At 45.1% G+C, this 143544-nt stretch overlaps 4 protein-coding genes across 5 annotated transcripts; 1 reads left to right on the top strand and 3 right to left on the bottom strand.

Annotated features, from left to right (window-relative positions):
* Window positions 1–8966: 8966 nt before the first annotated feature.
* LOC132571442 (uncharacterized) lies at window positions 8967–20596 on the bottom strand. The gene is made up of 3 exons (XM_060238234.1): window positions 20222–20596; window positions 15660–15784; window positions 8967–9276 (listed from the first exon to the last, which is right to left on the bottom strand). Exons 1-3 carry the CDS (start codon window positions 20583–20585, stop codon window positions 9106–9108), a joined length of 660 nt encoding a protein of 219 aa, XP_060094217.1. The 5' UTR covers window positions 20586–20596; the 3' UTR covers window positions 8967–9105.
* Window positions 20597–39744: 19148 nt separating this feature from the next.
* Window positions 39745–46375, bottom strand: LOC132571441 (zinc-binding protein A33-like). The gene is made up of 6 exons (XM_060238233.1): window positions 45890–46375; window positions 44598–44693; window positions 43507–43740; window positions 43164–43186; window positions 41694–42022; window positions 39745–40341 (listed from the first exon to the last, which is right to left on the bottom strand). The coding sequence occupies exons 1-6, from the start codon at window positions 46313–46315 to the stop codon at window positions 39818–39820; spliced, it is 1632 nt and encodes a 543-aa protein (XP_060094216.1). The 5' UTR covers window positions 46316–46375; the 3' UTR covers window positions 39745–39817.
* Window positions 46376–54069: 7694 nt separating this feature from the next.
* On the top strand, window positions 54070–78853 carry LOC132571000 (nuclear factor 7, brain-like). Its single transcript, XM_060237636.1, has 7 exons — window positions 54070–54144; window positions 70252–70721; window positions 73025–73120; window positions 75092–75460; window positions 76300–76322; window positions 78044–78659; window positions 78809–78853. The coding sequence occupies exons 2-7, from the start codon at window positions 70299–70301 to the stop codon at window positions 78851–78853; spliced, it is 1572 nt and encodes a 523-aa protein (XP_060093619.1). The 5' UTR covers window positions 54070–54144; window positions 70252–70298.
* A 1817-nt stretch (window positions 78854–80670) lies between these two features.
* DDR1 (discoidin domain receptor tyrosine kinase 1) lies at window positions 80671–116068 on the bottom strand. Of its 2 annotated transcripts, XM_060239170.1 has the most exons (17): window positions 115911–116068; window positions 110543–110645; window positions 109228–109456; window positions 105661–105808; window positions 101894–101996; window positions 100140–100326; window positions 96760–97006; window positions 96467–96619; window positions 96182–96345; window positions 94237–94435; window positions 91306–91416; window positions 90616–90854; window positions 89870–89997; window positions 88105–88305; window positions 86345–86579; window positions 85506–85655; window positions 80671–83895 (listed from the first exon to the last, which is right to left on the bottom strand). In XM_060239170.1, exons 1-17 carry the CDS (start codon window positions 115984–115986, stop codon window positions 83755–83757), a joined length of 2814 nt encoding a protein of 937 aa, XP_060095153.1. In that variant the 5' UTR covers window positions 115987–116068; the 3' UTR covers window positions 80671–83754. The 2 variants fall into 2 exon arrangements, with proteins under 2 accessions (XP_060095153.1, XP_060095154.1); XM_060239171.1 differs by lacking the exon at window positions 91306–91416.
* Between the last annotated feature and the right edge of the window lie 27476 nt (window positions 116069–143544).

Genomic DNA, 143544 nt, shown 5'->3' with positions numbered 1-143544 from the left:
AGGGAAGGGGGGGGAAGGGGAAGGTAAGGGAGGCCAGCGCCGGGCCGCGCTGCGGCCCGCGCGGCCTCCCGGTGAGTAGGGAAGGGAAGGGGGGGGAAGGGGAAGGTAAGGGAGGCCAGCGCCGGGCCGCGCTGCGGCCCGCGCGGCCTCCCGGTGAGTAGGGAAGGGAAGGGGGGGAAGGGGAAGGTAAGGGAGGCCGGCGCCGGGCCGCGCTGCGGCCCGCGCGGCCTCCCGGTGAGTAGGGAAGGGAAGGGGGGGGAAGGGGAAGGTAAGGGAGGCCGGCGCCGGGCCGCGCTGCGGCCCGCGCGGCCTCCCGGTGAGTAGGGAAGGGAAGGGGGGGAAGGGGAAGGTAAGGGAGGCCGGCGCCGGGCCGCGCTGCGGCCCGCACGGCCTCCCGGTGAGTAGGGAAGGGAAGGGGGGGGAAGGGGAAGGCAAGGGAGGCCGGCGCCGGGCCGCGCTGCGGCCCGGGCGGCCTCCCGGTGAGTCAGGGAGCGAAGGGGAGGGAAGGGGAAGGCAAGGGAGGACGGGGGGTGGGGGAAGCGAGCCCCGGGAAGCGTCGGAAAGGCCCGCGGGGGTCGCTGGAGGCCCTCCAGCGACCCCCGCGGGCCTTTCCGACGCCCTCCCGGGCCTCCGCCGCCACCGCTGGGCCCCGTGCGCCGGCGGGGAAGGCAGCGAGTGAGGGAGGGAGCGTCCCTGCGCGTGCGCAGGGCGATCTGCGCAGGCGCAGGGTCGCTCCCTCCCTCCCTCGCCACCTTCCCCACCCGGGCGCGCGGCCCCCGGCTCTCTGGCTGGCTAAACCGGGACCTCAAAATGGTCCCGGTATACCCAGCCCGGGAGCCGGGAATTGGGGGCCAGATCCGGGAAAGTCCCGGGAGACCGGGACGGTCTGGCCACCCTACCTATGTATATTAATAAACTGAAAGCTGTTTTCCTGAATACGCCTCAGGCCTCCTCTGTCATTGAACCGGCTTTAAGTATTTGGGCAGGGGTCTTCCTGCTACAATACGTAGAAAAAGAGTGGAAAATAAAAGGACATTGGACAATTTTTGATAATGACTAAGTACAAGAGGGAGGAGGATATTAATTTCGGTTCTTATTAATTAAGGGTACCTTTAATATTAAGATTTTAAGTATATAACACCGGCAGGGGTCAAGTAACTGGGGAGGGGTGGGTAGAAAGTAATATATGGGATAGATTTTAAAAAAGTAATTATTAATGAAGAAATTGAAATTTATTACCATATGTTACTAATAAAATTGTTGAAAGCAAGCCAGAGTACTACATTAATAACTCATCCGAGAAGTGCTTTGACTAGAGTAGTTTCGGAGGACAGCCATGTTGGCCTGCAGCAGAAAAGCTAGATTTGAGTCCAGCAGCACCTTAGAGGTCAATAATATTTTGGGGGTATGAGCTTTTGAGAGTCAAAGTTCCTTTTGTCAGAATCTGACTTCAGGGCAGCGTTACTGATTGTATTTATATCCCACTTTTCAGCACTTTTTCTCCTGAGATAGCACGTATCTACTTTTAGCTAATACAGATTTTGATTAAAATTAATTAGACAGTGTTCAAGGAGGGGACTCTCAGTGAGGTCAGGGTCCAGGCACTACAAAAGGGTGCCTCTCTGACTGCTTCCCTTTGGCTCTGCTGATGGCAAAGTGGAACGAGCTGAATCTGCATCTCTCATGTCTTGCTGGTAGCAGTTGATGGCTGGGAGGAAGGGGTTCTCTGAAGTGGGAAAGAAGTGACCCCCCAGGGCTTTTTCGGTAGAAACAGCTCAGCAGGAGCTCATTTGCATATTAGGCCACACCCCTGATGCCACCATTGTTTCACACAGAGCTTTTTTTGTAGAAAAGCCCAGCAGGAACTCCTTTGCATATTAGGCCACACTTCCTGATGCTAAGCCAGCCGGAACTGCGTTCCTGCTTAAAAAAAAAAAAAAAAAAGCCCCACTGATCCCTCTAGCTTTGGGGAACAAAGATGTAGCCATATTTAAACACTGCATTCCCATGATGCCCATTAGAAAGATATGAACGTGCATCATACTCTACCACTGAAACAAATGGGTCTTAAAAGCGCATAGCATTGGCTGGATTGTGTCTTTTTGTTTGGTAGAATATTATCTTATATTCCATTAAGCCATTTGATTTCTTTGTGGTATTGTAGAACTCTCTATAATTTATATCAATTAATATGATACAACTATATGAACTAAAAGGATTTTTTCCCTTTTTGTTTGTGATTTTTCTTTTATCTGCATACTATTTGTCATTGCTTTAATTAAAAGAATAAAAGAAAAATGGGGAAAAGGAATTATTATGTAAAATTGTTTGGCTTGGACTTGGATTTTCAGAGAATCTTTTCATTTAAACGCGTTATAGGTTTTAAAGTACTGCAGTTTGATTACTGAGGTTCTGTTTGTTGAAAAGTTTCAGCAACTGTCAATTTTAAAAATGAAAAGTGTAAAATAGATTTTTTTTAAGCAAATAAATATTGAGGAACAATGAAATTTGATTTCATAAAATATGGTTCTTGGACTAAATTGTTCCAGGTATGCTGATGGATCCTGTGCAAATGAATACTGGTGCTGAGCTGCTTATCAGAACTATTAAATGGGGCCTCTGTCTCACTCTGCTGACTCTCCATCCCATCATTTCAAATGATTGCCAAAGTAAGACATTCAGGTTTTCTGTACCTCTCCAGTTTTGTCACAACCATTGTTCTTCATCTAGAGATGGGAACACAACTCAGGAGTTCAGATCCTGAATATTCTGTTCCCTATTATCAAATTATACTTTATTTCTAGTGCACCCAGGGATCTGGTTCCCTCCATTGGTTCAGCTCATGAGAACAATTTCTCCTGCCAGGGAACTCAAGATCTCTGGCAGGCTTTTCTACCAACCCAATTCCATCACATCCCTGTTTGTGGAAGGCAGCTGATGTGCAAGCATGCAGATGTACCTGCTGCATTGGTCAGATGAGCCCTCTAATGTTGATGGAGGTGGTAAGATCTGCATTGAGCACAGCCCTGTAGCCAGAATTTCTGATGTCAGGAAGGAGGAGGCATGAGCAAAGGTCAGGGACATTTAGTGGCCCCCTCCCCCCACAGGAGGCATGACTGCTCCTGCCACCCTCCCACTGCATTTTAAGCAGCCCTCCTTCCCCCCCCTCCCTGCCGCTACTGCCGCTGCCTTCTCCTGAGGGGCCATGGAGGCAAAAGTGAAGAGAGTGGGGCAGCCCCCTCTCTCCCATGTGATTTAAATTGCATGTGAGGGCACCCAGGAGCAGCTGCTGCTCTTCCCATGCTATTAAAAGTCCTGCCAGTCAGCTGATTGGTGGGGCCTTTAAGTTGTGTGGGCCGCCAGCAGCTGGGAGGGTGGGAAGGGAAGCCCTGGGGGCCAGGAAGGAACTGCCATGGCACTTAAGTGGCAGCAGCACTGAATGGCCTTGGCCCCAAGCCAGGAGTCAGGGGCAGCCCCCCCGCCCCATGGCTACAGGCCTGATTGAGCACCAGTGTCTTGGATACACAGCTAAAGCCAAGTCAAAATCAGCATAGAAAACAGTGAGAAACTCAAGTATCAAAAGTCATGTATCATAACAGAAGGTACACATCTCTAACTGCTTATGTGCCCTTGAGTATTGTAAGTGACCAATCATCTGCATATGGATCGCCCCTAGTTTTTTTTTTAATACTTAAGGGATGTTCATGTCAGAAGTTCATAAACTTGTAAGGCACTCCTTATCTACCTGCCCCCAAACTATACTATTCTGCCCTGTTCCTTTCCCAGAGAATCACCCCTAGCAACAAACCATTCAATTTTACAGTTAGGCAATCCCCAGAACTTATGAATGTTGGTTGAATTTCCTATGCAGACTATGTTTAAGCACACTTACATACCTGCATGGGACTAACCCCCTCTTGTTCCCATCCCTGACAGATGAAAGAAGCTGCACCATCACCACAGAAATAGTGGTGCAAGAAGGACACTCAGTAGAGGTGCCGCTGAATACCTCTAAAATCATCTCAGATCTTTTTGTTTGGGACAACCTGACGAAGAGATGGGTATATGTCTTGGACTTTTCCAGTGGATTAAAATACAGTTCATCCTTCAAAGAGCATGCCTATATGGTCCAAGGGACATTTAGACTCTTGAATGTGAGCAAAGACACCCCTGGGAGCTACAGACTTCGAGATGATGATGCCAACTGTGTGGCTTTCATATGTGTTTCTGTGAAGGGTAAGTCTGTACGTGCTAAATCTGTGCTATGAGATAGGACTATGATCATGTCTATGAAGCTATCAAGAAATAGAATCAGATGCCCCAGTAGGGTTCAGTCACCAGAGGTCAGTGCTGGATTAAACCCTGGGAAGGCCTCTAGGCATTCAAAATCTTGGGGCCCCTCTTGCAAATTATCTTAGAGTCGGAGTGTCCACCCCACCATCCACGGCCCCTGCTGCAGCCTGCAGGCACCTCTCAAAAGCCCCTTTTTACTAAGCTGTGGGGGAGAGGCAGAGAGGGGCAAACTTGGCCACAACTCCAGCAGCAGCTGCATGTCGGGCAAAGAGCAGCTCAGTTGCTGGCTGGGAATGCAGGCTGGGAGGGCTGCAAGCAGGGGGGAAATTGTGGGGGAAGCTGGCCAGGGGCCCCTAAGGGCACAGGGGGGGGCATAGGCCAGTGCCTACTTGGCCTAATTGTTAATCCGACTCTGCCAGAGGTCACCAATAACTTCCAGGTGAACGTGCACTCACACACTCATGCACACACACACACACACACAAATGCAAAAATCCCCCCCCCCCCCCCAAAAGAAATAGATAATGGCCTTGGTCGTTTGGTTGTTCGGCAACTCTTTAGCCTGTAAATCCATTTTTCTTGTTCCAGATTCTGAGACCACCACCCATCTTTTATCCTCCTCAGCTCCAGGACAAACATACCCCAATATCACCACAAGATATCACAGTAAGTGGGGAGAAAATGAGGCAAAGAAAATTGGATGTTTGTTTTGTTGCTCTGGTACAGACTTTTTGTGCTCTTGAGAAAATTGCTTCCTCTTTCTCTAAGGACTATTTCTTGGAGTATTCTGTACTCTGCAGTGCAACAGAATCACAGGTAAGGGAACTCACTTCCAATAGCTGAAGGTCTTCTGAAGTAAAAAGAAGCAATCCAGACTGCAGGGTGTAAAAATTTTAACGTATCAACCTTCTTTCTTTCCTTAGAACACTTTATGCCAGCTTCTCTAAAAACAGACTCAAGATAGTTTACAGTGATTTTTAAAAACTGTAATTAAAAATCCATGAAAAGTTACAAACCTATACAATTTAAAATTAGGTGGATAGGTCAAAAGACCTCCTGAATAATTGTTCCTTGCACAAATTGTGGAATGTTGACAACATGGAAACCTTCCAAAGGCTATTCCATGCAATGGGAGCAGCCCCTGCAAACCCCCCACTCTAGCATTGCCTACCCTCCAGAAAGGAACAACTGGTAGGTCTTCATTTAAGGACCGGAGCTGTTGTGTGGGTTGATAATGAAAGAAGCAATATTTTAGCCAGGGGTCACATAGTAGAAAAATAGGTGGTGGAGCTCATCCAGGGATTGTTATGCAGCTGCACCTACTATTCAATGGACGAGGTGGGGAGGAGGAGGAGGAACCCTCAGAAAGGTTCAGGAGCTGCACTCCTGTGATCTCCTGCTGAATCCGAGGCCTGATTTTAGCAATTAAAAGCCTAGATATGACAAAAGCTCATTTATGGAAATGCCATAAAGAGATTGTTTGTTATTGTATTTATGATTCCATGACTCCATCGTGTTACTCAAGGCAGAAAAATTAGGATTCTGAGGAGACCTGCCATCCAGCTCCTTAGGAAAACTGCTTGGACTGTTCTATTATGCACCTTCCAATTATGCACTGGGTCTGCCATGTAGAATGTTTACATTTCCCTCTTTTTTGCAGGGCTCCTCTGGATCTTTCTACTTCTGCTTTTAGCAGTACTATTGTTCACACTTTAGCTGTATTGGTATCGAAAATAATTAAAGTCTTGGCATCTGCAACAAAGCAGTAAAGATAAATCTGTACAGCAGAAGAAATGAGACCTTGTGACCAGCAAGACACCAGCATTTAAGCTACATGGATCTCTCCAACATGTCCTCCATCACAGTAAAAATACATCATTGCTTTGCATCTGCTGAGACCAGTTGGAGGCTTCTATGAAGAGGACTGTGCCTTTCTCAGACTGTTTAGATCTGACCTTCTCCATCCTTGACCAAGTAGTGCCACATCCCTATCTGTACTATTTAGTACAATCCCAACATCTCCTTTTTGGCAAAAAGCTTAATTGTATTAAATAATCTCTAAAACACTAAGCATTCCTTTACAGTTCTGAGACTAAAATTGATGCCAGCATTTTGTACTAATAATAATAATTAAAAAAAAACCTGAGCAAACAAATTGGTCTATAAGAGCTGGTAAATAAGATATCCTTGCCAGTTTTGTAAAGATCACGAATTTGCTCTCTTTTCATGTTTGAGGGACACAGAGTGTTAGCTAACAGCTCTTATTAGATAGATGTAGGCCTAAGATCCTAGGTGGGCACAGGCCTGCATGGCCAGGAGCAGCTGGACTCAAGTCTCCCTCTAAGCTGTGGAGTCTTGTGAGCAAAAATTCTACTCTGTGAGCTACTGGCATGAAATCTGTGAGCTGCTGCAAAGATTAGTTTGCTCTGGGGCCATGTTTCCTGGGCTGAGACAAAAATGTGTGAGTCGGAGACTAAAAAACTGTGAGCTAGCTCACACTAACTCAACTTAGAGGGAACACTGGCAACCACCCAACCCAATCTTCCACATGTTCACTCCAGTATGTTTCATGAGGCTCACTTCCAGCATCTGTAAAATTGCAGACCCTAAAATCACTAATTCACTAAAATCACCAAATTCAAATCCCTGTTATTCTCACCCCCCTTAAACTAGACGGAATAAGGAATTGGGGGGGGGGAGAACACATAGAGGGCCTGCATACCTAAGGCAAGAAAGAGTGAAGCAACAGCCAAGGAAATCCAGCAGCAAGGAAGGAAGACCAGGAGGTCTGCAGATGTGGATGTGAGATCAGGGAGCAGCAGTAGCAACATCCTGTCATGGCCACTGTGGTCAGAGAGCTGTGTCACCTCAGAAGCTGTATTTGTGTTGCTGTTTTTTTTTTTAAAGCATTGCTTAAAAAGGGAAATGTTTATGAAAGGGAAATGAGGAGTGTTTTCAACGAGTTTAGCAGAGTAGACTTTCCTTGACTCAGCCTCCTGTGGTTAAGTTTACACCCCCCAGAGCATTACAAAGCGAGAACAGCTTCCACATAAGGGAGCCCCCCCCCCTCCCGCCCCGCAAGAGATCCAAAGCCCCAAATTCAGAGACAGCTTTATCATTCTCAGTTATTTCACAGCTGAGATCACAAAAACAAGAGAGTTGTGGGTAGGGTTGCAGACTCTGAGTTGGGACATTCCTGAAGATTTTGGTGTGGAGTTTGGGGTGGTAGCTCAGTGATATATCCAGTTAAAAGACTGGGCAGTAGTTGTCAATGTGTAAAACTTCTACCTGGGACTTTGGAGAGCTGCTGTCAGTCTGAGTAGATAATACTGTCTTCCATGGACCAAGGGTCTGATTCAGTATAAGGCAGTTCCATGTTTTCATGTGAGGGACCACAGCTGGGTATAATGCCATAGAGTCTACCCTCCAAAACAGCTGTTTTCTCCAGCGGAACTGACCTCTACAGTCTAAAGCAGCGTTCCCTCTAAGCTGAATCAGTGTGAGCTAGCTCAGTTTTTTAGCCTCCAGCTCACACATTTTTATCTTAGCTCAGGAAAAATGGTCCCAGAACAAACTAATTTATGCAGCAGGTCACAAGTTTAATGCCAGTAGCTCAGGAAGTAGAATTTTTGCTCACAAGACTCCACAGCTTAGAGGGAGTATTGGTCTAGAGGTGTAATTCTAGGAGAGCTGGAGGCTGTACCTGGAGACTGGCAACCCTATCTAGTGGGCCACGAATGAGGGTTGCCTGCAAGGTCATGCGTTTGACAGGTCTGTTTGAGATTGTCTTACTTCAGAGCCAGGCTCGGCTTTCAGATGCGTAAGACACCTCCAAAGTGGACAATTTGCATGTAGATAAGATAATATTTATTAAGGCTTAACAAGTGTGAGAGGCAGGGTGATGGGTTGCATAGCAAGGCAAACCATCACACCCTGGAGATGCCTGGCAGTTCGCTTGAGATGTCACTCGTTCGGATGAATGGCTAGTGCAGTTCCCATCAACCAGCAAGATCCAAACACTGCAAGGCATGCCTCCTTTTAAAAATGCAACTGCAGTCTAATGGCAAGTAAGCATCAGCACTTGTCTGTGGGATGGTTTCCCTCAGGTGGACAGTTTGCTGTCTTCAGCCTTATCTCTAGCTATGCACTACTAGAGCTGAAGCTAATCCATTGGCACTGGGCAGGGCAAGCCTGAAGCCAGTGAAAGAGGGCACAGAGAGGGCTTTCATGCCTATGGCAAGAAAGAGTGAAGTAACAGCCAAGGAAATCCAGCAGCAAGGAAAGGAGACCAGGAGGTCTGCAGATCTGGATGTGATCAGGCAGCAGCAATAGCAGCAGTATCCTGTTATGACCACTGTGGTCCGAGATCAGGATTACTGGAGGGTGGCACAAGACGGCACCAGACTGCTGCTGCTGTTCATAACATATATTTTGCTCTGACTTGGTTTCCTTACTGGTATCCACATGATGTTATGCTCTATTCAACTTGCTTCTGTGGTCCCTGTTCCCCAATCCCCACGTCCCCAGGGAGATATGCTGGACCTACAGCAATTAATACTAAAGCGACCACTAGAGGGAGCAAAACTTGTGCAGAACAGGAAAAAAAAAGATAACAGTCCTGAAGCAAAAAGACACACAAGCAACGAGAATGAGAATGGTGAAGAGCACAATGGCAAACTCCCTCTGTTCATTTCTTGCCTTGAAAACCCTATGGGCTCACCATAAGTTGCCTGCAGCTTGACAGCACATTACACACACATAGTCATCTAAACATTCCAATGGCATGGAAAAGCCAGGGGCAAGGACACGTGATCAGCAGTTAATGTTACAATGCAGCTCATCTGAACTTGGGTTCTCCTTGAGCAGGAAGGTGGAGCCTGGCCCACTGGCAGCGGTGGATTCCATCCCAGCAACGTCGTGCGTAGTCTGTCTTCCATCTCCAGCTGTCATCTTTCTGTGCTTACAGTGAGTGGAGGAAATATGCTGTGTGGAGGGAAAAAGCCCTGATTAAGATGGACTAAAGCAGTGGCTCCTAACATGACGTACACGGTTGGCATGGTGTAGGGCTGCCAGGTCTGACTCAAGAAATACCTGGGGACTTTGGGGGTGGAACCAGGAGACCTTGGGGGTGGAGCAGGGAGCAAGGTTGTGGCAAGCATGACTGAACTCCAAAGGGAGTTCGGCAATCACATTTAAAGGGACTACATGCCTTTTAAATGCCTTCCCTCCATTTGGGATAATGAAGGTGTAATGTACTGGGAGACGAGACGTGGTGAAGGCATAGGTCTTTATTGGCTGGTACATCACACGCAATGATCAACACGCGGCCGGGTCCGCTAATATATACATGCCTCCCGGAACATCCCCTTCGCTGGCCAGCCCAATCCTGGCCAGTTAAACTTCCCGCCCTTGGTCAGGATTGGCGGTGGCTTTTCCCGCGCTGCGCACGGCGACCCGAGGGTGGCTCGGGTCGCGCGGCGCTTGCGCTGAGTCCGATACACTACACTCCTCCCCTCCTAGTTTAAACTACATAGTCCTGTAGGTACGCTGGCGTCCTGCGTTCCCGTGTTGATCTCCTCGGGGTTGCCGTTGGTGCGGGGCCCGATCCCAACGTGGGTGGCGCCGTTTCTGGCTGTTGCCGGCCCGGGTCGGGTGCTGGCTCCGGTTCTGGTCCCGCGGCTGCGGGGGCCTCGTACGTGGGTAGCTCCTGTATTGGCGGGGCCCCTTCTGGCGGTTCCGTTGCTGGCGGTTCCCTACTCTCTGCCTCTTCTGCCTCCTCGGGTAGGGTGCGGCGGCGCAGCTGGTCGATGTGCCGTCTCAGCACCTGGCCTCCGGCGGTGGTTACCTCGTATGACCGGGAGCCTGTCACCCTCAGAACCCTTCCCGCCAACCACTCGGGGCCGCTTGCGAAGTTTTTCGCATACACTGGGTCGCCCGGAAAGAATCCTCTCACTGCTTCCCGGACCTCGGGGGACCCGCGGACATCCGGCGCTCGGTCCGGGTGTAGCCTATCTAGACGAGTGGTCAGTTTCCTCCCCATGAGCAGTTCTGCGGGGCTGAAACCGGTTACAGGGTTTGGGGTGATCCTGTTGTGGAACAGGAATGCTGAGAGGCGGTGGTCCCAATCCCCATGTACTATACGGCCAAGGGCCTCTTTGGTGGTCCGCACCATGCGCTCCGCCTGGCCGTTGGTGGCTGGGTGGAATGGGGCGGACCTTATGTGCCTTATGAGGTACCGGTCGGTGAACTCCCGGAATTCCCGGGAGGTGAATGCCGTGCCGTTGTCCGTCACCAGGGTGTCAGGGATCCCGTGTGTGCAGAGGACCCTTCTGAGCGCCCTGACTGCTGCTGCGGTGGAGGTCGAGGCCACCGGGATTACCTCTAGCCATTTTGTATATGCGTCCACAAGTATAAAGAAGATCTGGCCCTGATACGGCCCCGCGAAATCCACATGGAGGCGGGACCACGGCCGCCCGTTCGACTCCCACCTGTGGACCGGGGCGGACGGCGGATTGGGTCTGGACTCCTGGCATGGTTGGCACCTTCTTACCCACCCCTCTATTTCGTCATCCATGCCCGGCCACCACACGTAGCTCCGGGCCAGGGCTTTCATTCTCACGATGCCCGGGTGGGTCTCGTGGAGATCCTCCAATACCTGTCTGCGCAGGGGGGGGGGCACCACCACCCGGCTCCCCCAGAGTATGCACCCCTTGTGTGTCGATAGCTCGTCCTTCCTGGACGCGAACGGCCGAAAAGCTTCTTCCACCTTGCCCGAGGGCCACCCCCTTCCCACCCAGTCCCTGACCCGTGCGAGGATGCGGTCTCTCCCAGTCACCCTAGCCACCTCGTCCACGTGCAGTGGGCGCTCGGGGAGCGACTCAATGAGCATCACCCCGTGTGCCGGGGCGGGATCTGGGTCCGTTGTGGGTAGCGGCAGGCGGCTGAGGGCATCTGCGTGACCCATTGCTTTACCGGGGCGGTGTATCAGTGCGTAAGTGTATGAATTCAGGAACTGGTTCCACCTTAAAACCCTCTGAGACAGAATCTGGGGGGTCTGACGATCGGGGGCTAGGAGGCCGAGGAGCGGCTTGTGGTCAGTGGCGATGGTGAAACGCCTACCGTAGAGGTAGTCGTTGAACTTTTGCACCCCCGCCACGATCGCCAGGGCCTCCTTATCGATCTGGGCGTAGTTCCGCTCGGCAGGGGACAGAGTCCGGGAGTAGTAAGCGATCGGCGCCTCTCTCCCGTCCGGGAGTTGGTGCCCTAAGACCGCTCCTACTCCGTAGGGGGAGGCGTCGCAAGCCAGGATCAGGGGTAGGTTTTCATCGTAGTGATGAAGTACCGCGTTAGAGACCAAGAGGTCTTTCACTGCCTGGAACGCCGCGGCTTGGCGTTTACCCCAGACCCACGCGGCCTGTTTATCTAACAAGCGGTGCAACGGTTCCGCCACGGCGGCTTTGTGTGGCAGGAATGCATGATAAAAGTTCAATAATCCTAGAAAACTCTGTAGTTCTGCCTTGCATTTGGGGGCAGGGGCCTGGACTATGGCCCTGGTCTTGTCCGCCGTCGGGTGAATTCCAGCCGCGTCCACGGCGAACCCCAGGAACTCCACTCGCGGAACACCCAACAAACATTTCTCCTTTTTGACTCTCAGCCCCGCCGCTTGGAACCGTCTGAGGACCTCTCGCAGGCGGCAGCTGAACTCTCCTTCGGTGGGGGCGGCGATTAAAACGTCGTCAAAGAAGGGTTGAACTCCGGGGATCCCTTTCAAGAGAGAGTCCATTATGCTCTGGAATATTCCCGGAGCTACACTGACCCCGAACTGCAGCCGTTTAACCCTGAACGCGCCCCTGTGGGTCACGATCGTCTGCGCCTCCGCTGTCTTAGCGTCGACCGGCAGTTGCTGGTATGCTTGTGCTAAGTCCAGCTTTCCAAAAACCTTCGCCCCGGCTAGTGCTGCTAGGACGTGGCTAACCACCGGGACTGGGTAGGGGTTGTCTTGCAGCGCCTTATTGATCGTGCACTTGTAGTCAGCGCAGATCCTAACCTCCCCGTTGGGTTTGACTGGCGTTACTATGGGGGTCTCCCATTCCGCATACGTTACAGGTTCTAGGACGCCCTGGGCTGTTAGGCGGTCCAGTTCTGCCTCTATTTTAGGCTTAAGGGCGAACGGGACGCGCCTCGCTTTAAGCCTTATGGGCCTGACCATTGGGTCTATCGGTAAGGTGATGGGCGGACCCTTGTAGCTCCCCAAGGACCCGTCGAAGACCTCGGGGAACTCCCGGCAGACCCCGTCGAAATTGCTGGCCTGCAAGTGGTCCACCCCCACCAGCTGGATCCCCAGTGGATTGAACCACGCCAACCCGAGAAGTGTGGTCAGTTGGCGCTTGACCACTAGGATGTCTAGGGGCCCCCTGAAACCCCCTCTTTCTACATGCACCCGGGCCCACCCCACGATGTGTACTGGGTTCTTTTGAAAGTCCCTCAGTACGAAGTCCGCTGGCCTCGTTTGGATGCGGCGGCGGGGACATAGTTTCTTGAGGGTTTCCTCCGAAATGATAGAGATGGAGGAACCCGAGTCTACTTCCATGATGCAGGGGGCGCCCTCGATTAGGACCGACATTTTGACCTTGTCTGGGGCCGAGAGGGGCAAGTTCAATACCTGCAGACTGGTGGATGCCGTCGTGTGTGTGTCCAGGGAGTCGTGATGCGCTGACGGTTGGCGGCGGCTGTTCTTGGCCCGGCAAGCCCGGGCGATGTGGCCTGTCTTTCCGCAGCTGCGGCAGTCCAGGTTGCGGTACGGGCAGTCCCGTCGCTCGTGGGGGTCGCCGCAGCTGGCGCACCTGGAACCGGTGGTGGCGGTGGCCCTCTCCGTCGCTCGTTGTCTCGCGGGGGCCCGTGTGTCCGTTCTCTGAGGCCTCCGGAGCTGAAACGCTTCTTCCTCTGCTCGGTCTTCCAGCTCTGTTTCTCCTTGGTGGACTGCTTCGCCGCGTGGTTGGCCGAACGCCTTGGTGGCCCTCTCGAACGCCGTCGCCTCGTTGAAGGCTTGTTGTAGCGTGAGCTCCTCCTTGGCGAAGAGCTTCTGCTGCAGTCGTTCGTCTCGGAGGCCCCAGACGAAACGGTCCCTCAGGGCTTTGTCCCTTTTGTCAAAATTGCAGTTCCCGGCGATCTGCCGAAGGGCCGCCAGGTAGACCGCCGCTGTCTCCCCCGACTTTTGGTCCCTCTTGTGGAAGAGGAATCGGCGGGCGACGATGGACGGTTGGGGCGAAAAGTGGCCCGTGAGGAGTCTCACGACTTCCCGGTAGGTCCTCTCGGTCAGCTTAGCTGGAGCGGAGAGGCCTCTTGCGATCTCGAAAGTTTCTTCTCCACAGACGCTCAGCAGGACGTCTCTCTTCCTGTCGTCATCTTCGATCAGGTTCGCCCGCAGGTAGCACTCGACCCTTTCTGTGTAGGTCTCCCATCTCTCGGGGTGCTCCGGGTTGAATTCCGCAAGATGGCCCGTCGTTACCGTAGTGTTCGCCATGGTGGCGGCGGGCTGTGCGATCCTGCGGTCTCACGCCTTCCTCGTCTCCGGCCCGGTCAGGTTCCCCTCGGGGCGGCCGGACCTATCTAGATCCCATCCTCGTCGCCAGTGTAATGTACTGGGAGACGAGACGTGGTGAAGGCATAGGTCTTTATTGGCTGGTACATCACACGCAATGATCAACACGCGGCCGGGTCCGCTAATATATACATGCCTCCCGGAACATCCCCTTCGCTGGCCAGCCCAATCCTGGCCAGTTAAACTTCCCGCCCTTGGTCAGGATTGGCGGTAGCTTTTCCCGCGCTGCGCACGGCGACCCGAGGGTGGCTCGGGTCGCGCGGCGCTTGCGCTGAGTCCGATACACTACAGAAGGATAGGGGCATCTTCTTGAGGGGGGAGGGTCATAGAATTGGACCCCCTAGTCCAATCTTTTTTGAAACTTGGGACATATTTGAGGAGAGGCACTAGATGCTATACTGAAAATCTGGTGCCTCTATCTCAATAAACAGCCTCCCCCCCCCCCCGCCCTGAGCCCCAAATATCCATGGATCAATTCTCCATTATACCCTATGGGAATTGGTCCCCATAGGATAGAATGGAGTGTCCAGCAGAGATTTTCTCCCCCCCCCCCCGCTTTCTGATGACCCTGAAGCAGGGGGAGGGCCTCAAAACTGGGGGATCCCCTGCCCTCAACTGAGGATTGGCAGCCCTATCATGGTGCCTGCTGCTGTCTTCCCTGGTGGCTATTTGCATTTTCTCCTAACTATCTCACTCCCAAATCAAACAGACCATCTTAGTTTCCCTCCATTTAGTTATGGTTGCCAGCCTCCAGATGAGGTCTGGAGATCAGCTCCCCTGGAGAAAATGGCTGCTTTGAAGGGTGGACTCTATGGTATTATACCATGCCGAGGTCCCTCTCCTCCCCAAACCCCATCCTCTCCCAGATCCACCCCAACACGCCAGGTATTTTCCAACACAGATTTGGCAACCCTAATTTAGTTAGAGTAGGAGGTGCTTCAGCAGATGTCTCCTTTGTTTCTGCAGGGAGCAGAAAAACCACTGTCTCTGCCATAGGACAGCACTTGGTTTGGACTCTCTTAACATTTTGTTGTTTTGTAACTGGACCCAGCCCCATAACATCCACTCTCCATGGCCACCATTTTGTGTGATGCCCAATATCTATTTTCAAAATTCCAAAAGGCACCACTGTGCTTCAACAAGGTTGAGGACCCCTGGGTTAAAGGGATTCTCTTGGAATCTCATGCTGTGTATATGTGTGTTTGTATGTCTGTATACATGGGCAAGCAAAGAAGGCTGGGAATGTTGACTTTAAGAACAGAAGAACATCAAAGAAACTTTGCTTAGTCAGATCTCAGCGTTCCATCATTCTGCTTGTCTAGAATCTGGTTTTGAAAGAAGCAGCGTGTAAGTTGCTGTGCCCCCATCTGGGCTATGTTGTGAGTCCAAACCAATATTTTTGCCGGACAATGCAACTGGTGCAGAACCCACATAATGCCTGCTTGTCTATTATGTAATCAACAGTTATTGCAGAGACTCCATGGCTAATTTCACACACATTGGATAATGCACTTTCATTGTGTTTTAGCAATCCTTTGCAGCTGAATTTTCCCGTGCAAAACAGGAAAGTCTACTTCCTAAACTGCACTGAAAGTGCATTATCCAACATGTGTGAAATTAGCCCATATATCTCCAGTGCTCTCTTTCCTAAAGGAAACTGAACTTATCAAGGCTGCTTTGAACTTCCTACCCTAAGGGGAAATGGGACCATGAAACAGTACACAGTGCATAGATTAGAGCCACTGCACAAGGAAAAGGCCTTTACCACTGTGATGATGAGTCCAAGGAGACACAGGATCATTCCAGCCACACCCAGACGGATGCAATTGGACACCATAGAATCCACATCATCTGCTGCTTTCACAAAAGAGGCTGGGATATTCGGATCCGCTGCAGAAAGAGGTGGGCACCATTACCATTGAACAAATTACTTTTGGTTCACAAACCTCTGTGATAGTTCTCTCAGAGCTGTTCTCTCAAGAGCAGATCTCTCAGAGCTCCCTCAGCCCCACCTACCTCACAGGGTATCTATTGTGGAGAGAGGAAAGGAAGAAGTTTGTAAGCCATGCTGAGACTCTGAGTGAAGGGTGGGGTATAAATCCAGTTTCCTCCTCCAACTTTGCTCTACCTTTTATAGGCTTCTCAGTTCTTTCATGATGATCAGGCCTCTCAATGGCACCTTGAACCATCATGGCTGGTGGGATATAAACATTTTAACAACTAAATACTGTGACCACAGATACTAAATAAACAACTAAACAACTAAATACTGTGACCACAGATAGAACATATTTTTAATGCCTCTTGATAAAACTATAGCTTTATGGTGTCTGTGAAATGAAATAAATGAAATAATTGGTGCTCGGCCACCTTCCAGCCTGTGTCCCATCCCGATGGTGACAGGTAGTGTAGCCAGACGAATGTACTCGCCTCCGTCACTGGTGTTATGTAACGCCAGGTCCATCAACAATAAGACCATGATCCTTCGGGATTTCCTGCTTGAACAGGATGTGGACCTGGCTTGCGTGACCGAGACCTGGGTGCGGGATGGGGAGACTGTGACTCTCTCCCAGATGACCCCCCCGGGATACTCGGTCTTTCACCAGTCCCAGACTAGCGGGCGGGGGGGAGGAGTGGCATTATTCATACAAAAGGCTTACTCCTTTAGGGCATTCCCGGCCCCGGAGATTCCAGGAGTTGAATGTGCCGGCCTGATGTGGGACGTTGGGGAGGGGTTGGCGATCTGGCTGGTGTACCGACCGCCTAACGCACCGGCCAGCGCCTTACCATCCCTGGTGGAGGCGGTGGCGGGCTGGGCGTTGGAGTACCCTAGGCTATTGGTCTTCGGTGACTTCAACGTCCACGCCGACGACGCGGCTTCCAGCCAGGCGTTGGACCTAGTGTCATCCATGGCGACACTGGGACTCTCCCAGGTTGTTACAACGCCCACTCATCAGGCGGGAAACATGTTAGACCTGGTCTTTGTGGCGGGCGTTTTAGTGGACGATATTGCTACTATAGCAGTGCCATGGTCGGATCACTATGCCCTTAAGGCTCGTGTGGATGTATCACCCCAACCCTGTTTAGGCGGAGAGCGCATTTTAGCTCGCCCACGGAGCCTGATGGACCCGGAACGGTTCCTAACGGCTCTACGGGATGTCTGGCCCACTGGCGACTCCCTGGACGACCTAGTAGAGTCCTGGAATGATGGACTCTCTAGGGCTATTGAGGAGGTCGCACCTAGGCACCCTCTACGCCCCCGTTTGAAGCCGTCACCCTGGTTTAACCAGGGGTTGCGGCAACAAAAACGGGGGCTTAGACGACTAGAGAGACAATGGCGGCATACTCGAGACGAAGCGACTCGAACATCCTATAGAGAGAAGTTGAAATCCTATGAGATGGCAATCAAAGCCGCAAAGGAAAATTACTTTGCGACTAAGATTGCGTCCGCAACTTCGCGCCCGGCACAATTGTTTGATATAATTCGGAACCTTACGACACTGCCACAGGGCAGACCAAATTCTATTGAATTGGAGATTGGCTGTGAGGCTTTTGCTAAATTCTTTGCGGACAAGATCGCGTCACTCCGCCCCGACCCCCCAGCCATATTTGATACAGTTAGTGAAACCGAGGCTCCGGGCCTGTCTTCGGATTGTGTTCTGGATGGCTTCGGCCCTCTCAGCCTGGAGGAAGTTGACAGGATCCTCTTATCTGCACGCCCAACAACTTGTAATCTGGACCCGTGCCCCTCCTGGCTTATTAAATCGTGCCAGAGGGAGCTTAGATATCCTATACAGGATATCATAAATAGATCCCTGATGGAAGGGCATTTTCCAACGCCGCTCAAAGAGGCAGTGGTCCGCCCCCTCTTAAAAAAACCAACTTTAGACCCGGCCTAATTGGCGCATTATCGGCCGGTCTCAAACTTGCCCTTTTTGGGCAAGCTTATTGAGAGGGCAGTGGCAGTGCAGTTACAGACTTTCCTGGAGGATGCTTCCATCCTTGACCCACTCCAGTCTGGCTTCCGCCCGGGTCATGGGACGGAGGCTGTGTTGGTCGCCCTGGTGGATGACCTCCAACGGCATCTGGATCGGGGCGGCTCAGCGGTGCTGATGTTGTTGGACCTGTCGGCTGCATTCAACACGGTCGACCATCGGTTACTGACCTGCCGCCTCGCCGCCTCGGGGATTCAGGGGCTGGCCTTACAGTGGCTTTCCTCTTTCCTCGAAGGTCGGGGACAAGGGGTCGTGATTGGGGGTGAGCTATCCCAGAGGCGAACGCTCGATTGCGGAGTGCCTCAGGGGGCGGTTCTCTCCCCGATGTTATTCAACATCTATATGCGACCCCTTGCCCAGATTGCTCGAAGGTATGGGCTGGGTTGTCACCAGTATGCTGATGACACCCAGCTCTATCTACTTATGGACGGCTGACCAGCCTCCGCCCCAGAAAATCTAGACCGGGCATTACAGGAAGTGGCTGGGTGGCTCAGACTGAGCGGGCTGAGGTTAAATCCAGCGAAGACAGAGGTCCTTTGCTTGGGTCGTCGGGGCCTGGGGAGGGAAATCCCCCTACCAGCTTTTGAGGGTGCGCCGCTGATAGCGGCGGACCAGGTCAAAAGCCTGGGGGTACTATTGGAGTCCTCCTTAACGATGGAGGCTCAGATAGCGGCCACTGCCAAGTCCGCATTTTTTCATCTTAGGCGGGCAAGGCAGCTGGCCCCCTTCCTGGAACGTGACGATCTAGCAACAGTGATCCATGCCACGGTCACCTCGAGGTTGGACTACTGCAATGCTCTCTACATGGGGCTGCCTTTGTGCCGAACCCGAAAGCTGCAGCTAGTGCAGAATGCCGCGGCCCAGCTGCTGTTAGGGCTCCCAAGAAGGGAGCACATCCGGCCGGGGCTCCGGGACCTGCATTGGCTGCCGATAGCTTACCGAGTCCGGTACAAAGTGCTGGTTATTACCTTTAAAGCCCTATATGGCCTAGGACCTGCCTACCTGAAGGACCGTCTCTCCCTGCATGTTCCCCAGAGAGTACTGAGATCAGGAACACAAAATCTCCTAGTTACCCCCAGGCCAAAGGAAGCCCGCTTAAAATCGACGAGGGGCCGGGCCTTTTCTATTATGGCCCCCTCCTGGTGGAACCAGCTGCCGGAAGAGGTGAGGGCCCTGCGGGACTTAGCCCAGTTCCACAGGGCCTGTAAGACAACCCTCTTCCGGCTGGCCTATGACTAGCTGGTACAAGAAAGTGAGTGTAGCTATACTGGATGTCCGCTGCCCCGATGTTTTAAATGTTTTAAATGCCAAATGTTTTAAATGTTTTAATGGTTTAATACTTAAATCTAAATGTTTTATCTTTAACTTCTATTTATGTTATATTCTTGTGTTGTAAGCCGCCCTGAGCCACTTGTTGGGAAGGGCGGGATAGAAGTCATTAAATAAATAAATAAATAAATAATTTCACATGGAACAGCCAGGCCACCAGCAGCCCTCTTTCTCTACCCCTGCTTGGTGGGCCAGGGATGCCAGCCTTCAGGTGGGACCTGGGGATCCCCCAGAATTACAGTTTATCTCCACACTACAGAGATTGGTTCCCTTGGAGAGAATGGATGCTTTGGAGGGTACACTCTATGGCCTTGTACCCCACTGTTGGTTTGTTGGTCTTAAAGGTCTTTGCTGGTCTTAATGGTGCCACAGGACTCAAACTTTGATCTATCAAAAACTGTGCCATCTTTCGTAGTGCTACACCTTTCTAAGCCCATTGACTTCAATTGATTTAAATGGTATAACTGCCTAGAGTGGTTTCTGATGGAGGGAGCTTTGACTCCTAAACCTGAGAAAATCTTGTTAAACTCTAAGGTGCTACTGGACTTGAATTTAGCTGCCTAGAGAGGCACTGTTAATCTTCCTGTGCTCTGTTTTTGGTTGCATTCATCTTTGTTCTTATTCAAACAAATGAAGCTACGATGAAGAAGCAGCAGCAGCAGAAGAAGCAGCAGCAGAAGATATTGGATTTATATCCCACCCTTCACTCTAAATCTCTGAGTCTTAGAGTGGCTCACAATCTCCTTTACCTTTCTCCCCACCCACAACAGACACCCTGTGAGGTAGGTGGGGCTGAGAAAGCTCGCACAGAAAGCTGCCATTTCAAGGACATCATCTGTGAGAGCTATGGCTGACCCAAGGCCATTCCAGCAGCTGCAAGTGGAGGAGTGGGGAATCAAACCCAGTTCTCCCAGATAAGAGTCCACACATTCAACCACTACACCAAACTGGCAGTGCAGTACAACTGACGGACTCCAGTGCAGACCTACCCTAATCTGCTTACTTTTTATTACAGTTAGGTTGATGTTAGCTGATGAGGTCATGTCCAAAGCCAGCACTGTGACTCTGTAGATCCCAGAATCTTCAGTTCTCACATCCTGGAGTACCAGCGAAGCATCCTCAGCAAACAGCTTAGCTCGTTGCCGATACCTCTCTTTTGTTTCAATGCTGATCTCGCAGAAGTCCCTCCAGTGTTGGGTTCCAGTCTGCCCTGTGCAACTGTTAGCCTTGAGCTTCAGCACCAGCCAGCCGCCAGTGACAAAACTCCACCGCAGCTGAAAGTAATTTGGCATGGGCAGGGAAAAATTCAGTGAGGCAGGGAGGAAAGCTGTATCCCCAGTGGAGATGTAAATTGAAGACTCTGACATGGTCACCAGGTGGGCTGTTGCAGAGTGGCCTGGCAAGAAGCAAATGGGGGAAAGCTAGCGAATGGATCAGGTCTGATGCTTTCTATTAGATTAGGGCAGGGCTTTTTTTTGTAACAGAAACTCCTTTGCATATTAGGCCAGTCCACACACCTCGATGTAGCCAGTCCTCCAAGAGCTTACAGGGCTCTTAGTACAGGGCCAACTGTAAGCTCCAGGATTTGCTACATCAGGGATGTGAGGCCTAATTTGCAAAGGCGTACCTGCTACAAAAAAAGCCCTGGATTAAGGTGGCCAGATTGTGGCAGAGGATTGTCTAGTAATCTATTAGCAAATCAGGGAGCACACCAAGAACTACTTTGTGTGCTCAAGAGCCACAGCTGAGCTGTCAAAGAGACACATGTGGCTCCCAAGACACAATTTGACCACCCTGGACAAAACACTAATAAGTTCATTAATACTAACATCCAATTTCAGTTCTGTTGACATGGTATAACATCTGTGCCCTGCAGGATCTACCTTTCTGCAGGGCATGTAAAACAGTGATGTTTCACCAGGCATTTGGTTGGGGCCAGCAATGGCTATAACATAGTCTGGCACACTTCCCTTCCCATGTCCTCCAACCACCCTCCCCTATGAGGCTGTTTGGCATCTCCTGCAAATTTTTGCCATCAGATGGGTTGGGTCTGTGTTAAATGTCTTAAGTATTGAAATATACTGAATCTGATGCATTGGTAGATCACACAGACTACTTTATTGATGACTACATACTACACAAAGGCAACATGGCGGGGCCGAGACCCCGCTTATATACACCCCCAATAATGCCCCCTCCCAGTCCATACTAAATCACGGCAGTCAAGCTTGGCACCATGACTGCTCATTGGTTGTTGTACGGAGTTCCATTCCTCAGAGTTGTTAGGCAGACCCGCAGTTTCCCGGATGCCTGCAAAACTGCTGCGGAGCCGAAAATTCAGTGCAGTCACTTCATGTTGCCAACCAACTCAGTACATAACAGGTATATTTTATATTTTAAGATTCTGAAATTTTTAACTCTAATTTATAAATTGTATTTGAGTTTCATTGTGCTGCACACCACCTCAAGTCCTTTTTTTCAGGGGAGAGCCACCTAAAGGTCTAATTTAATAAATAAATAATCTGGAATAACAACAACAACAACAATCTGAGCACCTGAATAATGACAATAACAACATGAAAATATATCATAATGTATAGTGATGACTTGGAAATGTATGGGAAATCAACATCAGAGATTGATTCTTTACTAAATATTCAGCAAAGATGTAGCAATGGAATTTGGCTTACAGGGGTGCAACTATTAGCACAGAATAGAGGAAAGAAGAAGAAATCAAGATGCCCAACAACAATATCAAAACACTGAGGTTTGAAGAAAACTGCAAATATCTTGGGATTCTGGAAGCTGACGACATCAAGCATACCCTTGTTATGACAAAAGTGCAACAAAAAGTTGCCAACAAAATTAAATGGAGTCAACATGGTAAAAGCTAACACGTGGGCAGTCCCGGTTCTAAAATACACAGCTGGCATTATGGATTGGAAATAAGCAGAATTAGAAGCAAGAGATTGCAAAACTCACAAGATAATCATGATGCGTCACTTGCTACATCTTAGAAATGATGTTGATCACCTCTACTTACCAAGAAAATTAGGTGGAAGAGGTCTCTTGAAAGTTAAGCAAGCAGTTGAAGGGGAGAGAAATGAGCAATGAATGACTACACCAAGAAAAGCAAAGAGAAACTTTTAGCTGAAGTTTATAAGGCAGAGTTAGTTAAGGTTACAGAACCCAAAGGAAGTAACAAAAAGACTGACATCAAAACTAATTTTGAAAACTAGAAAGAAAAGCACTTGCATGGGCAATATTTAAAAGACATAGAAAATAAAGTAGATAATGAAAACACATGGAAGTGGCTGCAAAATGGGAACCTGAAGAAAGAAACAAAAGGATTCATTCTGGAAGTGGTTCCAAAACAGCCAATCTCCACATGCAACTGCTGAGTGACCTTGGCCAGTCACAGCTCTCTCAGAGCTGTTCTCTCAGAGCCCTCCCAGCCTCTCATACCTCACAGGGTGTCTGTTGTGGGGCTAGGAAAGGAAGGGAATTTTAAACCACTCTGAGACTCTGGGTGAAGGGCAGAGTATAAACCCACTCTCTTTTTCAAAATGGGAACTTGAAAGAAACGAAAGTATTCATTCTAGCTGCACATGAGTGGGCACCTGAAATGAAAAGTATTCAGAAGCCTGCTGATTCAGAAGATTCAGAAGCCTGCTGATAACAGCAAATGTTAACTTTGCAAGACAAAGGATGAACCAGTCAACCACATGATCAGCGCCTTTGGTAAAATTGCTCAGGCTGACTATAAAGAACATCATGATAGAGCTGCAGTTATATTGCACTGGAAACTTAACAAGTATGGCTTACCAACAGCCAGAAATTCATGGGAGCACAAACCAGACAAAATTATGGAGAATGATGAAGCAAAGTATCTTTGGGACTTCAGATTGCAACCAGAAAAATGCCTGACGCATAACACCCCTGATATCACAATTGTAGCAGGGGATGGGGGAATGAGAAATGGGGTTTGGATAATTGATATTACAATCCCAAGAAACAGCAGTTGTAAGCCAAAATGCCCTCAAAAGAGGTTGGGAAATTGATACATGGGCAACTTTGGCTCAAAAGGACCTAAAATCTATGTATACAGGATTCCACTTCCAAAAATTATTGCTAAATTTACCAAGGACACTAATTAAGTAAAACAATTATGAATTTATTACAGAAAATATAGAACACACATACAAGGTGATGGATACATATAACACACATACAGACCTAATAAAAATAGAGAGAAATGCACAGAGGTAACACAGGGATAGACAAACAGGGTGATAATTACCAATCGTAGTCTTCAAGGAAGGCTCCAATGGCGACAAACTAGGGCGATGTGGGGAGGGACCCTCAACTGATCAGGAATCGGGGATGTATCTAAACAGCAGGAATGGGGTACTGCTAGATGCACACCTGTGGGGAGCTGGGTCAGAGGTTATAAGGACTACTTTGAGCCCTTAGGGGATGGGAGGTGCAGGGGCGGATGGCAGGTGGTGACCTCAGAAAAAGGGGAGGTTCCGCAATGATCATAAGGTGTCCAATGATCAGTTTATTGGGGGCACTTGATTGGGTACACATACCTGGTCAATGAGCATACCTGACCCTGGTTACCTGATTGGGCCTTCAGGTAACAATGGGGGAAAGGGGGGGAGGCTCCAGGATCCACGCCTAAGGTAAGCTTGATTGCTTTATGCATAAGTGACAGCTGTTGAGTACGTGAGCCTCCCGCTTTGCTGCTATGGAGTCTGGCACTGCAGGAAGATAGTTGCTGATGATGTTAGCCTACCAACATGGATTTCGTGGTCAAGGCTGGAAACCGTCTGCCCGGACAGTTCCTGGCAGCGCAACAACTTCTGCTGCAACGGCCGAGATGGTGCGCGCACAGAGCGGCCGGAAACCCATCTGTCCTCCTGGTTAGCACTCTTCCAGAGATACTGAGTGCTGCTGCAAAGTTGTGGCTGTTAGTACTCACATAAGTCCCTTACATTCTGGTAGACAAAACCCATGTTTTCCTGGCAGATGTGTGTGAATTGAATTTCAAGGCACCCTGGCAACCAAACGGGTGACTATGATGTTCTGAAATTAGGGGGGGGGGGGTTCACGCAGAATAGAAAAGAAAGAACAGAACACCACCAAATATCAAAACTTACATATAGCATTATAGTGCATCAGGGAGAAGAAGGTTACCATCTTGTGAGTTGTCCTTGGAGCCCTTGGAGCAGTGCCTAGATGTCTCAAGAAACACCTGGACTTTTTGGACACTGAACAAATAACACTAGCTCAGCTCCAGAAGACAGTGTTGCTTGGAACCACAAAAATCCTGCAAAGATACATCTGTAATTCCCAGGAATTTGGCTAGATCCTGAATTGCTGAACACCTTCTACCAGTCAGATATCTGACTGTAACACTTAATGATGATGATGTAGGGCTGCCAAATCCCCTGATTTGGAGTCCCCAACCCGCTGGCATGGAGCAGGCTGCCATGGGATCCCTGCCCCCAAAGAGCCCCATCATTGTGTGACATGCTCTGAGTGATGATGTCACCCAGAAGTGACATCATTGCACTGGGGAATGGTGCACTGAGGATGCTCTAGGATTTGGAGTAAAACTCTATGGTAACACAGAGCATTACTGTGAATCCTAGAGTGTCCCCAGTGTGAAGTGCACAGTGCAACAATGTCACTTCTGAGTCAAGTCATTGCACCATGCATGCAAACCATGCACCAGAGAAGAGTCCCCACCGCAGCGGCGGAGGGACTTGGCAACCCTATGATGATGTGTTATCTCTGTCTTTCCTCTCCTTCTAGTGTTGTTTACACTAATGCGTGTAGCATTTCAGGCTGCAAATAGTGCTGCGTATTGAAATGTTCTGCAACCTAAAGAAAACCTCTCCTTTGTCAAGACTCTCTTTGCCAAGCTAAGCATTACAGTCCTCCTCACACAATTCCTCCAGACAGTTTTTTACTCACCCACCAGTGTCCAGAACAGGCACAGCCCTGCCATTGCAACCTGGGACAACTCTCTGTCTGTCTCTCTTCTCTCTGTGTTCACAGGCCTTTTGTTTCTTGTCTGCAGGCTTGCCTTCAAAATCACATGTTTTGCCAGGGGGAAAGGAATGGAGCCAGGCCTTCAGTCTGGGTCATGGTTAGCTCCTACAGAGCTTTGCAAGTTCCACTTGAAAGTGAAATTTAAAGCTTTCCTTCACTCCACATTAATTTAGGAAACTCAGCAGATGTGTTTTCTGAGAAGACCAGAGTCCTAGCACTTCCCTTTTTAGGAGTCAAGCATTTCCCTTTTTCTCATTTTCCTGTCATGTGTTCCCAAAATAAGTTTTGTTGTGCTACTGTTCCAATTAAACTCTAAGTGAAATTAAAAGGGTTGTCAGCTGGTCTACCATCTCTTGGGCTATTTTAATAACATGGTATGGCGATAGCCACATATTTTAATAAAGTTTTCCTGTTTTAACATTTTAATGTTTTATATTTGTTATTTATTTTTTAACCTTATTGGTTTTAATGTTGTAAGTTGTGACAAGACCCTTTGAGTGAGTTTCTGTGTGGGGGTAGTTTGTTGCCTTGAGCCATCCCAGAGTGAAGTGCCGGTTTGAAATTATTTTGGAGACTTTTTTGTCCCATGTATCCATTGGAAATTGTGAGCATAGGGGAAATATTTATTTACTGTGCACTACAGATAATGGTATGGCTATAATTATTAATTTCTTTGCAACTGAAGGAAAATAGAAACATTGTTGCAGAACCATTTAGAGCAGGGGTGGAAGGCTGAGCTCCTCCTTAATTTCTCTCCACCCACCCAGGGTTGTCAGCTTCCAGGTTTGTACAAACAAAACAATCAAAATGGTTATAGTGACCAAATAACTATGTACATTCATTGGTATTGAATACAGTCCATAGGAAACTTAAATATACAATTCCCAAGCAATACAATTCCAACTGAGGAGTCCCGACATGAATGGAGTCAACTTGGTTACTCCTGCTTCGATTTCTCTTCTAGCACCGAGTGCTCCATAAATCACATTCTTACAACTAAAATACAAGAAACATAATATATAATGCATTCTAAATAATGCATACTATATAATGCATTCTATGCACCCCATCAGCTCTAGGCCTAAGGGAAATGGCGGCCTTGTCAGGGCTTATGCTGCCAACAGCAACTGAAGCTGACGTGGTTGTAGGTTTCCCAATCCCCAGGTTCCAGCGGGGGATCCCACGGTTTTACAGGCTTCCACCCTCCCCCAGCCAGCTGGCTGGCGGGGGAAGCCCCGCCCCCACAGCCACCATGCAGCTCTAGATCTCCGGCAGGTTTAGAAACCTGCAAACAAGTCCGTTTCAAAATGTGTGAGTGTCTGTGTACCTTTAAAGTTGAGCAGGAAGTACTTCATGGGAAGGGTCAGCAATACAGTCCCTCAGTTTGTTTTGCTTTCGTTTCAGAGGAACTAAGTGTGTTTGTGTGAGAGAGGGAGCAGTGTAGCCCCTGTTCTTTTCAGATGTCGTTGTGGAGGAACCAACCGGTAAGTGTGTGTGTGTGTGTGAGAGAGAGAGGGTTGCCAACCCCAGGTTTGGAGGCCCTCCCCTCCCACCTTAGGGTCATCAGAAAATGGTGGAGGGGGGCAGGGAAATGTCTATTGGGCAATTATGGAGAACGATTCCCATAGGGAATAATGAGGAATTGATCTGCAGGTATTGGGGGATCTGGGGGGGCTGTTTTTTGAGGTAGAGGCACCAAATTTTCATTATAGCATCTAGTGCCTCCCCCCGAATTGCCCCCCAAGTTTCAAAACGATTGGACTAGGGGGTCTAATTCTATGAGCCCCAAAAGAAGGTGCCCCTATTATTCATTATTTCCTATGGAAGGAAGGCATTTAAAAAGGTGTGCTGTCCCTTTAAGTGTGATGGCCAGAACTCCCTTGGAGTTCAATTATGCTTCTCACACCCTTACTCTTGGCTCCGCCCCAATGTCTTCTGGCCCCACCCCCAAATTCTCCTGGCTCCACCCCCAAAGTCCCCAGATATTTCTTGAATTGGACTTGGCAACCCTAAATGGTTGTATATTTACTACTATGGGAATTTTGGTTAGAACCAAATGTTTCTTTACTGACTAATCTCTACCCTGTGAAATCACCCCTCTTTTATATACTTAATACCCTTCCATTCATTTTACCAATTTTTCATGTTCAGAATGGTATTCATTCCCTATTTTATTCTAACAACAACCTTGTGGGGTAGGTTTGGATGAGAGAAAGTGACTGGCACAAAATGTGAGCTTCAAAGCTGAGGATGGATTCAAATCCAGATCTTCCCAAACATAGTGAAATAATCTAAATACTATCCACAAAATTAAAAATAGCTCTTGACTCTTTCTCCATTACTGCTGCAATCGCTGTTTTATCCGACCCTTTAAAGCTACATCATCAATATTTCTTCTTTTTCCTGAGAAGGAAACAGAGACACAAGCAAGCAGACATCTTTGAACAATAGTGCCAGCACCACCACCCCATCCACCTTTCCGCCTCTTCCTTCTTCATACACACATGACCCTGACTCTTTGAGATTAACAGTATATTTTTCTCCAGCTAGGCTTGTAATGGGGATGGGAGTTGAATTGGCAGAAAAAAACAGATGAAAGGTTCTCCTACTGGCTTACATGTAAATCAATCAATCATTTTTTTCCAAGCATCAAAGTTTTATGCAGTATCCCTGTTCCTCCACATTTCCTTGTAAAGGGGGAAATGCTGTTCAAACAAATGACAAAGTTGATCCGACTGCAATGGTAACAAGAAATTTTACTTACAAAAATAGAAGCACATCTTACATATAGGTACATTTAACTTATTGTGAACAGATTAACATCAAAAAAGGTCAACTTGCTACAGGTCCAAGCCCAGGCCCCCACAGCCACCATGCAGCTCTAGATCTCCAGCAGGTTTAGAAACCTGCAAACAAGTCTGTTTCAAAATGTGTGAGTGTCTGTGTACCTTTAAAGTTGAGCAGTTGCTTAAGGGTCATGCTTGCAGCCAGCTTCTCAGGAGTAATCCTGCAACTCCTCATCTTTGCTATCAGCAAACAGCTGGCATCAGTCCAGGAGGTGTGCACTTTGCCATCTCTTCTGTAGCTCTGTTCTTACCCTCCATCTCTAAGGATGTGGGTGAAATTGGAGGGCTGTAAATGACCAACTGAGGGTGTCTGCTCTTCTTCTTGCTTCCTGGCTTCTGCTGACTTAGAGCTGGCTAAGCAGGGCTCTTCTTTTGAGGAGTCCTTGCTGTCATTGAGCCCTGACTGGCCCACAACATTTAAGGCAAGAGATGAACAGAGGCCTTTGTGTAGCAGTCCTGGAGTTCCTTGGTGGTCTGCCATTCAGGTATTAACTAGGGCCAACCCTAGCTAGCTTCCAAGATTTGATGATCTCAAGGAAGCAATAACCATCCTGCTGGCAGATATCCTACCTGAGTCTGTAGGAAGTTACTCTACTCTAAGGAGACTTCCTCCCACTTAAGGTGAATTGGATGAAGCCACCTTAAGGCTGGACTTTGTTCCATAGTCTCAGACTTTGCTCAGTGGACTAGTAGGAAGAAGAAGAAGAAGATATTGGATTTATATCCCGCCCTCCACTCCGAAGAGTCTCAGAGCGGCTCACAATCTCCTTTACCTTCCTCCCCCACAACAGACACCCTGTGAGGTGGGTGGGGCTGGAGAGGGCTCTCACAGCAGCTGCCCTTTCAAGGACAACCTCTGCCAGAGCTATGGCTGACCCAAGGCCATTCCAGCAGGTGCAAGTGGAGGAGTGGGGAATCAAACCCGGTTCTCCCAGATAAGAGCCCGCACACTTAACCACTACACCAAACATGCCTCTTTATGGAAGCTGGCTTATGTCAGTAAATGGCAAGGGCCCTTGGCAGCTTGGAGATGCGAAGTATTGAGGTACCAAATGCAGACTGTAGCCATATTCAAGTGTTCAAAAAGACATTCTGTCTATGTGTACAGGGGAGCAAGATTGTATCTACTTGGGGGAAGGAGGCAGGCTGCTATAGTGAGAGATCTCCTGGCCTGAGCTACCAGTTCCCTGCTGCCATTCAACAGGCTGGTGGGGTGGGGGAGGGGAAATAGGGATGGAGTGTTTAGTGTTGTGCCACAGGCAATACAGTTTCTGGTGTGAAACCGGCAGTGACAACATCACATTGGGATGATATTTACCCGCAACTCTGTGGTTAAACTGTAGTGTTTTGAGTGAATCCAAGTGCGTTGCCCTGACAGAATGATGCCATTTCTGGTTTCATGCCAGAAATGGCATCATACCTCAGTGTGATGCGGCAGTGACATCATATATCAGGGGTGGCCAAACTTGCTTAATGTAAGAGCCACATAGAATAAACATCAGATGTTTGAGAGCTGCAAGACAGGAAGGGAGGGCCCAGAAAGCAAATAGATGGGGAAAAGGAAAAGTGGAAAGAAAGCAACTTTAAATGCATTCTCCAAGCTTCTGGCTGGCTTGGCTTGGAGAAGTGTTTTAGAGACAAATGCCTTCTCCAGGCTGGCCAACAAGGTGGTCAGGGCTTTGAGAGCCATGTGTGAAAGAGCCACAGTTTGGCCACCCGTCATACATAATCAGTGTGATTGGTGTCCTCACTCCCATCCCCAAATTATCATACTGAGGTTACAAGTATAGCTGGCAGCCCTACATCTACTAGTCCCACCATTTGTTGAGCTTTGTGACTGATGGGATCTAAAAATCATTTCAATAAATAAAAACAGAGCCACTGGAGTAGAGTGCTAGACAGATATAAGGGCGTTCCAGGTTCAAATCTTGACTTCATGCTCAAATAGTGACCTTGGCCCCATCATTCTCTCTCTTCCAAACCTCACAGAGCTACTCTTGAGATAACAAGGAGGTCCTTGTAGGAAAGCAGAATAAAAATTAAAAGCAAGCAGGGTCATTGAATCAAGGTCCAAAGCTTCTACAAAGCAATGAGCAAACAAACAAAAGCCTTTTGTTAGACAACTGAACTATTTTGTTCTCCAAACGATACAAAGAGCAATATAAGAAAGAAACATAATGTTGCCACCCACTTGTACCTCCTTATAGATTGGCATGACTAACCTGCCTGTCTCGATTTTTAATGTCCAGTTAGTATTTTGATCCCCATGACCTGACATTAGCTCAGACTGTTCCACTTCAAGTGCAAAGAAACTTGTTTTCCAGGTATGCAGCGCCTCGCTTAAGATTGGGACTCTGGAGCAATGTTCCCTCTAAGCTGCAGAGTCTTGTGAGCAAAAATTCTACTTTGTGAGCTACTGGCATTAAAGTTGTGAGCTACTGCATAAATTAGTGTGCTCTGGGGTCACCCTTCTTGAGCTGGCTGTGAGCTCAAGAATCTGTGAGCTAGCTCACATCAACTCAGCTTAGAGGGAACACTGCTCTGGAGCCTGGTTTGAAAAGTGGCATGACATGGGGGGAAAGAGTACACATGTAACCCAAGTGCCCTCATATTGTTTCAAGTTGAGAAAATGATTGGTGAGCTGAGGTTGAAGCCCCTTCTCCATGTACACCATGTTCTGCATTGTACCTGAGGGGAACCTGTTTCACTCTTCCGCAAGCTGAGGACCGCAGGCACAAACTATGTACTCCCTAAGTATGGGAATACTGAACTCTGAGCCATGTCCAATCCAGGCTTCTGACACAAAGTGTATGGTTCCATTTTGGCCAGAACAAAATGGAGATCTGGGCCCTGTGGGATCTGCTCCAATTCCTCAGGGCCCGTAAACCAGAGCTCTTTCGCCAGGCTTTCAGCTGAGGCAGTGGACATCACTTGTTGCCGGCCTCCCCCCTTCATTCCATCCCAGTGCTATAAGATCCACTGGACCTAGACTATAGGCCATGTCTGTGAGGCAGAACCTGCAATGTTAGTCTCTGTTGTCACTCTGTAGTTTTAGGTTTTATATATTTTAAATTGGTCTTTTATTATTTTTATTATTGATTGTTTTTATGATGCAACCCACCCTGAGCCTGTCCTACGGGAAGGGTGGAATAAAAATGGAATCAAACAAACAAATTTTGGCTCAAATCTACCTTGTCTGGCCTGGATTCCTCCTTCAGTACCCTCCAGATGATCTAATCTTTTACTACACAGTAAAGATAGGTACTGATTTGATTATCTAGCCACAGAAGGGCAGGGAATACTTATTCAGGTATAGTTTCAGAGAGTAGCTGTGGTGGTCCATAGTAGAAGAGCCAGATTTGAGTCCAGTAACACCTAGTTTTATTTTATTATTTCCTATCCCTTCATCCATAGGTTGGTAGGATTTAGAATAAAAAAAGGGGGAGGGAATCAATAAATTATTAAAAATTACAACTAAACTAGCACCTTACAGATTAACAAGATTAAAAAGCAAAAGTAATGACTAGGGAGTTACTCAACTCTAAGGTTGATGATGAAGAAATTGAAATCATTCATGATTTTCCTTGGCTTTATCATCAACCAAAAAGGGAGGCTGCAACCAAGAAATCAGAAAGAGATTGAGACTGGGAAGGGCAGCCATGAAGAAGCTAGAAAAGATTCTTAAGTGCAAGGATGAGTCACTTGTGGTGACCAAGACTGTCGGAGTCCAGCTCTGACACCAGTGGTGCAAGAAATAAAAACACAAGGGAGACATCTGATAAAGTACAAAGCATACATGACTGAGTTGCGCAGGAAGAAAAGAGTCTCTCAAGAATCTCTCCCCCACGCCTCATCAGCCCCTCCTTTATTCAATTCATCACGTTACCGGCCGTAGCCATACGCACACACAAAACATTAATTAACTTTCCACACGGCACTTCAAGGCTTCTTTACACTCTGCACTGCTTATCGCATAGCACTCCTGCTATCTCATCACCTGGTCCTCTTAAGGCTATACACCACACTCCCACACAAGATGAAGATTGTTCATACCATAATATTTCCCATTACTATAAATAGGTGTGAAAGTTGCACAATGAAGAAAGCTGACAGGAAGAAAATGGATTGATTTGAAATATGGTGTTGGTTGAGGGTTTTATGGACCCCCCAAAAGACAAATAAGTGGGTTCTGGACCAGAACCCTCGACTCTCCCTAGAAGCTAAAATGACTAAACTGAGGCTATCCTGCTTTGGTCACATTATGAGAAGAGACAATCACTGGAAAAGACAATAACCCTAGGAAAAGCTGAAGGCGGCAGGAAAAGAGGAAGACCCAACATGAGATGGATGGACTCAATCAAGGGAGCCATACGGTCCTCACTTTGCAAGGCATGAGGAAGGCTGCTAATGATAGGACATTTTGAAGGACATCAATTAATGGGGTCACCATAAATTGGAATTGAATTGACAGCCTCTCTCTCTCGCACACACACACACTCACACACACACGCACGCGCATTTTTGAGAGTCAAAGCTCCCTTCATCAGTTACCAGCTGATGAAGATACCATTTGGTATCTAGTGAAGATACTGTCTGGTATCTGGTGTTGGGAATTTTGACTCTTGAAAGCTTATATCCCGGAAATTTTGTAGACCTCTAAAGTGCTACCAGACTTAAATCTAGTATATTCAGGTATAGAAACCTTATAAAAGTCATGTGAGTTATGACATTTAACCCCCACCCCTGTTGTTGTTGTCTCCCCTCCCAATATCAGGTCCAGTGTTTCATTATCGGATTCTCTTGCTGCTCCCTGGCATCGCCTTCCTGGGTGGACTTGGGCTACTGTGGGACTGGCTGATCAAAGCACACAATCGACTGGCCATCTCCCAGGTGGAGCAGAGCTCTAATGAAGACATTCAACATGTTGTGCCTCCCTCCTAACTGCCCGTTCAGCTATGGGAACAGTCCAGACATGACCCTAAAATCTACTTGCTCTGCATGTGTGGCTTGTAAATAAAACCTTTCCACATTTAAATTTCTCTGTGTAGATTTATAAGTAGCCAGCATTTCCAGGAATACTGAATTTTGCTTTTCATTTATGAAGTTTTCTATACCTATATTTAATAAATGTTTGTTCGGTTGAACAGTTTCCTCATTTCTGTTGGATGCATGGCTGGATGGCTTGTGGGGGGTTTTGGGCTCCACCCTTTGGGCCATTAAAGTCAGTGGGGCTTTTAAGCCTGCACTAGACACAACCTCGTACGGAAGACCCCTACAGAGGACAAGGTGATCATCCTTGGCGACTTCAATGCCAGAGTAGGTAAAGACTCGGAAGCCTGGAAAGGAGTACTTGGCAAACACGGCACTGGCAACTGCAATGACAACGGGCACCTCCTGCTAGAATTCTGCATGGAGCACCAGCTCACCATCACCAACACTATCTTCCAGCAGAAGAACAGTCTGAAGACAACCTGGATGCACCCACGGTCCAAGCACTGGCACCTTATCGACTACATTCTGGTGCGCCAGAGAGACCTTCGAGATGTCTTACACACCCGAGTAATGCCAAGTGCAGAATGTCATACAGATCATCGTCTTGTACGCTGCAATCTCCGTCTTCACTTTAAACCCACACCCAGGAGAGGAGGTATCCCTCGGAGGAAGTTTCAGGTTGGCAGTCTCCAGTCAGCCGAAGTTAAAGCTGCCTTCCAGGCAAAACTCCAGTCAAGAATTGAGGACCCCAGTTGCCCCACAGACCCTTCTCCAGAAGCACTCTGGGAACACCTAAAAACTACCGTCCTGCAGATCTCTGAAGAAGTCCTTGGGTTCTCCACAAGGAAGAACAAGGACTGGTTTGATGAGAACAATCAAGAGATCCAATATTTACTGGCGAAAAAGAGATCTGCCTACCAAGCACATCTTGCTCAGCCCTCCTGTCCTGGGAAAAAAGCAACCTTTCGCGCTGTATGTAGCAACCTCCAGTGCAAGCTTCGAGACATTCAGAACGAGTGGTGGACCAAGCTTGCTGAGAGAACCCAGCTGTGTGCAGACACTGGTGATTTAAGAGGGTTCTATGAAGCCCTGAAGGCAGTATATGGTCCATCATATCAGACTCAGAGTCCCTTGCGTAGTGCAGACGGCCAAGTGCTCCTCACAGACAAGGCATCCATATTGAACCGGTGGTCGGAGTATTTTCAGGTTCTCTTCAGTGCCAACCGCGTAGTTCAAGATTCAGCAATTCACCTCACCCCACTTCAACCAGTGAAAACAGAGTTGGATGAGATCCCCACTCTAGAAGAGACTGTTAAAGCCATCAAGCAACTGAAAAGTGGCAAGGCAGCGGGAGTTGATGGAATTCCACCAGAGATCTGGAAGCATGGGGGCACAGTACTACATAGCTCACTTCACAAAGTACTTGTCACCTGCTGGGAACAAGGCAAATTACCACAGGACTTTCGCGATGCAATCATCATCACCCTATACAAGAACAAAGGGGAAAAGTCAGACTGCTCCAACTACCGGGGGATAACCCTGCTCTCCATCGCAGGCAAAATCCTTGCCAGAATACTCCTGAACAGACTGGTGCCCGCCATTGCAGAAGAACTCCTCCCAGAGAGCCAGTGCGGCTTCAGAGCTAACAGGAGCACCACCGACATGGTATTTGTTCTCAGGCAGCTCTCAGGCAAGAGAAATGCAGGGAACAAAACAAGGCTCTGTATGTGACTTTTGTCGACCTTACCAAAGCTTTCAATACCGATAGCAGGAAAGGCCTGTGGCAAATCTTGGAACGTTTAGGATGTCCCCCAAGGTTCCTCAGCATGATCATCCAGCTACACGAAGACCAACGAGGCCAAGTCAGACACTGCAACGACCTCTCGGAGACCTTCCCAATAGGCACAGGTGTAAAGCAAGGCTGCGTTCTCGCGCCAACTCTCTTTACGATCTTCTTTAGCATGATGCTTCAAAGAGCCGCAGTAGATCTAGATGATGACGATGGTGTCTACATCTGCTATCGCACCGATGGCAGCCTGTTCAACCTGAGGCGACTAAAGGCCCACTCCAAGACAATGGAAAAACTCATCCGAGAGCTACTGTTTGCTGATGATGCTGCACTCGTCTCCCACTCGGTATCAGCTCTGCAGCATATGACATCCTGCTTTGCAGAGGCTGCCAAGCTATTCGGCCTAGAAGTTAGTCTGAAGAAGACAGAAGTTCTCCACCAGCCTGCACCCCAGGAAGATTATCACCCTCCCTGCATCACTGTGGGTGAATCAGTTCTGAAGACAGTCCTGCAGTTCAGCTACCTGGGGTGCATCATCTCCTCAGATGCTAAGATCGACAAGGAGATCGACAACAGGCTGGCAAAGGCAAACCGTGCCTTTGGCCAACTGCACAAAAGAGTGTGGAGCAACAAGCATCTGAAAAAAGGCACAAAGATCAATGTTTACAAAGCGGTTGTGATGACAACCCTCATCTACAGCTCCGAATCATGGGTTTTATACCGTCATCACCTGCGACTCCTCGAGCGCTTTCATCAGCGCTGCCTTCGCACCATCCTCAACATCCACTGGAGTGACTTTGTGACCAACACTGAAGTTCTCAAGCGGGCGGAGGTTACCAGCATCGAGGCACTGCTGTTGAAGACGCAGCTGCGCTGGGCAGGGCATATTTCTAGGATGGAAAACCACCGCCTTCCCAAGATTGCCCTGTATGGCGAACTCTCCACCGGCCATTGAAATAGAGGGGCACCAAAGAAGAGGTACAAGGACTCCTTGAAGAAATCCCTTGGCACCTGTCGCATCAACCATCAGCAGTGGTCTGACCTAGCCTCAGATCGCAAAGCATGGAGGCACACCATCCACCAGGCTGTCTCTTCTTTTGAGAACGCACGCATAGCTGGTCTTGAGGACAAAAGGAGATTGAGGAAGAATCGCTATGCTACAGCACCAACCCTAAATCAGACTTTCCCCTGCAGCCACTGTGGCCGGACCTGCCTGTCCCACATTGGTCTTGTCAGCCACCAGCGAGCCTGCAGCAGACGTGGACTATTGCACCCTTCTTAAATCTTCGTTCGCGAAGCCAAGCCGAGAGAGAGAGATTAGGCTGAACTGCTCCTTAGATGGGAGACTGGATTGCTTCTTGGCATTCACACCTCAACGCTGTTGTTGATTCTGTCAGGAGGGGAGGAAACAATATGGGTAATGTGTGATTTAGATTGGAAAAATGGTGTGGAGGAGCAAGAGTTAAATCCTCTGTCCTCCATTACCATAGTTCTGATCAAGTCTGCCTCCGCCTTTCACACTTGTTTTAGAGCAGGGGTTTCAAACATGCAGCCTGGGAGCTGAATCAGGTCCATGGAGGGCTCCTATCAGGCCCTCGAGCAACTAGCTGTCATCTGTTTCCTTCTCCCTCTCTCTTGCTTCCTTCTGCATCACAGTTTGCTTTGTCAGGCTTGCTCAATCACACAGGAGCTACAGAGCAAAACCTCTATTTTCTCCATTGACTGAGTCTCCTCCCTTGGAAAGGAATGCTTTGTCAGGCTCTCTCAATTGCACAGCAGAGCTACTAAGCCAAGCCTCTCTTCCTTCTATTTGGCTGAGGCTCCCCCCCTCCCCCCATCCCCTGGGGAAGGAAGGAAAGAGCCAGAGCTTTCTTTGCCCAGTTCCCCAGATCACAGGTGGGGTACAAAAAAAAGCACCTTTAAGACCAACAAATGCTAATGTTTCAAGTTTTAAAAATCTTTAATTGTGTTTGTCTGTGTCCTTTTTAACATTTATATCTTCACTACCTGGCATTACATTTTGTGATGCTCAGGGCCTGGCCTGACAAGGTCACATTTATGTTGGATCCGGCCCTCATAACAAATGAGTTCGACACTCCTGTTTTAGAGTAAAACCAATCTGTTGGGACATCCAGCCATGGCTCACCTGCATAACATCATTTGGAGTCTGAGTAGCTTTGAACATGAATAGAAATCCATGGGGTTTACATCAAGGTATAGATGAGGCAGGGCCACTTCCAGGTTTTCAAGGGCTCTGGGCCAAGAGTTCCCATGAACGCTTTGCCATCCTGTGCCCACCACCAGGCCCACCACTCATGCCCTCCCACCTGCCCACCAGCATGCCTCCCACCTGCCTTTGTGTTCCTACCCTACCCAGTCATGAGGCTTCCCACTACTTGTGCTTAGAGCCAACTGCAGTGTCCGTAGCCCTTTCCTGGCAGTATGTAGAGTCAGGAGCAGTGTTCCCTCTAAGATGAGTTAGTGTGAACTAGCTCACTGTTTTTAGCCTCTGACTCACACATTTTTGTCTTGGCTCAGGAAGAATGGCCCAGAGCAAACGAATTTATCCAGTAACTCACAACTTTAATGCCAGTAGCTCACAAAGTAGAATTTTTTGCTCACAAGACTACAAAGCTTAGAAAGAGTATTGGATTGGAGCATGTGTTTGTGGGAGTTGTTTTGGGGTGGTGGTGTCAGCAGCAGTGGGCTCCACTTGAAGCCCTGGGCCCCGGTAGCTGCCACACCTTAGGGCACACTGGCAACAGCTTTGAGTTGAGGAGGGTTTTATTTTTTTTCACATTCTCAGCAATGCCGATTGCAGGCAGTACAAATTGCTCTCTCGCACCAGTACTGAAATACTGGTTTATGCACTTCTATTGATTTACACAAGGCTGAGAACTGGGAGCAAACCTATTGATTTTAGGACACCATGGGTGGTTTTAAAACAGCTGAAAGTGGATCCAAGGACCCCAAACGAATATATAGCATCAACCTTAAACAGCAAAGTAATGTGACCAACAATGCTCCAAATTTCCAGATTGGCTGTTATTTATTGCCACTAACTAAGAGAGGACACTCAAAGGTTACATATGAGTGGGCAAACATACAAATCAGGAATGCAGCCGCAGCTGCCATGTTCAAAGTCCCTTGGTGTTTAAACTGTTCACTTTTGGGGAGGACACACAATTGAATCTTTATTTGCACCATGTGAGCAGTATTTTTGACACCGAATTAGGGCAGGGAGTGAGGGAGGGCATGCATGCAATGCTAAAAAGGTATTAATTGGCACAAACTTTTAACAGCAGAAGAAAATGAGGAAATCTCAGAAAGACAGCAAGTGCCAGCCAGAGTTTTCCAGTCTGTTTTTGTTTTTTAGACTGAGAACACTGAAATCCTCCTTGGATCACAAATCTGTGACAGAAGCAAAATCTCTCCTTGTGACCCTGTTACTAGATATTGAGACACGACTCCTCTTTAAGAGTTCCCTGGTGGTCTCCCATTGGAGCACTGACCAGATGAAAAAGTGCTTAATAGTGAGTTGTAGGATCTTGTACCTCCTGTTAGAATGAAGTGCCTATTGAGGGCCTGTGAGGACAGTTCTTTTCCCCCCAAGGAGGAACTGGGCCTGACTCACGTACCAAAAAAAGCTTAGATCCAGTATTTATTTCTGGTTTGCCAGTGTGGAAAGCAACGGAGTGATCAGACACAGAAGAGGACTGGTCTCCTGGAGCTTGAAGGGTCATGCAGAAGAGGGGGATTCTGCTGCCATAATAAAGGGCTACAGAGGTGAGAAAATTTATACCTATTATAATGCTAGGGTTGCCAGGTCTGACTCAATAAATATCTGGGGACTTTGGGGGTGGAGCTGGGAGCAAGGGTGTGACAAGCATGACTGAACTCTGAAGGGAGTTCTGGTAATCACATTTAAACGGATCGCACGCCTTTTAAATGCCTTCCCTCCATTTGGAATAATGAAGGATAGGGGCACCTTCTTTGGTCCAATCTTTTTGAAACTTTGGACATGTTTTGAGGACAGGCACTGGATGCTATGCTGAAAATTTGGTGCCTCTAACTAAAAAAAATAGCCCCCTAAAGCCCCAGATACCCACGGATCAATGCTCCATTATACCCTATGGGAACCAGTTTCCATAGAGTTTAATGGAGAGCCCAGCAGGCATTTCCCTCCCCCCACCCCTTTCTGATGACCCTGAAGCGGGGACAGGACCTCCAAACCAGGGGATCCCCTAGCCCCAACTGGATATTAGCATCCTTATGTAAGGTAAAAAAGGTAGTCCCCTGTGCAAGCACCAGTCGTTTCTGACTCTGGGGTGACGTTGCATCACAACATTTTCATGGCAGACTTTTTACGGGGTGGTTTGTCATTGCCTTCCCCAGTCATCTACACTTTCCCCCCAGCAAGCTGGGTACTCATTTTACTGACCTCAGAAGGAAGGAAGGCTGAGTCAACCTCGAGCTGGCTACCTGAAAACCCAGCTTCCACCGGGGATCGAACTCAGGTCGTGAGCAGACTGCAGTACTGCAACTTTAACACTCTGTGCCACGGGGTTTCTCATTCCTATGTAATGCAATTGCAAAAGTTGAGATAAAATAAGACCCTTTATCTTCACAACAACCTACAAGGTAGGCTAGATGGAGAAGACACAAGAGAAGAGGTGATTTCAACCTCGGACACCCCATTCTAATTGCTGTGCCATATGAAGCCCCAAGGATAATGACAGCATTTCTTATATAAGCTTCAAATGTGTGATGAAAACCTATTATCTGTTAACAATTCAAAAAGAACTCAAATGATGGTCCCCCTATTTTTTTTTTAAAAACCCAAACAGTTTCCTGTGTCTAGCTATATCCATGCTGGTCTTTTTAAAAAGATATACAACCTAAGCTGGGGGGCTCAGAGCTCCAGGTCCCACACAGAGAGGGGGTGGCTGCTTTGGGTGCTCAGGAAGGGAAGCAGTTCCTCGTGGAAAGACTCCTGGAAGGTGTAGAGGTGGCTCATGCTGCTGCTGTTGTAGAAAGAGAGCTGCCCCCCTTCAAAGTCCAGGTAGACTCCCACCTTTTCCATCCTTCCGCAGACAGAGAGCGGAGCCCGGGGCTCGCTCAGAGCTTGGTATTCCCCGGCTCTCAGCTCAATAGCCCAAACCCCTTCCTTGGGCTGGAAATGCAGGCGCTTCTTGCGTTTCACGGACTTCTTCGCTGCCCCTACCACCCAGCCCATGCTCTCGCCCACTCGGATCTCCCAGTAGAAGCGCCCTGTGGTGAAGCCCTTCCGCCCCACCACGCAAGGGCTAGAAGTGAAGCGTTCGGGCTTCCGGCGCCAGAAACGCCTTCCTGGGCTGAACTTGATGCCGGTGGCTTCCTCCACAAGGATCAGGCTGGGGTGAGCTGAGTTGCAGTCCAAGGTGAGACATGCAGGAACTGGAGGGGGGGGGGCAGAAAACAAAGGAGAGAAAATGGAGTGAATCCAACCAGCTTTTTAGCTGCTTTAAAAGGAAAGGGGAGGTCCTCTTTGATTACTAAAAATACTGAGCTGGGAATCATGAGACCAGGCTGAATGTATCAAATGTTACTAATAGACCTTATGAATCATATATTTTCCTTGTTGAATCAATACACAAAAATTGAGCACAGAAACAAAAACTGTTGGTTTGTAATGTGCAGTAAGGTTCAGTATTTAGTTCAACCAGGCCTTGAATTCAGCAGGAGCCCACAGAAGCGCAGCTCCTGAACCTTTCTGAGGGTTCCCCCTCCTCCTCCCGTCCCCACCTACCTTGTCCATTGAATAGTAGGTGCAGCTGCATAACAATCCCTGGATTAGGAGAGCAGCCAGCCAGCCAGCCACCAGGGGCTTTGCCACACCCTCAGCAGCCCTCATTAACCCCTGGAGAAGCCCACACCACCATTTCTTCACTTCTTATGTGATTTTGGGCGGCTGGTGGCTTGCTGTCCTTTCGAATGTTGGAAGGTGGGGGGGCGGGTGACCAAGGAGAGCCCCAGGTGAGCAAGGCCTGCTTGAGCTGGTTGGATCTCTAGCCAGCCCAAGAAGGCCTTGCTCACCCAGGGTTCTCTTTTCTTGCATCGGGCTGCTTTTGGCTGGTGGGGGGGGGGGAGGCATATTCTAATGTTATGCTAATAAGCTCTACCACCTATTTTTCTACAAAACGACCCCTGAGTTCAACTAACATTAAAATTCATTTTTCAACAAATTTATCAATCTTTTTGCTTTCTATTGAGTTGAGGCTATTTTTTCATACTGTTTATACCACCTCATTCATTGATGAGCTATCAGATCTACAGTTGAAAAAAGCAGATTTTGTTCTGGGTAGTCATGAAAAAAGTATTAACCCAAGATTAGGGACAATGAGATCTTTTAAAATAACCCAAATACAAAATTTCAAGATCATATAGGGGTGGATCCAATTGTCCATTAGCGGAAGACACTGATGATGGCAAATCTTTCCCACAATTCCCATGACTGGGAAGGAGAACGCAGAAAAGATCTGCAATCCTTGGACCAGCAGGTTATGGGATGCAGCCTATTCTCAATTCAGAATTGTGGGACACATATTTCTGCCAGTTTACAGGCTCAGAATGATTTACTACAGAAAGAAGTACCAGAATATGATTGTATGTTAGACCAATGAATGGATCTCTAACTTCTAAGTAATAAAAGGGAGGACTATAGAGCTACCTATGCTGGATTTTCAGACAGTGGTACAATTGCCATGCAAGCAACCCCTATTCCCAGAATGTCCCAGTTGTCTCCTCACCTGGATGTACTGCACCCAAAAGCTCCTTCCAGGCATAGAACTGCAAGGGTCCCTTGAATTCACCCAGGTTCAAGTCTACAGGCACAACTCCATATTCGTCATCCTCTTCTGTCTCTACTGCCTTCTCTTGCTCTTCCTCCTCCTCTTCTTCCTCCTCTTCCTCTTCTTCCTCCTCCTCCTCCTCCTCTTCTTCATCTACATTGTCTCCCTCTTCTGCCTCATTCTCACATTCATCTGTATCTTCCCCGCTAGCCCCCAATGCTTCTTCTGCAATCTCCGCTTCAGTTTCTTCTTCCTCTTCCGCTGGGCTTCCTTGCTCCCTGCGAACCCTGTGGAAGGACAGCGCCCAGAGTGTCAGCCATTTTAGACAGATTGGGTGTTTTCGCACTCACCTTCAGCCGGCGCCGCGACCCTCTTGACGACGGAGGATCTGTGCTGATTTCCCACACGAAGCGCTGGAGCAACCAGAAGAGCCGCCAATTTCCGGCGCGAAGCCCGCTCAAGCGTTTTCCTGCTTCTTGGCGATTTACGTTTGAGCGGGCTTCGCGCCGGAAATTGGCGGCTCTTCTGGTTGCTCCAGCGCTTCGTGTGGGAAATCAGCACAGATCCTCCGTCGTCAAGAGGGTCGCGGCGCCGGCTGAAGGTGAGTGCGAAAACACCCATTGTCTTCCCAAACTGGGTTTAAGTAGTGTTTGTGGGTCTTCATTTTTTAGGGCAATGCTATGAAGACAGACAACACAGCTTCAACTGGCCTCCAGGGGGAGCAATATGGTGAGGTGATCTTTTTGGAGCCAAAATCACAAACCAGGGTGGGGAGGTTTCTCTGCCGGACTTTTTACACAGCAAGGTCCAGAGGCTTTCCCTCTGTCCCTGGGATAGGGCTGCCAACTTTTCATCAAGCTCAGTAGCTGAGCCTTACAATGCAGCTTAAGGACTTAACAGATGTACTGCTTCCCTTTACCTGCGGTTTAAAGAGCAGACCAAGAGGGCCACGCACAAGCAGGAACGGTTAGAAGTTCCATCTCCCCCAAGACTATTTAGAAATGTTTCACCTGCCTGAGACTGCTCGGTATCTTACAAAAGGGATATTGTAAGTATTAGAAGGATTACAGCACATAGAGCATGAAATATAGAATAGCTGTAATAGCACTATAATAAAAAAAAGTTCTCACAATAATGTTTGTGTATGTATAATTTTCTGTTTCACAGTTTTGTCTTATTAACACAAATGTACAATTCTACAAGGCATACAAACATCACAATTCTACATATTACAATAGTCTTCACATCTATTTTAACCAATCAAGTCAAATACAGAGTCCAAAGCCCACAGTAAAATTAAGCACAGAATCCAAAGTCCACATGGTATTTCTAGATAATAGACCCATTAAAAAAAATTCTTCCTCAGTGGACTAAAAAAAGCAAAACACAGCCTTAATTATTATGTCACAAAAGGCAGGTATGACTCACCTCTCCAGTAACTCCTTTGCCTCCTGGACAAGAAGAAACAGAAAAGGATGGGGGTGAGAATTCAAAATGGCTCCCTTTTAATTCAACTGTAACAGAAGCTCTGTGGTCATTTCAGTACAAATTATACAAAGGTGTCTGCCTGTATATGGAGTCCAAAGTAAGTTTTCTAGCTATGTCCTCCTGTATTTTGTATTTTCCCATACAGAAGGTATGGTATTCCCTATTAATAATATTCACCCAAGGCACAGACAGGATGAAAGAAGGTCACACAGATGAAAATGTTGTCCATCAATCTTTCTCACACTCCCCAAGCAGACTCTGGATATGGGTGGGTCCTTCTCACCTTGAGGAAACTGATGTGATCCTTGCATTCAAGCCCTGCTCGTACTCGGCAGAGCGTTTCCGACCAAGAGGCAACTTTCCAATTCAATTCTTTCAGCTTGGTTTCCATCTGGACCAGGTTCCTCTCTCGTTGATGCTCCAGAGCCACCTTCAAACTATACTCTCTATCAGTCAGTAACTGGTGCATCTTCACAAACTCCCCAGAGACATGATCAGACAAGGACTCTGAGCAGGTCTGAAAAGGAATAGGTGTCACATAAGAACATAAAAAGAGCCCATCTGTATTAGACCAGTAGTTCATCTGCCTCAAACACTGGTCAACCAGTTCCTCTGAACTCCGGACTCTTATCTGGGAGAACCGGGTTTGATTCCCCACTCCTCCACTTGCAGCTGCTGGAATGGCCTTGGGTTAGCCATAGCTCTTGCAGAGCTGTCCTTGAAAGGGCAGCTTCTGGGAGAGCTCTCTCAGCCCCACCTACCTCACAGGGTGTCTGTTGTGTGTGTGTGGGAAAGTAAAGGAGATTGTAGGCCTCTCTAAGACTTTGAGATTCAGATTATAGGGTGGGATATAAATCCAATATCTTCTTCTTCCTGACAGCTATTCTTCTAGTTGATAGTCCTCATCCATATTTTCTATCCTCAAGTTCCAGACTGTCAAGAAGATAATTACACTTCCCCATTTTACCAAATAGCCATCTCCTGGCTCCATTCTATAAGCAACCCTAGAACATTACACTTTTTGTCTAACACCTGGGAGAACTCAGACCTTGCTTTTGTTAAAATTTCCAGAAACCATCAAGTTATTGTTTAAACCACTTAACACACCCAGCCATACCTCCAGGTTATGTTTTTGTCTATTTAAGGAGACACTCTGGACATGCTCAGTGTGTCTTGTCCGGCTACAGACTTGCACCCCCAAACTCTGATTTAGGCAGATCATAATGCTGAATGTCAATTATAAGACATAGAATAATATTTATCAAATAGCTAGAATGAGAATCCACAGTGCATTTTGAGATGACTGGTAAGGGATGGATCTAGTTCGCATTAGACAGGGGCTCCATGTTCCTGCCGTCCTAACCGATACTATACCTTTAATTCTAGAATGTTCTCCTGCTGACGGCACTGGCTCCTTTTTAGACAGTGCAGTCCTTCTTCCAGGGGTTCTAGAGAAGCTTTCAGCTGATCCTAAAGAGAAGGGGAAAAAAACAAGTTTGGAGTCACCTAAAGTGGGGGGAGGCAAATGCCAAATGTTGTTGATCCTTAAGGATCTTCAATGTGAAAACAGAAAAACTCCCACTGTGCATCTGATATGAAGTTTTTGTGTCATTTCTCAAGAAACATAAGGACTCTATAACATGATGTTTGTCTCTTAGGAAAGACTCTGTATGATTTTATGAACAGTGGGTCAACCCAGCTCTTCTGCCATCCAAATAATACCAACTCCATTCCTTGAATCACTGCTGGCTCTGTTATTTTTTCTTTTGCAGTGCATTTTCTGTTCAAGGTGTTTTATCCAGGCAACATAAAACATGCTATGACATCTATCCAGTCCTTCTCTTCCAGTCTTTGGAAGGGTAGGATGGGATTTCTGAAAAAACCCCCATCCAATTTTCCACAAGTCCCCAACTTCTGAATTTTGAATCTTATTCACAAGTTTTAACAAACTTACATAGGGTGGGGCCAGCAGGTGTGATCTTACTTCTCCTTACAGAAGTTTATTCTCCTAAGGTTTAATATATGGACCATTACACAATTAATGAGGAAAGGCATTCTGTGGTGAGTAGCAGAAAGTGCTGTTAAGTCACAGTAGACTTATGGTGACCCCACACGGTTTTCATGGTAAGAGATGAACAAAGGTGGTTTGCCATTGCCTGTCTCTGCATAACAACCCTGGCCTTCCTCGGTGGTTGCCCATCCAAATCCTGTTCACTGCCCAACCCTGCTTAGCTTTCAAGATCTGAAGAGCTTGGACTAGCCTGGGCCATCCAGGGAGATCCTTAGAAACCCTGACATGTATCCATTCATCCACAGACTTCATTGAATGGGTTTTCTTCTTTCTCTTGCTGCTGCACTTTACTGAACCCCACCTCAGTTTTGTCCCTGGGAACCTCAGACTTTCAGGAATAGCAGAGAGCAAAGTTGAAGGGGAGAATATGTGAAAATGACAGCCCCGTCTTCTAAAAACAGAAATAGTCCCTCAGAGGAGCTACATGGTTCCAGCACTGATTGTGGTGCAGAGCCCCAATCTATATCTATAGCCAGCTCTATATCCCGGTCCTTCCCTCTCTAGTCCAGTCTCCTAAGAAAAGGCTCCACATTTTCTGATTCATCTGCTCAAACTTTGCTCTCTACCCATAGAACCTAGTATTTTTGTCTCTCACCTGATAGGCCTGAACGGCATTTTTGATGGGCAGAAAGTCATGTCCACGATGCTGAGGTAAGTCCCGGCAGATGACACAAACAGGTCCCTCATCCTGGCTGCAGAAGAGTTTAAGCGGTTCCTCATGTTCCTCACAGAAGTACCAGCCTCCAACCCCACCCAGCTGAGGGCCTTCATCCAGCTTGAGGAGCCGGGCCTTTTCCGCCAAGCTGCAGAGGGCTCGGTTGACGGCCATGCGGCGCAAAGCAAAAGGCCGCCGGCACTCAGGACAGAGCCCACGTCTTTGGCCCTTAGGGATACAGGGTTCTAAGCATGGGGCACAGAAGCTGTGGCCACACTCGAGCATATGGGGGTCCCGAAAGATGGAGAGGCAGATGGGACACAGCAGGTCCTCAGTGAAGCTGGACACTTCTCTCACAGATGCCATGGCACGTGATCAAAAAGAGCTCCACACTTCTTTCAGATATAACCTGCAGTATCTCCGTTGGGTTGGGACTCCTTGAAAAGTTCTCTCTGTCGAGGTGAATTTTTTACTCCTCATGGACACATCTCAGAACAAAGTCTTCTTTCTTTTCTTCAGTTAAGCTCCTTCTTCCTGAACAGTACTGCCTTCTCTTGAACAAGACCCAGAACTGGAATGTCCTATTTTATAAATGAAATCTAATAACAATAATAATATCTTTGGATAACAATGCTAGAATTCACGGGAAGTTAAGATGTGTGTTCCTGTGTTGAAGAGGTGAAGCTAAATTATGTCGAGAGAGAGTTAACAGCCCCTGGGGCACACCACCTCTTTCTTTAATTTTGGATTAAGTGGGAGCCTGCCTGCAAAAAGCAGCAGGTGGGAGATTTGTTGACCATTTTCAGCTTGACACCTGTCCTTCAAAGGCCTTTCCCAACAGGAAGAGTTCACATCAGTCTCCATAGCCCCATCCCACTTGATTGTGAGTTGCAAGCACATGAAAAGGAAAAGGAACTTGAAGAAGTGAGCAGTGACTCACAAAAGCTCATACCCTACCACAAATTTTGTTAGTCTTTAAACTGCTACTGGACTCTTACCCTTTCTGTACTACCCTGTACACTTAAAGCTCAATACAAAAATATATGGAGAAGAGGGGATAGGGAGATAAAAGAGGATAAAATGGGCTTCCCTTTCATGATTGACCCCTCTTCCTCAGAAAGTAGGATTGAACTCAAAATACTGAGACCAGAGAGAATGGTGTCTGTGCCCCTTCACACAAAGGATATTAGTGTGGGGCTGAACTGCTGGGTTTGTTTAGCATGTCCTGAATCTAGTAAACAAATAGCAATCTGCAGCCACAGCATGTAAAAAAAAATCACAAGGGGAGGGGTGGTAGGGTATATCTTTCTGCAAACCTGGGGTAATTCCCAGGTTTGCAGAAATACATAAAATGTCTGGAAGTCCCTCTATTCTTCTGAATCATTACAGATGCCTCCATTCAATTAAACAATGAATAGATTTAAAAAATGGATAGATACTTTGCTTACCTAAAATAATGCCTGCTGTTTTGCCAGTGATTCTTTATTGTATTTACCCTCTACATCAGCACTAGAGCAATTGGTGTCATATAGCTGAAAGTCACCAGCTCCCTGTTTCTATTGACTTCTGTCCCCATTACCCTCACAACCAATAAGTTATGTATTTGTTTAACAGTCTGCCTTTCTCACTTAGACTCAACGTGGATTACGCAGTGTGATTCAATGCAATCAGTAGGATGAGGCATCTAATAAACTAGGGTTACAATATTTTGAAAAGCAAAAAAAAAAGAATGGACTACTCTAAACAAGTGATCATTATGACAAATTTCATTTGAAATACTCTTAACTATTTAAGATGTGATTTGCTACTTACTAGGAATATTCCTAACCTTCTAAGCCAAAAAGACATTTCCATCAAGTTTTTTACAAGAGCCCAAAAGAAAACGGACACACACACACACAAAAAGAGGACACGTCCTCTAACAAGATCTGGTAACCCCTAAATAAGCATTATGTGCTTCAAGCACAGAATGAGAGTGAACGGGGCAAATCAGAAAGAAGAAAACTCAGAAACTGAGATTGCAATGAACCAGTCCTTTCAATATCTCTCCCCCCCACCTCCATGGTGACTAACTATAACAAGGGGATTTTATCCTCACCCAAACAGCACAAGTCCTTCTGGGGACTTCAAACCACCACCCTTTGGGAGTTGATAGATCAAGATGGGTAGTCTAGTTAGTCTGTCTGTAGCAGTAGAAAAAGGCAAATAGTTGTCTTTAAGGCGCTACTGGACTCTTTTCTACTGATTGGTTGTAGATCTTTTTGGCAGATATATAATTCTGTAGTGTCTCTTCTTTAGGCTTCCCATTCAAGCATCACCAAGGCCACCATTCCCAAGGCCAGAACTTTGTTGCATTCTAACTTACGACACCCCCTTAGATTCCCCTTCCCCCCGACTTTTAAAAAGTCCTGGTTTCCAGTTGCTTTGCTCCAAACCCTGTCATCTGCACAAAGTCTGGCTGGCATAGTCTGACTGGGGGTTCCCTGAGATCCAGGCATTGTGGCTACAGAGTAAAAAAAACAGGCACCGTCTTACCCTTTTAGCCAAGTGCTTTCCCTTACTTTGAGCTGCAGAACCCTCAGTCTTAAAGAGATTTTCTTCTGCTCTGTAGACAACTGCCCTTAGATTTTTGTTAAAACCCACTCTTCCGGAAATAAAACAGCTGTCTCCTTCCCTCTTGGAGGGTTCCCTTGTTCGGCACCCGCTTTCCCCTCCCTAGTCTTCGTTCCCTTTTGCATGCAAGAGAGGGGAGGGGGAAGGGAGTAGTGAGACTTCGGAACGTGCAAACTGCAGCAGAACTCGCATCCTTTGGATGATGCGGCACTTTCTTCCCTCTGCACCCTGCAAGCGTCTCAGAACCTGACTCAGCGCTTTCCCTGCCCTTCCAAGGCTGCCGCTGCCGCCTCCGGGTAGGAGGGAGGGAAGGACTGGGGAACGGGTGAAAGAAGGACACCATAGCGGTGTTAGCGGCGCACAGGCGGTGTGCGAGGATACCGCTGCTACATGGGGGCGGGGAAGTGGGCTCCCCAAATAAGAGAAGTGGGTGTGTGTGCAATAACCGAGAGAGCCCTTCAAATGAAAAAAAAAAACAGTAACCCAAAAAAGTCATAGAGACTTGCTTGAAAATGCGAAGGATTTAGCGATAATATTTGTTATTTTATTTACCTAGTCCTAGAATATTTCTAAACTGCCTTGTTGCCTTTTGCAGGCAAAGCATGGCAACCAATAATTTGAGATCAAAGAGATTAAAGTGGCGATAACGGTGTAAAAATTATTTCGATATTTATATTCTGCTTTTCCCTCCAGCAAGGCGGAGAATAGCTAACAGTGTTGTTTTGTTGCTGCTCTGTTTTTTTCCTAGTAGTGACAATCCTGTGAGGTAGGCTATGCTGAGAGAAAAGGCACCCAGTAAGTTTTCATGGTAGAGTGGGCATTCAAACCTGGACCTTCTGGATCCTCATTCAATTACTCTCACCTCTATACTACATTGGCTGATGTGTTGAACTCATTTTCGCACTTAGCGTTTGCTCCCCTTATTCCACGGCACAATTATGTCCGGCTCATTTTCCTCGTTTTCGCACATGGACTCATTTGCGGAGTCGCTTTCCATGAAGCCCCGGCTCAAATCGTTTTCCCACTGGCATCGACTTGAGTTCGATGCCCTGTCAATCATTTTTTTTTAAAGCGCAAGTCTGGTTGTGTAAGGACGTACTAACGTAACATCGGCAGTCACAGCTGTTCCTTCCCCTTCTTTTCGTGGACAAACCGCATCACGTGTGCTGCTGCTGCTTATGGATTGGCTGCAGCTGTAGACTCCTCCACAGCCCTTTATGTATTAACAGAAGCATTCACAGTGGAGAATCGTAGCACTAGATTCCCCCCCCAAATTCTGAAGTTGCGAAATATCGCAATAACGAAGAGAGAGAAATCGAGGGGTTTGTGTGTGTGTGTGTGTGTGTGTGTGGCAGCTTCTTCCTTTCCCAGCCTCGCTCCCTCCTGGGTGGCGAAGCTGGGATTTCCTCTGCGCTCTTTCCCCTCCCTGGCTGGCGCTTGCAACAGGGACCTGACTGATTCCTGCCGCCAGAGCTCCCCCCCCACCCCATTCTCTCCTTCCCCTTCTGTGGCGCGTGTGAAGAGCGAGCTCGCGTCTATTTTCTAACCGAGCGGAATGTAGCCAGGGAGAAGAATGCAGAACTCCAACTTCCCATTTTATACATGGCGATTTTGTGCAGGTCCAGAAATCCTGGTGGCACAGCTGAGGGAGGCATTGCCTTTTTAAAACACACACACATGAACGCTTTGGCCCACGCCAAATTTCTCTCCCCCCCCCAACAATGTATAATGTAGTTGCGAGATAACGCAACAGCGAAATAACGCAGGAGGGTTTTTTTTTTGTTAATTTCGAAATATCGCTATTACGCAAGAAATATGACGTTTTTTAAAAAAAATGGCCATGCGGGCACTTTTGGGAAGCGCCGCGAACGGCTGATGATTGGCCAAGGGGGTGGATGGGGTGGGAGGACGGAAAGGGAGAGGGTGACGCCCACAAAGCAGTCGATCCGGCGTGGATGGATTTCCCACAGCAAACTCCGAGGAGTGGATCCGGTGTGGATCCGGAGGTTTTCAAAAACTCCGGAAGGAGGTGGATCTAGATACTCCGGCGTGAAACCCCTGCAGCACCGGAGCAAGACGCAGCGCCGGAGCAACAGGTGCGAAAACCAGGAAAAGATCCAGAGGTAAATGGGGTGCTACGCCGGAGTAAACGCTAGTGCAAAAACGGTGAACTTCAACCTACCTCTGGGCCCTAGCACAATTGTTTTTTCTACTTTGGTTCCTAGAATTCTAAACTCCAAAGCACCCCTTTCCATCCTTCTTCCTGTCAGTAACATGCGAGCTTTGTGACGCTCACAGAAACTGAAGTGTCTCTCAGTGTTCTTTTGTGGCTGTCATCAAAGGAAATGGAGAAGCAGTTAGAATGCTTAGCAAGAGTTGCCCTGACATCTAAGTACACACGAATGCATGAAGCTGCCAGATACTGAATCAGAGCCTTGGTCCGCCAAAATCAATCTTGTCTGCTCAGACTGACAACAGCTCTCCAGGGCCTGAGATGAAGAACCAAATAAGGGCCCTGGTGGATCAGACCAATGGTCCATCTAGTCCAGCCTCCTATCTCACACCCTGGCCAACTAGTTCTGCTGCATGGCTAACAACAGGGCACTGAAACTGTGACCTTCCTCTGATGTTGCCTTCTGGCTCTGGGATTCAGAGGCTTAGTGCCTCTAAATCTGGAGGTTCCCCACGGTCACTGTGGTTAGTAGCCATTGATAGACTCCCCTCCATGAGTCTATCTAATCCCATTTTAAATATGTTTATTCTTGTGGCCACCATTGCATCCTCTGGCAGCAAATTCCACATTGTTTCTCTTTGAGTGTTGTAAGTGGGGTGAATGGGACCTGGGCCATGTGTAGGATGGGGTTGCACAGCAAGCTGAGGGGAGGCAGTTGGTCTATGTCAGCTCCCACAAACTTTTATAACAAGTGGCCAGTAAACATTTATTCCACATCTGGTAACAGGTACTGTGTTTGATGGGTGCAGTTTCTGTGGAGTTACTTGACCTCCAACGAGTTTGAGAGCCAGTTTGGTGTAGTGGTTAAGTGCATGGACTCTTATCCGGGAGAACCGGGTTTGATTCCCCACTCCTCCACTTGCAGCTGCTGGAATGGCCTTGGGTCAGTCATAGCTCTCGTAGGAGTTGTCCTTGAAAGGGCAGCTGCTGCAAGAGCTCTCTCAGCCCCACCTACTTCACAGGGTGTCTGTTGTGGGGGTGGTGGGGGGAAGGTAAAGGAGATTGTGACCACTCTGAGACTCTCAGAGTATAGGGCGGGATATAAATCCAAAATCTTCTTCTTCTTCTTCTTTGGTGTAGTGGTAAAGAGTAGCAGACTCTAATCTGGAGAACCAGGTTTGATTCCCCACTCCTTCACATGCAGCCAGCTAGGTGACCTTGGGTTAGTCACAGTTCTCTCAGAGCTGTTCTCTCAAGAGCAGTTCCCTCAGAGCTCTCTTAGTCCCACCTACCTCACAGGGTCCCTGTTCTGGAGAGAAGAAGGGAAGGAGATTGTAAGCTGCTCTGAGACTTCAGGTGAAGGATGGGGTATAAATCCATTCTGTTCTTCTCCATGCCTGCTTGCTGCTCTCTATCTTTCCTCCTGATTCGCCCAACCCAGAATCCTTTGGACCACTGCTTATAGGTCCTCACCAACATCTGAAGCCACCCCATTGACTGGGACCTACCTCCTCCCTGGTATTCTCAGATTCTCTCCAACTGAAAGGGAACATCATCTCCATCTATATTGGCAGCCATGGCCAAACAGCCATTTCCAAGACTGTATAAGTCTCATCCAGGGCTTTTTTTGTAGCAGGAACTCCTTTGTGTATTAGGCCACACATCCCTGATGTAGCCAATCCTCCAAGAATTTACAGGGCTCTTGGTACAGGGCCAGCTGTAAGCTCTAGGAGGATTGGCTACATCAGGGTGTATGGCCTAATATGCAAAGGAGTTCCTGCTACCAAAAAAGCCCTGGATCCCATGGGCTTTCTTGTCTGCTCTGATTCTTATCGGTGGCTACCGGGTGGTCATCAGGTCCCTCCCTAGAATCATTGAAGCATAGAGCCCATCACCTCCCAACAAAGCCTGTAAGATCCTTTCCTTCTTCCAGCCCTTCCATGACGTCGCTTGGTCAGAAGGTGTATAAGTACATTGCTTTGCCAATTTCTTATCAATCAAGAGCTCACACACCCAGTCTGATTAGATCTTTTAAATATTGTGTGTGGTCTCCATAGTAACATAACACACCTATCTCTTATGTTACTAAGTGTTGGGATGCCACTTTGGAATTACATCCTTCTCCCTTCATTCTGTTTTTGATGTGGCTGAGGAAGTGCATGATGGACCACAGAAGCTTGTTGTAGTGATTAAAATGTTGGACTAGGATTTGGGAGACCCAGGTCTAAATCCCCACTCTGCCATGGAAGCTCGCTGGGTGACCTTGGGTCGGTCACACACTCTTAGCCTACCTCACAAAGTTGTGAGTATAAAATGGAGAAGGGGATAATGTTGTCAGCTGCTGAAGGTCCCAAAACAGGTTATAACTATATAAATCTATAAATGCTTATACATTTTTGTTAGATTTTAGAATGCCAAAGGACTCTATTTTTTTTAATTTGCAAAGCCCTCCAGGGTATCTTGTCCTCTCTCTTTCTCCCTTTCTCTCCTTTCTTTCTGCAGTCTCTGCTACTGCCAAAGTTTCAGTTATTCACTCCTCAGAGCAGGGACCTGTTTCTGTGGCTCATGTTCCTCTGTAAAGCACCATATATCTTGATCAATACTCCCTCTTAGCTGTAGAGTTTTGCGAGCAAAAATTCTACTTTATGAGCTACTGGCATTCAAGCTGTGGGAGACCAATTTGGCTCCTGCATAAATTAGTTCACTCTAGGGCCATCCTTTCTAAGACAAAAAATGTGTGAGCCGGAGGCTAAAAAAACTGTGAGCTAGCTCACACTAACTCATCTTAGAGGGAACACTGGTCTTGATAGTGCTAAGTAAACAGTGATACCACAACACAGGGGGAAATCACTATTCCCCAGGGCCACATTCAGAAATCATTCATTTGGAGAAGGGAGAGCATCAGCAGTGCAATTGAGCTTTCAGTGTAAAATCGTTTTCCTCAACCAGTTCCCATAGAGAAGGGCAGCATGTTGTTATCTGCAGGTTATCCTGTGAGTCAGCTCGGTTGCATTAGCCAATAAGAGCTACATTCACTCCCAGCCAAACATAGGTTGGGCTGCCTAATCTGGTAGTGCGTAGAGCAAAGCTCCAGCCTTAGACTGCTTCCTAAGTTACCCCATGGGGTCTGGCTCCAGGCCTCTGTTTTGGACGGATACATGCTAATCCACTCCAGGAATTATTGAGCTAAAAAGAAGTAAAGGGAACTCAGGAAGCAAGCAAAGTTCATTGGGGGTATTGACAACTGTGCTGCCTGCTGATTCCCAGGTGCCCTTGGACTTTTGGATACAGCAGTGCAGGTCCACTGTGCTGAAGAGAATGGACAGGTAGTGGTTTGTGACCATTTGGAAGCAGTGGTCCAACAGATAAAAGGCACTCAGAAGAAGAGGGGAATCACTTCCAGCTTCCGGTAAGTAGTCCCTGCAATGTTCAATCCACCTTCTCCTTTGTTGCCTTCCTCCTGACTCTTTGAAAGAAACTATGTAGAGGCTCATATGGACTTTGCTGTATCTTATTGTGGGGGTTGTAAGACTCACTAGAGTGCCCAGTGGAAATTGTGGGTCTTTCCAAAGGCCCATGGTATAAGAGAAGCCAGGAATGGCAATTGGTTTAACTGGGCTCAGTTGAAACACGCTGAAATACTGTCAAGGTGCAACTAAAATGAGGGACAGATTAAGAGAATATTGGAATGAGGTGAGTGAGTGTAGTCCCTGAGAGAAGAATGACAGCCTCTGAGACTGGAATGATGATCACTGAGTGTTGGGGTTGCCAGCTCTGGCTTGGGAACTACCTGGAGATTTGGGGGGTGGAACCTGGAGACAGCGGGTTTGGGAGGGGAAGGACTTCAGTAGAGTAGAATGCCATACAACCCACCCCACAAAGCAGTATTTTTTTTCTGCAGAGGAACTGATCTCTGTAGTCTGGAGATCTGTTGTAAAAGCAAGAGATCTCCAGGCTCCACTTGGAGGTTGGGAACCCTCCAGAGGGTGTGGAAGGCTGGCACTAGGAGCTGAGTGATAGACCCTGGGACTCTCTAGGTCCAGAATAACATCTCTGAGGCTGTGATCACACTCATTAAATAATGCACTTTCCAACTGGATTTTACTGTGTGAACTGGTAAAATCCAGTTGGAAAGTGCATTGAAAAGTGCGTTATTTAGCGTGTGTGAGATTACAGCTTTAGTGTGGAATTCAGTCGGGGGGTGGGGGGGAAGTGCTCTAGATCTGGGGGGAAAATAGATGGCAGGGCAGGGTAGAGCAAAAGAAGGATCAGATCTCTTTTAACTTGTGTTATTTCCAGGCTAAACCTGTGTTTGCAAGAGGGATCTTTTGAATCTTACTCTGGGACTAACACTTCCAGGAAAAAGAAAGAACTTGGACACTAGGTTATACAATTCCACAGGATTTTATTAGTGCCTAACTCTGGGAAAGATTTTCTCTCTTTTAATCACAATTAGAATTTCCAGAACATAACACAACATAGAAAAATACTGAGATCATGTAGCTTAGCTCAACCTCAATTAACCCTCCCTAGAATGAAACAGTAGCTTTTTTTAAGCAGCATAAAGCACAAAGTTGCATATAGAGTGAAGCAGTTGTGGGCTAATATGCAAATAAGTTCCTGCTGGGCTGTTCTACAAAAAAGCCCAGCAGGAACTTATTTGCATATTAGCCCACACCTCCTGATGTCACCATTGTCTCACACAGGGCTTTTTTGAAGAAAAAGCCCAGTAGAAACTCATTTGCATATTAGGCCACAACCTCCAAATGCCAAGCCTGCTGTAACTGTGTTCCTGTGCATTCCTGCTCAAAAAAAAGTCCTGGCGAAGCATATTCAAAAACTGGAACCAAAGGAAAAAGCCTTACCTGCAAAGGATCTTCCTTCAGAAGAGTACCTGAAAGACAGGAAAGGAGGGAAAGATGCTTGTAGCTTGATCTTGGCCAATCTAGATAGCTCATTTTTTTCTGTTTTAAAAATTGTTTTAGTTCTAGTTTTATGAATGAAGGAATAAATGGAGATTCAGCCGAATAAGTTTTAATGTTTAAAATAACTCATATTTAACATGAAATTATATGTTAATTGGAACAGGCTTCCTTGGGAGGTGGTGGGCTCTCCTTCCTTGGAGGTTTTTAAACAGAGGCTAGATGGCCATCTGACAGCAATGAGGATCCTGTGAATTTAAGGAGAAGGTATTTGTGAGTTTCCTGCATTGTGCAGGGGGTTGGACTAGATGACCTTTGTATGATTCTATATAAATTTATATTTTAAATAAATTATATTTAAATTTATTTGGGAGGGCTTACTCCTTTGCATTTGTTTGCAAGGGTTTTTTTGTTTTTGTTTTAAAAAAAACCCTGGCATTAGCTCCTGCTTGCTTTGTTTGCTTTGCATCATGAGACTCTTTTAAAAATCTGAAATCTATTTAAGCTGGCAATTTTCTCTCCTGAGCCTGATTCCTGCAACTCAGGTAAATTGATATTCACAAGTCTTGCTGATCATTAACCTGTTTTTGTCTCCTAAGGAGCATGTTTGTTTTCTAAGAAAATCAAGCTATAATTAGACTGTTATGATGGCTGAGATGAAATCCTTTTCCCTTCTTACATCGGTCCATCTTTTAGGGTCTTTATTAAAATACTTAAAGTGCATTAGAAATTTGTAAATATAAATGTAAAACTATCACTCTCATTACTTCAGTCTCAAAAACCCCACCCATGTTGCTGTTTTGTCAGTGATATCATCCTGTTTACTCAACTCAGAGTGGTTTATTTGCAAAAGCCATGGACTTCTGACAACTGTGGGGTCATTGGGATATGGTTTATTGTCAGTTGTGTTTTGACACTTAAATGGAAAGTTTCACTCCTGTCTCTTTAGAAAAATGGCTTTTACAGAAAATGGCTTGTCATAGGCCTCTCGTAGTCTAATACCTCTTTTAAATAAATAATTTCTCATAGGCTGGGATCCAGTATCACAGGCTGGTTGCCAGTCTCCAAGTGATGACTGGAGACCTTTCAGAATTACAACTGATCTCCAGGTTGCAGAGATCAGTTCCCTTGGAGAAAATGGATGCTTTGGAAGGTGGAGTCTGTAGTATTATATCCTACTGAGGTCCCTCCCCAGGGTCCATCTCCCAAATCTGCAGGTATTTCCCAACCCAGAGCTGGCCAATCTAGCTGGAAGCCAAGTGTTTGCTACATTGACATGCACCTAGCCTCAATCGCATTCCTTCTTGTAAAATTGTCTTGTTAGGTGCAAGTACAGAAGGGATGTGTTTCAGTACAATAGGAAGTGTGAAATCAAACATCACTGGCTGCTAGAGAAAAGGATTTAGATCCCAGTTGAGAGCCAGTTTGGTGAAGTGGTTAAGTGTGCGGACTCTTATCTGGAAGAACCGGTTTGATTCCCCACTCCTCCACTTGCAGCTGCTGGAATGGCCTTGGGTCAGCTATAGTTCTGGCAGGAGTTGTCCTTGAAAGGGCAGCTTCTGGGCGAGCTCTCTCTGCCCCACCCACCTCACAGGGTGTCTGTTGTGGGTGGGGGGGCCCTCTGGATATAAATCCAATTTCTTCTTCTTCATTTTCTTCTTCCTGTCATGAAATTCATGTCAACATTCATTGGGCTCCCATCCAGATACTGATCATATAAAGCTGCCTTATACTTAGTTCAAGTAACAAGAGAGAATAATGAAAAAAGGCAAAGTCATAAACAAAGCAGTGGACAGTGAAAAATAATGATGAACCAAGTTAAAGTGTGTATTAGATACAAGAAATTCAATAAAGATTCTTCAGTAAAGTGACCTTGCGCTAGTTTTTCATCCTCAGTATACCAACTGGATTACAAAATCCAAACAAAGTCTGTTTTCATGCTGAAATGTGAGGTTCAGCATGGCCAAGTGCAAAGTAACGCACATTGGGTCCAAAAATCCTAACTATAAATACAAGGTGATCCGGTCCAAACTGTCGATGCGCGTAGAGACCAAGAGACCAAGAGGGTGATGCTTAGCGACGCAAGAATGAAGGCTGTACACAGTAGCTGTAAAACCACTATATACATTTATTTACACCAACTCACTCTCCTGACTGACAATATGCTCCGCTGCAACTCCAACTCCATAAACCCACAATCACCACAGTTGCTCTGTACATTTATACATGGGACAGCCAATCAGCAACTTGCTGTGTCATGCTGACTCTGCTGGCTGATGTAAGACTTCTGGCAGCCAGCCACCAGCTGTCAGGTAGATCATCTAAGCCTCTCAGATCTACTTTCTGTTTTGCAGCACATGCTATAAGCTGTCTGTTTACACATAATAGTGACACCCCTCCTCAGGTTATAGCGGTGCTGATATCCATCCATTACATCATTGCTTATACATATTGATTATTTCACCATCAATACATTGATACATTAGTGCCCATATATACATTACAGTTCAGTTACTGTTACATCCATTCTTCCTGGACACACACACATTTTTCTTCGCTTGCCAATTAACCTGCAAGCACATTGTTATCAGTTGGCACTCTGCCCAGACTGACCATATCTACTCAGTTGGCTTGTTTCCCAGACTTGTTAGTAACACACAGTACCGTATCATTTCAATACGAGCGCACATATTTTTCAATTCACATTTGCTTACAGACTTGTTACAGATTTTAGGTTTTTCTTCACACATTGCATAACATTTGCAGTTTTTTAGAAATTGTTACATCTCTGTCCAGTTTTACAATAGACACATAGTTTAGTTACATAGTTTATCATACATTTTCAAACAGTAAGTTTGTTTTATTTTACAGCATTGTCTTTTTCCAGCACCTTACATTTGCACATTGCAACCTTTTTAATTCAGTTATTGCTTACAGCCTTGCCTTCCAGGCTTTGCTCATGTGTCTCCTTGCTCTCCAAGACCCATCTCATTCAACAGTTCCAACACACTGGGATATGTTTTAGGATGGTCATCGTATACATAAGTATATCCTCCTTCTTCCCTAGTGAAGGAAGTATCCACATGTACCTCTGGTGCACTTACACAGCCTCTTGGCTTTCCATCTGGCAAACTATTTCCATTGCCCAGATAATTCACATCAGTGTCAACACCATATCTTTTGGGCGGCACACCCTTATTTTCCCTTGCAGAGACCCTGACTGGCTCCCTTTTTACAGCCTCAGAAGTCTCTTGCTGTTGACTGCTGCCTGCCCTGCTGTCACTGTCTTCCTCCTGCTTCAGTGAGCTTTCTGGTTTTTGCCCCTCCTCACTCTCCAGAGACAGTTGCAGCTTATTTTCCCCAGGAATTTCATTGGCATGAATCTTTGACCAGTTTTCATCCTCGCAGAACGAGGCAGACCTACTCAGCCTAATTAAGTCATTATTGTCCACAAACCTCCAGGACTTCATGCCATTTTGGTACCCTACAAACACCAGCTTTCTGGCTTTGGGACCTCCCTTTCTCCTCTTATCCAGAGGGATGTTCACCCAAGCCTTTGAGCCAAATATTCTGAGGTGTTCCAGAGATGGCTTTCTCCCATACAGGACCCTGTAGGGTATATTGTCTATAGCCTCTGTCCACAGACGGTTAGAAATATAACAGGACACCTTTAAGGCTTCACCCCAGTATGCCTGCCTGAGACCACTATCTTGCAACAAAGCATGGCAAATACCCTGGAGTACTCCACCTCTCCGTTCCACAATCCCATTCTCCCACGGAGAGGAAACATTGGCCACCCTGTGCTCTATGCCTTCTTGCCTCAAATAGTTGCCAAACTCTTTATTCAGGAACTCACCCCCCTGGTCAGTCTGAATTGAGGCAATCTTAGCAATTAGCTGTTTTTGCACTCTCTTTGCCCAGTATTTGAAGGTGGCACAGACATCACTTTTGTGTTTAATGGCATATACCCATGCAAACCTGCTGTGGTCATTGACCAAAATCAAGGCAAACCTATTTTTAGAAACGCTAGGTGCATACGGCCCCACCAGGTCGGCATGTATTAACTGGAGTGGTCTCTCCGACACACGCACACTCTTTCTGGTCGATGGAACTGCCTTTGATTTGGACTCTTTACAAACATTGCAATCTAAAAAGGCATTGCATTTGTCAACTTTCACTCCCTCTAGTATTTCTAGAGTTTTGTTTATTGTATTGTAGCTGGCGTGACCCAGCCTTCTATGAAGCCTATGAATGCACCTGCTGTGGGGCTGTCTATTCCACACAGTATGAGCTCTTCCCACATTTTGCATGAGCTCATACACATTGGCTCTTAGAGTGCCTTTAGCCAGCTGTTTACCTTGTTTCAAAATTGCACAGCCCTGCTTATCAAATACTACGGTAAACCCAGCTCTTGCTAGAACAGAGACACTTAACAAGTTAGTTTCTAGCTCGGGCACACATAATACATTTTCAAACCTGTGTTTAAGTCCCGGAAAATAGACTGCACCTTGGCAAAGAACACTAGCTTGTCTCCCATCAGCTAAGCTGACAGTCTTCTGCTCAGTTGGCTTACAGTCTTGAAGCTCCTCTTCACAGCAGCAGAATATCTGAGTAGCCCCAGAATCCACAACCCAAGGCTGACTCTGCAGTCCCGGACCAGTTCTTACTAGAGTCACCTGGGGAGTCCTTGAAGACTGCTGCCGGCTCTTTCTCTGTTGCTGGGGACAAAATCTTTTCAAGTGTCCGAGCTGATTACACAGATAGCAGCGCCTCCTCCGCACCTGTAAGGCTTTTTCCTCCTTTTTGGCTTGCCAGCTGGAACCAGCCCCGACAGACCTCGGCTTCTCTTCTTCCTTGGCTTGAGTCTGCTCCCTCTTGCTTTCCAGCTGCCTCTGCTCTTCAGCCAGGAGTTTGCCGGTCACATAAGGCAAAGTTAGCTTGTCAGCATCCTGCCCTTCAAATGCTAACACCAGCATGTCATATCTCTCATCCAGAGAGCTCAATAAGATGTACACCCTATCTTCGTCAGCCACGGCCTTCCCTCTTGCTTCAAGGTTTTGGAAACAATTAGACATACCGTCGAGGTGGTCCCTCATCGACTCCCCGGCCAGCATACGTTTCCTGTAGAGCCTCCTCCATAGGGATATCAGCGTGCCAGCTGACTTTTGCACATACACAGACTTGAGAGCTTCCCAAGCTTCCTTTGCTTTCTGGTGCCCACGGACATGCACCAGCTGGTCGTCTGCAACACTTAGGATGAGGGTGGCTATAGCTTTTCGATCCTGAACGGCCTCTGCCGCTGTGGGATTAGCTGGAGGAGCTGACACACAGTCCCAAAGCCCCTCTCTCTTCAGGAAATGCTCTAACCTCAGCGACCAGGTGTTGTAGTTGGTAGTGGTGAGCTTCTCCACCAGCACCGTAGCTGCTGCTGTAGCCATCCTGCTCAGACTCCTTTCAGCCACTGCTGGTCTCACCTCCTAGGCAGCCTCTGGAGCACGTCAGCGTCCTTTCTCTACCACCTCTCTCTCAGGTCTCAAGTTCTAGGCGCAGTGGAAGCGTGCTGGGCCCATAACCCTGTCGATGCGCGTAGAGACCAAGAGGGTGATGCTTAGCGACGCAAGAATGAAGGCTGTACACAGTAGCTGTAAAACCACTATATACATTTATTTACACCAACTCACTCTCCTGACTGACAATATGCTCCGCTGCAACTCCAACTCCATTGTGAGAAAATGACCCCTCTGTCACACACATGGTTGCCAGGGCGCCTGGAGAAGTGAGCTTGCACCCGCCTGGCCAGTGGATGCGAGTAGAACTACCCAGGAACTACATAGGACTCTTGTGTACCTACCACCAATTATACCAGTGCTTGAGACAGGCACAGAGTGTCTGCAGACGCACACAGACGTTTCCCCGCTACCGCGTGGAGTCTGCCATGGCGAGGAGGAGGCTACGCCGCCACGGAACTGTCCAGGCGAACGGTGTTGAGTACTAAGCATGGAAGCCACTGTGTTTCGTTAACACCACATGTAGCCATCTTCCTGCCTGGCTGGGCTTCATTCCTTCTGAGTGGGGACCTCACGTGCACACCTTGAGTCATTCTTAGCCTGCAAGCAACCTATCTAGTCTATAAATGGATTAATGGTTCAACCTTTGATCCTGATTGCTAAGCAATATCCTGAGCAACAGTCCTCACCCAGGGGGTGATGAGAAAGAGGAAGGATCTCTCCTGACACCTCCAAGCCCTTTTGTCTACACCGGAATACCTAGGTACATATCTGATTCCCTATTGTCACCTTCCCAGTCAATCCCCTTTCATCCCAATCACCCAACTATTTCCATGCTAATATCACTGGAGCCGCCCCAGGTCCTGGCGCCACTTGGAAGTTTCCAGGATACCCAGGATGAAGGTGATGTTCATTGGTTGAAGCATACACCCAATCAGGTGTCGCCATGGACTCACCATTGGTCCAGCCGATGTCCAGCCTTCTTGGTCATCAACGGAACCTCCCATTACCACTCCCAGTCACCTCCCATTCCCTCAGGACTGAGGTGACCGTATATAACCCGTGGACTAGCTACCCACGGGTGTGCTCTCTATTCAGCAACCCCCCTTACCCGCTGTATAGATCCATCCCCGATTCCTGATCAGTTTCGGGCCCATTCCCCCATTCCCTCATTCGTCGCCATCGGAGCCTTCCTTGGAGTCTGCGAGAGGTAGTATCACCCTGTATGTCCATCCTTTATGTTCCCCTATCGATCTCTCTATATTTCTTTAGACCTGTGTGAATGTGTGTTGTTTTTGTACCTTGTGTGAAAGAACTATTTTTCCAAATAAATTACAATTGATTTTACTCCAGTTTATTGAGCATTGACTATCTGAATGGTTGAGCCTGGTATACACAGATAACAAAGATTCCGATTGGGCTAGCTGTCTCTCAGTCTAATTCCCCAATCTCATTTTGAGAGCAGTTTCCCTAACACCATAAACCCACAATCACCACAGTTGCTCTGTACATTTATACATGGGACAGCCAATCAGCAACTTGCTGTGTCATGCTGACTCTGCTGGCTGATGTAAGACTTCTGGCAGCCAGCCACCAGCTGTCAGGTAGATCATCTAAGCCTCTCAGATCTACTTTCTGTTTTGCAGCACATGCTATAAGCTGTCTGTTTACACATAATAGTGACACAAACTGGCAGAAACTGCCCAAGAGAGAGATCTTGGAGTCGTGGTAGATAACTCACTGAAAATGTTGAGACAGTGTGTGACTGCATTAAAAAAGGCCAACACTATGCTGGGGATTATTAGGAAGGGAATTGAAAACAGATCAGCCAGTATCATAATGCCCCTGTATAAATTGATGGTGCAGCCTCATTTGAGTACTATGTACAATTCTGGTCACCATACCTCAAAAAAGATATAGCATTGGAATAAGTCCAGGAAAGGGCAACTTGAATGGACTTCTGGGGTTGGAAAATGCCAAGCTGAACTGCTTCTCAGAATGCGAGCAGGCTGGAACTTCTGTTCGAGGTAGTGGAAGGCAATTCAATGCCTACTGCCTACTTTTCTCAGTCAGAGATCAGTCCAAGATATGCACAGGAAACTTTGAGAAGATTTACCTTGGCTAAAAGGGCGTCCCGGGGGGGGGGGCACCTTTGAGGGGTCTCCGGAGACGAGTTGCATTTTCATCATCTGCAGAAGTTTCCAGAGTCATTTATTTGATATAAGCTCGACAGGATCCTAATCTTCTTGAATGCTACTAAACATCTAAAGCTACACAAGACCGGTGTTGATAACTACAAAAAAGGTACAGATCGCTATCTTTCATTCCGGGACTAATTAAAGTTAAACAAAATAAAATCAGAAGGTGGGAAATTGAAATCTAGAAAGCTTGGAAGAAGAAGGGGAGAAGGGGCGAAATTTGGATTTTGTAAATTTAAAGGACAGTGCTAAAAAGTGGAAAGGAATTTATTGTTTGGTCTACTTGCGGTTTTTGAGAAAAAGCCCCATCATCATAGAATTGCAGCTCCCACAGTCAACACAGGAAATACGTCAAGTATCATGAGATCTCTCTACCAGCGAAAACGGGGTTTGGTGGCAAGTAAAGCGGGAAGCATTGGATGGAAAAGCCTACTCTAGGACTATTATATCATAGAAAAACATCGGCGGCCATTACAAGGAGGTTAAAGTTTAAATAAAATTTTTAAAGTGTTCAGGACATTAAAAATTGGGGAGCCGACAGAGGTGACGTTTATAAGGTAAATGCTATTGGACATTATTGTTAATAACTGTTTTAGAAGCATCTAGAGAAAAAAGAATTTTTTTTTAAAGTGAAGCAGAAAGGCGCGACCGCCATTTTGGAGAAAATAAAAACTTTAAACATTAATATCTGAACCCAGGAGGCTCTGAGGATGGTGAAATTAGGCCTATTGAAGAAAGCAAGCTTCACTCTTTTAAACCTGATAGTTGAAATTTAATTTGGTGAGGTCAAAATTTTCAGTGTTTTTACATCAGACCACAAGCAAACCCGAGCAAGAACTGCTTCACTGGAGAAAATGCAGGACCAATTAGATGCAATGGAAGCCAGGATAATGAAAGGGATGAAGGAGATAATAACTGCTTCAAAAAAAATTAGAAAAGATATTGAAGAGCTAAAAAAAGATATAGAAGATCTCAGAAATGAGACTGTGGTAACATCAAAGAAAGTGCAAGAGGTGGAAGGGAGAGTGAAAGTACATGATTCCACCTTGTTAAAAATACAAGAAAAAGTGGCAATTCATGACTGCAAATTGATGGAGACCCAGATACGTCTGAGAGGAGTACCTGAGGATGAAGAAACTGATTTGAAAGAATATATAATAAAAATAATTGTGGAATTTTTGGAGGAAGATCCTGAAGGGACTAGAAATATGTATGACTATATGTATAGAGTGAACTCACTTTATGCAAAAAAAAAAAAACTTACCAAGAGATGTGGTTATAAGATATATGACAAAAGAAATGGTGGGAAAGATCATGAATAAAAACTTTGAAAAGACATTGATAGTGGGAGGCAGCAGAGTAAGAATTATGAAGGAGTTGCCAAGACAAGTGATAAATGACAGAAGAGCATACAAGAAACTGACAGAAAAATTACGGGACAATGAAATGAGGTATACATGGATAATACCTGAAGGTTTGAGCTTTGAACTTCAAGGAAAAAGGATTACAATTACAAACACACAGGAACTGCGTAGATTTTGTGAAGAACATAAAGAATTTGCACCCTGATGGATTACAAATTATTATCTTGGAATGTAAATGGACTAAGTTCACCACAAAAAAGAAAGGCAACGTTTCATTGGATTAAAAAGCAAAATTGTAATATAATTTGTTTACAAGAAGTACATAGCAAACAAAAGGATTATAAATTTTTATGGAATAAGCAATTGGAACTAGAATTTCATTCATTGGCTGAACAGAAGAAAAGGGGAGTGACTTTTTTATATTAAACAAGAATTGGAGTCAAAATTAGTGTTTAAAGATAAAAATGGAAGATTTGTAGCAGTAGAAATAATATTAAATGCAAAAAAACTGTTGTTACTGGGACTGTATGCACCAAATGGAGCAAAGAATGCTTTTTTCAAAGACATTATACAACAATTTGATGAAGTGACATATGATCAAGTTTTGATAATGGGGGATTTTAATGGAACAATCCAGAATACACTGGATAGGTCTGGGAAAAAAAATAATAAGGAAGGAAAATTGCCAAAGTCTTTTTATGAATTGGCCAAACAAGAAAACCTGGAAGATATATGGAGAAAATGTAACCCTGAAGTACGGGACTATACCATTTTTTCAGCAAGACATAATACTTTTTTCCAGAATTGACATGTTGTGAGGCACTAAGGATTTAGGCCTTATAACAAAGAAAATAGAGATTTTACCTAAAATAGGGGTTGACCATAATCCAATAATGTGGATTACAAAATTGTCTAAAAAGTCGAGAAGATGGAGATTAAATTAAGATTTACTACAGAATAAAGAAATAGTGACATCTCTAGAAAATGAAACTAAAGTTTTCTTCCAAATTAACAATAAAGGAGATATAGAATTTCAGATGGTGTGGAATGCTTATAAAGCAGTAATGAGAGGAACATTGATTACATTGAATAATAAAGACAAGAAGGCAAAAGAAAAACAGATGTTGGACATTCAAAATGAAATAAAGAAAAAAGAAGGGGAACTGAGAAAAAGAACAGCAAAAAAGAAAATTATGAAGGAGATTACAATATTAAAAACACAAATGAGACATTTGTTAAATAAAGAACTGGAATGGAATCTGAAAAGATTACAGCAGAAATCTTTTGAGGGAGCAAATAAACCTGGAAAATATTTGGCCTGGCAACTGAAAAAAAAGAGAAAGTAAAATTATTAACGAAATTGTGGTTGATGGAAGAGAGTTGGTAGATCAGGAAGGAATAAAAAGAGAATTCTTTAAGTACTATGCCAAATTATTTAAGGGTGTTAAAATAAAGAAAGAAAAAATGGAAATGTATTTACAAAATATTAAAATAGCACCCTTAACAGAAAATATGAAGAAAATTTTGAATGATCCAATTGAAAAAAATAGAAATTGAAGCAGCGATTAATGCAATGAAAAATGGAAAGGCACCTGGGCCAGATGGATATACAGCTAAATTTTATAAAATCCTCAAAGAGGAATTAATACCAAAACTTCAGAAATTGATGAACATTATAAGAATAAAAGGGAAAATACCAAATACATGGAAGGAAGCTGTTATTTCGTTGATTCCAAAAGAAGATAAGAGATGTTATGAATGTAAAAAATTATAGACCAATTTCACTATTAAATAATGATTATAAAATATATACAAGAATATTGGCAGAACGACTTAAACATCATTTGATAAATTTTATAAAGGAGGATCGAGCGGGGTTTCTTCCCAAAAGGCAAATAAGAGACAATATTAGAACTGTTGTAAATATCATGGAATATTATGAAAGGCATCCAGAAAAGGAAGTTGCATTATTCTTTGCGGATGCAGAGAAAGCATCTGATAATTTAAATTGGGACTTTATGTTTGCAGTAATGGAGAAAATGGAGTTGGGGGAAAATTTTATAAGGATGATAAAAGCAATATATACTGAACGTGCAAGGTTATGTATAAATGCAGATCTTACGGAAGATATGACAATTAGCAAAGGTACAAGACAAGGCTGTCCACTTTCCCCACTGTTCATAATGACTCTTGAAATTTTACTGATGCAAATCCAAGAAGATAAAGAAATAGAAGGCTTAAAAGTAAAAGGATTTACTTATAAATATAGGGCATTTGCAGATGATATAATGTTTATAAATGAAAATCCCATACAAGTAACACCTTTGTTGTTAGTTAAAATACAAGAATATGGAGAACTGGCGGGACTTTATATTAATAAAGAAAAATCAAAACTTCTATGTAAAAATATGCAAGTAAGCAAACAAAAGGAATTGCAGAAGCTAACGGGTTGTGAAGTTATCTCTAAGGTAAAATATTTGAGTGTGGAGATAACAATGAAGAATATTGATTTGTTTAAAAACAATTAAGAGAAGCTATGGCGTAAAATGGATGAAGATATGATTAAATGGAACAAACTTAATTTGCCGTTGCTTGGCAGAATAGCTGCAATTAAGATGAATATTCTGCCAAGAATAATGTATTTGTTTCAAACTATTCCGATTGTGAAAGACAGTAAACAATTTAATAAATGGCAAAGGAAAATTTCAGAGTTCGTGTGGGCTGGGAAGAAACCAGGGATTAAAATGAAAGTTTTAAGAGATGCAAAAGAGAGAGGGGGATTCCAATAACCAGATTTAAAACTATATCATGAAGCAGTTTGTTTAGTGTGGATAAAAGAATGGGTGACGCTGTTAATCAAAAAACTCTTAGCGTTGGAAGGTCATGGAAATAAATTTGGCTGGCACGCTTGTATGTACTATGGGAAGAAAAAGATGGATGGTTTTTTCTCTTACCATTATATAAGAAACAATTTGTTAAATACGTGGATGAAATATAAGAAATATGGGGATGAGAGAAAACCATTATGGATAGTGCCAGCAGAAGAAATAAAAATAACAGCTGAGACGGGTGAAGAAAAGTGGTTGTCATATAATCAACTATTAAAAATACAAAGTGGCAACATAGAATTGAAAACGGCTGAAGAGCTGAATAATAAATATGATTGGTTCCAAATGCAACAAATAAAGAGCTTGGTAGAAAATAATATTAAAACTGAAGGAATAAGAAAAGAGCAAACAGAAATGGAAAAAGTTCTGCTTGGAGACAATGAAAAATTAATTTCAAAATTATATAAATTACTCTTAAAATGGTCTACGGAAGATGAAGTAGTGAAATCTCAAATGATTAAGTGGGCAATTAATGTAAATAAAGAAATACAGATGGAAACTTGGCAATATTTGTGGGGAAATTCTATAAAACTTTCAACGTGTCACAGTATTAAAGAGAACCGTGTTAAAATGATGTATAGGTGGTATATGACTCCTAAAAAGTTGGCAAAGATGAACAATAAGATGCCAGATAGATGTTGGAAATGTAAAAAAAACATGAAGATTCTTTCTATTATATGTGGTAGATTTGTGAAAGAGCAAAAAAGTATTGGCAGATGATTCAACAAAAAATTTCTAGCATCTTGGGATACGAATTTAAGAAAATTGTAGAGACTTTTCTGTTGGGATTACAAATGGAAAATTTTCCAAAAGAAGATAGAACTATAATTTTGTCCTTGCTTTCAGCTGCTAGGACATTGTATGGGCAGTTGTGGAAGCAAGAAAAAATACCAGAAAAATGGGATTGGATTGTAAAAGTTATGACATGGAGTGAAATGGACAAATTAACAAGAACTTTAAGAGACTATGACTTAGAAGTTTTTAAGATGGAGTGGAAAAAGTTTAGAAGATATGTAGAAAAAGAGTGGAAAATAAAAAGACATGGGACAATTTTTGATAATGATTAAGTCTTAGAAGGAAGAGGAATATTAATCTTTGTTTTTATTAGTTAAGAGTACCTTTAAATATTAGTATTTTAAGTAAATACTAATAACGGGGAGAGGTCAAGTAACGGGGAGAGGGGTGGTTAGAAAGTAATATATTGGATAGATAAAAAGAAGTTATTAACGATGCAAGAAATAGATATTGTTACCATATGTTACTAAATAAAAATTGTTTTAAACAGAAAAGGGCAACTAGAATGATGGAAGGATTGGTATTCTTTCCCTATGAAGAAAGGTTAAAACGCTTGGGGCTCTTTAGCTTGGAGAAATGTTGAGAGAGGGTTAGTGCTTTGCGGAGGCTGCCCGAGGCTCGGCCGGCCTTTGCAAAGTCAGTGTGTGTGGCAGCAACGTCATAATGACATCATCGGTGTGTGTGTGTTGTGTGCGCGCAAATTTGATTAGGTGGGGGCAGAGGAGCAACATCTTGCCTGGGGCGCTGGAAACTCCAGCACCGGGCCTGTTTACAAGATTATGCATGGGATACAGAAGGCAGAGAAAGAAGTACTTTTCTCCCTTTCTCACAATACAAGAACTCGTGGACACTCAATGAAATTGCTGAGCAGTCAGGTTAGAATGGATAAAAGGAAGTACTTCTTCACTCAAAGGGTGATTAATAAATGAAATTCACTGCCACAGGAAGTGGTGGCAGCTACAAGCATAGATGGCTTCAAGAGGGGATTGGATAAACATATGGAGCAGAGATCCTTCAGTGGATATTACCTCCAGGGTATAGATGGAACTTTCTGTCTGGGGCAGTAATGCTCTGTATTGTTGGTGCTTGGGGAGGGCTTCTAGTGTCCTGACCCTGCTAGTGGACCTCCTAATGGTACCTGGTTTTTTTGGCCACTGTGTGACAAGGTGTTGGACTCGATGGGCCATTGGCCTGATCCAACATGGCTTCTCTTATGTTCTAAACCTGAATGAATAGATTTAAGACTTTGTTTGGATTTTGTAACTCAGTTGACATGCACCTTTAAGACCAATAAAGTTTTATTCAAAGTATGAGCTTTCATGTGCAAGCACATATCCTCAGATATATTGAAATGGAAGGCAACCATTCATACTTAAATCATAAAGTAATACATGTATTAAAATAAGAGATAAATGCGTAAAAGTACCCTTCGTCACTTTGGGAAGTTAAGAGTTTAACTGAGATTCCATTGTTACACTCTATTAGTCTCCTCTGAAGCATGGAGGCAACCAACAGCATTCCCCCCCCCCCATTTTGGAGTGGGGTGCTGTGTTGTGTCAGAGAAGTATATTTTAATTTTCATTGCATTACATTACAATCACTATATCATTATACTGTTCTAAAGAAGAAATACAGTAAAATACAGAGGATATATATAGCCCTTCTTGGTGAGAATACATATGAAAGGACTGAATGAGTTTAGAAGTGAGTGAGATAAGAAACCAATATCCCTGTTAAGTCCTGGGGGAAGGTTGTTCCAAGTGTTTTAATGACTAATAATTCTTGTGGGGAGGGTTCACCATTTGGGAGCATCTTTTCCACTATTACTTGTTCTCCTCTCAGGAAGCTGACACTTAGAAGTACTAAATGAACTCTGCAGTGGCTGCAAAATGGCCTCCATCCGAGAAGTGTCCAGCATTGCCGAAGATCTGCTCTGTTCTGTCTGCCTCTCCATCTTCCAGGAGCCCCGCATGCTGGGCTGTGGCCACAATTTCTGTCTGACTTGTTTGGAGAGCTGCGTCGTCCCCAAGGGCCAGCATCAGGGGACGTGTCCTGAGTGTCGATGCCCCTTCCGTCTTCAAGATGCTATGTGTAACAGAGTCCTGGCCAACCTGGCAGAGAAGGCCCGGCTCCTCAAGCTGGAGGAGGGAGCCCAGTCCGATGGGAGCTGGTATTTTTGTGAGGAACATGAAGAACCTCTTAAGCTGTTCTGTAGTGAGGATGAGGCACCAGTCTGTGTGATCTGTCGGGATCTGCCTCAGCATCAGGGTCATCGCTTTCTGCCTATCAAGAATGCGGTGAAAGATTGTCAGGTAGGAGCCGGTGGACATATATGCATTGTGAGGCATCCATTAATATGATCTGCAAGTTCTTTGTATGGCGTTTGATACATGATGACCCATCAGCAGAGACAAGTCATCACTTTATTATTCTAGTCACCAAATGATGAGCATGCATTTATACTACAGCCCTGAATAAGTAATAAAGCAGGGGTGTCAAACATGCAGCTTGGGGGCCAAATCAGGCTCCCAGAGGGCTCCTTTCAAGCCAAGAGCAACTCACTGTTGTCTGCTTCCTTCTTGCTCTCTTGCTTCCTTTTGCATCACAGCTTGCTTTGCCAGACTTGCTCAATTGCACAGGAACTACAGAGCAAAGCTCCTCCCTTGGGGAGGAAGTGGGGAAAAGAGAGCTAGCTTTGCCAGATACTCTCAGTTGCACAGCAGAGCTACTGAGCCAAGCCTCTTTTCCTTCTGTTGGCTGAGGCTCAACAAGCCAGTGAGGTGGATTAGGCTGAGTCTGTGTGTTTATCTGTGTCCTTTATAAAATTTATATCTCCCTTACCTGGCTTACATTTCATAGCACACATGGTGTGGCCCAACAAGGTCACATTTATGTCAGATCCGGCCGTCATAACAAATAAGTTTTGACACCCCTGTAATAAAACATGGTCCTAAGCATGTTTGGAAGTCCTGCCAAAACTCAGTGTGCTGTTTATAGTGCAGTGCAGTCCTAAGTAGAATTATGCCTTTCCCACTCAGTTGAAGAGAATAGGCTCAGAAGGGTAGAACCCTACTTCTTCATACATTTATTGTTAAGATTGCAATATTAGTTAGAAAGCTTTCCAGAAGAATGATGGGTATTCTAGCTCGAAAGAACAAACGGGCTGAGGAAGGTTAATGTCTTTTACCATCTTGATCTCTTTTGTCTTGACATTTATTTGTTTATTGGTTGCCCAGGATAAACTGAAGCAACAAAAAAACAACTGTGCCAAAAAATCAAACACTTAGTTAAATTCAGAAAAATATTTCATTCTATAAGTGCTCAAACATCAATAAATTCATACAATGATATCAAAAAGGTTAAAAAGGAAACAAAGCAGGAGGAAAGTCCCACTGAATGACTGGAAAGTCATTCCACTGGGTGACTCTGAAGGAGCTTTTCCAATCTTCAACGGGTGTATAACTCCAGATTCTTCTTGTAGTACAGAGACCAACCTCAGATATCGGCTACAAAGGACAAATTCACTCTCACGTGATCGCCACCTTTTTATCACGTTTCACTGTTTCCAGCTTTTTCATAAGCCAATCAACAAACCTATGGATGGAAATATAGCAACAGACAACATAACCTTCCAAAATACAACCAAAACAATTTCAAAAGAAAAGGAACAATACATCAACAGGCATGAATACCTTGTAACAGCATTCTGGCTATGTCTCCTACATGCCCATTCCCAAATTCTTAATTGGCGGCTTACCACAGTCAAAAACTACTGCCATTAAAACACAAAACTGCAGCTGTTGCACATTTGTAGATTTAAAGGAGACTCACATATCAATACATAAATACAAAACTAGAACCAATATTCTAAATAAAGCAGGAAAGATCGTTACATTGATTCAGACCAGAAGGTACAGTTGTGTTAAGATGATGAATCCATCTAGCTTCACTTTGTAACAAGTACTTGTGAATATTTCCCCCTCTATTATTAAGACATTCCATTTTCTGAATCACAAAAAATCTTAACATTTCCACATCATGGCCTATTTCAGCATAATGCTGGGCAAGAGGAACACCAGGAACCTGGTGCTGGACTCTAGAAATATGTTCCAGGACATGCATCTTGACAGCTCTACGGGAGCAGCCAATATATATTTTAGAACAATTTCCACAAATTAGAGCATAAATAACGCCCTTAGAGTCACAATTAATAAAGCTAGTCAATTTAATGGTCATATTTGTATTTGGGTCAACATACTCTTTTAGAGGCAAAGCATATTTGCATGCCTTGCACCTTTTACAATAGAAGTGCCCTATAGGTAAATGTGACGCCATTAAAGTTTTCTGAAAGTCAGTCTGGATCAAAATGTCACGTACGTTCCGAGACCTACGGAAGCCAATTACAGGGGAAGACATGCATCCCGTGATACTAGAAACTACATCCCAATGGCGAAGAAATTTTAACCTTTTTGATATCATTGTATGAATTTATTGATGTTTGAGCACTTATAGAATGAAATATTTTTCTGAATTTAACTAAGTGTTTGATTTTTTGGCACAGCTGTTTTTTGGTTGCTTATCTATACTGTGTTGTCACTGTTTTTTCTTACTTCAGGATAAACTGAAGGCATCTCTTGAATCCTTGGAGGATGGCATGAAAAGGGCCACAAATAATAAGTCTTGCCAGCAGGAGGCAATAGAAGAACTGGAGGTAAATTTAAAGAGGGAACTAAAGTCTGACAGAGGAAAGGTGAGAAGAGGTGGGCTTAGAGGCAGAAGGAAAGTGAATCACAGGCAAGGTTCTTTGGCCTCACGAGAAAGTGGATAACTGCCACAGTCCCAGGTGATGGATGGGGTTCCCACACAGCACACAAGAACAAGAGTTACCAAGAGGCTTGGAAAAAAAAGAAACCCTGCCTATTTTATAGAGGCTTAATGAGCTATTTATTTACCTGATAATGTTATGTTTTCAAGGCAACAGAAGTTCAGAGGTGTTTTGCCACTTCTTGCCTCTGTCACAATCCTGATATTTCATGGTGGTTTCCCATACAAATACTAGTCAGGGCCAAACCTGCCTAGCTTCCGAGACCTGACAAGATCAGGCTAGCAATTCCCTCCCCCGCCCAGCCAGCTGGCAATCCTGTTCAAGTCCTGGAGAGCAGTATATATTTCTCCTTTCTTTCAGGGATTTCTCAGCCTCTGGTTAGTTCCCATTGGCTGGAGACTGTATATAAGATCATAGGTCAGGTTCACTCCAGTCACTGAGGTGTTCATTTTATCAAATTAACCCTGTTTGTTTTGTAAAGACACACCCTCTGCTATAGCTTCTTGTTTAAGCACCAAGCACAGCCAATAATTTATAGCCATAGGCCAACACTCCAGTCAAATTACCTCAGGTATTCCATCCAATGTCTACAGGCTACCCTGGGGTCCACATTTGAATGAAACAATAAACGTTCCTCATCCTCTTGCAGCCAGCAAATGTCACTAGAATCAAAGGAAGAGGATACTGGGGTAACAACCTTTCCCATCTGCTGTTCCACACAGCATCAAATGTTTTTGTGCTGATTAGCTAGAAGTGGATTGGGTTTGCTAATCTAATCAGGCCTCATTTGGGGGAGGAGCTCACAGAAGCACTGCTTCAGAACCTCTAAATTTTATTGTGCTCTTTCTTTCTTACCCTGCCCCCCAAAATACTTGCTTCCGGGCTCGATTGTTCAAACCCCCTGTGAGAATTTTGCTGAACTCTATGATTTGACAAACTTTCTAATATTTTTTTCCCACAAAAAAGGGGGAAAATAACCAAAAAATAAAAAGCAGACAGATGGAAATCTTCATCATGCCACTGTGGCCACACAGAGGAAAATAATTTTTAAAATATGATGGGAGTAAAGTTTTATTATGACAATTATAATTCAAGAAGCATTTTAAGGTAGATGTGAGCTGATATAATTTAGTACACTTTCCAGTGATGTCAGGACTGTGTGGCATATGCAAATGCTAATGAGCTTCAGCACCTCCTTTTCTACAAAATGACCCCTGAATCCAATCAAGGAAAACTTGGCATTTATTACAGAATGCGCAGGGCCTTTTTTGTAGCAGGAACTCCTTTGCATGTTAGGCCACACACCCCTGATGTAGCCAATCCTCCAAGAGCTTACAGGGCTCTTCTTACAGGGCCTACTGTAAGCTCTTGGAGGATTGGCTACATCAGGGTGGCATGGCCTAATATGCAAAGAAGTTCTTGCTACAAAAAAAAGCCCTGAGAATGTGTAACATCAAACTACACATTATGGCCTTGTAATTGTGGTAGGGAAACTTCACAAAAGCTGGTTATCTTTTTGGTTTATTTCAGGGCACATGTGACTAACAACATGAATGTGGCCTAATGAGGAAAACTGTGGGTTTGTAACTTGCCAATCTGGTTATCTCTTACATGATCATTCTATTCCTACCAGGTTTTGCTCTCTTGTGGTAGATGATAATAGAATGACTCATTCATCGCAAGGATAAACTCCACAGAGTTTTTGTATACCAATGCAAGCCATCTCAGGGTGGATTGAGTTAGTGCCAGCAAACTCATGGCTTCTGATGCCTGATTAAGAAAACCACAAGGAAGAGGACAATGGCCAACCAACAGTCCAATTTCAACCTGATCTAATTTCTCTGCCCCCTTTTGCAGAGCTTAAGTCAACATCTGAATGGCCACATATTCATTGAGTTTGAGAATCTTCGCCGAATCCTAGATACTAAAGAGCAGAGCATGATGGACACTGTGAAACTGCTGAAGGAAGACAACAAAGCCAAAATGGAAGAGAAGCTGGAGTATTTAAAACATTATGAGTCTTCTCATGCTGAGACCATTTCTATGATCCAAGCTGCTCTTGAGGAATCAAATGAATTTGCTTTGCTGAAGGTCAGCCCCCCTCAGTCTGCTCACCAATGCTATAGCTGTTTGCACTCGCAATCTTGTTTTATAGGCTTCCTGGACCTGCCCCCATATGCTCCATGGGCTAACCTTCAAAATGGTGTCTGGCCACATTTTTCTCCTGTAATGGTCAATATTTTCAGTATGGTTGCTTCCTCTGTCTAGACCTTACTGTGCTTCCAGGAGAGAATAATACCAATTAACACCAACCTCAAGAAGACTTTTTAATTGGTGAATTGTCAGAAGGGGTGTTTCATAAAGGAGGGGATATATGCCACAATTTATATCTGTGCTGTCTTCACCTCCCTGGCTTCTAGGGAGTAAACAGTCCATTGGAAATAGTCCATTGCAAATAGCAGGGGAGTGTTCTGGAGCTAATCTGGGCCAAGATGTTTCAATGCCCTTCATTTTTGGCAGTGCAGCTCCCAGGATCATCCTGTAGTTGGGGGTCAATTTTCAGAACCCTAATTTTATTTTCTGATGAATTAAACCTGCCACAAAGAGACAGGTGGACAGGAAGACAGACTCATCCTTTCACTGTTACAAATACATGGAAGGTGTTTCTTTCCCCTTTCCTAAACTAGGAAAAAGCCCTTTGAACAACTAAAAAGGTTTCCCCAATTAACTATGCAGTGATTTGTAGAGAGATCAGATACATTTACAACAACCAGTGACAGGTATTTTCTTAAAGATCCAGGAGGGAATGTGTCTTCTATGATGGTGCTTAAATGCAGAGATGCTTTTCTTCAGAATAATGCAAATTTCTGTAGTTTATTAAAACTCCTGTCATAGACTGACACGTTTATCAAGATCATAACCTTAGTAAGCACATGCTTCTGCCATGATCTTTTTATTGTTTGGATGATGGATTAGAGTTGGACTCTTGGTTGCCATGAAAGGGGAGGACATATTGATTGGGCTGGAGGAGTTAATTTAATTGTATTTGTTTCTTTTCCATTCAGGGAATCAAGAAACTGATGCAAAGGTGAGTATCTGCCTTGCAATCTAAGCTATGTATGACGCTGGGTGCTTCCACACACCCTAAATAATACACTTTCAATCCACTTTCAATGCACTTTGCAATGGGATTTTACTGTGTGAGCAGGCAAAATCCAGTTGGAAAGTGCACTGAAAGTGGATTGAAAGTGCATTATTTAGCACATGCAAAAGTGCCCATTGAAACAGCAGCTGCTGAGATAGCTAGCACGGTTAGACTTTTGAACTAGGGCCTGGATTTCAATCCCCACTCTTCCAAGCAACACTGGGAGTGACCTTTGGCCAGCCACTTTCTCAGCCAAACCTGCCTCACAGGGGAGGAAGGAACAATGTTGTATGGCCCCTCACTGAGAGGGTGGACGTGAGAAGGGTTGCCTTGTGTTTGCCAGGAAGGTACTGTGGATTCCTATGGGGGCTACTGACCCTTGTCCAAGACTTGGGGCAAGTTAAGCAATTGGCTGCCTCTGTAGATCATCAGTACTAGCTCCTCTGGCTGCAGTTGTTTCTGAGTTTCAATGGAATGTGTTTATAACATCACACTATTACATACAGATTACATTTTGCAACCCTAGCTGTATTTGCAGCTGCTGCTTCCAGCCTTCCACTGTGCAGCTGACCAGTGCTGGATTAAACCCTGTGGAGGTCCCTAGGCAATCAAAATCTTGCGGGGGGGCCTTGCGAATTGTCTCAAAGTCTGAGTGTCTGCCCCACTGCCCACAGCTTCTGCTGCAGCTTGCAGGCACCTTCTTGAAAGCCCCTTTTACTAAACTGCAGGGGAGAGGCAGAGAGAGGTAAACTTGGCAATGCCAGCAGCTGCTGCACCAGGCAAGTCAGGCAAAAAGCGGCTCAGTTGCAGGCTGCATATGCAGGCTGGGAGGGCTGCAAGCAGGGAGGAGACTGGGGTGGGTGGGAAAGCTGGCCTGGGGCCCCTAAACACTTGGGGGCCCATAGGCCAGTGCCTGCTTGGCCTAATTGTTAATCTCGTCCTGAAATTGACCCTAGTGCATGACATGAAGAAGAGAAGGTCCTGATTTAGTGAAGTTCCAAGGAGTGAGGCATACAATGACTCATAGCCAGTGTAGAGTCACATTGCTTTGTCTGGCTGGCTGCTTATTCATATCATCTATTTCTAGTGGTGTGTATCCGGCCAATCCGCAGATTTCAGGGTGGGGGACATTTCTGCTTCCCTCTCCTAATGCAGCCCATGGAGATATCTAGTATGATGGGGAGGTGAAGGTTGGTGGAAATCACCACCCCTTCTTCTGCAAATAGAAATCCCTTTCCATTGGAGATACTGTGTGGTTGGATACATGTCTTTGTCCAGTTATGTGTCACCTGTATCCCAAATAGTGTAGGAAGCTGCCTTACAGTCCATAAATTTAGAGCGTTGGTGAGCTCATCACTGAGACTGATTTTGCACTTGGGCTTGTTCTGGCTCTTTTGCCCCTGGCAGATCTCTCCATTTTCACACAAGCTGCCACGGAACTGCAAGTTGGTGCACCGCTTTCCTGTGGCAAGCAGAAACTGCTTGTAAGAGGATCTTGCTTGCTGTGGAAAAGCAGCTTGCCAACTCACAGCTCCGTGGCAGCTTGTGTGAAAACAGAGAGAAGCGCCGGGGGGAAAGGGCTCTCCACCCAGAATTCTTATGAGATGATGATCCTAGCACCTTTTTAAAACAAATGAAACTAGGGACACTTCTCTATCCTACAGAATCCAGGATCGTCTAGAAGAAGGGAATGGAGAAGCAGAAATGAAGTGTGTTCTCATGACCATGGAGCCAAGAAAACATGACGATGCTGAAGATGAGACAACTGGTGTAAATGTTCCTGAAAGAAAGGGGAATGAAACCAAAAATTATGAAGGGGAACCTTATGAAGAAGCTCAGGATGTTGAAGAAGATCAAGAAGCTGAGGACAGAAGCATTATATCTGTGGATCCCGCTCTTCAGGAGCTGGAAGAGTGGCTAGATTTTGAGACATGGAAAGAAATGTTGGAAAGCATTGCTATTGGGGAGATCGACAACCAAGACTCACTCTACTGGTACCCATCACTGGAGGAAGACACATTCCCACCTGGAGATGACAGTACTTCTGAGGCAACTGAGGAAGAAACGACATCTCTGGATGAAGATTTAATCTGTGCTGTAGAAGTTACCTCAGAACCAGATGAAGTTGCCTCTGACAAACCTTCTCCAAGCAGCTGCTCTGACACAGCTCTGCCCATAGAAAGAGTCCTCTACAATCAACCACCTGGCCTCTGCACACCTAATTACTTCCCGGTGCCTGTCTTCCAACAAATGCCACTTTACAATTCAGTGCAAAGATGGGTATCCCCGTGTAGATGGAGGCCTAACCTCAGAAGGGGCTGGGCCATGATGCCAGGCAGGGGAGCCCCATCTAGGCCCTTGTTTTGGCCCAGACGAGGACAAGGTAGAGCTTTTCCAATTGCACGGGCACTCCAACACACTGTGCACAGCTGGAGATCACCCAAGACAGACACATTGAAAGCAAGAGGTGCTAGTGCCTCAGGGCAAGCTGGGGGTTGGTTCAAGAAGCAGAACCCACAATCCAGTGGGAGTAACATCTCAAGTCAGAGTGGCGGGGGGAAAACACAGTCACCCAGTCCCAGGGGAGCTCATGTATCAGGGCAAGGAAGTCGGGGGAAAGGTCGAGGGTGTTCAGGGCAAGGTCGAGGGTCTGCACATCCGCCGGGGCGTGGTGGCTCAGGGCAAGGTCGAGGGTCTGCACATCCGCCGGGGCGTGGTGGCTCAGGGCAAGGTCGAGGGTCTGGTCAGAAAGGACCAGCCCACCACAGTGGAAGACAGGCTTCCTCAAGCAAGGGACCATCAAATAGACAGACGTCTCATCATGGAGGGCGTGGCTCTGGTTCAGCAAAAGGTTCTCAGAGAAAGTAGTCACTTTCCCACTCATTTCCCTCAGTAGTGGCTGTATCTGAATGAAAGGAAGAATGGGATGGGATTGTTGCGCACACAAGAGGATCTGAGAGGGAAAAGATTAAGAGACTTCTCTCACTCAGGTAACACTTGACAGATGGCTCCACTCTCATTGATTAGATATTGAGTCTCTTTGGCCCTTGCTTGCCTTGTTTTTTCTTCTAAAAGACCTCTCTTCTTCTCTCACCTGGGCTTGGAGCTGTAGCAAGTTGACTGTTGTGATGTTAATCTGTTCACAATAACTTAAATGTACCTACATGAATATGTCATGTAAGCTGTGCTTCTATTTTTGTAAATAAAATTTCTTTCTCTTATTACCAATGGAGTCAGATCATCTTTGCAATTTGTTTGAACAGTATTTTCCTCTCAAGTAGGAAATGTGGAGAATTGGGGATACTGTGGGAAATATTCTGTGTTTCCAAGTCAAATGATTTTTTTTATACTTAACCCAACAGGGATGGCACACTGAGACACCTGAGTTTCCTTATCTCATATTGACCATCAACTGGCTTGGTTGTCATTCTCTCTGAGACACCATTGTGAAGGCTGTAGCACTGAACTAACAAGGTGAATGCGCTCAGAGCCTTTGGCTCATCCCCTCTCCCCAACTGTCAGTTAATCAGGCAGTAGATTTAAAAAAAATATATTTAATATAACTTAAAATGCCAGCAACTGATGCCATCTTAGAGGGAAAGCATCCATCTTCTTTCTCTCGGGAAGGATTGCCTCTTCTAGGATAGAAGCTGTTGCATTATTAAAAAGCAAAATACATTTTTTTCTTCCTAATGATTGTTTTTATTCTTAGATACATTTATTGTAATATAGGTAGGGTTATGCAGATTTTGCAGTTTTATGCAAGTGCAGAAAAAGTACAAATGTGATTCTGGATGCAAAATTCAGGGATTCCCCTCCCCCCATTTAAATTTTAGAAGAGAATTTATAGTATTTCTTAGTCCCAAAACATGTTTGAACCCATGAAACTCCGTTAAATGGCCTCAGACCCTTGTCTATCAAGGTAGTCTCAGAAGGCAGCCATGTTGGCTTGCAGTTGAATCGAGTCTTTTAAGATGCTACTGGATTCAAATCAAATTGGTCTGCAACTTGATGACACACACACAAGATACCAGTGCTACATTGTGTTGGTCCACTGATCTCATATGTTAAGTCATCCTCCTCATTCTTCCTTCCCCCTTTAGTAAACAGCTTGCCCAGCTCTTGTGGCAGTGGAGGTGATAATCCATTGAAGAAGAGGCTGCAGAAGGTAGTAGTAAATGGGGGGTCAATTTCCTACCTGTGGTATGGTTCTGCCCTTGCCCCATTTCTCACAATTTAAACCTACGTTCCCTGCCCCCCCACAACAGAGAGGCCAACTCTTGGGAAAAAATACTGTACAAAATGCAAAGCGCTTTTATTTACCACATAGATGGAAAGGACTAAAAACAAAACAAAACCCCAAAGCATCTATATATTAGTGTAAAAAAATCTGTCTATTTTCTCTGCTTTTCAAATATGTACACATCCTGATGCAAAATACAAACAAACAAAGAACTACAAATATCCCGGGACAGGGGAGACATACATAAAAAGGCATGTGACAGGGTAGTATGGATGAGGTGCAATTAAACAGAGAAGCAATGAGAGACAGAACTCTTGAGTACTGCTGATTCCCCTCCCCGCCCCAGATAGAAATATACATCTAGATAAAACGAGGCATTTCACACCACTGAAAATAGTCCCAAAATTAATCTGTCCACAAGCCAAAGGTTGTTCCACCAGAAAGCAATGGAATGCAGTTAAATCCCAGAATTACTTCCTTGGGCGTAAGCCCCATGGAACTTCTTTCTGAGTAAACATGCCTAAGATTGTGTTGTACATCATAACTTCTGAAAGATGTTCAATTTATACAATTACCACTTTTTAGAACAAATGGGGGGAGGGCTTGACAAAAGTGAGAAAACCCCGAATTATTTCATACCATTCTGGATGAGATTTTTTTTTAAAAAAAAATCCCATCCTTCTCCTTTTTTTTAAATAATATTCTGCTTTCCACAACTATCCATTCAAGCAAACATTTCATTTGGGAAGATACAGTAATACAGTATGTTGTAATTTTTGTAATTAGAAACCAAACAGAAGTTGGAAACAATCTATCTCCCCCACCCAAGACAAATAGTGTATTGCCACAATGAAAGCTTACTACATTGGCTATTTGAGGAGTTGTCTATGATTCAACAACCTGATCCAACAACATTCACTGCGCAGGCTTGGCTGTACACAGATTCCATTTCTGTGAGCACAACTCTGCAGATGATAGCATTGATTTGGTGATGGGTATGCGTGTGGGAAAATTGGGGTTTTTTTGGAAGAGGGGAGACAGATCCGGGATGGACAATTTCCCAACACTCCAGCTTGCTTTGGGAAACTACACCCTTTCTCCCTCCCTTTGCTTTGTACAGTACAATATCTACAATCTCACCACCTCCATTTACAAAGAACAGGCCAGCTCCCCAGTTGGTATGAATCCATGGCAGCAGAGGTCGGTGCTGCTGAAACATCCAGTGAATGGGAAACCAGTCCTTTTGGAAAACCCAGTGTTCATTCTTCTTTTTTTGAAGGCTGAACGGTGGTCACATCCAGCTTCAAGTCTGGTCTCTGACCTCCTTGTCAAAGTAGCTAAGACCAAAAGGATTCCCCTCCCTCCCCCAACCCCCTCTTCAAGAGCAGCTAGTACTGGGTTTGCCCAGCCTACAATGGGTTTGTGAAGTACCTTTGAAGCCACTTCTTCCAGCCTCTCCAAGTGTCCAGTGCTCAGTTTTTAAAAATCCCAGTGTGCTCAGACCAGAAAGTCCTATTTGTTTAGCCAGTGTTAGTCCAGTTGTAGTCAAAACTTAAAAGATAGGAAAGTAAAACCTCAATGCTGAGAATATTAAAAGTTCCAGATGACCCCCACCCCACCCCCTTTCTCGGTGGGATGAAATTATTCTTGGGTGAAAGAGCAGAAATCAAAAGAACCAGGACAAAGCTAGAAATCTCAAAGTTTAAAAGGCTTAATTCTCCATATGAGAAGAAAAAAAAGAACAGGGCATAGCCCCACATCACTGTGCCATAGCAGACTTATTCAGTCTTATCTCAAGAGCACAGCAGAAAAGGAAGGACCAAGATTTGTTTTAGAACAAGGTTTCTTCAAGTTTTTGAGCTCTACCTGCCCCCAGCTTCTAAACATATCCTCAATTTCTGCGGAGAAGTTAAATGCCTCTAATACAAACACAAGCAGGGAAGCATCAAAACAGGAGCCTTTCCTAAATCAGGATGGGGCAACAGGGCAATCCATCGCCCTTGCCCTCCACATACACAAATCCAGCGGGGTTCAGTGAGGATTCTCTGGTAGAATGGTGACGACCAGGAAGATTCCACTAGTTTCAAGATCCTGTTTCTCCCTGGAATTCTGTCCCTGTGTTTCCAGGTATGCCTCCATGGAGGCACTCCTTTTTGTGCTCCCCCAGATGGCCTGCCCCACAGTTTGAGAGTTTAGAGCATTGGGGAGAAGAAAGCCTGAAGACTTAATAACAAAAATCAAATAAAAATCACATCAGCTCCTCACCAACATGATCATCTGCATTAACAATAGCAGGAATTCATGAACATCATCTTGGCAATCCTAACAGCTCTGTAAGGTAGGCCTTAATTATTACCCCATACTGCAGATGGGGAGGTGGTGATTGAGAACAGTCTGCCACGCAAAGGCAAAATCTCAGCCACAGAGTTTGTGTGCTTTAGACCACCACACTCCACTAACCCTTGCAGCATAGACATGGCTACTAGCATTGAATTGACAGAGAAGAACAGATTGGATAAGCATGCTGGAGCCTGGACCAATCATAAATCAGGTTATGTCTGCTTTTGTGTTGGACGACTGAGGGACAATAAAATATCTTGGGAAGGCTCAACTCACTAGTGAGGAAGCAAGTGAAAATAACAGAATACATACAGAATACCCTGGAAGAATCTAGAGGGACCTGAATGACTGTGTGTATAAGGTCAAATGGCAAGTATTGGTGTAGCTGACTTTATGAGGACAAGGTGGATTGGGCAGAACTGAACTAGACAGCAGAATAAAAAGAAAGCAGGTGGGTAAATGGGCTGAAAATGCAGAAGGAGAGGAGTGTCCTGGACAGGTGTCTCCATTTGGCAGTTCTGGATCATCCAATGAAAGGATCAAGAGGAGATTGGAGACAGGAAGGCAGAAGAAGGTGAGAGACAGAATAGATAGATGATGGTAGGCTTGGGGCAGGAGGATGGAGGGATGGTCACAAGCAGAGCTGTGGAGGAAGAAACATCACCACAGACATCCTGCTAGAGAAGATTCCAGAGCAAGCTGCCCCCCTCAGTCTCACTCTGCCTCATCAACGGTCTCTGGGGCACTACCCAACTCCTGAATGTAGCTTCCTCTGCCCACCAGCAGCGTGGTTCACACCATATTAAGGGCATCCTCTGCCAGGAAACGGTGCAGGTGCTGGAAAGATGGGCGATCCTTGGCATCTTGGGCCCAGCACCTCAGCATCACCTCGTACACAGCCAAAGGGCAGGCAGGAGGACGGGAGAGATAGACCTGAGGAATAATAATAAGAAGAAAGCAACTGCTCATTATGCTTGTGAGGCTGAGTGAATGGGAATAATTATGTGAGAAGGAACTTGTGAATACTGCTGTGAGTTCCCTAGCAGAGCTAACCAAAGGCAGTTGGCAGTTGAGGGTGCTTTTCCTTCTTTCTGACTGACAGGTAACTTGTCTGACAGACAGACAACTAGATAAAGCTCCCTGGTTCCTATTAATCAATCAATCCAATAATGGCATAATAATACAATAAAACAGGAAACAGCAAACAGTCCAAGAACTAGATACCTAAAAATGGGTTCCTATCAGTGTAAAGAGATACAAAACTGACATTCAAATTTTTCCTGAGACTGAAAGAAACAAAAATCAAACGAAGCGTTTTAAATTAAAAAAGAGATCATGCATCCCCAATGAGTTATAGCCAGGGGTCGTTTTGTAGAAAAATAGGTAGCGGAGCTCATTAGCATAACTCATCAGCATATGCCACCCCCCCCCAGCCAAAAGCAACATGATGCAAGAAAGTAGAGCCCTGGGTGAGCGAAGCCTGCTTGGGCTGGCTAGAGAGCCTCGCTCACCTGGGGCTCTCCTGGGCCATCACCCCCAGTCCGAAGGCCAGCAAGCCACCCACCACCCAAAATCACATAAGAAGTGGAGAAAGGGTGGCGTAAGCTTCTCCAGGGGTTACTGAGGGCTGCTGGGGGTGTGGTTGGCTGGCTGCCGATTCTCCTAATCCAGGGATTGTTATGCAGCTGTACCTACTATTCAATGGACAAGGTAGGTGGGGAGGAAGAGGGGGAACCCTCAGAAAGGTTCAGGCTGAATCTGTGGCCTGGTTATAGCCTTCAAGATGGCTGGACCCCTCGGTCCCCGGTGTTTTTTTTGGACATTTTTTATTTTTAAAAAAAACATTTTTCATTTTTATTGGTAGAAACACTTCAAGTTACAGCAATTGCAACAATAACATTTGGGTTGTTGGTACATAGACCCAAGTGAGGAAAAATTCACAGAATATATAGGACAACAAATTCAATATAGCTACTAATGAACATATGCTATGTAGGGGTGTCCAACGGTAGCTCTCCTGATGCTTTTTGCCTACAACTCCCATCAGCCCCAGCCATCAGCCATGCTGGCTGGGGCTGATGGGAGTTGTAGGCAAAAACATCAGGAGAGCTACCATTGGCCACCCCTGTGCTATCGATAGACACACAGAGAAAATACTGATGAAGAACAATAACAATAATGTGTACTCTATTGCAATAGTGATGTTATAGAATTTTTGCACTACAATACTACTAATCAAGCAAAGAGTCAAATAAGAAGTATGGTTTTTGCTACATCAGACAACCATGGTATATTGTCTTGGTTAGAAATAAGTTTCAGACAGGGACCAAAACACAAGACTGAGCCCCTTGTGGTAGGAAAGGCCTTGTCCCACAGGTTCTTTGGAACCTGCAGTCATTATATGCCCCTCCTCCAATACCATGGATAACCTCAGTGACACAGACCTCGTAATGTCTAAACGTCTTGGTATGCTTTAGTGGTGAGAGCTAAGAGAAACTATCCCAACAGCCAGAATTCCACCAGCCCTCACCCACGGTTAATACCTGCTTGCCCTGATGCCGGAAGAACTCGCCGGCGTTCTCAATGACAGCTTCATCAGTCAGTTGGCTGTAGGGCTGCTCCTGGCATAACATAAGCACCTCCCACAGTGTGACACCGAATGCCCAGACATCGCTGGCTGTGGTGAATTTACCCTGAGGAGAAACAGAGCAGGAGTGACAATACAAAGTGGCAGTAGATGGCACATACACACCCTTATCACTTCTCCTTATTCATCTTGGTCACCATCTTTCCTCTCTATCTTGACACCCAAGAGTGGTCTCAAGGCCTGGGAAAAATCCCAGACGCTGCCAAGATGATTTCCACAAAGCAAAATCTTTACTCTTGTCCAACTCCTTGAATACAATCTATGCTGAAACAACAGAAATGCACAAAACTTCAGAACTGGGTTTACTGGAAAGCTCAGTTTTCGTTTAAAAGAAAGTTTCAGACTTTATGGCTGTGAAAATATGTTTGATGAAGTGCAGCCCATGCCTGTTGAAGCCTCAGAAGCCAGAAAGGCAGCTGAATCACAGTGGAATAACTCAGTGATATTGACTCTCTACCATTTTTTTCTTCCCCTCGGCAAGTCTTCCACACCAGTCATTCTTCAAGTTCAAATAGTCCCCAATTCAACTACTGTACTTCCCTTCAGCTCCCTTTGGAAAGCCACCACACCACAGTGTTTCCCTCACAAATTCCAGAAAGCTGCCCTATATATAGGTGCCTTCAGAAAGAAGGGAACAGTAACCAGCACTGAGGAGATAAACAGGAACAGGGGAAGCCTATCATATTTTGAGGAACTGTTCTGCCCTGCTCATAAGGCAGTGTTCTGTGAACTCACCATGAGGATGCACTCCCAAGCCATCCAACGGATAGGCAGCACTGCCCTCCCCTGGATGCGGTAATAGTCCCCAGCATAGAGGTTCCGACTCATGCCAAAGTCAGCAATCTTGATGGTAAACCCTTCGCCCACCAGGCAGTTTCGTGTAGCCAGGTCCCGGTGCACAAAGTTGAGGGAAGCGAGGAAGGCCATTCCTGAGGCGATCTGGGCCCCTATGTGGACCAGAGTTGGGTAACTGAGTGACAAGGAAAGAGACAAAACAAGACATGTCAGGGACTTTCCCTTCTGTTGGAAGAGATGCAAGGAATGTTCCCATCAGATTTTGGGGTAACTGGCTTGTCTTTGGAATACTTAACCTCCATATAGTCAGCTGAGAATTGTGATGGACAGAAATTATCTCAGGAGTCCCATAATGTATAGCATTGTCATGACCTCTCCCTTTGTTGTCTGGCCCACCAATTTTGTCTTGTGATCTGGCTCTTCGTTTTTTCCAATGATTCTAACTATTACTCCTTGGTTTTATTGCTGATTTGTATTTCTGCTACCAATGCATTAGTATTGTGCTACCCTTTCAATTGCTGTGTTTAAACTGGCTGCTGTTTATTGTTGCTCTTTGTTTTGTGAGTTCTTTGGCTTTCTTTTATTAAGAATTATCTTCATTGCCATCCTACACAGAGTTACATCTTTCTAAGATCACTAACTTCATTAGAATAGTGTAACGTTATTTAGGATGGCACTGGTTATCCTTGTGTAATCTTACTTGTAAGAAACCTTGGTGCAATTTCAGTAGAAAGACAGGATAGAAATCACAAAATGCCTGAAACAAGAAGTTCACAGACATTTGAAACCAGGCAAAAAATATTCAAAACATGCTTATATTCTTGTGTTTCAAATGAGGCATTAAATATATGGTTTTGGTGGCTGCTTGGAAATATTAAAATCGGAAAGATGTCTCCAAGTCAATTAGGAATCCCAGAGTATATTAAAGACTACACCAGACCCCAACATGAAGAATTTCAATTTACATTAGAAATTCCTTATCTGTAGTATTTATTGAAAAACTCATTGAGTCTCTATAAGAAAGTAAAGCCTTCATAAATATATGAAGTATCTGCTCATCAAATTTAACTTTTCTTTTTAAAAAAGGCATATGCCACTTTTCTTGTGTGTATTCAAGGCAGATTACAGAGCGTGAACCCACTTTTTGAAGACCCAATCTGAATTGAAAGGTGGTCTGCTAAAATGCTAAAAAATAAAAACAAAATTAAAAAAAAACAAAATCTTGAGGTGTATGCATAGTTGGGAGAATATTGACATAAATTCCAAAACTGGGGAGGGGACAACAGTGGGAGGGCTTTTAGTCTCCTGCCCCCACTGGTGGACCTTTTGATGGCACCTGGTTTTTTGGCCACTGTGTGACAGTGTTGGATTGAATGGGTCATTGGTCTGATCCAACATGGCTTCTCTTATGTTCTTAAAAAGGTATTATAAGCTTTTTTGTGTGTCAAGACTGTCAAACTGTGTGTAGATGATAACATCTGATGAAGAAACTCTTGCCTATGATAATTTATGCTCCAGTGAGAAATGCTGCAGAGCATTTGCTTGTCTTTCGTGTGCCACAGGACCCGTTATTGTTTTGAGAAAAAAACAATAAATTGGACAACAGATATCAAACCTGAAGAATTTGCTTGAGAATACATTTCCCCCACCTCAGACATCCAACTGTGAAATTTTGCTTCTAGCTGTGAGGGGTTCAATACCTGATGGTTGGCTTCCCACTGGGGCTCCCGCCCATCTTGTCTTCCAGCTCATGGCCACCAAGGAACTGGTTGAGGTCACCATTCTCCATGTACTCTGTGATCATGCACAGGGGGTCGTCCCTCACACACACACCCAGCAGCCTCACAATGTTGAGGTCCTTCAAGCGAGACATGATCTTCACCTCCTTCAGGAAGTCGTTCCTTTGAGGACAGGAGAGGACACATACAGAGGGGAAATGAGGAACAAGATTCATTGGTCCCAAAGGAAGAAATCTGCCCCCCAACACATAGTTTCAGAACTAAACACAATCCCCAAAGTTTTGCTAAGGGAGGCAGAATTTTGGAACCAATATAATACAGTTTACAGTTTCAGTCGTTTATTTGGTTGAAAAGCTCACAGGCCATATAGCAACAGTAGTACAGATAGATTTTAAAAGTTACAATAAAGTAAAATCAAGATCAAAATTTACAATTAGAAATTATAGTGAAACAAAATGTAGAAGCTGTTTAACAAAAGTCTCAGTTTTGTGAATTCAGAAAAGGTTGAAAATTTCAGCATCCATTTTGTCAAAAATTTCCCTCTCTGTTACATATTTATGACAATGGAAAAAGATATGTATAAGAGAATCAACAGCCTTTTGTGTACAGTTACAAAGATGTTGGTTTGTAGAATGCCTAAAATACGACTATCCATCTGTGCAGTTGGAAGTGCATTACAGCGGGCCATCATGTAAGCTCTTCTGAGTTTGGGGATGGTCAACACATATATCAATGGTTCAAATTTCACTGAGAATTTTATCCCTGAGTAAGTTGGTGAGCATGTGCTATTTATGTCAAGGACGAGAGTTTTCCAGTCTTGGTCAATAAGTTTCTGGATAAGCATTGCCCTATTTCTCATTAATTTCATGGTTGTTCATAGCCCTAGTTTCTTGAATATCTACTTCATCTTCCCAGTTCTGCCAAATATGCTTTGGTTAGGTTATAAGGTTAAAAAAGTTGGAAGGTTATTTGCTATCTACATTTATAATTAATGACATTTCTCCAGATCAAAGTTGAAATCTGTAATAGACCCAGGGCTTTTTTTGAGCAGGAACGCACAGGAATGTAGTTCTGGCTGGCTTGGTGTCAAGGTGTGTGGCCTAATATGCAAACGAGCTACTGCTGGATTTTTTCTACCAAAAAGCCCTATGTGGAAACAATGGCAAATGAGTTCCTGGTGGGCTATCCCTACAAACAATACCCTGCATAGACCAAATTCAACTCGAATGCCACAGATGGTGGCATGCATAATATTTTCTGGAAGAAAGTGTGTTGAATCTTTTCGAGTTGGTTTATTGGTCCAGATTTGTGAACCGTAGAGAATACGTGGTAGAATCGTAGTTCAATATACTTTCAGCAGAGCTGAAATATATTGGGCTCCCCTTGTACAGAAAAACTTTCTTAACACTAACAGGGCTAGATCAGTTCTTTGTTGAAGGTGGTGTATATGTTTAAGGTGGTCCATTGTAAGTTTGATTGAAATATTATACTGTCTTATTTTCCATTATATCATTATACTGTCCTATTTTCCATTCTCTGCAGGCTCTGTTAGTTGTTCTGGTAAATACCATCATTTTTTATTTATCTTGATTTATTTCTAAAAGTTTGTTCTCACAATAGTCTATAAATACTCTGATTGCATGTTTTAGGCCTATAAGTGTTCTTGAAAAAGGGTGGGGTAAAAACATACAGATAGCTATGTACCCACTTACAATTCTGCACTTACCTAGCATTCTTAGTGGCGTCAGAGCGTAGAATCTTCACTGCTACCAGCAGAGGGCGCCCTTTGCGCACATTAAATGGGAACTCCAAGCTTGGCAGATCCTGGGGGTTCTCCACTTCACACAAGTGAACCTTGGAGAGAAAGGCAAATCCAGCCAATCAGACCGCAAAGTCAAAGGAGCCCGTAATGACTATCCAGAAAGCTCCTTCCATTACAAACACCCCTGGATGCTTTCATCACAAATCTCCCTCCTCTCTTTCATCGCAAACAGAGCTGGGCCGAAACATTTTCACACTTGAAGCAAAAAGAAGCTAGCCAGCTGCCCATTTCATTTTATTGAGATAATTTTCTTCTGTAAGCAACCCTGGGGATAACTTTGTAATAAAAGACAGATCTACAGGCATAAAACTAAATAAATAAATTTAGTATTTTTTCTTATACTGAGAAAGAATGAAGGTATTTTTTTTTTACTTTTTAAATATAACATTAATTATTAAGAATCAGGTATTTGGGGGCAAGAAAAGAGTTAATCCCCCCCCCCGTTGACCTCATTTCTTGATTCGGTCCAGATGTTTTCAGCTCTACAAGTCGGCAAGTCAACAGCACAGCATTCAGACTACACGATACGCGGTGACTTAAAGATTCCCCCTTGCCCGGAATTGCCTTGTTTCCTCTCATCCTTCAGCTGCTGGGGTTGACACCCAGACCTCGTACCTGACTACTGAGCCTGGGCATGTAATTGGACCTACCTCCCCAAACTGCCCTTCTCCCAGCTTCTCCCTGAAGAGAAGCCGCTCCCGGGGGAACTCGCCCAGGGCCATGTCCTTGCCGGCGAGGGCGTCCACCGCGATGGCCGGCACCGCATACGTGTTCCCACCAGTCACCCCCTGCAGGTTGATGATGTCAGCTTCTGCGTAATGTGGCACGTTGTTCTGGAAGCCAGGTGGGCAACCTGTGGCTTCTGGCTCCATGTAGTCAGCCCCACATGCTGCAGAGGAAAAGAGGAAAGCAGAGGGAACTCACTTCAGTGGTTAAATGCAACAAGGTGCTGGTTCCATCCCCTGGGGGGGGGGAGCTGCTTTGGTAGGAAACCCAGCAGCCATGGCTATAGCCCAGAGGTAGCAGCATCTCAAGCTTTGGACCAGGGAACCCCACTGAATTTCCTGCCCCCGACACTCCCATCCGTCCCCCAGGAGCCGCTGCATCACAGAACCTGCAAAAGCTGAAGGTTAAACGTTGTCTGAGCAGGAGGGAGTTAGCCATGCGGGGGATAGACAAGAGGGAGATGAACTGGAAGGGGCAGACATGGTGGAGGAAGAGAGATGGAGATGGACAGCGCCCTCTGGTGGGGGAAAAAGAGAAATCGCAGTAGGCAGAACGTTCCTAGTTTGGGAGTGTGGCCACCCAGGTTCCCACATAAGCTCGGTGACCCTCCTTACCATTGGTGTTGATGGGTTTAACCCGGTTGGGTGGCGGGAAAGCAGGCCTTCCCATTGGCTGGGCATAAGTGGCCAGGAAGAGGTGGTAAGCCGGGTTGCTGAGCAGCAGAGCTGTCGGGAGAAGGGGAGGGCGGGTGGGTGGAGGAGACAAACGGACGGATGAGGAACGGACAGACAGATGGAGGGACGCATACGGAAGGGTAAGGCGTGACACAGAGAAGAGGCAGCGCTTTAGGGGATTCCTGTCCCCTTCAGGCCTCTCATCCCAAAACACAGCAGCAAAAAGACACAGACACCAAACGACAGAGAGTATGATGGAAAGGCGTCGTCACCAGCAGTGGGGAGAGAAGGAAAGAGCCCAGGAGTCCGGCATTTCCCCGGCTCTCATGCCCTTCTCTCAAAGGGTTCATATCTTACACACCCTTTCTTAAATGCCCAGGGAAATGCTGATTGCCGTTTTGGGGTCAGTCAACAATTTTTCTCCAGGCAAGTTTGGCAAGGGAGAAACCTGGAGGTTTTTGTCATCTTCTGGGCATGGAGCAAGGGTCACTGGGATGTTATATGTGTGTGTGGGGGGGAGGTATTTTTCAAGTTCCTGCATTGTGCAGGGGGTTGGACTAGATTACCCTGGAGGTCCCTTCCAACTCTATGATTTGATGAAATGTTTCTTCATCCCCCATGTTTTCAAACAAGGAAACCAGGGAACACCCTAAATTCCCTAAGTGGGGATTGCGGGGGGGGGGGGGGGAGGAGAATCATGAAGGCTGAATGTTCATTATCCCTCACCCAACATAAACTCTTCTTTGCATGAAGAAAAAACAATGTCAAGAAGAAAAACTCTTGCTAACTCCAGCAAGGGGCTTTCCAGGCAAGTGAGATGGGTTTTTTTTTGTTTTTTGCCGTTGCCTGCCTCTGCAGAATCTTCCTTGGTGGTCTCCCATCCAAGTACTGACCCTGCTTAGCTTCCGAGATTGGGCCATGGCATCTGTTGGAAACTATATCCAGAGTCCTTCAGACATCATCAGCAACTAACTAATCCTCCACCAAGCATTCTCTGCTCCCTCCTTCTATTTCCTTTATCCCAAAAACACTATTGCATTTTTTAAAAATATGACCTTTGTATTTTACAGTTTCCTCAGCTCTAAAATTGATACTCAGACAAGGATCAGTCCTGGCTAGTATTTGGAAGGGCGACCTCCAAGCAATACCAGGGTCATGACACAAAGGCAGGCAATGGCAAACTACCTCTGAATAGTCTCTTGCCTAATAAACAAGTCTAGCCCGCCACCTAGTGGTGCCGAATGATAAAGAGTTAGAACTTCTGGCTGCCCGGCAATCTTAAGATCTCCTGGCTATACCACGCACAATGCCATATGATAATTATTCAATTACTAATTACCTCACAATATTGCTGTAAGGATAAGATAGGGATGAACCATGTAAGCCATCCTCAGCTCCACAGATGGAGGGAAGGGCAAATATGTTGTAGATTCCCAAAGGCTCTGAGTCTTTAGTAAGGTGGGTCAGTATGCTAATGAAAAGGCAGATGACCCACTAAAACCCTTCCTTCCCTTTTGGACATCTTACTCAATATTCAAAGCTCTTCAAGAAACTTCACACCTCAATAATCGCTCAAAATTCTTCCTAAACTTCCTAATTCTTTCAGCATCAAGTGGGAATATCCGTATCACACTTCCCATAAACCGGGCAGCATCCATCCTGACATTCCACAAGCATGGGTTTTGTACTGGGCAAAGAATTCAGCATCCCAAGAATCTCACTTTCCCATTGAAAAAGAAGCAGCAGCAGCAAATTTTAGTCCTCATGATTACAAGGCTGGAAACTCTTGGTCAAAGGCCGAGGCAGAGATCCTGAAAAACTTCAATGCTTTGCACTGCTCTTCATGTACTTAGCACAATGCCTTAGGAATTTGATTTGTGTGGCATTCCCTCAGTGTTCACTTCTTCCTGCCCAATGTTTCAATCCTTTTAATGGTGGCCCTTATGAGGGCAGAAAGGCAGGATATAAAATTTGTAAAATAAATAAATGAATAAATGCTGTAAACAAATTAGCAAACTTTTCTGTAAAACTGCATCATTTCCTTATGTGCCACCATCTTTAAATCTGTACACAGCAAAACCTCAAGGTGGCCAAACAAATCCTTTGCCACCTTGGAGAGAAAACCTGAAGCCTTGAGCTGGGGTAGCTCTAGGATTCTCTAGATATAGCTCTACCATTCAGCCTCTAGAGCAACTATTTCTGGGGCCTCTAGTGACCACAATCAAATTTGATTAAGATGTGGTGGAACATTTTCCTCATGGTTTCATTTGTGAAGAAAAAGAGGAATTATTCTTCCTAAGTATTTCATATGGCAATATACTGACATTTCTTGTACATTTTAGAAGAGAACAGGGCCACTGCCAATCTACTTACACATGAAGGTATCTTCTACCAAAGTCAGTCTTGTCTCCACTGAAACACAGTGGCTGTACAAGATGAAGATCCTTCACATCACCTGATCCTTTCAACCGGAGATGCTGAGAATTAAACTTGGGGCCTTCTGCATAAAAAACAGTGGCTCTACCACTGAGTCACGGTCTCAACTCTTAGTCTTTAAGATGATCTTCAAAACACCATGTTTTGTTTGTTGAATTCCCCTGGCTGGGAACCTCATAGCATCCAAGCATCACACCTGTACAGCCCTGATTGGTTGACTTTACTGCTCTCCAGCCACTCATAAAAATGCTAGCTTGCTGAAGACCAAAAGTCTAATATGAGGAGCCATGAATACTAAAACTTGCTGTCCTTAACATCCCGGCACAAACTACACTCGTGGGCCAACCAATTCCTTCCCACCTTCCAATCAGCTTTCTCCCTCCCCTTCCTGATTCTATGCTGTCTCTTCCCGCCATCCTATGATCTGCCCCTCACCAGAGTTCTCAGTACTGTGGGGCAGGTCTGGCAGTTTCATGCGAGCCCTACTGGGCTCCTGGTATTCCGTCTCCCCTGAGTGGATGCGCTCGTAGCGGTTGGAGTGCCGGTGAGACCCCATCGTGTTGTTAATGACAATGGTGTCGCTGGGCGCGGAGAGCCGGACGGTGAGGTCGTCGTCTGAGATTCGGCGTTGAGCCTACAGTGTAGGGAAACAACAGTGACTAGGGTGGCAAAGATTGAAATAGTAGGTTGACTACTATATGACTAGAGTGGCAAAGGTTGATACACTACCTGGTTCAGAACTTCATGTCTTAATTAACCAAACCCTATTTCTTGCCCAAGGAACATAGAAACTTTTAATTCTTTTTCCTGTAAAGGCCAAATTAGGAGTTGGGCTCACTGACCCCTAAGCTGTTGAGAGGCATTGGTTGGAAGGGTGAACTGCAGGAGACTCACATGACAGACCATCAAGTCTCCTAACCTGGGAAGTCAGGAGATCCTTGCGAGCCAATCTAGTACCTCTTGTATGTATAAATGCTCTCTAGCCAGCTTGCTAGCAGCCCACACACCCATGAGAAATGGGCCTGAGACTTCTAATTTGGTCCAGTAGACAGACTCACCTTCCCCTTGCCTCCAATCACTTGGGAAGTCAAAACTGCTGAGTTACTTTTGGTGATCTTCAAATTGGGGTTCATCAGCCACAGACATGAGGCTGCCTTATACTGAATCAGACCACTGGACCATCAAGGTCAGTACTGTCCACTCAGACTGGCAGTGGCTGTCCAGAGTCTCAAGTAGAGGCCTTTCACATCACCTACTACCTTGTCCTTTTAACTGAAGACATTGGGGATGGAACCTGGGACCTTCTGCATGCCAAATGGATGTTCTACATGGAGCCAAGCCCTTCTTGGTGAAGAGCTCTGTGACCATGGACAAACTGCCCAAAAGTCAAAATGCCACCATCTTCTTCACAACGTGCAGAAGCAAGGAGGAATCAGGCATATTCTAAAGCTGCATTCAGATCATGCAGAGTGCCATCAAGAGCAGAGAGGCCTAGCTAGAACTCTGTGCAGGCCTACAGCCTAGAGGTACCCTTGTAACTAAAATTTTGACAGAAAAATGGGTGTGGAAAAGGATCTCTGAGGGCAGGAAGTTTGAGGCCCACAGTCCTGAATTTAAACACCCCCTCACTTCTTCAGAAACCCTCTTTGTTCCCAGCTTCCACACACTGCATATGCATTGTAATCTGCTATACAGGCAAATCAGGGCCTATACTGCTCAACTACTTATCTTAATTCAGTTATTTCCCTGCTGGGTGGGAGAGGTCCTAGTGTGAATAATAAATTAAGCAAATAACGAAAAGCTCCTTAAGGAGGAGGATGCCTGTGGTATCTCTGTATGACCTCATCTCCTTCCCATTAGCCTTTACTAAAGGCAGGTCATATAGCTCCACCTTTCGACTGAGCATGATTGGACTGATCAGTCATTCCTTATGTGCAGAAACGGCAGAATCACCCAACCTCAGAAGAGGCCGCCACTGCACATATGCCTGAGTACCTGCTCTGGCCTTGCCTTGACCATATTAGGAGGCAATCCCAGGTAAGCAATTCCACTAAAAAACATTAAAGCTGAGCTCCCTATAGATAGGTAACTAACTGCGCATAAGAGCAAGATTTACATCCAGCATCACCTTAAAGACTAAGAATATTTTCAGATACTGCAGACTAACACAGCTACTGACCTGAAATTAACTGTCCATATGAAAAGTAAAATGTCCTGCAAGTGAAATTTTAATTGGGGTGCGCGGGGAATATTTATCAGCTTTCAAAAATTTGTCCTAATCTGTTTAAGTATGTACAAAATTTCAAACTGCCCACTGCCAAACACTAAGGTTGCCTGAATACTGACCATTAAACTATAGCACTAACGGCAGCATTCTCACCTTCCCCAAGATCTTTTGCCAATACTGCCTCCAGAGGATGAGGAATATGACAACCAGTAAGAGCAGGATGATAGCCACCAGGCATCCAATCAGAATGGAGGTGTTGCTGTTATCATCCTTTGCAATTGGCAGGCTTGATTTCGGTTCCCCTGAATTCTCCTGATCTTAAAGGGAAAGCAACAGAGAAAAGAAGTCATAGTCTGGTCATCCAGTTCCGGCATTTTGAAACAGGAAGCCTCCCTCAGAATAAGTCAGGCCCCGTTATCAGACTCATCAGCTTCTCACCTGGGAGTGTGAGGTTTGAGTTGACACCAGCTTTTTCGTTCAGGATGGAAACCAGGGCTGGGGAATTGGGAGTGTCGTGGCCAGAGGAACGAGGTGGGGCCACAACCGGAGGCCTGCGACTTGTGGCTGAAAGAGAGGAGTCATCCACAATTTCTGGAAGAAAATAAACAGGTGGATGAGAACAGAACAAAAGAAGTAATGGCCACAAGGCAGAATTGGGGAGGGGGTAAGAAAATGACTAGTTCCCTCCACACACAATTCTCCAGTCCAAGCTCACATTGACCACAGCTCACCTGAAAGAAAGGCTATTTCACTGAAGAGCATCCACTCGCCCGCAAAGTGAAAGTGGCACTGGACGAACAAGCCAAGCCGCCCATCCAAGGGCACCGTGAGGGAGCGGGCACTGGGGTCCCTCACATCCACAGCCAGGGGGTGGGAGACAGGGGTGGGCTCCCAGGCCGTGGCCAGGCTGCGCTTGAAGAGACAGTCCACTTGCCGGAAAACAGTGACACCGTGCGTGTGCATGTTGTTGCAGTGAACCTGTGGAGATAAGGGGCAAGAAAGATGCAAAAAAAGGGAAACACACAAATGAGAGAGAGCCTTCAAGAAAGCTCATGTCCCTGAAATCCTCACCTACGTCTACTTTGAATATGAGCATGTTTAACTTGGAGAAGAGCAGAGTAAATGCAGGCACAACTATGCTCTTCAAATATCTCAATATGCCTTATGGAAGAAGATGATTTCTGTTTCTCTGGAAAGCAAGTCTAGATTTAACAGGCTTCAGTTGCGTGAGGCTAGTTCTGTTGTGAACGTTAGGTGGTGGCCCAGGCCAGCCCGATCTTGTCAGACCTCAGAAACTAAACATGGTTTCTTTGTTTACTTATTTATTTCTTACTTAAGTTTTCTATCCCACCCTCTCCGCAAGTGGACTCAGGGCGGCTAACTATCAACCAAGGCACAATTTAAGGTTACCATTTAAAAACAGTAAAATTAACAATTAAAATACATTTCATTGGTAGCCATTTCATGGCTACTCAAAATTCCAGTATAGGCGGGGTCATAACTTTCTTCTGACAGTGATTCTATGGTAATCATAATTCTTCATAAGTGATGTTGCTCAGCAGTGTAGAGTGGCAGTCCTCTCCCATTTAGGTGTTAAAGGACTGTCGAAATAATTCAGTTTACATGCCCTGCGGAATTGGGAGAGATCCCGCAGGTTGGCCCCGGTTAGGATTTGGATGGGAGACCACCAAGAAAGTCCATAGCTGCTTTGCAGAGGCAGGCAATGACAAGCCATCTCTGTTAGTCTCTTGCCTTGAGAACCTCAAGAGGGATTGCCATAACTTGACTGTGATTTGATGGCACTTTCCACCGCAATTAGGAGAAGGTTCCTATTGGTATAAGTAGTCTGGCAATGGAACCAGTTACCTGAAAGGAAGTGGATGGGTGGGCTCTTCCTCATTGGAGGTCTTCAAGCAGAGGCTGGACAGCCATCTATTGGGAACCCCACAGCTCTGGATTTCCTGCACTGAGTAGGGGGGAGGGCTATATGTCTATAAGACCCCTTCCACCTCTAGAAATTCCCCACTGGCAAGAGTGATCTAGCACCCTACTGATGTTGCTGTAAATAAGAACCATCTATGTTGATATGTCACATGGCCACTACCGCCGCCTGCAGCCTGTAGAGTTTTGATGCCCATTTATGGTATATTTTATGATTTTAATTGTTTTATTGTATGTATTGTGCATGATCTTAATGTATTATGTTGGAAGCCGCCTTGAGACATTTACAGGAGAGGCGGGGTATAAATCAACGGAAATAAATAAATAAATGTATGATATATCTCCACTTATAATAAAATGTCACCCTTGTTTCAGACCCCTGGTCCACTCAGCCCAGTGGTGTTTATTATTATTGTAGTAATAACAATGATGATGATGTGCCATCAAATCACAACTGACACATAGCAACCCCTTATGGCAGGGGTGGCCAACTGTAGCTCTCCAGATGTTTTTTGCCTACAACTCCCATCATCCCAGCCATTGGCCATGCTGGGGCTGACAGGAGTTGAAGGCAAAAAAACCATCTGGAGAGCTACCATTGGCCACCCCTGCCTTATGGAGTTTTCAAGGCCAGAAACAAGCAGAGGTGGTTTGACATTACATTCCTAGACTTCCTTGATGGTCTCCCATCCAAGTCCTAACCCTACTTAGCTTCTGAGATTGAATGAGATTGGGCTAGTCAGGGCTATGCTGATCTTTTAAAGTTTTTCAAGCAGAGATTTGTTTTCTCCAGTTCAGCTCCCTGAGCTATAAAGCAGGGGTGGGGAACCTCCATCTCGAGGGCCGTATATGGCCCTTGAGGTCACTTGGTGTGACCCTCGGGGATTGCTGGACTGAACCGAGCCATGTGGCAGCCTCCCTGGGGCCTGGCTGGCCAGCAAGGATCACGCGGCCCAGCCACACTGTGCAGCAGCCTCCCCAGGGCCAGGCAGGGATCACAGGGCCCAGATGTACTGTGCGGCAGCCTCCCTGGGGCCTGGCTGGAAAAGGGCCAAGTGCAGCAGAATTGGAAAAGTTTCTGTCACAGTTCAGTTTGCACTTGATTATCCCAGGTGGTGTGGCCTAATATGCTAATGAGTGTGTGATCTAATATGCTAATATTAGGGGATGTGGTCTAATATGCTACTGAGTTCCTGCTTGGCTTTTTCTACAAAAAAGCCCTGGATCTAGGCATTTGCCTAGGGTGGCGGGCCGTGTGTGTGTGTGCCAGATTAGGCTCTCCCCACGTGACTTCAAATAGAAAAACGATTATTTGCATTAATTTTGCTGGCCTGAATAATTCTCCCTCAGCGGAGCACTGTTTTTTAAGTTGATAATTTTTTATGGCCCGTGAATGATGTTATAAATATCCATATGACCCTTGGCAGAAAAAAGGTTCCCCACCCCTGCTATAAAGGATGGGAGCTGTGCTTTACACTGAGATCTCAAGGTATCTCTATACTCTTCCCCTTGACATCTGCCTTTCTCTAGTCTTGCACCCTTCAGAAGCAATATAATGGAAAACAATGATGCAAATGAGTAAATACATTTATTCAGATTTTGTAGAATGCACCTTGTAAAATTCTCATTTTTGTTTCCTTTTCAAAAATATAAAGTAATATAAGTTATGGCAAATGGCTAGAGTTTGGCGATTATCAATATTTCTGTGAATGCCAGCAATCCCACATGAATGTTTTCTTGTGTCTGATATCTCAAAATATGCAGTAGTGAGTGGTGACAATCACCTAACGGAATTGTATGATTTGACTGGTATATGTCCAAAAACCGGGAAATGCATGAGTCAGCTTTCACAGAATTCATCTGAGATTGTCAAAGCCCATATGTGGTTGACATTCACCAAATTCTGGATGTTTACGTACACTTCCTTAAGCTATCAGTCCCAGAGATATCCTTCTTCCTACAGTGCAACTATTAATTCAGATAATTTCAGTTATAGCCACAAGAACCAGGCTGTTCTGTCCACATCTCTATATCACTTCTCCATATTCTCTACAGCCACCATTTTATCTCATCAGGGTTGGTGTCTTCCACCATAGGGAGCTCATCCTTCTTGACATCCCATTGATGTCCTACAGATATTTCAAGAAGGAGGTAAACTGTCCCCCAGTACCTTCATGTATGTGAAGGCTCTGAGGCGGTCAAATTCAAATTCCATCTCAATGAAGCCGCTGGGGAAAGAGCTGTTCTTCCATCCCACGTAGTCATACCCCGGCCAGACACGCAACTCCTTGGTCTGGGTAAAATCATCCAGACCCACCACTCCATCAGTCAACTGACCAAGGCCCCCAAACTGCAACCTGGAGTTAGAAATACAGGCAGCATGACAAAAGGAAGAAGGGAAGTCTGGGATATAACTCTATTACACTTTAACATTTCCTTTTGATATCTCTTTTCAAGAAAGCACGTCTACTGTAAAGTGTAAAGTCACTATTTTGTTTGTGACATTTCTGATAAAGCTGGGCTATAATTCACTTTTAAAAATATTTACCATCTTTCCATGGAGTTCAGGGCAGCATACACGGCCCTTCCCCCCTTTAATTGTCAAAACAGCCCTGTGCGGCAGGTTGGGTCAGTCAACATCTCTGAGCCTAAGATCACCAAGAGACCCAGCCCTCATCTGCATGGCTAATCACACTAGCTGATCCACCAAATGAAGAGCAATACGCTATCTGGATGTCCCAACTAGCTCTCTTTAATATCTATCTTTAATATCTTTAATATTTCATCAGAAGCAACACACTTTCCACACACAGTCCCAAACATACAGTTATACTTTCCCCAGTACTGATCCCATTTTACCACATGATTTTAAATTTGTTTCAGCCCACATATTTCAGGAAAAAAACCAATACTTTTCAACAGTACATTATTATGATTAATCAGTCTTAACATTTGTTTACGTTAACAATGTGTTTTCTTTCTAGTTAAGAAAAATAAGATGCTCTAATCTGAAAAATCTGCATGCCAAGGAAGATCAATACCATTCAATTTCATCTTAAAGAACAACTCAAATGAAGCAGAGGTGATCAAATTCACACCCTCTTTCCACTCCATCTCTCTGTCTCCTTTTATATACAAACTGAGTCAGACCATTGGTCCATTTAGTTCAGTTGCTCTCCAGGGTCTCTGAGAAAGGTAATTCCCCCAACATACGCTACCTGAAATAACAGGGACTGAATCTGGGGTCTTCTATATTCACGACGTGTACTTTACCACTGAGCCTCTCCCATCTCACTATGCACCACCCCACCTTCTTGTCATCTGCCACAATAAACCATCCAATTTTGGGTTTCTTTTCTGTTAATGCTGTTATCTCTCAAATAATTTTCTGGTTCCCATCTCATTTGTTCAGCTCAACATGATCATTACCATTTTACAGAGGGGATAGCTGAGGCTGAGAGATGGTGATGTGCCCAAGATGACCCAATAAGTTTGGAGGGTTTGAACTCAAAACTTCACATTCAGCAATCTGTGCAGTACACAAGAATCTATATCCAGCATTTTGTCCAGTACACAGCAGACTGCCTTGCCACTCTCATTGGGCAGACTCAAGCAACCGTGGGGATTTTGGCACATTTCTCTGTGCAAACATCAGACCTGAGTCAGCAGAACAGACACAACATCTTCAGGGTGGATTCATACAGCTTGACTGTAGTCCAATTCACGCAATAATAATCTGACCATACAGGAGTTTTCTGCAAGTTGATCAGGGCACTGAAAACTGTTACATACGCAGGTTACTGTGTGATAACTGTAATCCACAGTCAACGGAATGAAGCTAAAAATTCAGGCACAGATGATCACAATTTAGGGCCATCCAAGCCCCAAAACGCAAAAACAGGTGGGGATGTTTCACTCACTCACTTGCTGACGGTGTGGCCATCGTAAGTGGAGTCGTTCAGGAAGGCTGGTTCTGGGACAAGTGGCATTATCTGGCCTAGGGGGGCTGTATAAGACTGAAGACCATCTGTGGGAAGAGACAGAGGACTTAACATACTCAAAACAGTGGTCTTCTGCTGGAAAATCAACTGTGTGAAAGCCCTCACAAAGCCCAATAAACACCAAAGATCTGGGAGTGAAGCAAGCACAAAGGAAATTAAATATTAAGTACATGGCAAGTGTAGGGTAGTTACTAAGAGCATGGAGTCCCTGGTTCAAATCTTGCCTCAGCTATGAACTTGCCAAGTGGCTCAGTTCAGACTTCAAGCCAAATTTGTGACTCTTGCCATGTTAAATTTCCTGCATTGCTGTAACCTGTCGTAGCCTGCATTGCTGTAACCTGTAGTAGCCCTGGGGCTTATATTTCTTAGCTGTCTTTCTGCTGCTCACTATGTACCATTCATGAAGTATCATTCTGCCCTGAGCAAGACAAGCCAAGGATGACTTATCTGATCAAAGACTGCACCTGCTTGTCCTGGGAATGTTATTCTGGACTAAAGCAGGGAGAGAATACTATTGGTGGGTTTTTGGTGTTTAAGTTTTTAACTTCCTAACCGTTGGACCTCAGGTATATCTAAGGGGCTTTGCCTGCCAAAAGAAGTTTTAGCAAGGTTCCTCTTGCTTGTCATGTTCTCTCTTCCATAAAACCTTTTCTTTCAAGACAATGGTGTGTTGAATGCGGAAGTCCTTGCATTACTTGACAAAATTATGGGTAAGGCAGCTGAACAGGTAAGCTGTTTACATTTATATCTTCACTTTTTACAGTTACAGAACTCAACAGATTCAGGTTTGTAGCCATGTTGGTCTGAAGCAACAGAACAAAGTTTGAGTACAGTGGTAACTTTAAGCCCAACAAAGTTTTATTCTAAGTATCTGATGAAGTGTGCACGCACATGAAAGCTTATACCTAAAACTCAAGGCAGTGTGTGTAGGATCGTAGGAGGTCTCCCACTCACGTACTTAACCAGACTGAGGCCTGCTCAGTTTCATTAAGGTTGCCGATTCGAAAGCCCTCACACCATTTCCTCATCTAGCATTTTGTGATAAGCTGGCTAGCCAGATTCAGAAAAAAAAATGATTTCAAATGTTTGTGCAAAACTGTGGTTTACTGTGATATGTGAATTTACACACTTATAGCTGCCAGAGACCTGAAGCAGAAAAAGTGAAGCGCTCAGGAGACAGAAAAGGAAAACAGACATCAGTTCAAAGCCCATGTTTGTAAGTACCAACCATGGTTTCGATTATGACATATGGTTAGCAGAACCCATGGCTTCTCATGACGTCTAAACTGAACTACTGGTGGCTTCGATCTAAGTTGACTTGTAACAAGCCAGATAATTTATCCATTTGAGTCTTCTGATTGGCAGCCTCTCTCCAGGGATTCAGGCAAAGAAAGGTTTTCCTCAGTCCTGCTCTTGAGACTCTTTAAACTGGGAGCTGAACCTGAGATATTTAAGCTGTACCACAAATCTGTACAATCTGTACAATACGATTTGGCATTGTCACAGCACTTAAGGGCTCATCCTTACACGTATCTTATCACTCAGTCACAACATCATCAATAACTAACTTGCATGCATCCCTTGAATCTCAGCAGCATCAGTTCACACAACAGGGTTGGTGAGAACCAGAGAGGATTGTGAGGAACTCCAAAGGGATCTGTTGAGGCTGGGTGAGTGGGCGTCAACATGGCAGATGCGGTTCATTGTGGCCAAGTGCAAAGTAATGCACATTGGGGCCAAGAATCCCAGCTACAAATACAAGTTGATGGGGTGTGAACTGGCAGAGACTGACCAAGAGAGAGATCTTGGGGTCATGGTAGATAACTCAATGAAAATGTCAAGACAGTGTGCGTTTGCAATAAAAAAGGCCAACGCCGTGCTGGGAATTCTCTCTCTCTCGGCTTGACTTCGCGAACGAAGATTTAAGAAGGGTGCAGTAGTCCACGTCTGCTGCAGGCTCGCTGGTGGCTGACAAGACCAATGCGGGACAGGCAGATCCGGCCACAGTGGCTGCAGGGAAAAGTCTGATTTGGGGTTGGTGCTGCTTTGCACACTTTGTGAGGCAGGTGCATGCCTTTTCTTTGTTGTTATTTTTTGACCGCAAGTAAGGATGCCCGTTGACCGCGGCTAGCCAACTGGGGTGGGGGAGACGAGCTTTGTTTAGGCCACCTTTTCTAGGCCCCTCTCTGTGTGGAGCAAGCAGTGCTGTCCCTAGATAAGGCTGCTTGGTCGTTCAGGGTGCTGCCGAAAAATGCTTTCGTCTCCGGGTCAGCATCAGGCGACCAATACCCTGAACCGCCTACATGCAGGATCGGGACTGCGGCTTCCAGTGGCATCTTCCGCCTGCCGTTTCGCCCCTTGCCCATCGCTGCAGGACTTGGTGTGTTGTGGGTTGTGGATGTGGATATGCCCTTCAGGCCTGCGCAGAGGAATTTTTAGGTGAAGCACAGTGTGCGCAGTACTGGCTCCACCCTTTCACCTTGGGGTCATCTGCCATGGCCCAGTAAGCTGGGACGCTGGCAGCGAGTCCTTCAGTTGGTAGGTGTTACATTAACGAGCTCTATCTGCCCAGGTTTGATGTTAGAGTTTTCCTTCTCTTGGCTGGCGAGGTTAGTGAGCCCAGCCTGCCCATCCGGTTATACCGCCGGACATTCAGTCGCACCATGACGTGGCAAACTCTGTGAGAAACGGGGGGGACCAGCAGGAAGGTGTTGCCACAGATGCAGTAATGCAGGAGAGGCCATTGCAGTGACCATCTGCCAGGAATAGCCAGACAGTGACCACGCGGCGTTCACTACACCGGGAAAGGAGAGGCTATGTATTGCGCATAGACTTTCCCTGGGGGGGCAGGATACCCAAGAGGGAGCCCACCCCTCCCCCCCCCCGCTGGGAATTATTAGGAAGGGAATTGAAAACAAATCAGCCAGCATCATAATGCCCCTGTATAAATCGATGGTGCGGTCTCATTTGGAGTACTGTGTGCAGTTCTGGTCGCCGCACCTCAAAAAGGATATTATAGCATTGGAGAAAGTCCAGAAAAGGGCAACTAGAATGATTAAAGGGCTGGAACACTTTCCCTCGCTTGGAGAAACGTCGATTGCGGGGTAACATGATAGAGGTTTACAAGATAATGCATGGGATGGAGAAAGTAGAGAAAGAAGTACTTTTCTACCTTTCTCACAATACAAGAACTCAAGGGGATTCGATGAAATTGCTGAGCAGACAGGTTAAAACGGATAAAAAGAAGTACTTCTTCACCCAAAGGGTGATTAACATGTGGAATTCACTGCCACAGGAGGTGGTGGCGGCCACAAGCATGGCCACCTTCAAGAGGGGTTTAGATAAAAATAGCCACAGTGTGTGTGTGTGTGTGTATATATATATATATATATATTTTTTGCTACTATGTGACACAGAGTGTTGGACTGGATGGGCCATTGGCCTGATCTAACATGGCTTCTCTTATGTTCTTAACCCATCTGCAAGTCATCCAGTGGAAATTCGATGAATGAACACATCTGAATCAACCTTAAAGTTACAAGTCATGAAGTTACAAGTGCTGAAGAACAGTCTCACATAGGGACAGTTATTTATTTAAAGACAAGCAATGGACTATATGTGCAAACGGGAGAGTCCAAAAGAGAGAGAGGAAAGAGCTGAAACGCAGGGTGTACCAGCTGACTTCCTTACCTTTCCAGACACAGCCATACAGCTCCACACGCAGGCAGACACTCATGACACGGTCGGCACGGGGGTAGAAGCGGACATAACGGGCAATGACTGGTGGGCCCAGATCTTTCAATACCACATCCTCTGTATTTTCATTGCCAGAAATCACCTGAGGGGAGAGAGTGGTGAAAGGAAATTACTTTTTCTTTTACCTTTACCTTTGTAAGAACCCAGGACAGAAGTTTTGATGCTGATCAAAATCATGCCAGAGCAGTGATCTGTGCTTTTTCAAGCTTGCATTTGGGAAATGCAACCTGGTTCCCTATCAAAAGCCCATGCTCATTTATTAAGTCACAGGTAAGGCTGCCAACCTCCAGGTGGTGGCTGGAGACCTCCCAGGATTAGAACTTGTCTCCAGATGACAGAGGTTAATTCACCTGGACAAAAATGGCCACTTTGGAAGGTGGACTCTATGACAGTATACTCTGCTGAAACATACCCTTTCCCCAAGCCCCACCCTACTCCGGCTCTACCCTCCAAATCTCCACATATTCCCCAAGTCAGAGCTGGCAACCCTAATCACAGGCCAACGAATTTATCACACAGGAGTTCTGTGTTTGGATCTCCTAATATTTTTTTAAAAAATTACTTAAAAGCTACCATGGGAGACTCTCAAGTTTGATCAAAAGTGTCTATATTTCTCCAGGGACTGGAAAAGCAGCAACCTGGGGAAGGAGGGCAAAATATATACCAGGGAAACACCACAAGGGAAAAGGACAGATTCCACAATTTCACACCGCCACTTGGAGAACCCCACTAGGGGCTCATTAAATATAAAATAAAAAAATTAATTAAAAATAGGGATCTCAGGGAATATCCAGGAAAAGTATCAGTTTTAACCACCAGGGATATCATAACTTAGTCCGGCATATCACATCCTGTGAGCTACATTCCTGTAGATTTTATTAATATATTTAAAACATTTATTAGCCTTAGATAGATAGATAGATAGATAGATAGATAGATAGATAGATAGATAGATAGATAGATAGATAGATAGATAGATAGATAATTTTATTTGTATCCCGCCCTCCCCGCCGAGGCAGGCTCAGGGCGGCTAACAACATCATACAAATTTCAATTATACAAAAAGCAAAAAACACAAAATTACATTTAAGCATTAAAATTCTGATTAGGTTTAAAATTAGTTAATTAAGTTAATAAAAGTGCTAATACTGTTCTTTAGGATGGCGGTTATCATTAACAATTTCTTCCTTCGTCAGCGAAAGCTAGTCGGAAGAGGAAGGTCTTGCAGGCCCTGCGGAATTGTTCAAGGTCCCGCAGGGCCCGCATTTCCTCTGGAAGTTGGTTCCATAGGCTCGGGGCTACAGAGGAGAAGGCCCGGTTACGGGTACATTGCAGCTTCACCTCTCTCGGTCCGGGAGTAGTCAACAAGTTTTTTCCGGCTGACCTCAGTGCTCTCTGGGGTTCATATGGGGAGAGACGGTCCCTAAGGTAGACAGGTCCTCGACCATATAGGGCTTTAAAGGTAATGACCAGCACTTTGTAACGAACCCGGTATGTAACTGGCAGCCAGTGCAGCTCGCGCAGTCCAGGCTGTATGTGCTCCCATTTAGGAAGCCCCAGCAACAGTCTAGCCGCCGCATTCTGCACCAGCTGCAGCTTCCGGGTTCGGTACAGAGGCAGCCCCATGTAGAGGGCATTACAGTAATCCAGTCTCGAGGTGACCGTTGCATGAAGTACCGTTGCCAGATCTTGGCGCTCTAGGAAGGGAGCCAACTGCCTTGCCCGCCTTAGATGGAAAAAGGCTGACTTGGCGGTGGCTGCAATCTGGGCCTCCATTGATAATGAAGGCTCCAGTAAAACTCCCAGACTCCTAACCCGGTGCGCCGCTTTCAGCGGCACCCCGTCGAAGACCGGAAGAGGTATTTCCCTTTCCCGAGCGCCCCGACCCAGACAAAGGACTTCTGTCTTCGCTGGATTCAATTTCAGCCCGCTCCTCCTCAACCAAGTTGCCATATCCTGCAAGGCCCGGTCTAAATTCTCAGGGACGCAGTCAGGCCGGCCGTCCATCAGCAGATAGAGTTGGGTGTCATCTGCGTATTGATGGCACCCAAGTCCGTATCCCCTGGCAATCTGGGCAAGAGGGCGCATGTAGATATTGAATAACATTGGTGAGAGAACTGCCCCCTGGGGCACTCCACAGTCCAGTGTGTGCCTCCGGGACCGCTCGCCCCCAATAGCCACCCTTTGTCCCCGATCCTCGAGGAAGGAGGAGAGCCACTGTAAGGCAGACCCCCTCACCCCTATGTCGGCGAGGCGGCAGGTCAGTAGCCGATGGTCGACCGTGTCGAACGCGGCCGACAGATCTAGCAGCATCAGCACCGCCACACCACCCCGATCCAGATGCCGTTGGAGATCATCTACCAGGGCGACCAGTACTGTCTCCGTCCCATAGCCCGGGCGAAAGCCGGACTGGCAAGGGTCTAGGATGGAAGCGTCATCCAGAAAGCTCTGCAACTGCAACGCCACTGCCCTCTCTATTATTTTACCTAAAAATGGTAAATTGGAGACCGGTCGGTAGTTTGCCAATTCAGCCGGGTCTGCTGTACTTTTTTTCAAGAGGGGTCGGACCAAAGCCTCTTTCAGAGATGATGGAAAACGCCCCTCCGAGAGGGATCTATTTATGATGTCCCGTAGAGGACAATCTAGCTCCCTCAGGCAGGATTTAATTAGCCAGGAGGGGCATGGGTCCAAATCACAAGTTGTAGGGCGCGCAGCTTACAACACAAACAGGACAAAAAGCATAACAATACATTAAAAAATCATTAAAAACCATGTATTAAAATCACAATAACTAGAAAGAACTTAACTACCCGTATTTTTCGCACCATAAGGCGCTCCGGACCATAGGACGCACCTTCCTCCTGGGGGGCGATCCGCTGCCTCCGCCTCCGATCCCGGCGCTTCCCCCGCACCAGCCTGCCTGGCTCCAGCTTCTTCCAGCAAGCGCTGGGATCGCTCCACGCTGCCCCCACCGCAAACCCAGCGCTTCGCGAGCGCCGGCTACGGAGGGGGCAGTGTGCTTCCTCCGTGCCTGTCTGCCTGGCTCCAGCTCTGACGCTTACAGCAAGCACCGGGATCGGAGGGCAGAGGGAGCCATCCTGGCACTTGCTGTAAACATCAGAGCTGGAGCCAGGCAGACAGGCATGGAGGAAGGACGCTGCCCCCTCTGCAGCTGGCGCTCATGAAGCGCTGGGTTTGCGGTGGGGGCAGCGTGGAGCGATCCCAGCGCTTGCTGGAAGAAGCTGGAGCCAGGCAGGCAGGCACGGGGGAAGCGTCGGGATCAGAGGCGGAGGCAGCCGATCGCCCCCCCCCCAGGAAGGTACCTTCGCTCCATAAGACACACACACTTTTCCCCCCACTTTTTTGGGAGGAAAAGGTGCGTCTTATGGTGCGAAAAATACGGTAATTCCTTAAATGCTGAAAATTCTGGCAACTCTACCCCACCACGAATTCCACTGGGCTATTTCCCACTGTGCTTATTCAGCTCTATCCTTCGCTCACCTCGTTGCCCCACCGGTCACGCCAGGGCATCCAGCGGTGCCCGTCGCGGCTGTAATGGAGCCGGTATGCGCGAGCAAACTCCTTGCCGTGGCCACTTGCATGACGGCCCTGCGTTCCCACCAAGGTCAAGAAGTGCAGCCAACGCAGGTCGATCTCCAGGTACTCAGCATCATTAGGGTAGACAGGACCTGCTGGGCACCACGCCCCATCCCCCTCACTCAACCCTAGCCTGTAATAAGAAGAGAAGCGTTACTGGACCATTTTTCATTAATGTCCTAACTGGCCTATGTACTCTCTTTCATGAGGGGGAAAAAGTCATCTTCAGGCTTCACTTGCACTTTTCAACATCTGATCACTCATCATGAAGAAAAAGCTGCAGCGAGGTATTTGTAATGGAAATTGTATGCTGTTCAGTGCTGGCTGAAGCCTTTGTGTTCCAAACCTGACTGAAGCAAGAGCTTCTTTGAGTCCTACATATGAAAATTATTCATGGCTGGTCCCTATGACCCTCTTCAGTCAACATCTTGGCCTGCAGCATTTTGCACCAGTTGAAGTTTCTGGGCACTGCTGAGTTGCCACCCGCCACGTCTCACAAGGCAGAGATATGTGAAGCAGGGCCTCAGAAGATGGCTGCAGTGCTCAGGTAGGTTTATGAGTGGTCCTTCAGGTACGTTGGTCCCAAATCATCCAGAGCTTTAAAGGTCAACACCAGCACCTTGAATTGTGCCCAGATAGGGAGGCCATGTAAAATAGGCCAAGCCTGGAGCACTATAGTCCCTATGACCCTCTCCAGTCAACATCCTGGCCTGCAGCATTTTGCACCAGTGTAATCTAGAGGTAATCAGGGCATGCATTACATTGGCCAGAGCTTTTCTGCCCAAGTAAGGCAACAGCTAGCTAACCAATCGAAACTTGCAAAAGGCACTCCTGACCACAGCTGCTACCTTCTTATGAACATATGAAGCTGCCTTATACAGAATCAGACCCTCAGTCCATCAAAGCCAGTATTGTCTATAAGACTGGCAGTGGCTCTCCAGGGTCTCAAGCTGAGGTTTTTCATGCCTACTTCTCTGGACCCTTTTTAGTTGGAGATGCCGTGGATTGAACCTGGGACCTTCTGCTTACCAAGCAGATACTTTACCACTGAGCCACCATCCCTCCAGCAGCAAGACCAGGTCCAAGAGCACCCCCAGACTACGGACTTGATCCTTCAAAGGCAGTGCATTGATATGTCATTTTAAAATATATATATTTAACATTGGATAGAGAAAGACACAGGGGCCCAACTGAGGTGCAGTTCAAAGGGCACCCTCACCTGCTGTGTTTTGCAGCAGTCGAGTCAGACCACGCGCTGGAAGCTGAGAGGGCATCATCTGGGATAGTGCGGTCTTGCATGCCCAAAGCATAGCGGCACTTGGCTGGAAGGAGACGGAGAAGGAGAGATTGAAGAGCATCTTCTGAAGTTAATATGGTCCCTTCCCCATCATCCGTATGCATAGTCAAGGGCTTTTCCCCATGTTTAATTAAAAGTAAATAATCGTCATAATAATCACAGTCATAATCACAATCACAATAATTGTCACCAGCATAACAGTAAATCTAGTCCCAGATACAAACTCAGGAGTTGCATGCACAAAAAGAAGCCTATTGGCTGTTGCAGATTTTCCAGGCTGTGTGGCCATGGTCTTGGCATTGTAAGACCTGGCATTTCGCCAGCAACTGTGACTGGCATCCTCAGACTTCCTCACCCTCACCCCCTTCTCAAAGCTTTCATTTGCTTCCTAGGATGAAAAGGGTAGGCATAAGGACTGTGTGCCTGCTATTACCTTCCCAGGGAGCTAACAGGAGCTTCAGAGCTAGGTTGGTGGACATTTAAACAACAGAAGAGACAAAAGACTTAAGCACTCTGGACATCTGACACCTTTTTCCAACTTCAAAGTGGAAAAGTAGGCTACCTTTTAAAAATCCATGGGAGATCCTACAGAAGGATCCTCACATTTAATCAGTCCATTTATCTGTTTTGCATGCAGGGAACTAGGGTTGTCACCTCCAGGTTGGGAAATTCCTAAAGATTTGGAGATGTAGTCTAGTGAGGGAGTGGTTTGGGGAGGAGCTTCAGTGGGGTATACATTAGGGTTGCCAATTTTCAGGTGGCGCCTCAAGATCTCCCACTATTACAACTGATCTCCAGCCAACCAAGATCAGTTCCCCTCGAGAAAATGGCTGCTTTGGAGGGTGGACTCTATGGCATTATATGCCTGTTGAGTTCCTCCCCTCCCAAACCCTTTCATCCCCAGGGTCCACCCACAAAACCTCCAAAAGGTTTGTCATTGCCTGCCTCTGCGTCACAGCCCTGGTAGTCCTTGGAGGCCAACCTTTCAAGTACTAGCCAGCTTTCTGTAAATTCTCCTGCATAGCCAGCCATCCTCCTTTCCTAAATACCAACATCTGCTTGCTCTCCACAAGTACTGCCTGGGTGAATTGGATCAAAGTCCATCTTGGCCAGCAATCAAGTGACTCTCCCAGGGCAACCAGGCTCTGAACACAAACAGGCAACCTTTACACCAAGCTATTGGTAATCAGGGATCTAAGAACCGCACAAAGCTTCTGATGCACAGTACAAGCATCATAGCTAAGAGCCACTGACATTCTCGTCCTACCTGTATTTATCAAATCCCCTTTTCAAGTCATCTAAATCAAGGGTGTCAAACATGCGGCCCAGGGGCCGAATTAGGCCCTTAGAGGGCTCCTATCAGCCCCCCTGAGCAACTGGTTGTTGTCTGCTTCTTTCTCCCCCCTCTCTCTTTCTTCCTTCTGCATCACAGCTTGCTTTGCCAGCTCTCTCAATCACACAGCAGAACTACTGAGCCAACGCCTCTCTTCCTTCCATTGGCTGAGGCTCTTCCCCCTCCTGGTCCCCTGGAGAAGGAAGGAAAGAGTCAGAGCTTCCTTTGCCCAGTGCCCTGGATTGCTAATGTTTTAAGCATGTTTTAAGATTTTTTAAATCTTTAAATGTGTTTGTTTTGTGTCTTTTATAAAGTTTGTATCTCTGCTACCTGGCATTACATTTTATGACACACATGGCCTCACCCAGCAAGGTCTCATGTATGTCAGATCCGGCCTTTATAACAAATGAGTTTGACACCCCTGATCTAAATCTCTATTTAAGGTGAATCTGTGGGGCAAAAGAGCATCCCTTTGCAACTCTGCACCGATTCAGCATCTCATTTGAACTGCCCAGCGTACAACCAGGGCAAAGTAGCGATGGGTGGATTAGTCAGTACGCCAGCACTATCTCTGCCATGTCACCAGGCCTCTGGCATGTAAACAAAGAATGCATATCTTCTTTGCATGGGCGCAGTTTAAACATGCTGTTGAGCCTGACCAACGTTACAAAAGATAGCTCTTTGTCTCGCCAGCCTTGTGTTTCAGTCAGGCCTTAGAACTGAGCTACTTTTGGACACGGTGTGTTTCACATCCTCTATTTGGAAAAAGAATTCATTTTTAATCAGCTGGGTGTTTTCACATGCTTTAGAAGCATGGCTCTCCTCTTCTGACTTAAGTGGTACAGTCCACTACAACCACAGCATTCTAACACCTCAATCTGCTCAGTTGTATAAACCGCTGGCCACAAATATGTGGAAGGAAATTCTGTCTAATGAAACACTTCCTTCTGCCAGTCCCAAGGCTATTGCCAATCAGTTTCAATGAGCGTTTCTGAATTCTACAACAGGGAGCACATGTTTTCCTGCCTGTGATCACCATTTTATAAAGTTCTATCAAAAAGAGACATATCATACACACATGGGACAGGACTATATGGTATGACTTGTACATGGTCCCAACTGGTTGCACAACTTGATCCCTACTGATTTCATTACTTCCCGGTTCCCTTCAATCCATTAATGAAGCTGAATTTGAAATTTGGGGGAAGGGAGGGGACAGATGGAGGTGTCAAAATGTTTCTTTAAATTCTGAAAACCAAAGGAGTAAATTTCAGCATATTATGCTTTCTTTAAAAACAATTGGATACCATTTTGTTAAACCTGATATGTATTCATTTATTTTCACCTCCTTGGTGTTCGCATATTAGTAAATGGGGTGGGGTGGCAAAATGTTGTAACAGGTGAAACAGATTTAAAATTGGCATGATTGAGATTCTGGCCAACACTTAGAAAAGTTCTAAGGAAATATATTTGTTCTAAAGTATATTTGTCCTGAAGATTTTGGCCAACACTTAGAAAAGTTCAAAGGAAATATATTTGTTCTAAAGTTGAATTACTAGAAAAAGTGAGAAGGGCTTTTCAATAATCCCTTTAAAACCACCTCTTCTTGCCATCTTATTAGACTTTGATTTTCCCAGACCTTCTGCCAATTCTTTGATCTTTCTATTCCCCCCTCCCTTTCTTGGTAGTTTCTGTGCCATTTATATTCATTTTGTGTGTGTGTGTGTGTGTGTGTGCGTTAAAATGCTTTTTGCTGCTTTGTGTTTGTGCATGTCCATATTAATGTTTCACGATCCATCTGATTTTATGCTCCTGCTATTCTTTATGAGGAATTCTGTTACTTTCTGATATTATTTAATTCCATATGGGAGGCAGACATCTGATGAAGTGAGATCTAATTGGAATAAAATTTGTTAAGTCTTCAAGGTGTCATTAGATCCCTGTTTTACACTTTTGATATTTATTATTGTCTAAAATGGTTTTTTATATTTATTGCTATCGACGTTTTAATTGAGTTGGAAGTCACCTCACAGCAGCATGGCTGAGAATGTGCATTATTACCTGTTCAGATAAATGACAAATAATCATGCAAAGGGGTTTTTAATCCCAGATCCTGAAATAATGAATTCTGGTTCAGCAAAACCATTCCTAAATGTTCCTATTGTCAACTGATAGAGGTTTTTTCATTAAAAATGTTTTAAAGTAGTTTAAAACAGAAACAGTTATTCTTTTAAAAAACCCAAGAACAAAAATATCATGCTCCCAGGAACAGGCCATATTCCCATCAGAAGAAAACTAGTATACCACTAAGTTTTCTGCCAGAGGGCACACTATTTTCTCACAAGACAGAACAACAGAGGGAAAAACACTATATCAAGCATTCTGCAAGCTTTCAGTCCATCAGCATCGCATTTTTTGCAATACTTATTGTTGTCTGGAAGACAGTGAAAAGGACAAATTCTATGCTATGGTGTTACAGGAAAGGTACTAGGACATTGTCCAATGATTGTTTCACACATGCAGTTTTCTCCAATTCCTCACTCCCACTGCAGACACCCATGTCATATCCAGCTTTGTTCCTGGGGTCTCCTGCATTAGACAGAGAGCAGTGGCAATAGAAGGACAGGGGGACAGGAAAGTTCCTTATAATTGGTCAGATGCAACCCATTCAGAATAAAGGGGTCAGAGTATCTTACAGCAGAGGCCCCCAACCTCCAGGCTGTGGACCAGTACCGGTTCGTGACCTGTTAGCAAGATGGCATACACAAGAGTTACCTGACACCCATTAGTCGCAGCCTTGTTAACTTCGTGTGTTTTCAGCAGATCGCTGCATTATGTATTTTGGAAAACTTGGGTCTTTTATCTGAAGCTCAAAAATCTTTGTTGTTGCTGACAATAAATTCTACCAAACTCAATAGTCCTGCATGTTGCTACAGGAGCAGAGTTCCATTCAGTGCCTATTTCTGTATACCTTGTTATTTCAGTCTGCCTTCTTTATCTGAGGCCATTTCTCTTCCCCACCTTTGTGCTTGCATTCCTTTACTCCTGTTCAGTGCTTAATTACTAAAATGAGAAGGGTCAAAACTGTCGAGACTGTGTGCTGCGAAGGCTGGGAACCAGGTCTTAGCTCAGCAGGCTTACTTTGTGCCTGGTTTTAGTATTGTTTCAATATTGGGAGTTAAATCCTAGAATATGTGAGAGAACACAGACTTTCCAGGGTTATGATTTGCATGTACCAAAATTGGGGAGGGGGGAATGAGTGTTGGTTTTTTCAGACAAAATGGCGACCTTGTGTATCAGAAGGATCACAGCACATTCTCTTCATATGGTCTGTTAAAATGTAATGGCTGAAAAGGCCTCCTCCCAGCCTAAACTACCTCACTGAGTTGTGAGGATAAAATAGAAGACGAGAGAACATGTAAGCTGCTTTGACTTCACTTGAAGGAAGGTTGGAAGAAAAATAAACAGCAGATGGGCCAATGATCTGACTCTGTCCAAAGCATCTTCTTTTGCCTGTATTTACCTTCAAGGCATTTTGAATTACTATTACCTCACACATTTTAGGACTCAACTGCATGACTGAAAAGGACACCAAGGCTCCATACAACCCAAGCTTACTGTTTTTCTTAGAACCATAGCTTTTTCTTAGAATTACAGAATTGGGAGGGACCTCCAGGGTCATTTAGTCCAACCCCCTGCACAATGCAGGAAATTCACAAGTACCTCCCCCCTACACACATACCCACTAATCCGTCCTCCAAGTTCAGAACATGGGCTTAATACATCCTCCAGTTTCCCACTTTCTCCTTTCTGCCCATCTACCTGTCCTTTTCTCTTCCTACTATATGTCTGTACAATATGGTTTTATAAGCCTGTGCTCCCTTCTGTGAATTCCACCCACACGCTCAGCTTCAGCTCTTTCCCGCTCTCCCATCGGTCCCTCTCTGTCTTTCTCACCTGGATCAAAGTGTTCCTCCAACTCCGATGCACCAAGAGACGCCAGAAACAGCAAGCAAAGCACTGTGGGTCCCATAATGCTCTTTGGGCTCACTGGTTACACCAGCAGTTGAGTCTTCATGCCTTTCAAATAGAAGAAAGTTGAAGTTAAAGCACAAGTGGGTTCCTTAGACATTGCTGACAGCCTTCCCCTGGCTGACTCAACATGAGCAGGCAGTGCTGGCCCTCTTCCGCCTGGGGTCAGGCACTTTCCCTTGGTCCCCAAGCTATTAAATAATTTACATTCCACACACCAGAGTCAAGAGTATCCTGCTATTGTCCTTATTTCCCTACCCGGCCAAAAAAGAACTGACATACTGGCAGCCGAGTGACACATAATCACAGGGAAAGTCCATGAGCCAAAACTGTGGTTAAGCGCATGCTGTGGTGTGCGAGATCCCCAGTTTGATTGTGCAGAGCAAGTCCTTTGACTGACCAAAACAAAAAACAAGAGAAAAATTGTCTGCTTTTTTCCCACTCCATCTGAAGCAGTGAGCTCCCACTCACAAAGTTCAGGCTCAAACAAATGTCAGATGAGACTGGACTTATGTTTTGTTTTCAAAAACACCTGGTGAGTTGGCCAAGGCAAATATCGACCAACAGTACTCAAACATTAGTAATGCATAATCTAGTATTTAAAGAAATCATTTATTAGAATGGGAGGGGGTGGGAAGAAATGCTTATGCTAATGATTTTTGCAGTCACCCAACCCTTAATTCTACAAGAAGAGGAGATTGAGGGGGGACAAATAGGGCTGCCAGGTCCAATTCAAGAAATATTTGGAGACATTGGGAGTGGAGCCAGGAGCAAGGGTGTGACAAGCATAACTGAACTCCAAAGGGAGTTCTGGCCATCACATTTAACAGGACAGCACACCTTTTAAATCCCTTCCCTCCACTGGAAATAATGAAGGATGGGGCACCTTCTTTTTGGGCTCATAGAATTGACCTCCTGGAGGGTATTTTGGGGAGAGGCACTGGATGCTAGGCTGAAAATTTGGTGTCTCTACCTCAAAATTTTTTACAGTAAGAGTTGTTCAACAGTGGAATTGGCTATTGAGGGAGGCAGTGAGCTCCCCCTCACTGGCATTCTTTAAGCAGCGGCTGAACAAACACTTGTTAGGGATGCTCTCTATGCCAGGGGTGTCAAACACCTGGCCTGCGGGCTGGATGTGGCCCGCCCAAGGCTTTGATCAGGCCCGCTGGTCCCTTTTCTCTTCCCTCCTCCCCCTCCTGTCCTTACCCTTTGAAGCTCCCAGGCTCTTACAGCTCCCAGGCTCTTTGAGGCTTCCAGGCTGAGACTTTAGGTTTCAGTCTGGGAGCTTCAAAAGCTCTTTGAAGCACCCTTTGAAGCTTGCAGGCTGAGTCCCAGGTTCTTCCTGCCTTTCTTTGCTGGCTGCTGCAAGGAAAACATTGCGTGGATTTTAAGATCTATTCCATTTTCCTTGCAGCTTTGTCTGTACTCTGCAATGGTTTCAAATGGAGTAGAGATGGTTACATTTGCAGCTTTCCTATAGCTAGCTGAAACTTATGTATTTAAATTTTAAAAAATGTCTTTAATTGGGTTTGTCTGTGTCCATTATAAAGTTTATATCTCCACTACCTGACATATTTTATGACTCTCATGGCCCGGCCCCACAAAGACCCATTTGTGTCAGATCTGGCCCTCCTAACAAATTAGTTTGACACCCCTGCTCTAGGCTGATTTTTCACTGAGCATGGGGTTGGACTAGATGGCCTGTATGGTCCCTTCCACCTCTGTGATTCACAGGGCTTTTTTTTTGGCAGCAGTAATTCCTTTGCATATTAGGCCACACACCCCAATGTAGCCAATCCTCCTGGAGCTTACAGTAGGTCGTGTACTAAAAGCCCTGTAAGGTCTTGAAGGAATGGCTACATCAGAGGTGTACGCCCCTCCAATCGCAATGAACACACATGGAAACAAACCGGGAAGTGGTGAACCTTACAATCTGCACAATAAATGTTTAAAAAGCCATAAGATTTAAGGGGTAGTGGTTTAGAATTAAACCTATTCAGGAAACAGAAACAAATTAGGTCGTTTACTAAATAGCAATATCACAAAATACTTGAAATAATAACATGTAAAAACACTTCTCATATTAACAGTAAAACTGAAGACCAAAGGTGTTTTGACATACTGTCTTCAGCAGGGATCCAAAACTCAATACAGGATATTTCTATACTCAAAAGCTCTCTATGGGGTTCTTACAGCTTTAATAATTTTTTTATATAAATTATGTACGTAATTTTTAAGCAGAAACAGACTTTTCACATGCTTTTTTAGTCTTTTTATGGCAGAGACATTTGAAGTTACTCAATGTTTTATTCTGACTGGCATTTTAATGCTGGGTTTTAATTATGGTGTTTTATGTTTTTATTCTGCTTTATGTTTTCAGGGCTTTTTTTGAGCAGGAATGCACAGGAACACAGTTCCGGCTGGCTTGGTGTCAGGGGTGTGTGCCCTAATATGCAAATGATTTCCTGCTGGTGCCTGAAACAATGGTGCCAACCAGGGAGTGTAGCCTAAAATGCAAATGAGTTCCTGCTGGGCTTTCTCTACAACAAAAGTCCTGGATGACAGTCACCTCAGACAGGTTTATTATTTACATTTATTTATTTCATTTATACGCCACTGTTCTCCCCAGTGGGGGATCCAAAAGAGCCTAACATTATTCTACTCCCTTCCATTTTATCCTTAGAAAAGGTCAGTTAGTCTGAAAGAGTACGACTGGTCCAAGGTCCACACAACAAGCTTCCATGGTACAGTGGGGATGAGCTGAACTTGGATAACCCAGACATGACACTCTCTAACCATTATACCACACTGTCTCTCACCAGGTTTTCTGGAGAGGCAATATAAAACATTTTCTAAATCAATCAATCTTCAGCTCACCTGTTTACAGACACCCCCCCCCAAAAAACCCCCACCACCCTCCATTGTTTGTGGACTGGAAACAAGCTAAGGAGCCTTGGGCTCTCTTTTACCTTTTCATGTACCTTCTGTCCAAAGGAAAAAAGACATTGTTTCTGATGTTAGTTTGAAAGGAAAGTACTGCTTCCTACTTTGGACATATTGGCAAACTATCATTAGGACTCAAAGATTTCAGGTTTTCACGGCTGGTAACATCATTAGGGTTTGTGGAATCTTTTGGGCTCAAGTGCCGTGTTCTACTGGAGAAAGTTTTCCTTCCAGACGTTTCGTTCTCGGCTACGGAGAACATCCTCAGTGGCATTGCAGAACACGGCACTTGAGCCCGAAAGATTCTACAAACCCTAATTATCATTAGGACTGAAAGAGAATTTGAAAGGGGAGCCAAGTGCCAGTGTGGAAGATTGTCTGAAATGAGCCAGTTGTTCCATGATGTTCATCACTTGCGTACAGGCACATCTGAACCCCTGGCTGCTCTCTTTTTGGCAATTTGCTAACATTATCCCCAAACACATGGCCTACCAAGAGCCAAACTAAGACTTCAGGAAATCCAGAATCAGATCTTGTATAGTTTTTGTAAAAGTTTAAAAGAGTTTGGGCAGAGTGGGAGAATCAACTCAATCTGGAAGCAGTGCCGGGGTTGTCCTGATCACTACCCCTTTCCCCCCCACCCCCACCCCTGCATCTATTCACCTGGATAAGGAAATAACAAACACAAGTACTTGCATGCTTTCCCCCAGGCAGCCCCAGAAAGGAGGGAGTGGGCTTTAGATCAGAAAAACCACAAAAGAAAAAGCTAAAATACCCCATTACTAGTAGCATTTCCTTAATTCTGTGCCTGCTTTGAGCATCACAAATGCAGGAGAATCAATCATCATGCTTTCTCCCATCGTCTCATCTAAATTTGGCCTGAAAAGGTTTGCAGTTCTTGAGTGATTTGGGTTGCCTCATAAGATGCCAGGCAGGACAAAGAACAGTCTCTAAGGAAACAGATACACACTCACACATCAAGTTCTCCCCTCCCATTTGAAAATACCCTCTTATTGTGAGGAAAGAGTGCCTCAAGTGACTCCCCGACAACTCTGTGCAGTGTCCCATCTCCTGTTGCCTAGCTACCAATGTCACACACCCCCCTTCAATGTTCTCTGGCCACTGAGATGTATGGGGGGAAAGCGTGTGTGGGTGTGAAAGGGGCTATGGGCCAGCTGCTCCCATAATCTTTTGTTGGAATGTTCCTTCCAACAGCTGCCTTGATCTAAGGCTGGCAAACAGCAGCTGACCGGCCACAATGGGGAAAGGAGGGTGCCAACATGGAGGGGATGAATCTTTTGGAAATATGTATCTGTTTTGTATGTCCTTTGCAATGCTTTAAAGTTTCAGTCATTATAGGGTTAACACTGTGCCTGATCCCTATTGTCTGCATGACCTAGGAAGAAGATACTGACTGCTGTCAATCAAGGTCTAGAAGCCGGAAAACCTGTTTTGTTTGTTTGGTCAGTTAATCAGGTAACTTCCTCTGTTCAGGCAGAGAGTTCAAGGAGGAGGAAGTGGTCTTCCATTAAGCACATGATCCTCTAGTGTAAGCATGTAGTTCTATGGTGTTTGTTGTTTCACCTCCCAGTAGCCTTTCCCTGTAGAAATAAATATGTTTTTGCTTTTTCATGTTAAATGCCTCTCAATTATTATTTATTTATTTATTCGATTTATATCCCGCCCTCCCCACCGAGGCGGGCTCAGGGCTGCTTACAACATAAAATTCAAACAATAAGGTTAATAAATATTAAATACATTGAATAATTTACAACAGTTAAAACAATAAAACAAAAAACGATCTAACAGAGTGGTGCTATTCTACTCTTCCTTTGCAGTTTTTAGGTACCAGTCAGTTATATGCCAACCGGAAGAGGACTGTCTTACAGGCCTTGCGGAACTGCCCAAGGTTCTGCAAGGCCCTCACCTCTTCCGGTAGCTGGTTCCACCAGCAGGGGGCTGTAACTGAAAAGGCCCTATCCCTGGTTGACTTCAGACGGGCCTCCTTTGGCCCGGGGATTACTAGCAGGTTTTGAGAACCCGATATAAGCACTCTCTGGGGAACATGTGGGGAGAGATGGTCCCTAAGGTAGGTAGGTCCTAGGCCATATAGGGTTTTAGAGGTAATAACCAGCACCTTGGCAGCCAGTGCAGTCCCCAGAGCCCTGGCTGGATGTGCTCCCTCCTGGGAAGCCCTAATAACAGCTGGGCGGCGGCATTCTGCACTAGCTGCAACTTCTGGATTCGGCACAGGGGCAGCCCCATGTAGAGGGCATTACAGTAGTCCAACCTCGAGGTGACCGTTGCATGGATCACTGTTGCCAGATCGCCATGCTCCAGGAAAGGAGCCAACTGCCTCGCATGCCTAAGATGAAAGAATGCAGACTTAGCAGTGGCTGCTATTTGGGCCTCCATTGTTAGGGCAGGCTCCAACAGTACGCCCAAGCTCCTGACCCTGTGTGTCATTGTCAGTGGCACACCGTCAAAGGCTGGTAGGGGAATTTCCCTTCCCGGACCATGTCGACCCAAGCAAAGGACCTCTGTCTTCGCTGGATTTAGTTTCAATCTACTCAGCCTAAACCATCTAGCCATGGCTTGTAACACGGCTTGTATTTGATCCAGTGATTCATTGCACTGTTTGAGATAAAGAAATAGAATTTCAAACAGAATTCCCTAACAAAATTGATAGCAGATCAGATGGTTCTTGGTTTTTGCCATCAAGCTGGTAGCTTATAGCATGGACTGTTTTTTGAACTCTAAATGATTTTTTTAAAATCTGGATCATGTTGAGAGCATTTAGAAAGCAATAGGCAAAAAAGCTGCTATGCTGTGCAGACAAGCCTCAATTTTAAAACGACGCCTTTTTTTTTCTACTGCCATTACTAAGAGCATTAAATGAGCTTTGAATTCAGATTGTCTCGATCTGGAAACGCTGCTACTTTTGTCTAAAAGCCTCAGATGTGCTAGAAAGAGAATTTTTGGAGCTTTTAAACCCTTTTTCTGTGGATTACATCGGGGACCTTGGAAGAGCCTTCCTGCAACCACACACGTACATTCAGCCGCCTTTTCTCTCCAGTAAGGAAGGAAGAATCTTTAACCCTGCCCTGCCTGATTGCTGTGAAAAATGTTGAACCCAGAGAGAGGAGCCACTGGTTCTTCTGTTTCCACATCTTCAGGAACAGCCACTACAAATCTTGTGAGTAACCTACCAGTGATAGAATTTAGTACCCTGAAGTTAACTAAGAATAATTTCTCATTCTGGCTCTCGCTCCAAATGCAAAGACTTGAGATTTATGGAGCTGAACGAGTTTTGTCTGAAAATCCCCTAGAGAATGAGCAAGAAAAATCAAATTTTAAACGGCTAGATGGTTTTGCAAAAACTCTCATTTTAGAATCTCTTGAGGCATATGAAATTCCTGAATTGCACACTCTTAAAACTGCAAACCAAATGCTTGAATGCCTTAAATGCTTGAATGCCTTAAAGATAAATATAACAAAACTCCCATAAGCACTATTCATGATTTAAAGGTCAAAATATTTGGTTTTCAAGTGCAAGAAGGGGAGAATGTGACTAAACGTCTGAAGGAATTTATGTGCATGCAATCCAGACTACAGGAGCATGGTGAGACTATTGGAGAAAGAGACTTAATCTCAACTATATTGAAAGCTCTACCCAGTATTTACAAGTCAATTAAGATGATTTTGAGACTGCAAAAGGATTTAAGTCTGAAAGGCCTGTTAAATGCTATCGAGGAGGAAGCAGCCTCCAGATCTGGGGACAAGGACACTGAACAAAGGAATAACAATTTTAAAGTACATGTTTCAAATGAGGGGACATGGGCACCATCTCGTGGCCATAGATATAATAGCAGTCAGAAATTTTTAAACCAGAAATTTTCCAAGTCACATGGCCCAGGTGGGAACAAAGAAAAGAACAGAAAAAGAACAGAAAGTACTATGCATGTTAATAATGTGAATTTTATTGGTGAAAGAGGAAGATTTTTGATTGATAGTGGATCTTCTATGCATATTCGTCGATATAAAGGCATGTTTTCAGAGTTGGATGAAAGTCAGAGACCTGAAATGATAGGTGCCAACCAGAAACTCTTACAAGTTTGTGGTGTGGGTGAGATCAAAATGAAATTGCTTACCACTGATAGAGCTTTAATGCCAGTAAGACTGAAAAATATAGCTTATGCACCTGAATCAATGGAGAATTTACTTTCAAGCCAAGTGCTTATAAGAAATAATTATGCTATATATCTTTATAAAGGAGATGATGATAAAATTAATCAGAAGAATTCTGGAATTAGTTTTAAACTGGATGAAAGAAATGGAGCCCATTATATTATGGACTTAAGTGAAAGGTCAGTGCTGCTGATGTTGTGGAAAAGACTGTTTGCCAGACTGAAGGCAAAAAGTGTGACCACAGGAAATGTGTTTATGCTTGGCATGTAAAGTTAGCACACAGATGCATGCAGAGTGTTGAGAAGTTGCTAAAGGATTGTGGACTTGATGTGCATTGTGATAAATGCAAGGAAAGATGTGATGTTTGTCTGAGAGCAAAAGGAACTGCACCTTGCTTCAGTGGAAAAAGCAGTGTGCATAATGAAAGGTTTTTTGGAAACAATATTCAGTGATGTTATTGGGCCTATTAAAGCTTCGATTTGGAGAAATAAATTTTTCTCAGTTTTCACAGAAGCAATGACAAAATATAGCACTGTCTATATGCTCAAATCAAAAGATGAGACTCTTGATAAATTTAAAGACTATGTTGCCATGGTTAAAAACAGATTTGGGCATGCACCTCAAAGCTTGCTGACAGATGGAGTTGATGAATATTGCAATAATGAGTTTAAGAAATTTCTGAAAGCAGAAGGGATTGAACACAAAGTGACTGTCCCATACATTGCACAGCAGAATGGGAGTGCAGAGAGACTTAACCATGTGTTACAGGAAATGACCAGAGCAATGCTCATGCATTCTCGATTACCTAAAGGCCTGTGGGCTGAAGCCGTAAATACAGCAGTGTATATCCACAACAGAATACCTTCAAAAGTAACAGGAATTACTTCGTTCCAGGCTTGGTTTGGCAAGAAGCCAGGACTTAAGCACATTAAAACTTTTGGAGCAAAAGCCTATGCATATGTTCCTAGGGAAAATAGTTGGAAGCTTGATGCAAGGACTAAGACTGGATTCATAGTAGGATATCCCTCAGTGGGAAATGGCTACAGAGTCAATGATCCAAAGCTGAATAAGACCAAACATTGTAATGTGTTTGTGGATGACAGTAATTTGCCTAGAGCACCCTGTGTACCTGAATCTGATCCTGAGGTTACTGATGATGCTTCTGAAGACTGGTATAGTTGGTTACCTGTAGTAACCACTGGTGAACCGGCAGGTCTACCTTCTGAAGACTCTACTGAACCAGAAGGGGAAATGGGGACCGCACCGCAGGGAGCGACAGAACCCCCACTCATTTTAAGACGATCAGAAAGGAGCACAAAAGGGCAACCACCACAGAAATATGGATAGTGTGACACTGTGAGATCTGTAGAGACTGTGAAACTTAAAGAGGAACCCAAGAGCTGGAAACATGTGTGTGATTTACCTAATGAGGAAAAGGCGAAATGGATAAACAATGGAACAAGAGATACTATCCATTTATGAAAAAGATGTATGGACTCTTACAAAGTTACCTGCAGGAAGAAAGCCTGTTGGATGCAAATGGGTCTACAAAATAAAGTACAAAGATGATGGAACTATAGACTTGTACAAAGCAAGGCTATGCACAAGATTTTGGAACTGATTATTCAGAGACTTTTGCACCAGTTATCAATAGTGCTACACTTAAAACACTACTGAGTGTGGCATCATCTAGAAATATGGTCATAGAGCACCTAGACATTAAGACAGCGTTTCTTAATGGTGAGTTATGAAAGGAAATCTATATGGAAATACCTGAAGGTTTTCACGTCCCTGGCAAAGAGAACTGTTTTCAAACTCAACAAAGGGCTGTATGGTTTGAAACAGGCCACAAAAAGTTGGTATGACAAAATAACTGGACTACTACAGCAACGAGGATTTGAGCAAGGGAAAGCTGAACCCTGCATGTACACTAGACTTAAAGATGGAGAATATCAATACATTCTGGTTTACGTTGATGATTTGGTTGTGAGCTGCAAGAACAAAGAGGACATTAAAACATTGTTGAAAAGCTGAACAAAGAGGATGAAGTAAAAAGACTTGGAGATATTAAACACTATCTAGGAATACAGATTTAGAGACTTGAGGATGGAACCTTTCAACAGTGCCAAAGACGAAAGATTATGGACTTTATAGAATCTCTTGGCATGAGAGACTGTAAAGAATCTAAGATACCTCTTGAACCTGCATACCTGAGAGCTCAGGGTGGTCAACCACTCAGAGATATTGGAGAGTACAGAGAAGCTATAGGAAAACTCCTGTACCTGAGTAAAACTACCAGACCTGATATCACAGCTGCTGTCGGAATACTGAGCAGAAAAGTAAGTTTGCCTAATCACCATGATTGGAATGCAGTAAAGAAACTTGCCAGATACTTAAAAGGGGCTATGAACTTAAGACTGATCACTGAATCTTCTGAGAATTCCAGACTAGTTGGATACATGGATGCCAACTATGCAGAAGAATCGTGCAATTACAAATCAACCAGTGGATACTTGTTCTTCTACAGAAATGGACTTGTAGAATGGACTAGCAGAAAACAGACTATGGTGACACAATCTACAGCAGAAGCTGATTATGTGTCAGCAGCCAGTGCCTCCAGTGAACTTGAATGGATTTTTCATCTGCTGAAAGACTTCAAGATAAAAGAACCTGTACCTATTGTAATGTTTGAAGATAATCAAGCTTGTATTGCTATATGTAAAGGGGAAAGTAGAACAGCCAGAAGTAGATCTATTGGTATTAAATGTAAACTAGTGAAAGATCTACACCAGAAGGGGCTGATTAAGATAGAATATTGTTGTACAGAAGCTATGGTAGCTGATATACTTACTAAGCCATTACCTTGTGCTAGATTTGTACGTTTACGTGAAATGATGAATCTAGTTGATGTGAATGTTACAGTGAATAATGAGTAATGACTATTGAATGTATAATAACTTGCACATTAGGCATTGAGAAGGGGTGTTGGAAATATGTATCTGTTTTGTATGTCCTTTGCAATGTTCTAAAGTTCCAGTCATTATAGGGTTAACACTGTGCCTGATTCCCTATTGTCTACATGACCTTGGAAGAAGATACTGACTGCTGTCAATCAAGGTCTAGAAGCAGGAAAACCTGTTTTGTTTGTTTGGTCAATTAGTCAGATTACCTCCTCTGTTCAGGCAGAGAGTTCAAGAAGGAGGAGGAAGTGGTCTTCCATTAAGCACATGATCTTCTAGTGTAAGCATGTAGTTCTATAGTGTTTGTTGTTTCACCTCCCAGTACCCTTTCCCTGTAGAAATAAATATGTTTTTGCTTTTTCATATTAAATGTCTCTCAATGATTATTTGATCCAGTGATCCATCGCACTGTTTGAAATAAAAAAAAATAGAATTTCAAACAGAATTCCCTAACAGAATCAAGGCATTGATTGGACACCCCCTTTATACCAAAGGGGATAAACCCTGCTTTGAATACAAACATCCCCCCCACACACACACACCAGCATGAGGATATGCAGTTCAAGAGCTGGAATGAATGACTGCCACTTGTCAATAGCAGGAAATGTTCAGAAGTTGGGAGGGGGGGAGAGGCTTGTGTGATTGTGGCTCAGGAGACGACTGAGGGGCCACCCACAAAATCTGAAAAGATATAGATTGAGTAAAGTAGGGCATTAAGGGGCTACACCTTGGAAGTCATACCTTCTGATAATATCAACCTTCCTACTTAATCCCAGCAAAGTAATGCACTCTTCACATGCTCAGAGATGTTCCCCTCAATTAGCATTACACCATACCCTGGGATTCAAGGGTGTTATTTTAAGAAGATGGGAGGTAAATCATGCACCTCCATGATGCCCACTTTATGTGATTATTTCTCAACATGGCCTTTGATTACTGTGAGGTATTAAAAAAAGCAAATGTTCTTAAACATACAAGATTAAAGTGGCACACCCTCAAAAAGCAGGCACCCGCCCCTCCCCCAAGAAATTACTGCAAATCTCCAACTATCCACCACTAAAACCTTCGTGTCAATCCTTCCTAAAGCCTAAAATGGTGTCCCAGGACCCTAACATTAAAAACATATTTCAAGGCTAAACTCTGGCTCATATAAAGCCAGGTCAGGATTAAAACACATCCACTGTGGGATGTCATGTAAGAATGATGTGGGGGGAGGGGGGGGAGGGAGAATGATTTGGCTGTCCCTTTTCTCAGATTGTCAGCAGCTGAAGGTGTCCTCATTTTGCCCAGCTCATTTTTAAACCCCTTCAGCCCAGGGATCTCCCACTGCATCCTCTCTCTGTTCCTGGAGAAACGACAAAAGGCGCTGAAGGGGACAAGGAAGGCGAGGAATCCCAGCTATGCCGCAAGAATGCGAGGCAGCTGGGATCCCAGTGCCAGCCTAGCTTAACTGGCCTGCTGTGGAAAGCTGCAAAGCCCGGTGGATGCCCCCACAGTCCTGACTGACTGCCAGCAGTAAATTAAATATTAGATTAAACATACCATAGGGCTGAATGCCATCACAGAATCCTGGCTGCAAGGAAATGGTCCCGAGGCCACATCAGCAGAAACAAAGGAACTTGTAGGCCCTGCAGTACTGATCAGACACGATCCGGTTAGGGTTATCACCCCTGGCCACCAGCAGGCCACATACAAGTTGGGAAACTCCCGAAGATTTAGGGATGGAGACTGGAGAGAACAGGAACACTAATGGGGTATAATGCCATAGACTTCACCCTCCAAAGCATCCATCTTCTCCAGAGGAATTGATATCTGTAGCCTGAAGTGAGCTGTAATTCTAGGGATCCCCAGGTCCACCTGGAGGCTGGCATCCTTAGATCCAGCCATTTTGGGTTGGTCAAAACAGAAATTTTGCCCTGGTTTGATGACCAAACAGTCTTTTTGTGTGAGCATCCTCATGACAGTGTCCTCCATTTTGTCCACTGTCAGGTTTGCCCATGTTTTGCTGTGTTTGGTGTAGTGGTTATGTGTGTGGACTCTTATCTGGGAGAACTGGGTTTGATTCCCCACTCCTCCACTTACAGCTGTTGGAATGGCCTTGGGTTAGCCATAGCTATCCAGGAGTTGTCCTTGACTGGGCAGCTGCTGTGGGAGCCCTCTCAGCCCCACCCAATTCACAGGATGTCTGTTGTGGGGGGAGAAGATATAGGAGATTGTAAGCTGCTCTGAGTCTCTGATTCAGAAAGTAGGGCGGGGTATAAATCTGCAGTCTTCTTCTTCAAATACTCTGTGCTACAATCTTTCCTGAAAGAACACTATCAAAGCTGGTGGAACAGCCATGTGGACAGGAAGCTGTTACAGCACTACAGAATAATATTATAGTGATATATCAAGTGCCAGTTAATATTCTAAAGCCAATAAAAAGCCCTCTGGGACTAAGGAAAGCATCGACAAATCTCGTGTGGATGCTCTGCTTTTGATATGAATGTCACTCTTGGCAGCGATGATTGTGGAAGCAACCCTGGCAGAACTAAGCATATATAGATCTGGTCAGGGCTTTTTCTGGAGAAAAAGCTCAGCTGGAGCTCATATGCATATTAGGCCACACACCCTGATGTCACTGTTGTTTCACATAGGGCTTTTTTGTAGAAAAAGACTGCAGGAACTCATTTGCATATTAGGCCACACACCCCTGATGCCAAGCCAGACGGAACTGTGTTTCTGTGCGTTCCTGCTTTAAAAAAAAAAAGCCCTGGATCTGGTCAATATCTGGATGGAAGCCCTCAAGGAAACCCTAATCAGGCTGTCTTGAGTTTCAGAACAGAAGAAAGGTAGAACAGAAACAAACAGGTAGGGTTTTCAAGAAAGCTGCCTGGGCTCTGCCTTAACTGAAACATCCATACTCTGGATGTCTGCTCACTGCACGTGACTGGAATCAGTTTAAAAGTGTATGGTTTCTTACCATCACCACCCCACATTCCAGAAGGGTAGCCATGTTAGTCTGTCACAACGAAACAAAGTGTGCTCTTGTGGCATCATAACAGATGACAGAAGTTTTTGTGGACTGCAGTCCACATCATCAAATGCATTGTGTTCATCTAACATAGGCAGATACAGAATCACTGGGTTGGAAGGGGCCATCTAGTCAAACCCCCTGCTCAATGCAGAATCAGCCTAGAGCAGGGTGTCAAACATGTGGCCTGGGGCCCCCCAGAGGACTCCTATCAGGCCCCCAAGCAATTGGCTGTCATCTGCTTCCTTCTCCCTCTTTCTTGCTTCCTTCTGCATAATAACTTTTTGTAAGGATGCTCAGAATACTTTGCTACAGATTTCTATCAGTTCAGAATAATCTCCAGAGTTCTATGGTTAAGAAGCATTTGACACTATAACCAACAGAAGACTTATTAACACATTATAGTCCACAGGGCAGAGACACTGTTGCCATGAGGACTCTGGATCAGACCTGCACCTGCAGTTCTGTTAGGGTTGCCTCCTCCATGCTGGAAAATTTCTGGAGATATGGGGATGTTGCCTGGGAAAGATGGGGTTTAGGGAGGGAGGTACTTTGGTGGGGTATAACGCCATTGGAGTCCACACACCCCTCCCCCAAGCTACCATTTTCTCCAGGGAAACCGATCCCTGTGGTCTAGGCAGCAGTTGTAAGTTTGGGAGATCTCCAGGCCCCAAAATGGAGGTCAACAACCCTATGTTCTGGAATCCCTACCAGCCAGAGCTTAGCTTCTGAGATCTGAACCATCTTTGTTTGACAAAGTGTGCATGCACACGAAAGCTTACATGCTGAATAAAAACTCTGCTGGTCTTAAAGAAGCTACTGGACTCCAATTTTGTTCTATTGCTTCAGACCAACACAGTTGCCCACCTGGATCTGAGCCATCCAAGTCAGGGCTCTACAGTCCTATTCCCTGTTTTAAAAAACCCTTGGCTATGTAGTTTTAACTGCCTGGATTTGCTGCCACCTTTTCAAATGCACTGCATTTCCCTGCAAAGGCCGTTTTCCAGCTCTCCTCACCCACACTCTGGCAGGGGTAAGCACAATGGGTTCCAGGGTCTACCCTGGCAGGTGGCCTAATTTGAATGGGAAGACAAAGGAATAACGGTAGGTGAGAAAGGGGCTGATACATTATATGATGTCTATCTCCTGACTCCTGTTATTGCTAGCCCCTCCCTGCTGTGAGTGAACATTCTTAGTTGTAAAAATTTTATTAAATTTCGGTCACAGGGAGGGGAAGGGGGAACATAAAGGGGAAGGAAGAAAAAGGGGATTGGAGCGGGAGAACACATATCTTATCCATTTACATTTCCCTTTCATTTTATCAACTGACATTTGCTACTATTTCATAATCTATCATCCAAACATTTTATTAATACTCCTTTATAGTTCACATTTTTATCTTTCTTATAATTACATCTTACAAGTTACCACTATTACAGTGTGAGTGAACATTCTTTTCTGTCAGTTGGAAGTAACTGCTGCCTTTTACCACAGAGAATATGTTTTCTCTCTCAGCTTAATATTTCCTTCACTGTAAATAGTTAATAAACAATGTTCATTGTTACTAAAGCAAATAGGTGTGCCGAATTATATGATTAACACTGGACTCATCTGTAAACTCTGCTACAGAAGAAGAGGTGGACTATCCTGCGCCTGGTGAGTGAAGGGATATTGCCCCATAAGGAGGATTATGGCACATTTAAAGATAAAGATATATATACCTCCCTAACATCAACAACCAGGTGGGGGGCACAAAAGGGAGGCAATCTTTTTACTTTGTGCAACAAGGCAGTTCGCTATATCTGCAGATGCTGAAGCCACCCAGCAGCTTTTCTTTATGGGGACAGTAGGTCCGTTTGTCTCCCAGTCTGGGGCAGATTCTGCCCGCTTTAGAAACTGCTGATCCAAGGAAGGTCTGAACGAGACAGCACTTTCCCACACCAGCATCACATTCCTTCTTGGCATTCTCTAAGTATTTCTGCCAAATCCTTAGACCTGAAGAGCTTGCTCCAAGAATGCAAATGTTTATTTTCTCTCTGTTATTCACATCCAAAGTTCTCCACTTAACATGACCACTCCTTTATATAACTTTTGCCCTTCAGCTTCCACATATGCAAAGAAGCCAAACTCTTTCAGTGCCATAAGCAAAGAATGAGGAGTGTGATGGATGAAGTTCTTTGTTATGACGAATTCTTTGTCACTAGAGGCCAAATTGTTTTCTAGTTAAAACCAATGAAGAAGAACACAGTCATGTTGATAGATGAAAGCAGAGTTGCCAACAATCTTGGGGGGAAATGCCCTGTCCCTTTAATAAAGACTTAATGGATGCTATCTTCCCAGTGATACTTGTTTTCTTCTTTTTTTGCTGTCAAGACACAGCTGACTTATGGCAACCACGTAAGAGTTTTTGTGGTAAGCAACATTCAGAGGTGGTTTGACATTGCCTGCCTCCACTTTGGTATTCCTTGCTAATCTCCCATCTAAATACCGACTAGGGACAACTCTGTTTAGCTTCCAAGATTGGGTTAGCCTGGACTAACTGAACCAGTTTGGTGTAGGGTTGCCAAGTCCAACTCAAGAAATATCGGGGGACTTTGGGGGTGGAGTCAGAAGACTTTGGGGTGCAGCCAGAAGCAAGGCTGTGACAAGCACAACTGAACCCCAAAAGGAGTTCTGGCAATCACATTTAAAGGGACTGTGCTCTTTTAAAATGCCTTCCTTCCACAGGAAATAATTGAAAGGGGCACCTTCTATGGGGGCTCATAGAATTGGACCCCCTGGTCCAATCTTTTTTAAATTTGGGGAGTGTTTTGAGGAGAGGCACAGGATGCTATGCTGAAACTTTGGTGTCTCTATCTCAAAAAAACAGCACCTCTGGAGCCCCAGATATCCATGGATCAATTTTCCATTATACCCTATGGGAATCGATCTCCATAGGGTATAATTGAGTTTCCACAAGACATTTCCCTTCCCCCTCCCGCTTTCTGATTACTCTGAAGTGGGGAGAGGGCCTCCAAACTGGGGGATCCCCTGCCACCACCCGGGGATTGGCAACTCTAGTTTAGTGTAATGGTTAAAAGAACGGCAGAATCTAATTTGGAGAACTGCATTTGATTTCCCACTCCCCCATTTAAAGCCAGCTGGGTGATCTTGGGTCTGTCACAGTTCTTTCAGAGCTCTCTCAGCCCCACCTACTCACAGGGTGTCTGTTGTTGTGAGGAGAGGAAGAGAAGGTAATTGTAAGCTGCTCTTAGACTCCTTTGGGTAGTGTAAAGCAGGGTATAAAAATCAACTCTTCTTCTATTCAGGTTACCTCGTTATTTTCTACACATTAAGCATCTATTAAAGGGACAAGACACGTTTTCCAGATTATTGGTAACCCTCCATGACCTAATGCATTGGAAATCGGCTAGTGGAGGTGGAGTGAGGGAACCTGAAAAAGTGCATTTCATAAAACAGACATTTTAAATCTGCATTTCACTATGAACGGCAAGCTCCTCTCAAATTTTGCGAGAAGCCACTCAGATTTTGCAGCATTGGAAATAAAGATTCCTGTCCCAAACTTGGGTTTTCTAGGATTCACCTATATCTCAATAGGCTGGGGCAGACATTTGTCTTCATTTTTAGTTTTTCAGTCCAGTACAAACTCTTTTATTGTGCAGATGATAAAATCTAGACCTTGTGATCCAAAGGCAGTATTATTGTCAATCTCCAGTTAGTTTGATTATCGGCTTGTAACCGTGGTTATTCTTTCTCCTTTAATACCACTGCTGCTGGAAAAGACAGCTGTCAGTTTTATAGTTGCCATGCCCCCTGTTTCTTTCTTGCTGTGTCTTGTTCCTAAACTCCTCATCCACAGTGATCAGGGCTTCTTTCAGTCTCCCAGAAGGAGACACACAGTAACTAAAACAATGCAAGAAATCAAAGAAGAGGTGCTACAAACCAGGATCAAAAGTGAAAACTAATCTGGATTACCCTAGCAGGTTGGGGTTGCCAACTTTCCCCCCCAACCCTGTTCCATTGCTTTTACTGACAGCCTGGCATGCAGAAATTAGATAAGTGAATCTTTCAGAGATGGAGATATGGCAACACTTCACCTCCTTCATTTCTCTACGGCCAACTGGTGTAAAAGGCACAGGAGGGGAGCCAGTAATGAAGTTGGCAACTCCAGCTCCAAAATGGCCATTCAACACCAACCATCAAATATGTCCTAGGATACTTTGCTTCTTAGTTTTTCCAACAAGACTAGTCTCAGTTTGTCCCATAGATCAAAGAACAAGCAACAGAGCAGAACAGTGGAAGATTCTGACATGACATCTCATGACTTTACCACATACAAGTGCCGGCCAAACAGAGTGCAAATGACTGTAGATGTCTTCTGCTTAATTAGATTGTACTTTCATCTTCTCTGCACTCAGTTGGGTAAACGCTCACAAGAAATCAGCTTACTGTACAGATAGTTAAAAATATGATTGGGGAGCAAGGGGGGCATTACATCCTAAAGGAACAGGTAGATTTGATTCCAGTAGTACCTTTGAGAGCAACACAGAGTTTCAAGGTGTGCACTTTCAAGGGTCAAAGCTCCCTTTGTCAGACACATTCAGCTGAGTAGCCCTGTTGGTTTGAAGCAATCCACAGACACCTTTAAGACCAACAAAGTTTTATTCTGGGTATAAGCTTTCATGTGCTGCACACTTCTTCAGATCTGGCTTACACTCAGAATTAAACTTTATTGGTCTTAAAACTGCCACTAGGCTCACTTTGTTTTGTCAGATGCAGTACTTGTATCGAAGAGAAGTAGTGATAGCAAAAGGAAGGAAGCGACATTTAAGCATTCTGAACTGCAGGGAGAACTCAGGGAACAGCAATAGCAGGTCAACAGGAATTGGCAAATTAATTGGCGGGTGCCCCAAATGGAAGCAGAGGGAGATGTGTGACTTGCACAACATTTCACAACACCTGAACCCTCTAGGTGTGTCGAATTTTGTTTTTGGCCTCGCTCCTTAGCATTTTCATGGGCTATTAGAAACAATGGCCTCTCGTGCAGAAATGTAACGGGTAATACTCTCCCTGGGATGTGGAGAAAGTGATAGGGAAAGCTTCACCTAGGTAAGTGCTGCATGTCAGGCTGCTGTTAAATGGGCCTGCACAACTTGGAACTCAAGTGAACTGCAAGACAGCAGGAGGCCCATAAAATTTGGGGGTGGGTGGGTGCTGTCAGCCTGGGAATGAAAAAACTGGGTCTATAGTCTGCTTTTCTCTCCTATGGGTACCCAAAGTGGCTTACAAATTTGTGCTCCCCTCCTCCATTCTATCCTCACAAACAACAGCCCTCTGAAGTAGGCTAGGCCAAGAAAGAGAAACTGGCCCAAAGTCACCCAGGGAGCTGCCATGGCAGCATGAGGATCCCAACCTGGGTCTCCCAGGTCCCAGTCTAACACTCTAAGCACAACACCATTCTGTTAAGAACAAAACTTAAAAAAAAAAGAACAAAACTTTAGGGGCTGAGTCTTGGTCCATCACGAGCCATGCAGGACTCTGTTAGAAGGTACAGCAGTAGGGCTGCTGATTCCAGCTCTCCTCCCCAATTTTAAAGCTTCAGTTCCAGCTTGATAACTGATCCCACAGTATCACAGCTCCATTTTTTTCCAGCCCTTAAAAAGTTTTGGAGAGTGAAAGGCAAAACACATGCTACAAGTAACAAAAGCAAATTAAAACTGTGATTTTAAAAGAGAAAAAAATATTCCAAGGTAAATGCAGGAAGGTTTGTACTTTCTTTATAATGGGGTGGCCAGACTTGCTTAATGTAAGAGCCGCACAGAATAAACACCAGATGCTTGAGAAATGCAAGACATGAATGTTAGATGTTTGAGAGCCATAAGACACAAAGGAAGGAAGGAGGGAGGGTAAGAAAATAGATGGGAGAAGGGAGGAGAGGTGGAAAGAAAAGCAACTTTAAAGGCATTCTCTAAGCCACCAGTTAGAAAAGCTTGGAGAAGTGATTTGAATAGAGAAATGCCTTCTCCAAGCCAGCCAGCGGGATGGTGGGAGCTTCAAGAGCCACACAATATGTGTGAAAGAGTCACATGTGGCTCCTGAGCTGCAGTTTGGCCACCTCTGCTTTCTAATATAGCAGAGATCCCCAACCATTTTGAGCCTGTGGGCACTTTTGAAATTCCCACAGAGGGTGATGGGCACAATTACAAAAAGGCTGCTTCAGGAGGCTCAGTACCATAAAATGGCTGCTGCATAGGGTTATCAGCTCTGGGCTGGGAAATTCCTGGAGATTTGTGGGTGGAGCCTGAGGAGATCAGCCAGGATGAAATGTGATGTGCTAGAGTCTAAAGTTCCCATGTTCTCCATGAGAACTGACTTATATAGTCCGCAGATCCCTTGTAATTCCAGCAGATCACCACACCACACCCCACCTGGACTTGACAACCCTGCTGCCACAAGAGGCAAAGCCAACCACACACTGGAAGGCGAAGGGCAGAGGAGGCATATAGAGGAAATAGGAGTGAGAGAAAATAAAACCTACACTGTGGTGGCAGCTCCAACTGAGGCAGTGTCATTTTCATGTGTGCAGCCAATAGGTTCTAGAGTGGCCAATCAGAAGCCCTATTAGGAAAGTGTTCCACATTGTCCCGCCCACTTTCTAAAAACACTTGGTGGTCACAAGGAAAAGGGGTACCACATTGGGGACCCCTGTAATGTAGGGCCAAACTAATCAGACAGACAAGTAAACTTGGGCTGGGTCCAGACTGGCACTAAGCCGACACTGGGACATCTCCCAGACAGATCAAAATATCAAGTCCAAAGAAGCACATCTGCCTCCTGTCCCACTCTCGTACTCATCCCGTTGTGACAGTAAGGTATGGGTTAAACAGAAAACCAAGGAAAATCAAGGACGCATAGAGCCTGCGTCAGGTGACCTGAGGGTGGGGGCCTGAGTGCTCGGAACTCTCAGTGTGAGATTGACAGCTAACGGCTGAGGCAGTCAGTTAGTGCCTGACAGAGTCAGAGAGAGTTGGTCTTTGAGAAGGAGCTGGGCAGTAGCTGTGGAGAGTCTTCATGAGAAGAAAAGCTCACTGCTAGCTCTATAAAAGCAGCCAAGGGGCTGTGTGTGTAACGACGGAAGTGTCACCGTGAAGACCTGAACGGTCACAGACACATGTACATATCTCTTAAGAGCTAGAGAGGTGGTTGAGGGAATATATGTGGGTCTAAAAGTCTGAAGGGCTGGGAGTAGAGGCTCTAGGTGACTTGAGAGACTTGGCACAGTATACCCAAGAGGCCAGCCTATGCTAGTGTTGGAGAGTGTATGATATAGGAACTGTGAACCTGAGAGACCTAAGAAGAAAGTTATATTAGAAAGCCTGAAACAACTAACCAACTTGTTAGCAGAGTAAGATACTTTATAGCCCATGTAAATATCTCCCATATCCCCAGTTTAAGTCTTTGTGTTATAATAAATATCTGTGGTTTACATTAAAGTTCTCTGGTGCCTATAATTTGGGGAAACTAACAAAACTGCTGTGGTCCCCTACGAATAGAAATATACAACCATCTGAAAGCAAAAACCCCGAAGAGACTATTACAAAGAAATCCATATCTTACCCACCCCTTGAGTTATATAATCCTGAGGTAAAAGTTTTAAAAGGAAGAACTGAGGAGAAAGAGGGGCTGGGGTAGCCATAAACAGCATATAGAAGCGATCCAGTGGGACTGTGAGGCGGGTGCTGTTATAGGCATCTCTGAGATGGCTCAAAAAGCTACCACTTCCAACGTTGTAGCAATTTTTTTCGCAGCATGCCATTCGGCTTTCTGGTGTCTGAACGTGGGGCACACAAGTGAGGTGGGTTGGCACTGTGAACCCACCAGGCTGCCTGGAGTTGCTTCCGGCTTTTTTTTTTTAAATAAAAGAAACACATGGCTTCCAAGCAAATAGGCACATGGGCGCATATGCTTATGACCACTGAAATTAATGGGAAATAAAGAAACCCAAACCAAGCTGAAGGGATGGTGCACTACAGCTGTCTGACCTACCCCTCCAACCTCTCAATTCCAATCTGAATCAGAACAATTTCAAGTCACAAAATCAGTGCAATATCCTTTTACAGATACCACTCCCCCAATTACAACTAAGGTCAGTTGCAGGATCTAAGAATTTCTGCTTTTAATTTTATTTTCATGAAATACATATTTAATAAATAATACACAGATATCAATACGATGAAGTTGCCTATTTTCATTGTATAGTATGTTGCACTATGTTATACCAGTGACACTAATTTGGTGGCTCTTTGACAGGGCACCTTTGGCTTTTCTGAGTACCATTCCACAACGTGGCACCTGCCCATGTTTCAGAAAGGTAGGCAAAGCTATTGCTGGGGAGGGGGTTGAGGCTGGCAGCTGATTGCCACTTAGCACAGAGAGAGTTCTCACTGGCCTGTCTCTTTGCAACACCAAAATTCATCTTAAAAGGCACTTTTAACATAATGAAGAATTTCTCTTTTAATATGCAGCTACTAATAAGGAGTTCTGGAGAGCTTGAAAGCTTTCACACTGTTTTGTGTCACAAGTCTGACTTGCAAAACCTCTCTCTTTACTCCAGAGTCAAGGGCTGCCAGTTCTAGGTTGGGAAACTGTTGGAGATTTGGGGGTGAAGCCTAGGGAAGACAGGGTCCTCAATGGGGTACAATGCCATAGAGTCCACCCTCCAAGCATTCATTTTCTCTAGAGAAACTGATCTCTGTAGTCTGGACAAGAGCTGCAATTTCGGGAGATCCCCAGGTCCCACCTGGAGGCTGGCATTCCTTCTCCAGACACACAGAGGTGGGACGGGGGGGAGACCCTATATGCTCAGAGGTACTCTGGTAATTTAAAAGTATATAGTTACACATTTTATATCAATACTTGCATCTTATTGTGTCTGTGTGGAGGGCTGATGAACAAGGCCTATAACAGTTATGCGGCTCATTTGGTTGACTGTAATCATTCATGTGGCTCTTTGTGAGCCACTGAGTGAGTACCACTGTTTCATCTGTTATAATTTTTGATAACAGAGAAAAGCCCTTGACCTAGACTCCCCTATCACAACCCTTTCAACTCCAATGAAAAAGAAAATAGCAAATTGATTCTACCATTTGTACGGTTTATCTGGCCTTGCAAACAAACACTAAGTTTAGCACCAACTTACAAAAACATTCAGATACCGTTAGCCGTTTTCTTGCTGCAGGCAAATATTTTTCCAACACCACCTGCCAAAGCAATTCTGCCATGAATGAGTCAACCAATGTAATCTAATTTTGCCGTCAACTGAGTCAACTAAATGTGATCTAATTTTGCCTTCTATTCTAAAAAGGTAAAGGTAGTCCCTTATGCAAGAACCAGTCGTTTCCGACTCTGGGGTGACGTTGCATCATGATGTCTCCACTGCAGACTTTTTACAGAGTGGTTTGCCATTCCCCAGTCATCTACACTTTCCCCCCAGCAAGCTGGGTACTCATTTTACTGACCTCAGAAGGATGGAAGGCTGAGTCAAATACATGTATATAGATCTGAGACAGAAGATCCATTCAAAGGATCTCTGATCTTGATCCTGGAAAGCCACTGTAAGGTACTGATCTCAACAGACTAATAAGACAAATTTCATTAGCACAGTTCTGTTGACTGCTTTCAGACAACTTCTTTGCTGCTTGTCTGCTTCACCCATGCTAGAGTCCAAAGGTATGGTTGCCATAGAAATCCATAGGACTAAAGGGAAACCCTCTTGCTAACAGCTGTGCCCTTGAAATTTGTTTTGTTCCCTATTCACCTTGACAAGCCCTAAAAAACTTTTGAAGACGGTAGCAAGCTACCCCTAACACCTACTATCTGAATATCAGGAAGCTGTTTACAAAGAACTAGTTTACAGTCATCCACCAAAATGTTCTGGAATTATGAACCCCAATCTGGTAAAGGTAACTGAGTGCCATGTCTCCATTTTTAACTAGAGGCTGAATTTTGCTGTGTGCAACTAGCCCAAGGGGAAAACCAACAGTATCTTATTGTGAATCTTATTAGGTAATGTGGATTATATAATAAACAGATGCCATAGAAATTAAGGATAAATCACCAACTCTTGAATGGTTACAGATGTACTAGAGAAATAGTGCGAATTGTATGAAAAAGATCAATAAAATATAAAGCAAAAAGAGCCTTTTAAAATGACTTTCTAGAGCCATGCATAATATAATTCCTCAAAGTTGACAGTTATTGACATCTGAGCCTGGTTTCACTATTTCTGTTTTTGAAATGGTATTTTGTCAAATTGTCATTCCACTAGAAAATCAATTTGAGCAAAAATGTTAAAGAAAGAAGGAAAGATGAACAAAAACAGCTCAGGAGAGAGATCTTTACAGAATTATGTGACTCTGATGTAAGTTCTCCAGGAGGGTGTCTCTGTCAAGCAATGCAGCCTCTAATTATAGGCCAGCCTTTGCCATTCCACAGCAAAGGTGGCCTCGGCATCTAGTTTTGGAGCACCATTTTTGGAGTCTCCCAAAGTTCACTCTGTGAAACTGTCTGGCTTCAAACAGGGAAAGGATAGGATTAGTGGCAGGAGTTTGGAATCGCTCAGTCAAAAAGCTCAGAAATAAACCCCACAGGAAACATGTAATCCTCCCAACTGACTTCCCCACCTGTTTTTCTTTTGCCTTTTTAAAAAAAAAAATTGTCCCAGACAAGTCTCTGCCACTTCATTCATTCATAAACGCTGTCTGGCCTCAGGCAAGAGACCCACTTTTTTGTCTGAATTTGAATATGGAATTCATAAGAAGAACTGGTCGGTGCTTACAAAGTACTTAAAACAACTCATATGCATGATCTCCAGACCAAGTTAGACATGTTTAGGGTGGCTATTTCAAATGTCTGCCCCAGTCACATTAAAAAACAGAGAAATCTAAATTTAACATCAAAAGGAACAACCAAGTAAAGGCAGCTTCTTCTTACCCTCTTCATCTTGGAGTCTGACATTGGAATATCCCCCAGCCAGCTCTGACACTGAATGTGATCCAGGCTTCAACAAAAGTTCTAATTGGCCCACCACGGGAATAATTTGCTACATGAATTAAGCAGATGCATGAACAAACATGGCTGCCACCATTACTTCTTTGGTTTTAACAATTTATTAAGTAATAAAGATTCATCAACATGAGGAAAACGGGAAACAAAACACACAATACAATACAATTATACATAAAACCAAGCTAAACATATTTCTCCAATTATACTTTTGAAACCCTTATTACTGCCACCATTACTTCTGAGTTGACCCTCAGCTAGGTTTGTAACAGACATTATTAGTCTCATGCTTATTCCAAAGCCTACCTGGTCTGAAGATAAGAGGCTGTCATCTGAGGTAACACTGGAATCAGAGACTTGCTGGATCACAACAGCCTCAATGCCACTATTTTTAATATCTATTTGCATTTATGTATGTCACTTTCATCCGGTCTTTCCTTACAATGGGACTGCAAGGTCACTTCAATGGGTGTGGTCAGATTAGGAAGTTGCGGTGGTGGTCTCTCAGCTTTTTAAAAGCTGATCCTGACAGAGACATGTCACAGCAATCATATGGCCCTTGGCTGGCCAGCGGCATCATTATCACAGGCAACATATGTACAGAGAGGAACTATTATTTTAATTTTATTAATTTTTTTTATTTTTAGCCCGCCCTTCCCGTAGAACAGGCTCAGGGCAGGTTACATTATAAAAGACAAGCAACAGTTAAAACCAATTAAAATATATAAAATTACAGAATAACAATAGGGACTAAAATTAAACTGCTCCTGCACAACCATGGAGTGCCTGGGCCAATCATACAGCCGTAAACATGCCATGGAATCAGCCCATCAACTTTGCCACTGGGAAGTTATGGTGACCCCGTAGGGTTTTTGAGTCAGGAGACAAGCAGAGGTGATTTGCCATTGCCTGCTTCTGTGTAGTAATCCTCACCTTCTTTGGTGGTCTCCCATCCAAGTACTTCCTACGTGGTCTCCCATACATGTACTAACCCAGGATGACCTTGCGTAGCTTCCAAGATCTGACGAGAGTGGGCTAGCCTGGGTCATCCTGGACATCCTCCCTCAGGGCGTAGGGAACCTATCTTTCTCCACGTTATCAGTGCTTTGAATGATTTTGATTGTCCTCCAGGGGAGGAAGCACCAGGGGACAGTTGTGTGTGATTGTATCACTTCAATCTGGAGGTGGGGGTGGCTATGGTGGGCCAAAATGCCATCTGATTGCACCCAATGTGTGTGTGTGTATTAAGCACTGTCACACTGCTTCCAACTCATGGTGAACCTATGAATTATTGATCCCCAAAATGTCATATTATTAATGGCCATTCTCAGGTCTTGCAAACTGTGGGCCATGGCTTACATGATTGCGTCACTCAGGGCTTTTTTTATAGCAGGAACTCCTTTGCATATTAGACCACACCCCTCTGATGTAGCCAATCCTCCTGGAGCTTACAGTAGGCCCTGTAGTAAGAGCCCTGTAAACTCTTGGAAGATTGGCTACATCTAATATGCAATATAATGGCCTAATATGCAAAGGAGTTCCTGCTACAAAAAAAGCCCTGCAATCCATCTCATGTCGGGTCCTCTTCTTTTCCTGCTGCCTTCAACTTTTCCTAGCTTTATTGTCTTTTCTGAGTACTTTAGTCTTCTCATAATGATATGATTCAATAGCTTCAGTTTACTCATTTTAGCTTCTAGGGAGAGTTCAGGCTTGATTTGGTCTAGAGCCCACTTGTCTTTTTAGTGGTCCATGATACAGATAAAACTCTCCTCCAACACTAGATTTCAGATGAATGAACCTTGTTTTTGCCAACTTCCTTCAATACAATACCAAGTGACAAAACCACTCTAGGACAGTCCCAGTTAAAATCGAAACCAAATTGAATCTATAGTACATATGAAAAAGCAGGGGGGGTTGTTTATGATCATTTAGGAGGCATCTTTTGTGCAGTCTACAAGCACTGACTTTGTAAATATATGAAACAAGTTAGAGGTCTTAAAAGAAAGCACAGAGGAGATAAACAATGCAGAATTTTCCCCTTCCATGCTAACAGTGCAATATAGTAGGAGACAGCTAAGCTCCACCACAAGAAAAGCCGCTTCCAACTCAGTCAAACTCAGAAGTGTGATACTATGGTACGATTGTCCTATCTTGCTGAATGTCGAGGCTTAGGGTTTGGTGGACAAATTCTGGATTAGATAGATTCATGGAGGAGAGGGCCATCAGTGGCTACAAGCCATGCTGACTGAAAGGAATCACCACATCCACAGGCAGCAAGCCTCTGAATTGCAATGCTAGGAGGCAGCATCAGGGAAGGGCATTGTTTTCTCTGTCTCCCGTGGATACAATCAAGAGGGTGGTTGGAAGGCCTGCCAGAGCTTCTTGCACAAGTGCATGTGGAAAAAATGGAGGGAGAGGAGCAAGAGGAAGAAGAGGAGAAGGAAGAAAAAGAGAAAGAAGAAGAATTGCATTTATACCCCACACTTCACTTTGAGTCTCAGAGTGGCTTACAATCTCCTTCCCTTCCTCTCCCCACAACAGACACCTTGTAAGGTAGGTGGGGCTGAGAGAGCTCTGAGATAAACTGTGACTGATCCAAGTTTCTCAGCTGGCTTTATGTGAAGGAGTGGGGAATTAAATCTGATTCTCCAAATTAGTCTCCACTGCTCCACTACATCAAACTGGCTCTCATTAAGTACAGAGCATACATACCACTGTTGTTATTACTATTTTCCAAATTTGAAAAACTGAGCACTAGTTTTGGCATGAGAGATTTCCCTGCATGGCAATGCTTCTGGAATACTAACCTATCTCACAAGGCTATTTTAAAAGACAGGAAGCCAAATGTCATGTACTGAATTACCTTGGAGGAAGCCTTCATTTAAAATGTAATAAATTAAACAAGAATGGAACATATTGGAATGCTGGAACAGATAATCCATACATCTCAAAGAAAGACCTGAGAGGAGGATGCTGCATAGAGCTGCCAACTGCCTGGAAAAAAATGACATGTCCATTTAATAGAGCCTTAATAGGATATTATTTGTCTGCATGCCGTACGGTTGCCAACTCCAGGTTCAAAAGTACCTGAAGATTTTAGGGTGGAGTCTTGGAGGGCTGGCTTTAGGGAGGTGATGGATGTATGTGGGATATAATGTCATACAGTCCACCTTCCAAAGCAGCCATTTTCTCCAGGCAAATTGAAATGTTTTAGATAAATAAATTATGAAGTCTGGAGATTAGTTGCCATATCAGGAGATTGGCCCACACATGGAGGTTCAGCTAAAATAATACTGTGGATAATAACTATGAAAATTCTAGTACTTTTTATAACAACAATTAATACATAGATATCATTCAAAACTATTTTTAAAATATAGTCAAAATCAAA

The sequence above is a fragment of the Heteronotia binoei genome, chromosome 5, assembly GCF_032191835.1.
Source record: "Heteronotia binoei isolate CCM8104 ecotype False Entrance Well chromosome 5, APGP_CSIRO_Hbin_v1, whole genome shotgun sequence".
In the NCBI taxonomy this organism is placed as follows: Eukaryota; Metazoa; Chordata; class Lepidosauria; order Squamata; family Gekkonidae; genus Heteronotia; species Heteronotia binoei.
Note: the sequence above shows the minus strand (reverse complement) of the source record. Positions and strands in the feature narration are given on the sequence as shown.

Excerpts from the sequence above, each read along its gene's own strand:
- LOC132571442 (XM_060238234.1), bottom strand. The coding sequence starts at position 20,585 with ATGTCAGAGTCTTCAATTTACATCTCCACTGGGGATACAGCTTTCCTC. Across the intron at positions 15,785-20,221 it reads CAACCTAACTGTAATAAAAA|CGGATCCGAATATCCCAGCC; the intron begins GTAAGCAGATTA and ends CTCTTTCTGCAG. Across the intron at positions 9,277-15,659 it reads TTGGACTCATCATCACAGTG|CATATTTCCTCCACTCACTG; the intron begins GTAAAGGCCTTT and ends CCCTCCACACAG.
- LOC132571441 (XM_060238233.1), bottom strand. The coding sequence starts at position 46,315 with ATGGCATCTGTGAGAGAAGTGTCCAGCTTCACTGAGGACCTGCTGTGT. Across the intron at positions 43,741-44,597 it reads AGAACATTCTAGAATTAAAG|ACCTGCTCAGAGTCCTTGTC; the intron begins GTATAGTATCGG and ends ATTCCTTTTCAG. Across the intron at positions 43,187-43,506 it reads ATCACATCAGTTTCCTCAAG|GAGGCAAAGGAGTTACTGGA; the intron begins GTGAGAAGGACC and ends CTTCTTGTCCAG.
- LOC132571000 (XM_060237636.1), top strand. The coding sequence starts at position 70,299 with ATGGCCTCCATCCGAGAAGTGTCCAGCATTGCCGAAGATCTGCTCTGT. Across the intron at positions 76,323-78,043 it reads ATCAAGAAACTGATGCAAAG|AATCCAGGATCGTCTAGAAG; the intron begins GTGAGTATCTGC and ends TCTATCCTACAG. Across the intron at positions 78,660-78,808 it reads ACAATTCAGTGCAAAGATGG|CTGGAGATCACCCAAGACAG; the intron begins GTATCCCCGTGT and ends CACTGTGCACAG.
- DDR1 (XM_060239170.1), bottom strand. The coding sequence starts at position 115,986 with ATGGGACCCACAGTGCTTTGCTTGCTGTTTCTGGCGTCTCTTGGTGCA. Across the intron at positions 105,809-109,227 it reads GTGACCGGTGGGGCAACGAG|GTGATTTCTGGCAATGAAAA; the intron begins GTGAGCGAAGGA and ends CTCTCCCCTCAG. Across the intron at positions 101,997-105,660 it reads GTATGGCTGTGTCTGGAAAG|ATGGTCTTCAGTCTTATACA; the intron begins GTAAGGAAGTCA and ends CTCTTCCCACAG.